General features: G+C 37.4%; 1 protein-coding gene across 2 annotated transcripts; it reads left to right on the top strand.

The window, feature by feature from the left end:
• The first annotated feature begins 39,163 nt into the window (after positions 1–39,163).
• TNFRSF19 (TNF receptor superfamily member 19) lies at positions 39,164–102,157 on the top strand. 2 transcript variants are annotated; one of them, XM_074154079.1, is made up of 10 exons: positions 39,164–39,229; positions 51,976–52,063; positions 53,497–53,607; positions 64,144–64,322; positions 67,629–67,714; positions 92,727–92,891; positions 94,157–94,282; positions 95,066–95,168; positions 96,880–97,280; positions 99,774–102,154. In XM_074154079.1, exons 2-9 carry the CDS (start codon positions 51,998–52,000, stop codon positions 97,271–97,273), a joined length of 1,230 nt encoding a protein of 409 aa, XP_074010180.1. In that variant the 5' UTR covers positions 39,164–39,229; positions 51,976–51,997; the 3' UTR covers positions 97,274–97,280; positions 99,774–102,154. The 2 variants fall into 2 exon arrangements, with proteins under 2 accessions (XP_074010180.1, XP_074010189.1); XM_074154088.1 differs by lacking the exon at positions 39,164–39,229 and adding an exon at positions 44,037–44,134 and having other exon boundaries at positions 99,774–102,157.
• Positions 102,158–104,997: the final 2,840 nt, after the last annotated feature.

Here is a 104,997-nt window from a genome sequence, read left to right as displayed (position 1 = left end):
CTCCAGCCAAATTGTTAATGTGAATAATGATTCGCGGTAGTGAAAGCGACACGTATCCGTGCAATATTCACCAACATGAAAGGAAGGTGCAGGTGGCAGCATATGAGCCTCCCTGTCATTTTTGGTCAATGCTGTGTCTCAACAGTTGTCACACATCTTTTTTTCAAAAAAAATTTAGAAGTCTTGTGAGAGACCAACTCATTGACATTAATCACCATTGCAGAAGGGAATGGTGAGGAACAGGTTGGCCTAGTTGTACAGTTAGAAAGAACCAGGGGCTAAATTTGGCAAGACTGTGCCCTAGCCTTAATCCAACAAAGCATGTATTTAATTTTAAGTTCATAAGCGATTCATTGACATCAGTATGGTTTTTCTCATGTTTGAAATTAAGCACCTGTAAAAATGCCATACAGGATTGGACCTCTCCCTTCAATACTCTCCGAGTGTTCATACAATAGTGCCCTTTGTAGTGTCTGAAAATCTGGTTCCTCGGCTTCCTCTGCCTGCAGTGATACTGCATAATATGAGAATCAGGTCCTTTGGGGCCCAGTCCTGCTCTGAGCTCCACTTAGGCAGACATCAGGGCCACAGAAAGTCTCTGTAGCCCAAGCCACTTAAAGCCTGTTCGCACCAACTGCAGTGATGAATCCGGGCTCCCGTTCTTCCCTCATCAAACTGAGTCTCAAACTACGGCAAAACAGCTTCAGCCCAGTAATTCAAGATCATCAGCTTCAGCTTGCATAAAACGTATGTCGTGCCTTGTCATGACAACATGCCCTGTTTACTTACAGCCTCCAAAATTCTCTAAGTGACTTCTGATTAGGACACTGTGAGAAATACAGCCAGTAGATTTAAAGGTTTGTTTTCCTAAGCTTCCTAAAAAATCTTGCTTAAGTCCCAGATGGAAAATGTTCTGTAAGTATATAGCGTTGTTACCAAGCAAAACTGCTGAATTGGCCTGAATGTGAATGTATGATGCCTCAGTAACATACCTCAGCGATGTACTACAAGGCACAAAGCAGAGTGCATGTATTTGCATGCAGCTAGTCATAAACGCTTATGCTTTAGCACTAGATGACCTAGGGGAGAAATGAAGTAACCTTGTAAGTGGCTGATTAGAAGGGAAAAATGTTATCCTGTCATTAAAGGGTGACTAAAGAAGGGAATAAATTTCCAGACCAAAGACATGAGCTAAAAGAATTTGAATTACTTTCTGATGCTAAGTATATCAGGCATTTGGACCATGGCCATCCCTGCAAAACTACCACGCGGTGAGCCAGGAGTCATGTCCGTCGCGTAACTGTCACCGCGGAGGAGTGGGTGAGGAGTGCCCTTCCCAAAGGGCGATGGCACCCCGGCTGCACGGACTCGGGTTGGAGCTCACTTGGGCAGTAAGTTGCAACCTGTATGAAGTGCCGGCTTGATGCCTTTAACCATGGCACCGGCTCGTTGTCTTGATATCTAAGAGACAGTAGAAGTATTTGTCTGCATGTGTATTTGTACACGCATTAAGTTCCACTTATAGAAAATAGAAACTGCCCCTTAAAAAGGGCCATTGCAGAGATTACAGCAAAAATTTCAGAAGAACATGCCGTTAGTCTGGCTGCTTTGTATTTAAACAATTTCAATTTTTTAAAATTGTGAGTGTCTAGTGGATCTTTCTAATGGGAATGGAAAGTGCAACAGAGGGCTTATATACAACCACAAACTGGGGTTTTGAAGCCTAGCCTTTTCTAAAAATCTTAGCAATCGCGTAGAAAGAATTTGAACAAACCCATATGTTTACATCCACTTCAAAGAAAGAAAAGCATCTGAAAACTTTCTTCATAGGGCACATATTTCTACTTGTTAGTAAACTATTTATGATCACCCATATTTGTATAGAGGGGCATATTTTTTTTCATATTTCAGTATCTTACCTTATGATGATTGGTACCAGGATTACGATAGAAATGGGGAAACTATACTGTTTAAAATGTATATAACAGCAAAAATTAATGCATGGAAACACAGGAAATGATGTAAATAGATAGGGAAGGCACGGCCGAAGTCTCGGTAGCCAAATGTGTGTAGTGCGCAAATGTGACCACTGCTGTTGTGTTTGGCTATCAATGTGTTTTTCACCCACCACTTTATTTGCTCTTTTTTTCCTTCTTTTTCATAATGTGTATACGGTGGTTCCAATACCCAGGTGCTGCCATGGGGTACAGAAGGTGCCTTCTGTCCTCTCTCTTCACCTTCTGCACGCCTTTGACTTTACATTCGGGAGTGACCCTCCTGCTGCCTTATCACCAAAGTGCAGGACTTCCCTCTCCAAAACAGACGTGTCCAGAAATGCCCCATTATCTGCAAAAAGCAACAAGTCCCTGAGTATGGTTTTTCATTTCATCGCTGCAGTACAAATTACAGCGGAATTTGGCCTTTGCTGTCTTTGAAGCAGTAAGAGAAAACATGTGCGTAATCATTAACATCTGTGAATTTACACATTTCGAGGCGCATTTTTAAATTAATGTGCTCTCTGAAGATGTGATTAGTTGAGTAGGCATAAATCCTACAGCTATATTGAAGTCTGAGGTGCAAATAACAGTATAGCTTTGGTTTGAAATGGTCACAAGACTTTTCATAAAATATTCTACATCGGGCAATAGCTTTATCATTAAAATTTTTAGGAAAAGTAGAGACCGTTATGCTAAAAGTAGTACAGATCAGAAATAATTACATAAAGACAGTATTTGTGGGAAGAGGTAACAAAGACCATATTTGGGTAATATGGACCATATTACCTCTATTCATAAACTTTATATTGCTTATGTCCTTAAATGGTCACTGCTCTGTAGCACTAAAGGAAGACAATGCTCGCAAGCAGCATTCTCATTTGAAGTGTCCCTTCATTTTCTTCCTTAGTACACTCAACAAGTTTTAAAACATCTCACACTTCGTCAGTAAGTCACCCCTGATGTAGCAGACATTTGATTTTTTAAAATAAACATTGCGCATTCCAAAATGCCTAATGAATCTGCCCTGTGCCTCTGCGTACTGAAAATGGAGGCTGCATGGAAGTGCTGTTCCCAGGATCCAGCAAATGGCTCTGGACAATAGTGGAACTATTCCAACCATTTCCCCATCACTCTGTTTAAAAACTGTTCCTGCGCACTGAGAACCATTTGAACATTTCAATCCTGCTAAATGTTTGGGCCCACAGAGGACAGATTTGCACCTAAGCACTGGAGTTACTGTTGTAAAGGTTGGAGGTTTTATTTTTATTTTTTGTGGCTCTGCCTGAAGCACACCTAACTGCCAAGATGCTCCATCATCTGCATCCAGCTCCTTGACCAGCCAGGCTGGGCATCTCTTGGGGTTCACTATAGCTCCAGCCTGGCTCACATCCCCAGGTGTCCTTCCTATGGAAACCAGGGATCTGGGGAGGGATGGCTGGTATGCACATGGGCTTCACCCAAAAATGGGATCCAGACATGGCCTTTGTGCACATCCTGAGTCAGAAACTCAGATGTTTCACAGGTTATGGTGTCTAGACATAGGCTTAGTGCTTCTGGGACAATAATTTACGTTTTCCTGCACATAGGTTTCTCATCTGCATAGTGGAGGCATTCATGCTACCACTGTGCTGTCCGTGTTGTTTGCTATCAGTTTGGAGTAAGAATGGTCTCCTGAATAACTTGGTGAGAGGTAAGACATGAACATCCTGATTTCTGTTTAGGTCTCTGGTCAGTATTATAATTAATACATGCACAATAATTTGTTGCAAAGTGTTAGGGCATCTATATAGAGCATACCACATGATCAGAAATCAAAAGAGCAGATTGAATAGAAGTTTAATCTCTCAAGGATATGTAATGCTTGCTTCTCTGCTACACACCTGACTGGCGATGACAGCGGTGCCACACACCACATAAATCCAGAATGCTTATAAAAAAAACGTATGTCACACCACCTGTTCTCATCCAGCTTCTTTTCTTTTTTTAACTAAAACAACTGCAAGTGAAATGCAGACTTTCAAGCCACAGAAATACTTCAGGCAGCGTCCAATTTCAAAGGGCTCATATTAAATTTGTATGAAGAGAAATCCAACAGGAATAACTTTGGGAATTCAAAAGCATAAAAACTGGCAGTTTCAAATTCCATATTGGAAGATGACCTATTTTTAGAGACAAATGAGAATTTCTGCTTCACTTTAAACCTGTTCTATTTCTGGAGCCCCAGCCAGCTGCCTTCCCAATAAAAATGAATAATAATAATAATAATAACTACAACATGTGAACATTTGCCTTATCACAAGGGCTTGCAACTTTAAAAAAACATTGCTAACAGTCATTTTCTGTTGCTGCAGCGATTGCATCCACAGTGAGCCACACTCATCTTAAGTGAAGGTAAGTTAAACTTTTGGCAGCAGGTTTTGAGTTAGGAATTATTTTAGGAAAATAAATGCAATGCAAGCTATGAGGAAAAGAATGTGTATCTGGACACCTGTTTTTCATTTATAATATTGGATTAAGTTCATCTCATCCTCAAGGCAGGAAAAGTATCATCTGAATCCATCTGTGAGAAGCTGAATAAATGATAACTTATGCAAGAATGCAGAAATTCCCTTTCAACTAGAAGTAAGTAAAATGGGTCACTGGTAATTAAATTATTGATTAACTTGGCCTGACACCCATTCCACAATGCGAACTGATGTTTATTCATTTAGACAACACATCTCAGCACCCTTTTGAACACAGAAGCCCTGACTGTTTGAACTGGTAGGAGCCTCCCAGTTAATATGTGAATATTGTTTTCAAAGCTTAATACTTGCTACCTGGGCATGTTTAGTTTGGAGAAGAGGAGGCTGAGGGGGGACCTCATTGCCCTCTACAACTACCTGAAAGGAGGTTGTAGAGAGGTGAATGTTGGCCTCTTCTCCCAAGGGAATAATGGCAGGACTAGAGGAAATGGTCTAAAGTTGCGGCAGGGGAGGTTTAGATTAGATATTAGGAAGAATTACTTTACTGAGAGAGTGGTCAGGCACTGGAACAGCCTGCCCAGGGAGGTGGTGGAGTCTTAAATACCTGGAGGTATTTAAGAAACGTGTAGACATGGCACTTCAGGGCATGCTCTAGTGCCCGAGATTGTTGGTTTGTGTCTGTTTGTGGGTGGGGTGGTGTGTGGTTGTGGGCGTTTGTTTTGGTCTGGTTTTGGTGTTTGGTGTTCTGGGATTCTTGGGGGGGGGGGTTGGTTTTGGTGTTTTGGGTTTTTTTGGGGTTTTTTGGGTTTTTTTGGCGTTTTTTTTCGTTGTTGTTTTTTGGACTCGATGATCTCAAAGGTCCCATCCAACCAAAAATATTCTGTGATATTCTGTGATACTTACTGGACCAGAAAGAAAAAGGACAAAACATGGAGGGTTTTAATGCTGTAAATAGGAGGACTCTGTGGCCGTCTAAAGTATAAAGTCTTTTCTACCTGCAAATTCTCTGACCTGGTCGCTCTTACAGCATATACTCAATATGTCATTTGTTTTCTCAGCAAGCAAATGAGAACTGAACTGTGTGCTGGCCAGTGCTCGATGAGACCTCCTTGATCACTTAGATATATAAGGGGGATACTGGGCATGAGCTCCTTTCATGATGATAAATGGAGATTTGGAATATGTACAAAATGCAGAATTAGAGTCTTTAACTTTGAGAAATACCTTATTGGGTACCATAATAAAGCCCATGTGGCTCTGCATTCAGAAAGGCTTTATTACAACTGAAGCAATGAGACACGTATAGAAGAAGATGCAAAGAGTGGGTACCAGGTTACCACACACATATGTGCAGGCACACACACAGGCACATGCACAAAGGCGTGTGACAATTTTTCATCTTTCACTATATGAGCAGCCTATAGCTATTTTCTTCAGCTAACATACAGCGTTTATATTATGCTGATGTCCCTAATATATGGCTGATGAGTGTGCCTTGAACCAGTAAGTTTGATAAAAATAAGTAAATACTTAGATGAATACTTCCAAATAAATATCCGTTTTGCCGAGAAGTATAATAAATTACATTCTTAAAACAATAGTGGAGAAGCATAGTACCATGATTGCTAAATCACTGTTTTTCAACAAAAGGTTACAACTTTCAAGTAAAAAATCATTGTCATACAAGATGACACAATTGTCTCCAAAAATAAAAATGAAAATAATAATTAAGCAAATCTATCTTTATGCAATTAGATACGTATTTCCTTAAATAGTTTCGTATGTGCAGAAAACATTAATTCTGTTCATGCACAAAATTATCCTCAAATAAACAAAAAGGAACAGGAATCCAAATGGCAAATATAAAACATTCTGGACTAATAATTTGCCTCTGTTTCGCTGTGTTTGCAACTACACTAATCCTTTTTTTCCTCACTATTTTCTGTATTGTTGATTGCCAGTACAGCCACTCATTTTCATTACAGAAATCTAAACTAAGAAACAAGAGGAATATAATAGTTAATCAAATACTATACAAATAGAAGCACTTGTATCATGGCCTTAAGGGCATTGGCTGATTTTAGATGGCAAGTTTATCTTGCACATCATATTATATAGTGCAAAATTTGAATATAAATAATGAGCAAGAGATTTAGGTTAGTAATACCACAGCAACTTCAGCAGCATCTCAAGTGTCTTATTTTTGCAAATCATCTGCATATAAGGCCACTATTTTTTTTTGCATTTATACACCCTAATCGTACCTAGATGGCTTGCTAACTTACCCAGTTCTAAGTGCTTGTTCCAATTCCTTTTTTGGGAATATATCAAAGTGAGAAGCCAAATACAACTTCTGACAAGTATAACTCGGTGAGACTGTTTTCAGAGAGAGACCCTTAGATGGGTTCATTATTTCATCCAAAGTAAAATTTGCAGCTGCTAGGAACTGACTGAAGATCTTCCAAATTTTTCCTTTTTGTTGTGGATCTTCAGATATCATTGTTTTTGTAGATATCTGCCCAACGTGTCTTGACAGCTACTTGTTCTCATATTATCTGATAAGAAAATGTAGAATAATTTACTGTTATTAATAATAAACTCTCTTAAGTGCTACTTTGCAAACACAGAAGCAAAGCATACTCACATGAAATGAGCAATGTATGAGTATGCCCTGACAAGTTTGCCATCTAATACTGGGAGCCTCAGGAAGAGAACAGCATGAGCTCTTCTTATGCCCCAAATCAGAGAATACAAGCAAGACAAGAAATCAGGCAACTGCTGTGGGAAAGAGTGGAGATTAAAATTATCAGGAGGAAGGCTGCTATAACAACCAGGTTTTAAGAACGGTTATAAAATAAAAACAAAGTTTACTGTTTCGGTTGTACTTTTTTGCAGTTTTGCCTTCATCCCCAGGATAAACTCTATTCTTTATGACTTCACTTGGGCTGGTTCTGGGGAAGGAAAGATAAAAGGGTGCTGGACTTTGCAGCACATGCTGTGTTCAGCCATAGGCGCCTCTCCTCTGAGCTCTCTCAAATCGTGCATGCCACCTGGCTTTCGGGATGCTCAAGGCTCTCTCTGCCTCCTGGCATCGTGCTTTCTGGCACCCACAGGGCTGGGAGCATCCTCTGAGGTGCACACTGGTCTAGGAATACAGATATAATAATAAAAGTGGTGAAAAAAATTTGAAAAAAAAGTAGCCATGAAAAAGCCAAAAGAAAGCTGAATCCACCACTCTTCCTACAGCTGTACAGAGGCTGGTGGACATGTCTATGTACTTTGGTACCAACAGTTGCACATCTGCTGTACCCATCTCCCAAGCCTGGTAAACCCTCTGAAGCTGTCTGTATTATCAGAGCCCTGAGTTTAGGGTAGTAAATTTTGCTGGGAAGCAGTATTAAGTAGCTCGTACTACACTAGCACATTTGCATGGATGTTAGTCCTGAGCTGGCCCTCATCTTGCAAGTTCAGAGATGCAAGTGCCCACGCTTACCCATGTAGATACAGCATAAAAGTCTGTATTTTTACGTTCTCCATATATATGTAGATGCATTCCTTCTCAGTCTCTCAGAACTATTTTTCCAATGAATTTAACATAGCTAGCTCTAAGATAAAGCCCTAGCCTTTTTCTTTTTCATTAAAACAAATTCTCTCGTGATGAATATGGATATAAACCTGCAAACCATTATTTCTTTCCCTAGTTTTTATGGATGAAATTCAGTTCTCGCACAGATGGCCATATATATCATCCTGTACTAGATAAAAAGATTGCAGGAAAAGGGGCTGCGGGATCCTGCATTCAAAGCAGCTCACAGACTTACTACTAGGAAGGTCCCAGCTCCAGTGCTTCACTTGCTGCACAGCGCTGTGGCCGCAAGAAGAGACCTTTGGGGTGCGTGTTTCTGTGAAGCCAGGGACCCCCGCAGCTACACAGCTTGCCTGGCAGGCTGAAGCAGCAGATGGGAAAGTCTAAGTCTGCAAATGCTGAACTGCGAGCTACTCTCCCCTCAAGTCTCTGTGCTGTACCTCTAATATCGCTGCAGGAGTGCTTGCGATCTATGTGCTCCCTGAGATGTTGGTCCTGGGACTTCACTAAGACCGCTCACAGGAGCAGAAGCTTACAAGACAAAAAACCCAGTTGCCGGGGGCTTTTGTGATATAATATTTCAATTTCTTCATGGAAGTAAAAGGAGTGTTTGCTGCAATGCCACTTCAGCTGTGAGGTTCCTACAATTCAGCGCTGAGGAGGTTTATCAAATCCCCTGTTAATACACTACAGTACTGGGTCCCAAGCTAAGACTGACGGAATGAAATAACTTGTGATTGTGGAGTACGTTTCCAAATGAAGCCATAAGTGCCTAATTCTTTGCCTTAAGATTACATCTAAACATTTTTTACAGATCTCAAACCCTTTGAACTTTAAAACTTTACAATAGCATAATTGATTTTAATCTTTTCTAAGCACTTATCTGGTATATGAAACTAGATACTCTGTATTGTGATTCAGCCCTCAGGCTTTAAAAATTGTAAATACAGTTCCTTTGAAAAAATAAAGTATGGAATCAAATATGATGTCTTTAATGACAGTATTAAGCTTTTCAGTTTACGGTTTTATTACTGTGATTAATATACAGCTCCTGTTCTTGAGGTAAAAGGAGCCCATGATTGTGAGAAGAACATTTGTCCAATGTAACATGAAGCAATATTAATAATTGACTTAACTGAAAAATCATATTGGCAAGGCATATTGGCAAACTTAGCTAGGCAGGACTGTTTATAATACACTTCATTAGGATCTTCAGCACTTCTGTCATGATTATGTCATTTTGATACCCATCAATGTCAAATTCCACAGAAGAGCGAAACGCTTGAAGCGCTGCTGTGGAGTGATGCCACATGAACATTTTGGTGCTGCAGCACAAATCAAACTCATAACCCAAAATTAGATGTTGAAGTATCTACACTCCTGGCGGGGTATGAAGCATCTACAAATGGGATCTTTACATGGCAGTGCACTGACTGCGTACCCAAACACACGAACCAGAAGGAAATGCAGAGAGAAGAGTAGGTCCCAGTGCCTTCCCTGGGGGTCTGAGGGCACAGCACCTCACTGCAGGATCTGCTCGCAGCCCACTCTGACTCAGATCCTTAAATCTCTCCTTGATGTGCCATCTCAAAACCACTGTGAAACTTCCAAAAAAATCCACCAAATGAAGCCTTCTGCACAACAACAGGGCACCAGAGCACTCCTCCAAGAAGTGCAAGAGATTTTTGATTCCTTTTTTTCTGTCTGGCATTATTTATGTCCCTCGGCCCATGGCCCTATCTCACAATTTTTGGAGTAAAGCGTACACCTCTGCTGAAGAGCATACCCAGGTCTTCCACAGAGTAACAGCTTAGGCAAAAAAACCTCGTAGGTGATGACGCACAGCTTTTGAAAAATAAAGCTGTTATGTATTTATGTGTTTATGCTTTATGTAAATGCTGCTGTTATGCCCATTTTGTACAGTTTTGTATCATGTAATAAAATTACTGATGCACTTCTTAGGAGATGTGAGGCCCATCTGCCAAGTCTCCGCCAGTATGAGGGCATTTGAACACACTCGTCTCACAGGAGAAGCCTCACCCCCAGACTACACATCTGGTGAATGAGGTGTTCCCATGATCAGTACCAAAAATGTACACGGATGCCTTTTAATAAAAAATAGTCTTTTGAATTTCATGAGAATGCTGGACTAGATCTTTCAAGCAAAAGGATCAAAGCTGGAATGGGCATCCTGGGCCAGACTTGCTGCTTCACCTACCATCAGTACAGCAGAGCAGGAGGCTTTGGGAAATGAGTTACAGCTCTTTGATTCTCTGCCTAAATTTAGCCTGTTTAGGAAGACCTGGAGACCGGCTCACCCTTGCTGGTGATCTCTCATGAGATCCTCTACTATGGCTATGACGAGGGTGTTGGTGGGGTGGCTGGAAAGCAAGAGGTTTAGCCCTTTCCTCATTCTTTATTCAGTGGAGGGATGTTAAGGGAGTTTTCATCAAATACTGCTGCTCCACTCATCCAGAAATTTTGAAGGTGGGAAGCCAGTAGGAGCACTCAGGTGAATCCCTCCAGGGCCCACTTGGTCTGTGCTGGCACAATTTCTATCTCATGGCTCAGCAGAGGTGAAGTGGGGAAATGATGTCTCTTCTGATTTTAGGGCAGGAAAAAACACAACCTATAAACTGAACGTAATGTCTATGAAAATGTCTACATGGTTTCAGTGTTGGAGACCTTAAAACTATGCCTGATCATAAATGGAGACAATGCATGCCTCATAAGAAGCAACAGGAGCCAAACCTAGAAAATATGCTGAAACACCTTTTTGTTTGTTTGTTTTCTCCACATTTTTCTTTTTTTCTATGTTACTCATTTTATAGTTGCAAGAGTGGGATGAAAGGATACAAAAATAAAGCTGCAGTTTATGCATTTGAGGACTCAGGTGCCACTCTAACATCAGATGTTGTAGTTCTGACTACAAAGCATCTCACAGGCTTTAGGACACAGAAATACCAGTACCAAACAGTAAAAATACCAAGCACAAACACTATGAAGACTAATTTTATCCCTTAGCCTCTTATTTCACTGTTTTGAACTGGAACAGAAACTGCAGCAGAAATTCCTGAGAGCTGAATTCAACCCCCATCTCGGATACATGGTTATTTCTCTGTGTTATGTGACACTCTCCAACCTGTCATGTACTGCTATCACTCAAAACCGTTTATAACTCGTTAACTAGGTGGTGAAAGGGAGCTGAATATTTTCCCAGAATGGTAGTTACATGTTTTAATAAAGATGAATATCTTGATCATTTAAAAGACACGTTAAATAGTGGGGCAAAATAGCCGCCTTTGACATCTGGAAACAAGAAGGTGGTGCAAAATTCATGCATAACTTATTTCAACCAAAATGAGGCTGACAATTTTCAACGCCAAGAAATATGCCACAGATTTCTTGATAATTTCATAGCTATTATTATTATAATAGAGAGAATGTTGTAGGACAAACTCAGTGAGAGCTAGAGAAAACTCAGGCCAGGGAAGAATAAACTACTGTGGTCTTGACACAGATTTCTCCTAGGGAACGTGCATTGCTTAGTTTCTGAAGGGAAATCCAATTATGATTTTTATAACCCTCACAGATTTCTTTTTGCAGAAAGTGGGTCATCTGCAGCAGACTTGGTGCATAAAGCACTCAGTTTTCACCTTTTCTTGACAAAGCCTCTTCCCCAGGCTTCACAGTCTATTTTTACATGTTCCCCTTTTTCCTCTTGGTACACAGCGAGATTTCTGCAGGAAGCAGAAGAAACCAGCCCCAGCCATAGGGAAAATGCCATGAGGTGGCTCCTCCATGATCCAGAGGAGTCCCACATCTGGATCAAGGTGGGACAAAGATTTGAAGTTTGGATGTCCCAGATTCCTTCACAATTTTTTTTTATATTTTTTGTACATAACTTAATGCCATCTCTTCTTAGATCAAGGTCCCCTATTATTTCATCTTCCTTTTGGGAAACTGATCCAAATTATTCTGTTCAGCGATCAGATTTATATTATGTCGGTGACTGAAGAAGGCAGATTTGGTATGTCTTTGTGAACTACCGCAGACGCGAGTCCTGTCACCTTGCATAAAACCTCGTAACAAAAGTAAAGATGGAATTAATAAAGAAACTGTGAAGTGTAATGAGAAAAATATAAAGTGTAATGAAAAATATAATGAATGTTAACTTCATCTCTGCAGTCCAGGAAGGAAAAAATAATCCTCCTTAAGAGCTTAGCTATGCATCTATAAAAGACTCAATCCTGAAACCTTGAATTAGAAGAAACTTGGCATCTACATCAACATTTGCAGAATCAAAGTTCACAATGAAATGAGGTTTCCCTCTTTCAGCTTTTCAGTTTTCTTTTTTTCTTTCCTTTACCCTGCACCCACCACCACAGAGTCTCTTTTTTCCCTTGTTTGTTGCCAGAATGCAGAAAAGCTCTTTAAGGATTTCTTTCCCAGCCTTGTCTGATGAAAAACCATCAAACTGAGTACGATGCAAATAAAAATGTCATCTGGTTTCACATGTTTTAAAGTGTCTGACTTTTTGTGTTTATAATTTTTAAAATTACTTAATTTTAAAACCTCAGACTTTAAAGGATATCTTCGTTATGCCCTGAAAACTAGCACAAAGGCAAAGGATAAAGAAAACAGGTTTTTAAATGAACATTTATTACTTTTTTTTTTCTCTGACAAGCTTTTACATAAGCTGCTGCAATAGCGAAATAGTTAATCAGCTGTATGATACTTAACCCTTTGGATGTCAAATTTAGTCTACATTTCTAAAAGGAATCAACAGTTTTTATGCACTTGCCCTACTTCACTCCCAGGTCATGCTTTTGGGATAAGTACATTCACCTCTCCTCAGCTGGCCACCAAGTGAAACCTCTGTACTTTCATTTTGCATGTATTTTGCTGCAACTTATGCTGTGTCCCAGAAGAATAACTGAGAGAAGTGATGACCACTGAATCACTGACACTCCTGTGTCCAAAAATGCAATCTTTGGGAGAAAATAAATGCATGCAGGCATAACTGGGCACTATGAAAAAAAAAAACAGGGTTTCATGAGTTGGGTCCATAACAGTCACTGAAGTACAATCTTGAGTTGATTTTGAGTGTGTGTGTGTAAATGTATAAAACTAGGCTGTACAATGGTCACATTTGGTACAGAGGAGACATGGGTGTAGAAAATGGGTATCAGCCACTTTTCCAGTCCCATTATCCCAGGCTTCTTGGTGGCCAAATTAACCCTCAGTACCACATGTGAGCAAGTCTAACTCTACAGAGTTAGAGCAAACCACAAGGACAGGTGCCACTCAGGCTGCCCTGTGTCCTTGCAACCCTGGCCCCAAGGGGCACACGCTTCTTCATGCTACGGAGGTCCCTAGGTAACGCTTTCTTGAGCACCACGTGCTACCTGCTAACGCACAAAGGCGGAAGGAATTAACCCTGATTTGGGCCTGCATCACTTACACTCCCATCTGATTTCTTTAGGAGAAAGAATCTGCACGTGCCTCGAGGCAGAGCACGGCTGGGGCATGAAGAGGGCAGTGGCAGTGACAACCAGCCATGAGCCTCCCTGGCTGCCACCTCCCCGCAGAGGTGATGCAGCTGCAGGAGCCACAGAACGCTCTCGGAGCTCGAGTCATTGCTTCCGCATGGGACTCTCACGGCAAAAAAAAAGCTCCCCATCCTCAGCTAACAGGCATAACAGGCAGGCTGGTCGTCTCCTGGGGCTACATTTCCTGCCACAGCAGGGTGCAACCTACCGGTCTGCCTGTCATGTAGAGACATAATTTGCTCTCCTTTGCAAAGCAGAAGTGCCTTTGATCCAGAGCCTGGATTAAAATCCAACTTTGAAGATTTGCTAAGTGGTGCATTTAAAACTTTCCTATAAATTAATTTAAAGACCCAACAATTATCTTAGAAAGAGAATTTCCAGCTCCACAGCTGCGTTGCTGTGTCTTCCTTTGACAGAAGCTTGGGCTAGAGAAGGATCCCTTTGCAACCTCCAAGTATAGGATATCATAGAATCATATAGGTTGGAAGGGACCTTTAAGATCATCGAGTCCAACCATCAACCTAACACTGACAAAACCACCACTAGCCATGTCCCTCAGCAGCACGTCTACCTGCCTTTTAAATACCTCCAGGGCAGTTCCACCGCTTCCTGTCCCAATGTTTGATAACCCTTTTGGTGAAGAAATTTTTCCTAATATCCATCCTAAATCTCCCCTGGTGCAACTTGAGGCCGTTTCCCCTTGTCCTATCACTTGTTACTTGGGAGGAGAGACCAACCAAAGATGTTCTCATATCCTTTTTACCTTGGCACACCTCAGGTATGTCCCAGGATATAGACTGAAAATTATTTCTCCAAGTGAATGCCCCCCCAAGAAGAAGTGCGATCAGGTGGACAACATAGAGTCACGACCAGGGGTTCCCGCATCGGTTCCAGTGAGATGGGCTAATCCCACCCCTCCGTGAGTGTCAAATACAGCCCAGGGTTCTAAGCATCTCTTTCACAGAACAGTGCAATTAAAAAATTATATAGAAAACTTGATGCTTTGCACTACTTCGGAAGCAACCTGCCAAATTAGAATAAGGCCATTACAATTTACACCTAATAAATATAGGTGGATGCAAGAAAATCTATTAAACTCTATTGCTGGGAAAAGGCATTACTAAAAATAAAAGGTTAGCACGCAAGATAATTCAAAGGTTGCATAACCTTACAATCTAACCAAGTACATATGCACTAAAAAGTCTTATATATGCTGATGAGCTAAGGAACCGTTCAGGAATTTTACCAGCTTTTACAAACACGTTACTGTTATCTGTTAGTTCTCTGTAAATATCATTTGCAGTAGTTTATAGACACCAGTGACTTGTGCTGAGCAAAAGCTCATTCCTGCTCAAATATGTATCATTTAGTCCTCTATGTGTTTCAATACTAGTGTAACTAATTTTCACTTTACTTAGACAGAGGGAATGTGATTTTGGAGATTAATATTCTGATTTTTTCCCCATTGCCACATATCATAAATAATGTCTGAACATGCTATCTTCAAGTGTCTTATGTGTACATTTATCCTCTTCCCTCCAATCATTCTTTATAAGCATGTCAAAAAATGATGGGATTTTTTCCAGAAGATAATTTTTTTTTACTGCTTTCCATTTTCATGCTATTTAATTGGCTATTTTGCATCCCTGGTTCCTTTTACACCCTTAACTGTTTGTCTTGCAAGATCTTCAGCCCCTGCTCCCTCTCTGAGGCTGCCTTTTGTTTGAAAGAGTTTGCAATGTTATTATTTGTTTCTGATTACAGCTAATTCTTCTCGTTCTACATAGACAAAGTGGTTTTTGTTAGATTAATATTTAACCAGGCCAGAAACTACTGAGCTCTTCTAACCTAACTCTCTGAATAATAATGGCCACAAGACTGCCTTGAATTAACTCCCCTTTCAACTGGAGGAGACCTCTAGAAACACATTTGAACTTGATTTAAATGATTCCAGTGATGGTAAATCTACCACAACCCGTGATAAACTGTTCCAGAGTTTAATTAACATCTCTATTAAAAATGTGTGCTTTATTTGTAGTTTACATTTATCTGCTTCATCTTGCACCAACTGGATGTTATTAAAGCCTAGTTTGTTTTGGAGTTCAAAAAGCCCTTTCATAGTGAGTTTCTGGTTTTGATATAGGTACTTACACATTGTTGACTCTCTCACCCTGAGGCAAGTTTTTGAGGACTCTGGTCATTCCTACAGCCCTTCACCTTCTTGACATGTCGACATGAGACCCTGGCACTTTGTTTTTTTCCTCTGAGTACCACAACCATCTGGAGCCACAGTCAATATTTCAGTGTAAACTTTTAGTCTATATTCCCCTATTCACACATCCAGAAACGGAAATGGTCTTTTTCACCAAAGCATCATTTTCATATGATAATCCGCTTGAAAACTTCCTGCATGGGGACTGAGACAGGGAGACACACGTCATAACCAACGTTCATCAGGACACCATTTATTAATTTAACTGTTAAATTAGTAGCATAAAGATGTTAACACTAATAGCAGATAATGATACATTCATGTATTCAGACACATGTTGGCGATCACTCCTTACTGCCCGTCAGGAGCAGCCATTGGGAGGCCAGTCCTGGTGGTTTGCTCAGAAGCAGAGGGTTGTGCTGAGGCTCTGGAGGCTTCAGGTGGTGCTCAGCAAGTCCCTCATGGTACCATGCTTCATCAGGTTGCACGCAACAACCACCACCTTCCTCAGTACAGTCTGAGTTGTACAACCATTGTAGGTGTCAGCATGTGCTGATAGCCTTGCACAGATTCTTGAGTTTATCCATTCTTATGTATTTGCCAGGACCAGGTGTCTCCAGAGCTTGTCAGCTCCTGACAGGCTTTCACACGCTATTTCCAGCACATAATTTTTCTTTCTTCAGCCTGCTGTTTTCATGTCACTATTTCTGCATCCACACACAGAGGTCCCGCATGGCTCATCTACGCAAACTCACCCAGGAGAGGTGTTCATGAAATCCCTTCATGCTGGAGAATGCTTAAGCATTCTCCAGACTGTTTCCTTCCCAGGCCCCTCGCCTGTAATTATGGCCTGAATACTCCTTTCAGCATATGGACATTTCAGTGTGCCCAAACATTTCTTTAAAGTGAATTTCCCAAATTATTCAGATGATCCCGCATTCAAAATCTGTCCTTATCATAACTTACTTCTTCCCCAGGCATCTCAATATCAGAGCAAAGTTTCATGTAAGAGTGCTGAGAATCATTTCACATTCTCTTTCACACAGACCATGTTGATGCTAAATATTCAAATAAGCCTAACAACAGCATAGAAAAATATACTATTGTTTCTGGTTTTAAAGATTTTTTTTTATTTTAAATGTTGTTCCTTCCCCCAAAAGAAGTTGAAGTGAGATTTACGTATTTCTGAGTCTATTACAGTTGTTTAATCTCCTTTTATCTTCATCTGTTAAGATAATCATGGGTGTAAAAAAAAATCACTTCTGTCTACAAGTCCTTGAAACTTCTAAAAACTTTGACATTTGAAATATATCAAAACTGTCTTTAAATAGTGTATCATGGGTTTTTGAACTGAAATCACTGGTTCATAACATACTCTGTGGAATATTTTAGGTTATATTCTTTTATATCTGTACATCAAAGCCATTTTAAATTTAGAAACAAGAACATAAATATCCCCAGCAGTAACTTTTTGCTACTTTCATGAATTTTAAACACTTTAGACAGGAACAAGTTAAGACAAACTAATCATTTAGATCCTTAAACAAAAATCTACTGAAATCCACAAAAGGACTACATCTGACTTAAATGTCTTTGAGTAAAGACATTAACCTAGGACTGGATGGCTTCATTCACAGGTTTTTAAAGAACTGAAAAATGAGTGAACAAAATAAAGCACTGTTTTACAAACCAGCTGTTATGCCTGATGATCAAAAGTTGTTAGTTAAAAGAAACAAAAACAAAAACCCAAAACAGAACAACTGAGCTTGGCAAAAAGAGGTCAAAAAGTTTACTTAGCACCTGTCACCTAAAAAATAGTATTTCTTTCCTGAGAATTTAAAAATTCTCATGAAATTGGCATAACCAAATCAGAACTGCTTCTCTGAAAATGAATAAGTAAATAAACAAATAGTGGCCCATGATCCCATTAAACTCTTTAGAACAGAACAAGTAGAACAGAAGCATTCAAATTTGTCATAAGAGGTCATTAAAAGGGGCTAAGTAGTTAAATATGTACTGTTTGCTTATGGCTAGGTTCTCTGTAAGCCCATCTCACAGACTAAAATCGATTCTACTAGTAAATCACTATTGCGCACCTCACTCTAAGGTTTTTTTATAACTTCTCCCATATGTGCACACATTTAAAATCAAACATTTTACTTCACTGAAGTAAAGGAGAAATTATTAATACTTCTGGGGTCTATGTGATGCCAATATAATATAAATTCTACATCCTGAGGAGCTCTGTTGAATTGACCAACGTTTCTCCTCATACCTAACTGACCCTGGATGAGTATGTCACCTTTATCAAGAGTTATTTGTGTGTGAGTGTTTGTAGGGTATAAGGTTCTTATACAGAGCTATAGCAGTTTGGGTTTGAAAGCTTGTGTAGCTTTATCCAGTAAAATAATCTTCTGACTGAGACCTCAGGAAGTGCAAATCACAATGTATTGCTTCTGTTGGAGCCTTCCTGTGCTCTGCAGAAAGCTGGGTGTTATTTTTTTCAGGAGGGGCCCCAAATTTTACAGTACCTGAGTGTAAATTGCCAGAAATCTGTGACGTCATGGAACCTTAAAATTCAGGTTACTGGTTTAATATGAAGTACACATTGAATAATGCTGCTTCTGAGCTATCTGATAGTGAATTGCTTTTATTTCATCTTTCAGTCTACATTTCATCTTTACTATGCTGTAGACTTGCCTTTTTGAGTTTAAACAAGCCTGGTACAAGGCAGAACCCATCTCTCAACATTATCATTTCTGGCTTTCTTTGTGACCTCAGGAAGACAGCTCTATTTCCATTCAACCATACAAATAAAACCACATATTTTCTCAAACATCAGGGCCAGAAACATTTTAAAACTAGTGCTGGGAGCTTCTCTGGAAATTTACCAAATGATTCTGGAATAATTGTTTCAATAAATTCCAGTAGCTTCACAAGTGCAGACACACCCTCAGAATACAGACAACAATTCTGCAGCAGGGGGTGAATTCCACAACAAATCCTCTCCAGCAAGGATATAGCAATTCCTCTACATCTACACATCTGGTCTTGTTTTTACTATTTGCCAACAGATTTTGAATGTACATTTTTTATATAAGAGGGTTTTGTCCTCCCTCGCTGTTCCTATGATAATAATTCTTACCTATTCCTTTGTAAAACTACCTGAGAATCCTCACTTATAAAGGTTCACCAATTCAAAGTATTATTATCATAATCACTCTTGTATTTCTTTGGGAAGTTCTATTTGCCGTTTGTATGCCAGTAAGAACAAATGGGAGCTCTTTGCTATTTTTATATCAACAGGGCTGTGTGCTCTTGTTCTACCATAATTATTTTACTTTTCATCACTTCTATTACTTCGGAAATAGTTTAGCTATCTTCTGTTAACTGGTTGCATCCCACACCCAGTGTGCTCACCTATCATAACATTAATTTCCGCTCTCATTCTTGACGTTTTACTAAGCCTCTTCAGCATATTAATAAAAAAAAAATCAGACACAACTTTTTTTTTCTGAAGTTGGCATAAACATCTATAAACAGAATAATGTGGCAAATATGCAGTGGAATAAATGATAGTAATATTCTGCCACATGGCAATTTTGTCTGCAAGTGTGCACACGTCTGTATGTGCATGGGTGCATCTGCCAGTGTATATACACTGGCAATTTTGACATTTTACCATCCCAGAGTCACAAATGTTAGTTTCAAGGAAGCTGTGCAGGCACAGAATGTCTCAAGAATATTTTCCTTTGAACAGACTTGGTGTTTCAGTCAACCACTAGACCAAATGAAAATAATTTACACAGGGGATGACTTAGAGCAGTGAAACAAGTGAAATGTGGTGTTATTAAAATATGATCAAAAGGAAAAAGTGTTGGTAGTGCATTTAGAGAAGACACAACAAGATAGCTTTTTATTCCTTTATGTAGAAGTATTTTGAGGATTTGCCATCAGGGTGGCCATCCTTTTCCTGTAAGCATTTAAACTCTTCACAGGATCAAAGGCCGTATGACACATACTGCATACCCTGGGATCTGTAGAGGGGAGGAAGCTCCAGGGACAGTGACAACAGCGCAATGGGAATTCATCTCTCCTGCCGTGATTTGGGAGAGCACAGAGCACCGAGCTTGCTGTTATGCTTCCTGCTGATGTTGGTTCCCCCCCATCTCCTGCTTGTTCACCTTCTCCTGCAGCCAGAGGCCACACTATCCAGCTGTCCCATGCCAGGACAGCACTGCTGACAGCCCTGTGCTCTGCTCTTGGCATGAGAACTGCATCTGAATTGCTTGCAAGTCGCAGCTAAAAGGCTACAAGCTTTCTCACCTCAGGCTACGAGATATATGGAAGTGTTTAAACAAATCTGGTTTCAAAGGGCAGATGTCATTTTTGGTCCTGATTGTTTTGGCTTTAGTGCAGCTCTAGAGAGCTGAGTAGCCACAAAGTGCAAGTAGTATAATGTATTTCACATATCTTATCCAGTTTCACCACTTAAAGCAGTAAAATTAAAAAGCAATCAGCCAAAAAATAGTCCTTAATCACTACTCCTTGGTAGGGTGGGAAAGGGCAAGAGAAATGAAACCACTATGAATATCAAACTAGCCAAGATCTCATTAAATGAATATGATCTCCTACAATGCTTAAACTATTGGCCCACCTCAATGCCTTCAGGGAACTCTTCACATGTGGCCCTCATCACTCCACACCCAAAGCATTCGCTCCCTCCTCTGGAAAAGAGACATTTGAGGGCATGTCTGCCACTAACCCCTCTCTCAGGCACCCCCAGGAGAACATGTTGCAGGTGGCAGAAGTGCTGACACAGCAAGAGTCAGGACTAAGGGAGCACACTGGGTTGCCTCCACAGGCCAAGAAGCATCCCCCAAAAAGATGCAGTAGAGCTGCAGGTCGTTCTCCTTTGCACAGAGCTAGGATGCCTGCATGTCTCAGCGGATAGTGGTACGCTGGCACTGCGGACTGCCGGGTAAAATAAAGATAACCCCTCTTGGTTGCAGATAACTTCTTTGGATCCTGATAGCAACGTAGGATGACAGCACGGTGCTCAGTCCAGGCTAATTTGTCCTATTGCCTGCAGTGGGCTGCCCGCTCAGGCTGTTTCTAGTGCCTGAGCTAGCTGGCACCTCTCTGCACTTACTGCAGGGTCGGCACTCGGTTGGACCCCGGAATCAACACCAGTGGGAGGGACTGAAGTGATTCCCAATGAACCAGGGAGGATATGGGACATCTGCCCAGCTGCATAGGGAGTCTCTGAGCTAACAGAAGGGAAACCAAAGTATTATTCACCTTCACAGACTTCTTTTAGAAGATTTTCACACGCATTTCCTAGCCAAGAATATCTCACGTAAGTTTTACCATGGGAAGGAGAAACCTAGGGCATTTTGATAACCTGGAAAAACCTGATTAAGACTTCTGAGCTTAGGGCATCTGCATGTGCATATGAAATATTCTTAAAAGGTAAGTGTATGCATGGAAAAACTACATCAGATTATAAGCACTTCCACCTTCTATGAAATTATATATGCATGCAAAAGAGGGAGGCTACATGTAAAAGAGAGAACTACAATTGTCTGCATCAAGATAGACACAAGTTTCAGGAAATTATTTTGGCACGAGACTTGGAATAGTAAATTAAAATATAAAGATAAGACATGGAACCATGACACATCCTCAGCTTAGATAAGGCTATATAACATAAGATACTGTAGGAAACTGTATTTACGCCATGACAGGTGGCTACAAATTCCTGCCAGACAAATGACAGCTAACAGACAGCAGCACTTAGCGAACATAAATCACTCAAATCAATTGTAATATTCAGAAATCCTAACTCATAAGAGCTCAGGTTACACTATGGGCTGGCAGAACAAAATAGACTTTGAAATCCATCAGGAAGTACAAGACTTAAAATATGGGAACGGGCCTGATTGTTCATACTAATTGAAGAGCCCTCTAATTCTGCTCACAGTATCTTCTATCTTGCCCTCCTACTGAGAGGAGCAGTTACTTACTGGGAAACAAGTGAAACGTGCTTCAGTACACTCCGCACATAATACTTTGAAGTTAAAATTTACATTAGGAAATCTACAATTTAAAGCAGGTAAATAAAATGTTTCTTTCCAGTAAACTGAGTAGTTCTACTTACTTCAACCAGCATATGTAGCAACAAAAAAAGTGAAAATTAAAAGTTTCTTATGTTTTCTACTTTTTGTAACGTCAATATTTTAAAATGTCTTAAGTCTTTAAATTTAAAACACTTATACTATGTATTTTATTTTCCAACACCTGTGTTGTTTGTTCAGTGTTAACATTTTGTCAACTGAGTAATAAACATAAGCATCCTCGTTTTGTTTTCGGTCTATGTCCTTCACTGGCTCTCATTTCTGAAGAGAAGCATTTAATCCAAGTAAGAATTTTTACTTCTATTACATTGGGAGGGGACAAGGGGGGAAGAAAAATTAAAATGAGAGATCAAAATTAAGTCAGAATTTACAGCATACTGTATCTTTTTTTTGAGTAAGTGCATTTTTACAAAAGAAGCCCCCAGCCACAATCCCTGCATTTAATGAAAATATCTAGAGAGTCTACATTCGACAGAATTTACTGTTTTATCTATAAATTATAAAACTGTTAGTGTGTCATGCACAAGTCAACTTGTGGTTTTCAGGAATTTTTGTGCTGGTTTTTTTTTCCACCATCAGCTGTCACGGGGTTTCATGTTTTGTTTTGAAGCATCTGACACCAGGTGATGTCAGGCAGGAGGCAGTGGGCTGTGTCACCTCAGCGGGACCTTGTATACATCAGGGCATACAAAGACCAATTCAATGAGAAAGGAAGTGTCAGACTACTAAGAATTTGGGGTGAGGAGTTGTTTTAGTCACCACCTGTTTACACTCAGTGAACAGTTAGAAGTCAGGGAAAGGAACTCTTCAAAGAAAACTCAGTAGTCTTATCACTGTGAGTACAGTGGGAGAGTTCACATGATAATTTGCTGAGAAATGTAGAAAAAACAAGTCATCCAGAAAAATCAAACAAGTCCAGACTTTGCAGAACTTGTATTTATTTTTGCAAGTAAATGGAGTTTTCAAATATCAGAATCTGCTTTTCTTTTCAAGTAAAAGGACAAAAAGGACAGTAAGGCAACTTTAAGAAGTAGGTTTTTTTAATTAATTATCCTTTAGATAAGTCACTAGTCTCCATCTTCTATGATATTTGTAAAAATATCAAAATCATCATCACACGAGGAGACTCTTGTTCCCTTTCTTCCTATTGTACTGAAAATGATTCCCAGATAGCAAAAAGGAATATACATCACATTATTATCAACTTACAATATTTATATATTGCTATACCTGTATACCTGGCTAGTTTTGACAGTTGCACACTTTTTTCAGGTAAAGAATTTTTTTTTAAGTATATCTGGGTGTTTTGTTGATACAAAAAACGGGCAAGTTCTCAGTTCCCTGACACGACATCATCCAAGCAGCGGGAAGTATAGTTGCAAATACTGCACCAGTTAACTCTTAGCCTGAAAGCTTTTTACCACATCCTTGCCTGCATTGTTGTACCGCAGTGTTCTTTATTCTGTTTTGGCTTTCTGCTACTTGTTTAGAGTTGCTTCAGTCTTTCTTTTTCAGTCTTTCTTTCTTCCTTCTTCACTGAGAAAGTGGCCCGTCCCTGGAACAGGGTCACTGGAACAGGGTCCCCAGGAAAGTGATCGTGGCACCAAGCCTTCCAGAGTTCAAGGAGAATCTGGACAATGCTCTTAGTCATACTGTTTAGCTTTAGGTAGTCCTGGGAGAAGCAGGGAGTTGGACTCAATGATCCTTATGGGTCCCTTCCAACTTGAGAGATATTCTATGATTCTGTGATTCTGTTGTACCTGTCATCAAAGCATATACTCTCCTGTACATCCCCAGTGTTCTTCATATTGAGGAACATCTGTAAGATGCTTCCTACTCTTTCAGACAGCTGACCCAAACAAGTTTATTTTTCTTTTATGCTTATCTTAAAAGAAGGATCTCATTACACTAGGGGCCGAGAGATGAGAGAAACTGCTGTGTCTCAGTTAAGCTGTGGTGGCTGCACATGCCGGCTGTAAATGCAAACCTCAACAAAACAAAATAATGTAAGTCAAAGTATGGCACAATGCTCTAGTCTAGGAGTATGCACAGTGAAAATTATTCTATTTATTTCAACTGTTAATGTAGCTACGTTGAAATGTCCAAGCCACAGGCTTCAAACAGACTTTACCCATTACTGTTCCTATAGCTGTCCCTGTTAAATAAAACTCCAGCAGCAGCAATTTGACACATTAAATGTGATTAAGTTACAAAGGGATTTTTAATTACTTGGAGGACACACCAAAAGCATTAAATACACATACCAGTACTTTACACAGGAGACCTTATGGCAATTAAAGCTTGTCCTACCCTCAACATGGCATGAAGAGGAAATGGGTCTCTGCAACGCCTGCAGCAGTCTCCACTATATCGGTGGAAACGGTTCAGCTGGAAATATACGGAAAGCCTTTGTAGACTGTCTTCTCTAAATTTCTCAAGGCATTTCTGTCCATTACAGCAACTGACTGAGATACACATAAGGTTCTCTGTAGCTGTCAGAAAGAGAAGAGGGGGGTCTGTGTCTAAGTCTTCTGCCAGATAACATTGAATAATAGCATTGTCTAAGGCTAGCACAGATATTAAAAAAAAAAAAAAAGGCATTTTCATGGCTATGCTATACACAGAATGAAGACTATTTATTTCCCCCCTGTTTAAAACTTCAATTCATTACTTTTTGCAGTGTTATGTACGCTTCATCTGCAGAAAGGTGCAATTATAGCCTACATAAACAGAGCCTGGATAGCTTTAATTTCTCCAGTTTGGGCAGCAACATGAGTAAAGGTGTGGCAGCAGTGACTTCAGCAAAATCTAGAAAACTAGGTACTTATGTATCTTTTTATAGCCTGGTGTAAAGCCAGTGCTGCTAAAGACTCACGGATACAGCTACCTGAACTTGCTGTTCACTAGATCAAAGTCATCTCAGGATGCCCACCCATGCAGTCACACCTCCCAATGGCAACATATGCATAACCTCACTTCTTATATTATTAAAGACCCTTTTATTTTGTAAAGGGACTGCCCATGGGCTGTTACTACTTATGGTGCAGTTTTCCTGTACCGAGGATGGCAAACCTATGGCGTGGCCTCACAGGAATCCCCAAAAACACTTCTAGCTGATTCTGCAGGGCCAAACCCACATCAAACGACAGGATCTGACCTTTTCAGATAAGGTGTTATTTGAGTTCTTTTGGCCTCTCCAATCTCTCTAGAGTCAGTGTGCAATTGTAGTTTTCTTGCTCCTTGTATTCAGGGAACTTAAAAAATGTAGTTAATTATGACTAATGGCCCCACTTCCCCTACCTGAAAGCATTCACAAAGGACCAGCCACATCTGTCAAAAATGTTTAAAAAGCAAAGCAGAGAATATTACAAATATGAGCTTAAATGTAATCTCAGCTGTAAACTTTATTACCTTATAAAATAGCTAACATCTGCAGATGAAACAATGCTGTAACAGATTTTTTACAGATTTGCAATGTCTCATAAAGCAATATTTTTACAAAATAAATAATCGAGTCTTTCAAATTCAACAAAAGTTATCCAGTCTTCAGTATATCCCACAAGTTCAGCAAATGACATACTTAACCCACATACCCAGAACAGACTGATTTTCATTCGTTCTTTACAGCTGTGTAAAAGACCTTCTTTTCTCTCATTCTTGTGTTGTCTCCCACATATTGCAGCATACTTCAAATGTAAAAAGAACTCCATCAAGATGGATTAACTCCTGCAAGAGATTATCACTAATACATACACATATGAAGCAGGAAGGAGATAAAATAGCAGCAAACTTCAAAATGCCAGTTCAGGTTTATTCTCCTCTAACTGGGTAGGGAAGGAAAGTCATCCCTACACACAGTCTTGTATGGGCTGGAATTTAAAACCTCCTGAGGGATATACAAGCTAGCTACGTTGCTGAGCATTCATGGTCTGAAAAATCAGGAATGTCTGAGGTACATTTTTTGCTTATATGGTAGGGGGATATATTGACTTCTCAGTACAGTGGTAATTAGCTGTGAATGAGTATATGAGTATATAATCTAATGGCCCTCATTTGTTTCATTCTTTCCCCTTCTGTGAAGACATAAGCAAAGATACAGAAAAGTTTCATTATACTTGAATATCAGACATAAAACAATCTCTTCAAGACATAGTCAAGCTTGACAAACCTCTGATTTATTGTCAATCCTCCTCATATATACACATTTGTCTGTAATAATATTGACTCCACTCAGGAGGACGCAAAGAAGTCATTCAGCAGTGGCCCTTTCTACTTAAGAGTGCTGACAAGGCACTTCTGTATATTGCTGTGGTGATTTAACAAAATTAGGAACTCCAATTATCTCTTCCACCTCTTTGAAAGAAGTTTCTGAATAGGAGAGTCCTTCAAGTGGACCTGCAACGAAGTCTTGGCCACTTTTGTGCCAAGTCCGGCATCTTCACACAACTCATATTTACTTGCAGCTTAAATTGGTGGATCCAGCCTAAACCGCCTAATGCCCCTTTTTTACTGTCTCCATTGGGGGGATGCAAGCAGTTAGGTGGGTCTCAAAACCTACATGAGGTCATCTCTGTGCTTTTCAGTGCTCCCTCTCATCGCTTACACAAGGTGGATCTACAAGTGCTACTGTCCTCCTGCATTTGGTTTACATACTGAATTTGCCAGGGGTCTATTATCTTTGTTCTCCATTCCAGGAGAGAGAGAAACAAAGAAGCTTCGGCAGCTCTGCTCCTTTCTGCAGCTCCTTGGTCATGGAATATTTAAATGTCTTCCCACAAGGTATCAAACAACATTATCATTATCTTTAATTACAAACTAACCTGATGTATTTTTATAATTAAAGGGAAGTAAATAACATTTAGAGTTTAATTCTGAGCTTCTGCAGAAGGCAGTGGTTAAGCTAAATCACTTATTGGAAGTACAAAATACTATTCACAGAAGAGGAAGATGAAATAGACATAACGACAGGCAAATGTGAATCATATCCACAAGACTTTGTCTTTCAAAATAAGTATCTGCATCGTCTCAGCAAGAAGAGAAAGAGCCTAGCTGTAAAGAGTAGTTGGGCTAATCATATCATGCCATAGAAGGACAGCTTGGAACAGAAATATATTTCTTGTGAAATAGGGATGAAAATTGCTGTTTGCAGATCCTTAATTTAAAGGTAGCTATCGAAGCCTTTTAAACCAGAGAGATTACCGGTTCCCAAAATGTTAAGCTTATACTATCTTTCTTCTATACGGCCTTATTCCAACACCTATTTCTATATTCAAAGCATGTATGCTGAGAAAGAGGCATGCCAAAGCTGTGAATATCAAAATAGCAAGACATGTACAGTGTTTCATGATTTTCAAAGAATTAAAGACTCGGTAAATAGTACAAGTATTTATACTGATTCAGTCCACGTCAAAGTGGTGCCTCCAGTGCTGTAACACGCTGCTGTGTTTCAGGCAGAAAAAAAACAAGCAGCACATAATATGCTGCATATTGCCTTTTTACAGGATGACAGGCAGCATCTGCTTCTTGACCGAGTGGGGACCACTGGCCCACCAGACAGCCCAACCCAAAGATAGCCAATGCTCACTGACCCAGCAACTCAAGGGCAACACCAGCACGGCCAGGCAGGACCTCAAGGAGTCCGCACAGGTTGTGGTTTGGGATGGAAGGATGAAAACCTTCCTACTGAGCACAACATGCAGGCAAGCTGATCCCTAGTAAAGGAGCCAGCACCCCCACAAAACCTCTGGTGTGGTCTTGGCCAGGCAAGAGTGAGCTTTGACTGGTGCTGAACTGGAACGGCTGAAGGAACAGCAGATGTGCAGAGTTAAGCTACATGCCATGTTAGTACAGCCCAGAACTGCTGAAAATTAAGCCACTTTTCCATAGCTGCCTAAAATATAAGCTTTTAAACACAGTGTGAAAAACTTGCAGTAAATCACAGTACTGATAACATAAACTGCTATTTACAGCACTAAGAATCTTGAGGGACTCTTGAAACATCAGAAGCTTTCATTTTGTGTTGCAAAAGATAGAGTATTTATTATAGCATTCATTATTTATAATTCTCTCTTTGAATAGCTTTAACACTGTGCAAGGTCTTATATATACTTTTCAAGGTTGCTCTACTGCAAATTTTGCATGAAAATGTAGCACTAATTTGTAAACCTCTGTGCATTTTCATAAATACTGCAGTATAACTCTTAACTGCAGGTTATCATCATCTTCATGCACATTTCAACACGTTCATTGTCTTCACCTGCCATTCTGTCCACTGACTTCCTCTGTGCTAGAGGTCTTCTCCAGCGATTAAACATCTTCCACTGGCATTCATTCTGAAAATTAGGACTATCATCAGGAAAAGATAGCTTTTTTGAACCTAAACACTCTACGTAATGGCTTTTGGCCTGTGTCTGCATGCTCTCGTCAACATAAAGAGTCCAGGAAATAACCGTTTATTTGAAATCATACGAAAATGCCTCAAATTACTAGTATTTGATACATCCACCCCATCTCCCCCTCTGTTTCTTCGCAGAAAGCACCCTCCACTCCTCCAGGTAGTAGCGGCATCCTGAGGATTCCTGAAGCCACACCTGTCATCAGGGACTATCCTGAACCCACTTCTGGTTATAGCTCTTTCCTGACAACATGAATAGCATGAATAGTTCTAGACACATCACCACTCAGATGGGTTTACAAAACAAAACCTTTTTGGTTTAGTCAGCCAAAATTCTAACACCGCCAAGCTTAAGTCTTTGAGTAATTAGATCTTCCGTCTGGTACAGCATACAGCTTTGTGAGGCAGGGCACTAGAAAATAGGCTGGGCTCTCTGAATTAACAATGAACGGTTGTCCTGTACATTTTTCTGGAAGTAGTAAGATCCCTCCCTTGTCCCCCAGACAGATGAATCTCAGAGATATCAGATGTGCTATCATTCTGTCCTTACCAGTTTTCACTCATTCTTTTCTGTGGCTGATGAAGAGGTACAAAATGAAAGAATAACCATTCTTTCTTTTTGAATTATTTATTTATATTTACCAAGTAGAGCTAGGAAGGGAAACAAAGACCACATATCTAAAATTAATTGTTCTAGCTGTTCCCTTATCCCAGTTAGGCGCTTGTTCATCAGCAGTACTCATGCAGGTTGGATAAATCACAGGAATAATTGCCTCACAAATGCCCAGCAACACAGATTTTCCTTCTCCAACCAGGATATCTCCAGGTAGCTCTTGACAGCCCTGTTCTGCAAGGCAGAACTGATGGCCGCCTCCATGTAGTCTGACAACTCGGTATCAGCAAACCTGCTTCCGATTACTGTTTAGTACAGGAGATTATATAGCTATTAAAATCAGCACCTGGTGTCGATATGATGCCAAGTTTATACACAATCTGCATGTTCTCCCATCAGCCACTCACTCTGTCCTCCAGAGGGGAATTCAAAGCTTTTGCTATTGTTTCTGGCCCTTCTGCCTCCTGCTGAAAGAGACGCTGCAGGAAAGTGCTGCTCCTCAGCACCGGCTGTAACGCAGGTCATGGAGACAAGTAAGACTGGGCATGTTTTGCGTGTTTTACGTAATTTAAGATGTTGGCATGTTAGAGTTTCCAGCATGTGAAAGGGAAGGTCAAACAGGTTCTTTCATAAGACTCTGTGAAGAAATTTGAATAGTGGCACAATTTTGTTTGGCACTTCAGACCGAAAGATACAGCTGCAGGAAACTTAGTGCCTAACCAGGGTTCCAGAAGTCAGTGCAGCTGCAGTTTACCAGAACGTGAGTACGGTGTAGATGTGCAGAGCAGGTACTTAGAGCTGGTTTGACTGATTTAGTCTTCCTTGTCTGGATAAACACTATACTGGGGACAGACATATAGAAGCTGATGAAATAACAGGCTTTCTTCACTTTAAATAAATATATATGGCAAATATCAGTAAGAAATAAGAGGAAACCATTCTCAGAGATCCCTTCATACATGTTTTTCCTGTAGTAGTGATAAGTGATATTTTTTTAATCTTTCAGTGATACTATTACCAACTAGTCATCATGAAGTCACGAGCGTTTCAGTCTTACTAAATCTTTTGCACAAATGGTCAGTGCCATTTCAGAGCAGTCACTTTGGTCTCATGGAAGAACCAGGACCTCTCCTTCAAAATAACTTCCGACAGTGGATGCTGAAAAGCAGGTTGGTTCTCAGAGCACTGAGATCTCCTCTACGTTTACATCCTTTGGCTGTTCTGTCCTACAGCACCTCATTTCATCATCTTCACTCCTTCTAGGACAAACAGATTCCCTACTGAATACTCTAGTCTGCTCTGAGACAAAGCAGGTGTTTCAAAGGACATGAGAACACAGAGAGCTTCTACCCTCTGCTCCTTCTTCTGCTGGAGAAGGAAGATTGTGCAAGTGACATCTGTTCTGGGTTGCAGGAGAAAGGCTGGGGCAGTGTAGGGCCAGATGCTGCAGAGTCAGGAGGGGATGAACACAAGACCTATATTGTGATTGCTGCAAACTCTTACGCTGTCATAGCAGTCATACCTAAACTTTCTGAAAACACTTGCTACTGAGATATTATGGTGATTTCAGTATATAACCCTTCATCAGCCTATATTCCCATCCTGCAGCCTCTTGTAGACTGCATCTCCACACAGTTCCTGATTACAGAATCTCCAGTCCCCCAAGTAACTGATTTTCCCTTTGCAACAGACTGCCAAGCTGCTATCTTTGACCTACTGACGCTTCCCACACAGGCCTCTGATCCCTCTGAATCTCATCCCTTTGATACCTCCTTTTTTTTACACCTACCTATGTCTGTTCCTTCCAGATGATTTTCTTTCATATCAACGCTGCTGCATGAACATGCAATCGGGCAGGAGTCCAATGGGGCTTAGTCCAGGCATTTGCTCTCATCTTGTGGAACATACCAGGGATCCAATGTCTCATAAACCATGGAGCCCTTCAATTGGTATGTATTAATACTAATTGCAAAATGAAACAGTAGTTTCATAATAGTATTTTCTAGAGTGCAAAAGCAAAGATTATTGAAAACTTAAAATAAAACCCCAAATATTGGTACGGAACAAATATTCCCTGTATATTTTATTACAAGAACTTGTGGGTATCAAATGAAACAAGTCACCAGCTCCAGAATAAAAAAAAGCAGGAATTGCTTCATAGAGCATGATGTTAAGTTGCAGAACAAAAGGGGTATTATCATGTTTCTGATGGTTTTGGCCATTCTATAACATTCAGTTCATTCCTTGATAAAAGTATGTGTTCAACACCAAAGTACATAGAATAGGTCTGAAGCTGGAATATACCATATAAATAATGGAGCCACATTTCTGTAGCTCAGCATTTTGAGAGAGAGCAAGCACATTGCACAAAAGTAAATCAAGAAATCAAGAAAGAAACACTTTGTCATGCAAGGTCATGTTCTACATAATAAACAGGCTTTTAAGAAGTGATTTTTCTGTGGAATTTCAGTAAGGAATTAATGTGCATTAGGTGATAGTCACCAATCTTGACTATGATTTTTTTGTTACCTTTCCTAAAATAATCTGCTCTCACAGTATTTTCTTGATTAAAAAAATCTGTTATACCTTCATAACCCTTTCCAACCAAATCTTAAGGCTGTCCTTTCATCACTTACATTATCATTATGAATCTGTTACTAGAACCCAAGATTGCTTTTCCTGAGTCATCTTCATTCAGTTTTTATAGTCTCTTGTTTTTAGGCTGTTTTAAACTATTTTTCATAGCTCTTTGTTTTTTAGAAGAACATAAAGAGTTTTAAGGTGAGGAAAAGTGCAACAAGGTATCTAGGGAAAATATATGAAAGCTTTACAAATCATGAGCTAGGTAATGTGTGTTGAACTAGATACACAACTCCAGACTAAAACCAGATGAATGTCGGAAGAAGAACATCTGCTTTAAAAAAACTGGCAGCAAGTATCAGCTGAGACTGATTCTTTTTGTAACTTCTGCTCTTTTGTTTATCTTTATCTTTATTCTTTTGGCATTTTATGGCTGTAGCTAATATGGAAGATTTCATATAGACAGTAGGATGCAGCTGCTATCACATCATACAGGGAAAGTATAGTTTATCATCTGTAACGAGGAAAAAAAATAATCAAATCTGTCAACTCTTTCAAAGTAGAATATGTGAAAAAATGATGCATTGCAACTGGGGCTGCAGACAACTGCTTAGGGATTAGATGTAGTTACTATTTCTTCTGAGACATTGATTCTGTTCAGATGTCTTAATGATAGTGCTATTTATCAAAGCCGCCTATTTAAAAGTGGTGACAATCTGTACATATTCTTGTCTTTAATTTCTTTGAGTAAATCTACTTTTCTCTAGGAGGAAAAACTCATCCAAAAATTACACCAATGCTGCTCTACAAGTCAGTTACTATATCGTTGTCTGAGGAAAGCTTCTTTATGCCTGAATCTCCAAAAATAACACACAGACTGGGCCCGAGTTCAGAAATATGCATATACCTAAGTTCTATTGACTGTCTCCTGCTTATAGATATGGACATACAAGCGCTTCGCTATAGGGATGGAACCAAAGACACCTCAATCCTCTACCCCTTTTGCACTTTTCAAGATGATTATCGAGTGACTAAGTTCTGGCTCTTAGGTTCTTTACTGCAGAGGGAATAAGTACCCACATGTTGCAGTCATTCCGTATGGAACTGAGATTTCTCAGCACAGAGACTTGGATTTGTGTTTGCAGTATGTGTACTTTGGAGTATAGGATATAGGATATAGGCAGTAAGGGATGTTACATTTGTACTATTGAAGTGAGCTCCCAATGCCAAAGTAACGACAAACTGGAGAAAATAGAATTGTATCGTTAGCAGGTCTGTACTGATAGAACTCAAAGGAAACTACAAGTATTAGCTGAGTATCTTGACTACTACCTTTCTACAAGTTTATACCTCAACTAAACAGGCCACTGAATCAAAGCTCTGGCATAAAACAGTATTTTAGAAAACAATTTAAAATGAAGCACTGATTGAAAGAACTAAGTAAACCTGTTCTCAGTTGGTTCTTGATTACATGTGGGGGGAAAAAAAGATCGGGAAAGAGGGCCAATTCTGGTTAAGACTGACAGAAGAAAAGTGAATAGGAAGGGAGAAGTGATATAAGATCTATGAGATAGACTGGGGGTGTTTTATTTAAATGAGGAAAATTCTGAACTACAAACTGAAAATAAAGGGCAAAACTGAGCAAATGTTTGAAGATGTGTACTCATGTGACTGCAGTCTCTCTATGATCAGACACAAGTATTTATAAACATCATTTTGTCTAAAATAAGAACATTCTTTTTAGTTGAAACTAACTTCATGATCTCTTAGAAATTGTTTTGCTGGAGTTGCCTTAAGGGAATACTTCTAAACATGTGTTTTGATAACAACTAGGCAAGTGGCCAGCTATGATCTCTACTTCTGATCAGTTAACTGCACGTATCAGATTTATTTCTCCATTCCCCTTCTTCCGACCTAGCCTATTTTCTTTACCTCTTCTATAGAACAGTTAGATTTGTATTTGGAGTGTTGGTGTTTTTATACTGTTTTTTGCAACATCTAGAAAAATGTGGTATAACCTGGTCGAGACCTTAGCATGCTTTAAGAGAAAGGTTGACTAATAAAGTGAAGTGAAGGGCATGCTACGATGTACATAATATTTTAAAAGAAGGCTGAAAATATAGTGCCTCAAAAACATCCTTGGGCTTCTGAAATACAAATTATGAAATCATGGGTCTATCAAATCTCCTGTTCTATCTACATGAACGATATTGCTGATCAAGCTTCAACAGCCTTGGGGGAAGTCAGTTAATTGACACAATTCCACCAGCACCTCTGGAAAGAATGCTATGTTATTAAAGTTTGCATGCTGGTGCAGTGCTTCAGCCACACTAACAGCTAGAAAAACTCAATGCAAAAGAGGGAAGAAACTTTATATTTTCATTCAATGATACAATAAGGAACAATTACAAAGACACCATTCTTTTGCTGTTGATTCACTTCTCTGAGGTGTGTGAGGACAACTAAGGGCTGTGAAACTTCAGTGCACTGTAAAGTAAGCAGCACACTAGCGCCCTAGGGGTGCTTATTATTAAAGAACATTTTAAATACAGAAACTTTTGAAGCTTCAGAACCAGGTTATTTTGGTTTGGAATTCATACAGAATTGTTTTGCATTATCTCAAGTACAATATTACAAATAATTATCTTTACATTATTTTTAAAGAGATATGAAAACATACTGGGGGACTGGATGGCCATATGGCATAAACTGCCATTGCTCCTTTGATTTCATTTTAGCTATAACTTATACAACTGAGGATCTAACCCAGTGAGAAAAAGTAACTTGCCTCCAGTCATACCCATGTGATAGAACTAGGAATAAAACCACAACTTCTGACTCCCAATCACAAGTGAATTAAGTAATACTTCCTACAGGGTGCGTCTACATTATCCTCGAGGACAACCTCAAAGCCAAATTCCCAACCTTCCACATTATCTAGGTGCGGGACTGCCCTTGAGGCTTCCCTTAGAGTGATTCACCTGGTGAGCCAAGAACCGAAAATCTCCATTTTGCTTAGATCGTAGGGTACCTATAAGGGAATCTGTCAAAGCTGGGTCCTATGAAGAGCCACAGGGAAAAAACACAGACAAACAGCAATAAAAATTAAGGACCAAAGAGAAGCACACCAAAGCTGTTTGCTCCTCATAAGTCATGAGTAAAAGACGTGCCAGTGCAGCACATATAAATGGCAGACAGGGCTTTTTTCCTGAAAGTCAAAAATTGCTAGGGCTACATTCAAAGCTAGTGTTAACTAGAACAAGTTGCTCTATGATGATGGTGCAGAATGTTGCAGATTATGGTAAATCTGATTACATACTCTGTGATAACAGTGAGCCAGTCTTCCAGGAAATGCCAAAGGGTCTTCATTTTTCTGCATAAAGGTGCTGTAATTGAAGTTCTCATGAACCTTATGACTACCAAGGAGATTGTCAGCACTGCAGCAGAGAGTGGGAGTAGATATCAGCAATACCTGGACTAGCAAAACTCATGTGATAAGGCAAAAACAGTGCGGTAGCTTTTATCAGGACAGCAATGCAGGTCATGCAGGATGGATTTGGATATTCTAAAGCATCTCTCCTGACCACAGGAAACAGTATCCCCCTAATGCTTTAGAAGGGTGACGATAAGCACTTCTGACTGCAACTGTGGCCTAGACTAACAACTGCTTCTTCAGAGCCTGTGCTGACCTGCCACTAAAGGCTCTGAAAATTGTCTTCCACCTCTATAAATCAGTAGCCCATTGCTGATCACCAGGACACAGCTGTCCTAGTAGATGTGCATGATGAAAGCTTGCAACTGCACTGATGTTGCTGGTGTGACATTTTTAATAGGATACCCAGTATCTGTGCGACACTTGGGAAGGCTGTTGTTAGCACAAACAATGGTTGCATGGCCAGTGAGTGGGCTGTTATGATGGCACTGCATTTCCTATGATGATTCCTGATTTTCTGAACCTCTGTTGGAGCGTCTATGGACTGAAGTAGAGGAAAGGTGACAGAAGAGGTACAGTGAAGTGGTGCAGACAACACATATACAAAGCAACATGGTAAATTGTTTGATGTATATGATACAAGTATGTTAGGCACAGCGTGAATACTAGAAAATCCTTGTTAAGCATGGGGCAGGGGTTTGTATAACCACTGCCAAGTGTGTGATACTTTCGATTTTTTCTTCTAAGAAACATCTCCACAGAGCTCTCATTAGTTCTATCAGTCAAATATCCTTTATGGCTTTGGCCCAATGAAGCCCTTTGGGCATGAACAGCAGCCCTGGGCTTTGTTCTGTTTCCCTAAAAATTCCTAAAATGGGATCTAACCTGCCTAACATAGAGCCTTCTCTAATTCTTGCCTAACCTTTAGGAGAAAAATGAAGCAACCTCCTTAAGAGCTTGAAGTTCTCACATAGTAAAAAGAGAATGGTAAACCCACCAAATATTTCTCAAGGAAGATTTTTTCTAAGTTCAGAAAAGTTTAAGCTATGAATTGGGAAGACAGCATCTCCCTCTGCAGGACTTCACAGACACCTCTCTCTCTGGTTTCACACAGGAAGCATGAGCACTTCTAGAAATGCTTTTTAGATACCTGAATAGTGAATACCCAATTCCAGTAAGTTCAGGCCAGATTCTACCCCAGTAATTTCAGTGATTAGGATCAAATATCTAGTGCATAGTCTCATGGATTTTAATCAGACCACTTGTGCTTGAATGCTTTGCTGGATTAGTGACTACAAGAGGAAGCATGAGTTGATGATCAGAAGGTGCAAGTGAAGTGTCATGTTACATAGGTTCTGTTTCTGGCTCTGGTACTAATCTGTTCTGTGTCTTATACAAATCCCAATATATACATATTATACTAATTTTTTATAAGGAGAAAAGATTATTATCAACCTTTTAAAAATTCTGAATTATATAGACAACTGTGGCAATTATTAAACACTTCTGATCAAATTTTGAGAAAGCTGTAGAATAGGAAACAGCTGATTGTTCAGGCTTCCAGGCTCCACAGTGAAAAATAGTGTCATAAATGCAAAATGCAAGGTGTAAGCTTTAGAAGGTTAAATTGGTAATAATTAACCTTACTTCTCTTTTTCATATGTACAAAAGAAAGATCAAAGACCTCTAATAGACCTTCAGGACTTGCTTTTGCTTAAAATCCAGAGAACTAAAAAGTGCTCTCTGTGAACAGCATTGTTCTTAAAGAAAAGCACCTCTGAAATGAACAGGAAAGGGTTATTTCAGTTCTGTACAGCTCACCTGTAAATTTTATTTCAACATAAGCATTTCCAGTTTTACCATGAAAGCAACAAATGGACTGTTATCAAAAAATCTTCCAGTGAGTAGGGGGAAATTGTATGTCAGGAGAGTGCAAATTAATGTTAAAATAGAAGTAAGCAGCCTGGATAATTTTCTTTTATTTATAATAGATGGAAGTGGAAATTAGAGAAAGAGAGAAATTTATGGTTTGTTTACATATTTTCCAGAGTGTATTCCTGAAAGTCGGTTTCATTACCTGCAAGATATTCCTTTGTACCTGTAACACCTCTCCATCTCAATTACCAGAACATCCCCCAAAGGCCTACCTGGATAGATGATCCAAAACAATATTTAAACTATGTCCAACTAGCAACAAAATTACATTATCTAACACCCCTTAAAAGGCTCACAAAGCTTTCTGGAAATGTTAATTACCACCACTATGAAGCACAGCGCTCATTACCGTCCTGGTGCTGTCCACAGTACAACATCCCACCAGCAGAAGGCTCCCTAATCTACCGAGTGCAGCCGGATCACCCCATGGGGGCTGCGGGCAGCGGGCTGGGGCGGGCTGGGGCGGGCTGGGGCGGGCCGGGCGGGGAGGGCCCGGTCCCTGCCGGGCTGCCGAAGGCCAGAGCCGGGGGAGCCCGCCCCGTGGCCGGCAGGGGACAACGGCGACAGGCAGGAGGCTGCAGCCAGCAAACGGGGCACAGAATGAGGAATCTCAACAGGACACTTAGTTTATCGCTCTTGCACTCGCCTATCCAGTACCCATTATCTGCTGATTGTTTACTTTTGGGTTTAATGCTCAAGGCAACCATGACTAGCATATTTCCTCTTTTTACTTTTGCCTTTTAAATGAATTCTCGGTTACTCAGCGTGCAAATATTTGCAGGAGTCTACCAATGGCTACCAATTGACGTGCTTCTATCGCTCTCATCTGCATATGCGGTATGCCCCAAGTATGGGGTATACAGTTATGAGAACTTCACTGATATCTTCAATATGGCTGATTATCCTAAAAGCCATTCTGCTTGATATTTGTATGTTTTATTAACAGCTGAAATACAGAGGCCTGAATTAATCTTTGTGCCAAAAGCTAACCTTGCCTCACATCAGAGAAAATGAAATTCAGTGGTACGTTGCTTCTGTATTTCCTCCGTACCAAAACAGTGCGAGCCACAGCAGCCTTGAGAATTCCCCTGCTTTCCAGGGCTCTGCGGGACCCGCTCTATGAACTGCAGCAGCATGCAGAACGTCTGACAATATACTTTTACTGCCCCAAAAGCCTCCCTCTGCTTACAGTGCAATGGCAACCACTTTGAATCTACCCCAACTAAAAAAAATGCCTTTACACTAAAAAGCTTCTGAGAGTTAGTTATGGCAGCTTTACAGCTCATTTACGTAAAGGAATCATGAGCCACAGATGAATCAGGCTCAAATAAAACGATTTGCAAAAGGCCACACAGTAAGTAGCAGGACATGAATCAGGGACTGAGAGCATGCTCTATTGTGCTTGATTTTGCTGGTGCAAAGAACCAATTCCAGTGCACAAAATACATCATTTCCTCCTCTCCAAACTTCAATGAAGAGACAAACAAAAGTAGTTTTCTGTCGTGTATTACAGCTGCCTTGCAAACTGACCCAGAACTTTATGGAAAATTGTAACTTCCTGTTGCAGACAAAATTATAAAGCATCTTTTTAACAAAATCTTATAGCTACACTATTCTCCCTTCTTGGGAGGAAACTTTAATGTAAGGAAAACTTTGAAGTGAGCCTTGGGTTTGTTACAATGGACTAACCTGATTAGAAATCATGCAAACTCTTGTTGCTCTTTAGCTGTATTCCCCCACAGGCTGTATTATAGCTCTCTAACCAGTCCCACAGCATTGAATGATGTCATGGGATCTGCAGCTCAGCGAGATGAAAGGGATAAAGCGGAACCCGCTGGCACTAGGGAAAGCTTCCAACGCACAATCCACAACACAGCTTGGGAACTCAAAAGCTACAGATCCAGCCACTCAACTCTGAGCGTTTCAGAATCGTGTGCATTCTCCCAGCACAAGCAAGGAAGGGGGTGGGGGGGGCGGGAAAGGCTAGTGATCTATTTTTAACAAAAGAACCAGAGTACTGAAAGGCAGAATTTAAGAGTGCAACTACCTGCTGGAAAAGGAGCTTTTTTTCCTCTCCAAAGCACTGCCTTTGATGTATGGCAACTGATCACTGATCAGATTACAGGCATTTGGTCTCACTGCTCGTCTGCCTTTGATCTGCATGGTTAATTTTATTTTCCCGGATTTGGAGTTTCGTCTGGGCTTGTGCTGACATACTTTTTTTTTTTTTTTTTTAAGGAGGTAAAAGCATTTAACACAGAAGCTCTGGCAGTGTGAAATTAAGCTGCAGAAGCCTGGGCACTGGAAAACTTCATCAGATAACAGGTACTGGATTTTGTATTTTTTTTTTCAGTTTTGTGTTGCAAGATTTTAAGAAATTATAAAGTTCACATAAACAGTAATACTACACATCGTTGTGTGTACAAAGTTCAAAATGTATTTAATTTATGCAGCATTTTATTTGCAACTCAGAATTACATTGAGAATAAGACTGTCTAGAATATACAGACAATTGAAAATGAAGAAAAAACAAATTTTTCTCAATATTTTGGGAGTATGTAAGATTTTGGTGTGCACTGTTCATTCCTACTGCCTATAGTTTTGTGAAGTCATATTCAAATACAAGTGTTACATGACTTAGGGGAGTATTTATTTTCTAAGAAAAGCCCAACTGTATTTCCTACACACTGTGTATACTTTATTTGCTCTCAGTGCTTTTGCTAAACTGTGACTTCTTCAAGTAACACTTTTAATCCTAATAGTTCCAGACTTGAGGTGAAAAAAGTCTCCTCTTCCGTATTTATTAGAACTAAACTTGTAACATCCTTACATACAAAAGGGACATGGTTTTCTTTCAAGGTTGAAAGGATGATAGTTCAACTGTGCCATATTAAAAGAAATCTTGATAATAAAAGTAACATTTTAACCTGATTATAGAAGTTTCCTTTAAGACATTTTAATAAAGAAATTAAAGAAACGTTAAGCTTATCTAGAGCAAACACCTGGTTTTGCTGATGTTCATGGAAGTTTTGCTTCTATTTCAATGAAGCAATTTCCATTCACACTATTTAGTATTCTGTTCCTCAAATTCATATTAATGAACATGTACTGTGTTTAATAAAATTTAAGACATCTACTCCAAAAATTCATTATAAAGGAACAATCGTTAGAAGATTAGGATTATTCACATTACATTTGCAGTTTTAAAGGGCCAAACTTTCTGGGTGAGTTTGGGCCAAATCCATGAGTGTTCTGTGCCTGCAGCTGGAGCCAGTCTGTTAAAATAAGACTCAAGCTTCTTCTGTAGGTATTTAAATATAATTTAGATTTTCAGAAGAACTTAGAACCCATAATTGGGGCCAGACTTGCAAAGAAGTTGAACATTCCAGACACTGAGTTCTTTGAAAATCTATTCTTAATGGTGGATAGTAAGTTCTTCTGAAATACTGACTTTAGATGTATATTTGAAAATCTAAATTTAAGTATATCTGTTTATTAACAAATTGCAACTAAAAGTCAGCATAACTGCCAGCTGTTAAGCATTGTTTGAAAACTATTCTTTAAGAGGTTTATCAGTCCATAGGACCCTTAAGATGTTCATATTTCAGTATGCACCACAGTAACATGCTAACCCAAATTTTAAGTCTGCTTGCATCTGAATAAGATTAAGTTATCAACACTTCCAGATAAATGTAGTCAGCTTTCATTAGTCAGTCTGCAAACTTTGTTTCTTCTAATTAAAAGTATATTTGTATATATAAATTTTACATTTACTGAATATCAAGAGATAGTATGCCAGACAGAGATTAACTAAGCCTGACTCGGTATCATTTACTTTTCTATACCACCAATTAATTCATATTCTGACTTAACAAGTCAATTACATTATAAGGAAAGTAATTAGCACTGCATGAATAATGTGCATATAGCTGTCAAGGCAGAATATTGTTTAAGGCATAGCCAAAGCAAAATTCAATATTTTTCCCTACATGACAATGATGCACTAAAACACGTTTCTGTAACCCTGAAAAGATGGTTTTATTTATCAATTCTATACTTCACTGATGAGCGTCTCTACCTTTCCAGTCTTCTCTTGGTTGTGCTAGTTTTCTAACATGTACATTTACATAACATGTACATCCTCAGAAAAGAGGAAAATTGTTTCTAAACCAGACTTCTGTTTGCTGTAAAGAAAAAAAGAAAAGCAAATTTGAAAAATAATATAAGGATTCTTTTTCCTCAGAAGTCAAAATATCTATGTGAATCTAATACAATTAAATTATCACTATAAGGATCTGACCCATCACACAAATGGGTAAAGCTGTGCACAGAAGTAACTCTGGTTAATCAGATAGATTACACTTATGAGTAAGACTTCCATATAAAAATATTTGCAATATTTAGGCCCTAGAAATGCATTTCAGAAACAAAAGATTTTTTTTTTCCATTTTGTAGAAAGTCCCTAGGATTTTAGGTAATCTTCCCACAGATTTAAACACAGATGGGCATTAACCCATTTAAACTGAAAAAATATCTTTGCTTGTCTGTATGTGAGACTGAAATGAAAGCACAGTTGGACATATTTAAGTAGGGGGAGAGAGGATTTTCAGCATTTTTGTTATTTTAAGTGGCACTTCTCTGACAGTTTAGTCTTTCATTGATCTGACTTTTAAAGATTAAATAATAATAATTCTTGGCACTTGCGTCTTTGCTTTCACAAAGTGCTGTATAAACATTAATTAATCCTCAGGCTTAAGTCTTCAGAAAGAAAAAGTTCATAATGCTTTTTCAAGCAGATCTGACTAGGAAACTCACAAGTATATAATTTATTTATTAAAATAACTTGAGCAATTTCTGATTATAAATAGAGCCATTTCCAAACAGTGTGTCTTAGATAACATCATAAACATATTTTAAGGTTTGTAATAGTTAAGACTATCAAAAGGCATTGCACAGTTATACTGACATCAGTTTCCAACAGCTGTCATAACAAGAGTAGATCTATCTCACAGTTGACTGGGGGAACTGTGTTAGCATTTGAGATATGGAGATAACAACTTCCTATTGCTGTAGAATTTCTGCTTCCACATCAGATATGTCATGCAACTTAGTCTTATCAAAGGGGTCAGCTGAAACTACTTTCCAAACACTTCTTTTCTGCTTTCCCTACTGTAGTGAGAATCTCTATACTTGCATCTATACTAGTTGCTCTAACAGTTCTCTTCTTCCTTTTCCTTAAAAGCAGCATCATGACTTAAAACAAAAGAAATCCAGGCATTTTCAACATCTTTCAATGATGAATGGAATTAACTCATCCATTTTTTCATTTTGAGGAAGTATTTTACATGCTACAAGAGGCACTTAAATGTTTAAGTTTCAGTGTTATAGACTACACGTTGCTCTTAATTCACTGGCATAGTAACCCCCCCATCTGATGAGAAAGTCTTAATGTTTCTTTATATGGTAATTCTCAGTGTTTAGTCAACACTTTAAGAACTCTGGTATGTTTTAATACATCTATTATGTCTAACTATACTACTTTAAAATTAGTATCTGAAACACACATGATGACTCTACTAAGAAAAACTCACGCAATACATTTCACTGGTGTCTACAGAAAACAGCTAACATACAAAACAGTTGTCTGTAAACAGCGAGAGGATGTAGTATGCTCAGTGCTGTGCAGCAGCTGCCTTTCACAACAGATGCACCGCCGTGGCGCCGCAACATGTCATTCCTCACTGAAATTCCAGCCTCTTGCAGAGCTCCTTCTGGCAAGGGTCCTGAAACAAAACTCTTCTTTGAAGGCCCTTTATAAAACAATTTCATGAAAATCCCTGTAAATTTTGAGTTAATTTTTTTTAAATTGAAAACAAGTGATTTTGCAGCAGCCATTTGTTTCTTCGCAGACATCTTGCATAATTTCAGTACGTGCTACTTGTTTTTATAGAAGTCCACATGGCTGGTGAACTGCAAAATTTTATCTCTATGAGAAGCTCCCAAAAATACTCTACTGCCAAGTATAGCCGTTGGTTCTTTCTCTTTAGAGCATAACTCGGTTCCCAGTGTATCAATACAATTGTCTAGACTGTACTGGTATCAATAACCTTTACACTGGAAGTAAAACTAATGACCTGAAATCCCTGCAGTAGCAGTTCTTTAACCAGGGTCTCCAAGATTGGTTTCACCAATGTTGAACCATCACTAATTTCAGGAAAGCTCCTATTTTATGTCACAGTAAGAAGTAGTACAGTACACCCTTTCTAGTGACTGTGAGCAATTTACTCTCTGTGAAGGGCTGGATTTCTCAACTTGCATTTGGTATTAACACTACGCTTATAGCTGGGTAACTGAACTAGCAGGAAAATAAGCTGCTCAAGTGCTTTGGAGAGAATTTTGCAGTGCATTGTCAGAGGGCCTCTATCATGCTCTTTGGGTAGGGCAAGAAGAAAAGACTTTAGTGAGTTATAAGGACTCCATCTACACTCACCCTCTGAATGGCAGCAAAGGGTTTTGGCCAATCCATTTAACAACAGCCCAACAGTCCACAGCTAGGCAGCCATAAGCACTTCTAAGCCAGGGCTCTTACTGAGGCAGATCAGCAACACCAAGGCTGCAGCTCTCAAAGCCCAGGCTGCCTCTAGAGATAGGGTGGGCAGCCGCAGCTTGCAATAAACCACCTAGGTGCGCACAGCAAGTCTCCACCGCTCTCCTAGTAGGATAAAAGCTACTCGAGTGCCTCATTTGCGGTTCACCCTGGCGCAGCACCACTAGTACAAGACGCACCCCACCACTTACCAGCAGGCACGCATCTCCTAGCAGGGAGGAGCCCTAAGCGGGAGGCGGGCAGTCCCTCACAAAGGACAAGGCCCCTCCAGCCCCATGAAGCGGCGGTCGATAACGGCCGGTCCCCGCCGCAGGGCCCGCGCGACGTCCAACGGCCACCACCCAACCGCCCTCGGCGGCGCGGCCCCTCCCTCCCGCGGCTGCCTCCGCGGACGCGCGCCTCCTGGCCACGGGGCACGTGGGCTGGGGGGCCCGCTGATTGGCTGCCTGCGGTCACCTGAGCCCGGCCCCTCCGGCGAAGGAGGGAGGGGCGCGGCGCGGCGCGGCGTTGCCGGGGTGACGGGGCGAGCCGGAGCCGGAGGAGCTGAAGGAGGGAGCGGGCGCCGGGCGAGCGCTGCTCCGCGGCGAGCGGCCGGGGGCGGCCAGCAGGCCGCGGCGTGGCAGGTGGGTGCGTGGGAGATCGGGCGAGCTCAGTCCCCTCCACCTCGCAGCGAGGCTGGCCCTCATCTTCTCTTAGAGGAGCACCTCTTCCGCGGGCAGGAGGGAGGCTCTGAGGCGAGGGTGCGCGGAGAGGGGCGGCCACGGGGGGTCGGGGTAGGGGGAGGGAAGTAGCGGCGCCTCCGCTCCCCGGGGCTCCGCGCAGCTTCCCCCCAGGGCACCGGCCTGGCTGGGCGCTGACCCGAGAGTGCTCACAGCCCTGTCAGGCACCGACCTGCGCTGCCTTCTCGTTGCGCGTAGGGGCGTTAGGGGAGATGATGGGAATGACCCTCCGCGGAAAGCGCAGGCTGCGGGGGCGGAGGGGAGGGCTCCGCTGGGTCCCTTCCTCTCCGAGGTGGCTCCAGCTGTGCCGCGTCCCACAGTGGGTACGAGGGGCACCGCGCAGCGGGAGTCGCAGCTGATGCTGCTGGGTTTTGCAGGTCTCGACAGCCTGAGAGTAACTCGCTCCTCCGCGCTCCGGAGTGCGGCGAACAAAAAGCCCTTGAAAATCGAGCTTTCTTGTTCACAAGCTCTTCTCGTGTCTACTGCATAAATAAGTTACTGTTGGCTTCAAACAATTTTTGGAGCTGGAGTTGGAGGAACAGGAGCTAGTGACTTTTTCTCTTGGCTGGTAAGAGGTTGAAAACCCACAATTATGGTCCTGTTGAAAAGCATTTGATTGTTTGACTTCCTTTCCTGGTGTCTGTCTTCATTGATCTGACCTTGGACTGAAAGCTTTACCTGATATTTATGAAAAATGTTGATAGTTAATACCTATTTACTGCCTTTATACTTACAACTACCTTAAATTAATGATTTTATAAAATTAACAAAGGAGTTCAGGAGCATTTAGTAGAAGTGGCATATTGATTCAATCTGCAGGTATGTTTGCTAACTACTGCATAATCTCTTTCAAGCACACCTTCACCATCACATGTAAAACAAGTTAGGGGTATTAACTGGAAGCTTTTTACCATATAGGCAAGGGGTGTTGTGTTGTTTGTTTTTTTTTTTTTTAGAAATGGAAGTAAACTTCTTTATTAGTTCAGTAATAAGATGTTTAAATTTTCAGTTAAGGAGGTAATAAATGACTTTTTCTCAGTTTCAACAAATTGCAGTTGCAATCCTAATAGCAGAGAATGCTGAGAATGAAGACGTTGCATGCTGTCCAAAACCATGCTATCTAAAACCACTAAAGGGTGGCTGGATAGATGTTAACACATTGGCATTGCACCATTGCCATAGTTACTGTGTTAACCAGCCCAATGCTTTAAAATTTATGATTCTTAAAAATTACTTTGAAAAAGATATTCAAAGTATAATTTGGTAGAAATGAAATATGAATCTAATATTGACATTCTCATTTTGTTGTATTACTTATTCCCATGTCTAAGTACAAATATGTACAAATGCAGCTCTATGCTGACGTTTCATCTACCAAACTAGTATCTCCTAGAAGTTTAGATGAGTGAGATGTATTAAAAAGAAGGAGCAATGTTTTTTACCGTTGTTTTGATGCTGAAGCACGGAATTATTCATTATTTGTATGAATAGTCTCATCAGCTTCAATGGGATTAGGAGTTCTTGTGTGAATCACAGGTTCTGATCCCAGTTTTGTTTAAGTGTAGGAAAAATGTCACCACATTGCACCTTAGTTATGGTATTTCACTCTAATTTCTAATAGTCTGGATATGTTGAAGAGCATGGATGATAAACTATTTTACATAATTTTGCTAGCATGGATTTAGAACATCATTTGTAAGTGGCAAAACTAGGGATGAATTATATAGTTCTTTCTCAAGTTCTGCTGAATATACCCATTTTGAGACACTGGGATATAACGCATTTTGTAAATGCTGTACGTGAAAATGAAGACACTGTAGAGATGCTTCTTTGGGGTATTAATTACCACCATCATTCCTGTAAAGTCAGGTACTTCAGCTAGCATAACTCAAAGCATATGGTACTCAGAAGGCATACGGATATTTCCTGGCTATGTGTAAATCTCCTTTTTCTCCTCCCTTAGCCCCTAAAACAGGTATAAATGTTTTCTATTGCCAGCAATGTTCCAACATTAATCTACTATCTCTGCCTTTACAAGTGTAGAAATGAATTCACAGCTGCCTAATTTTGTACAATTTCACATTTGGCTGCTTCTGAAAAATATGGATTTATTCAACACAATATTTAATGTGATGAATACTACCTAGCTGACAGTATTTTATTTTTTTCCTCGTGTGGGCCTTCTCAGAGCAGTTGGAGCAAATGTGCTCAGTCAAGACCTCATTTACTTCACAAAGGGGAAAAAAACAAGGGTTGCGGGCAAGGTATAAAGGGAAGGTGTTCTAGAAGTATGAGACAGAATAACAATGCGTAGTTCTGTAGTAGAAGTTCTTGTCCCTAACTTTTTCCCTTTGTCTTTATCATTGCAGCGGCAGCGTAAATACTTTCCCTTCTCTTGTTTCTTGCCCGTGGGGCACTGACTCTGGTAAAGCCATCTGCCACTCCTTGTCATTTTATTGCATGTGGTTGACAGCTGCAGGTGGGAAACAGGGTGGTTGGAAGGGAGCTCAGATCCTATTTATTGGATATTAGAGACCTCTGTCGGCAAGATAAAATGATTATATTTTCATCCCTCTTTCTCATCCAAAACTTCTCAGGGTGCTCTGCCAGTGTTGTAGAGAGCATGAAAACTGGTCGTCAAGTATGAAAGTCAAATCAAATATGGGAAACTTACAAGATCTAGGGATCTAGAAAAGTTAAGTGAATTCGAAGTTGGGGCCCTTCTAAAGTTTCCCTTGGAAGATGGATGACATTGACTTCAAATTTTGATGCTTATATGTATGAGAAACCTGCTAGTAGGCCATAATTTAATGCTGCCTCAAGTCTTGAGGTGATGTGTCATTCATGGTGAAACTTTATTTTTTGGAGAGAAGGAAGAAATATTTTTCTGACAGATTGACTTTGAAATAGAGTGATGACAACTACTCAGGAGAGCAAGTAAACGTAGGAATAAATTTTGGGGGACAGTGGATTCTGGGACCCTGGAAGCTTGGCTGTTCTTACTTCCACAATACATTTATTACATGTTCCAAATTTTTTGTTTGATGTTGCCCTCTTTATACATATGCATAGTAGGCCCCACACAACCTTAAAACTACACAACCACATTTCTTAATGGAAGTTCTGTATCTTGAGTTCAGTACGTTACCAATGATGAATGCTTTTCCCTGAGTATTTTGGACAAGCGTATTACTGTTAACCTAAAAAGATGCATTTGGAGCAATTTACTGACCTCAAGAATATGTATCCACAGTTTTCTCTCATTTAACAAAAATGAGGATAATGCAACTCAGCATTGTAAATAACAGTATGCAAATAAGAACAAATAATTTTTAAATGTATTGAACTTCTGTTTGGTCTATTTGCCTCTATTTTAGAGGCAAAAAATTCTTCTAGTTGCTTCTTACTTGAATGCATATGAGGTGAATGGCTTGCGTCCAACAGACATCGATGCAATGCCACTTGATATAAAGAGAGAACAAATTTGCCCAATGGCAACCTGTTATTAAGTGCTGCAGTGTCTGCTTTTTAAGCAGGGCTTTTAACCAAACTGGAGACAGAAACAGGAAACAAGCAGCTGGCACAGTTATGTCTCCTTCAGGACTTGTTTTAAATAAAAGTTATTAATGTGCCTTAACCGTTTGCATTATTTTTATCAAAATGTTGTCATGAAAAGAAACTTTTTTTTTTTTTTTGTAGTCTTAACAGAGGTTTTTCATTGTACGCCAGTTAATTTTTTTCTCATATGTTATAGTCAGTATATAGTCTTTGGGGTTATTTTTTTTTTTTTAGTAGGAACTGGAACAATAAGCACAATGATTGCATGATACAGTACCACAGGCATTCATACATGGCTACTGAAATTATTTGAATATGTTTTGGTGCTACTAAACCTACTGAAGTGCACTAAAGTTTAAGGCCCATAGACCTGCAAGCTTATTTTGGAAGATCTGATGATTATAAAAGATGAATTACCTAGAAGATATCTCATATTACATCATAGACCTAAAGCTATGAAATTGCATCGTACATACACTGGTCAGTCAACAAATTTGAAGCCCAGTAAAATGTGTAGATGAGTTGGAGAAGTCTGTGATAGTTTGATACCAGTTCTAAAATACCTGATTTGGGAAATTTACTTTGGGTTTTGGAATCCTGATGTTTCACAGTGTTGGATTTGGCAAGAGTGTAAAAAGGCAGCAGATTTTCTTTTAAATAGAAAATATTTCACAAGTGCAAGAAAATTTCCGCACCTAAGGCAACAAGTGTGTTTTAATATGGCAAGCTTCTCCGTGTGCTTTCTATGTTCTAAAAATCTGAGGTACATGCTATAAGAACATCATCATGTAACAGATATGGCAGCTCCAAAAGCTGAGATATGAGCTGTCACCGTAACCGCAACAGTTTTACTACTGCTTGTTATTCTGTACTACTTTCTGTTAAGAGCTGGCATTCGTTTTTTACTCCAATTGTAACTCCAGAATATAACAAGCATAAAAATACATCACTAGCTTTGCTTCAATATTGATCTAAATAAATTGTTTATATGCTAACTAACTTTTTTACAATATTAAATCTTCCAGTTATTGCATATTGGAAAAATGTATAGGATGAATGTGGCTTCGTGACATAAAGTTAATATAGTTTTATTGCGTTAAGATGGCAAGTACTGAATCTGGTGGCCAGTTAATCAGGCTGTTCTTAATTTTCATTATTTTTCCATCCTTCAGGTGACCTGCTCAGAAAAATACAGACTGTTTAGATTATGCCACAGCTCCGTATTTTAGATAATTAGGCTTAGTACAGCTTATTGATATTGTTTGTATTGATAATTCTACATGAAACAACATAAAAATATACAATTCTTATGATATTCGGTTTCTTTTTTGATATGGCACACATTTTCACAAACAAAAGTAAATCTCAATTTAAAATAAAACATATGTTTAAACTTATAAAGAATCCTATTTTTAAAATTTTGGTAGTATAATATAGATGGTTATAATTACATTAGAACTGTGCTATGTTCTGTTTCTTTAACAATAATATTATTAAGGAATATAATGACTATAAATTGGTACGACAATAATTACGTGACATTCAATTCTAAGCAACTCAGTTACATTAACGGCTTTGTTTCACTTGCACGCTTATGTAAAGTTTTGCCTCCTATAGCAAGTAAGAAAGCATATAAATTATTTACTTTTTTCCACTGAATACCATTATATGAAATGAAGAAGTCAATGGGGATTTTTCTTCCAAATTCCTTTCATTTCGGCATGATTCTTTCAATTACTATTTAATAGGGTTGTATCATTTAGCTTTTAATCTTTTAGCTTTATTGTTTTGTCTTCTCTGAATCAAATGAAGTGAAGTTTGTTTTGCAGGACTCCTTTTCTGTCATATTGCATAGAGAGATGTTTATTGTATTGCTAGTCTTTGTTCGTTTTTAATCTTTTCATAACATTACCTCTCTTGAATTTCTGTAGCATTCAAAATGTATAAAAGTTGAACACCAGCAAGCTTAAGTCTTTCCGGATACTTTTTTTCTTTTTTTTTTTTTTTTTTTCCCCAACGTTACTGAGGTGCAAAGTCTCAAAATTTGTCTTCTGTCTAATCTGGTTTGATTTAGCAGATCTTCAGTTACTAATCAGCCAGAAGATATATTTATTAATGATGTGTGGGTTTTATCCATCTTGTTTCTTTCCAAACATAGACAAGAAACATTTCTTTAAACTTCTCTGTTCCCTTAACAGTATTTTTACTGTCTCTGTCCACTGTTTCATCTTTGCTGTTACTAGAAATTATTTTAGTCCTATATACTTTTGTTTTTATACACCTAATTTTCTTTGCAGCATTAGCACTGTCAGCTTCTCGTGCCAACTTTGTGCCCTTAACTTTTGAAGTTTGTTGACTCTCCTTTTCCATTTTTCCATTTGTTCCATGGTACTTTTTACATCAAACTGTTGTATTTGGGTCATCCAGAATTCTTTGAGCTTTCCTATTTCGTGTTTCTCAGCTTTATTTGTGTATTTGTATTACTTGATGGTATGTCTTCTTTTTTACCCATGTTGACATGCATATAATCTGATAACTGTCATTGACCCATAGACCATTGCCGTCACTAAGGGAGAAATAACCATAAAAATGCAATCTTGGCTTTTCTGTAGGGTGCTGACACATCTCTTTGCCCATTCTGTTCATCCTAGCAGACTTTAGCTCTTTTCAAAATACAATTTATCTTAAAATATATAATATTGACACTGAAGTATAATTTCTTCTTATTGATTAGAATTTGGTAATTAGAGTATTCATGCGGTAAAATGTGAAATTTTGTGTTAATTATAGTTTATGCCCATTCTGGTTGTATAGTTTATTAAGTGTATTATGCTTGTTATAATTCCATATTGTAAAGTATTTTGCAACTGTTCGTAATCTTTTTCTATACTACTTTCCTTATGTTTTGGTTCCATCCTTTGATTTGTCAGTGTCTTCTACTCTTAAATGATAAAGATTACTTATCTCTTTTTTTTTTTTTTTTTTTTTTAAATGACATAATTAAACATCAGTCCTTAAGCTCTAGGCTAAAAACGTTTTAAACATTATTTCTCACATCTAGCTGAAACCAATGACATTGTATTATGGTCATGTAAGGTATGCAAATTAGGATCAAATTCAAATAGTCTGTTATGTGGGCTGGATTTATGTATTCTTTTCTTGTTATTGTTGCTACATATAGTTTGCGTTTCTGAACTAAAAGTTACACTTGCGTTTCTAGGTAACTGACCAAAGCAAAAAGTAAGAAACTGGAAATTAACACAAAGACTCAAATAAACAAAAGGAAAGTAAGAGAAAAAAAATTTCTGTTGGCCAAGCACAATATTCTTAATGATTGTTGGAGCGCAATTCATTGATTTAATAATCAAAAAAAACTTATTCCAAATTAGAACTTGCTTTCTGTAAGGGTTTCAAGTAGTTCCCCTTCATTTTTTAATTTTTTTTAATCATTTGTTTGTTGTCACTTCCTAAAAGATAATTAAACAAGCCTTTATGGACTGTTCTTTCATCTTTTTTTGAAATTATGACAAAAATTGTCTGATGTAGGATATGATTTGTTTATGCTGTTTGAAATGTTTCTATAATAGTCTTTGCCTTCCAGATCATAAACGATCACGTTAACACATCTTAAGAAGTTGGTATTCTTGGGTGACAGAAACAGATCCTGCGTATGCCTCTAGTTCATTGCAGAACGCAGTAGAAGAGGTTATCTTAGCCACTAGGCAAATCCATTCTGCTCCACATTGCAACACAGAAGGAATATTCTCATGATCACCTATGTCTTGGTTGATATGGGGCATATTTGAAAAAATTTATTTTTGTCCATTGATCATATACTTAGTTGAGCATCTAACAAGGAAGCAAGATATATTAGGGATGTTAGAAGATGTTAGATTTACAAATGGTGATCTCTAATCTAGACTGATAGCAGTCTCTTCTTTTGAGAATTAGGGCTATAGAAACTTTGTGTATATTGCCTTGTCACCTAAAAAAGAACATGATTTTTAAAGTGTATGTTTCTTGTTTAGCTTCCAGGAATCCATCTGAAATATTTTAATGGCATTAACAAATACATATTTTGACGTGCTGAATGACATGAATTCCTATGGCCATATGACTTTTGCAATTTAAACACCATTGTGGAAATATAATGATTTTTTTCTTTTTTTCCTTTATTTTTTTTCTAGGGAGAAAGTTTAATTGTAAGAAATGGATGCTAAAGGATTACAAGGAGAAGATAAACTGAAGATGCTCATAATTTTACTAGCATATTTGGTAAGTTAAAAATTAATTTTTTTTCCCCAGGATGAATTTGAAAAAACTGTATTGGACATAGGAATGGTGTCTTTTGTTTTACACATTACTGCTGACGCTAAAAGTCTTAAACACATATATGCAGACAATTACATAGGCATTTTACCAATTTAAAAGTGAGCTTGGTCAAGTGATTTGTATAATTTCTTGGTACTCCTCACGTGCAATTAAAAAAGTTTACGTTGTGAGCCTCTCTGTGGAAGGACTGGACTAGGACAGAAAATATAGGTGAATATAGTGTTGTAAAGGTGATACTGCTTCACTTAGGAGAGATGGCAAGAATTCTAGGCAATTTGCAGTGGCTGTCTCTTAGTACAGTACACTCATACGTATAGTTTAGGAGTTTGGAGTATTCAGTTTATCCACAGAACATAGCATAGCACACAATTACATTGCCTACTAAGCGTACTTCAACTCTGGCTTCCAGAGACAAGCTCTAGAACTAAGGGTAATTAACGCTTCATAGCTATCAGAAAGGCTTTGGTCATTCTGAAAAGACTAATACACAAAGAGTTTAGTAGCAGTTGTGGAGAGCACTTTCTGTGAAGGAAGCCTGTATGTAAGCATTTAATTTAAAATTCTATTGAGGGAGCTCACAGGGTTTGCTGATGTTCCTGGTTAGGATTCCAGTGATTATACTGAGACTTTGCATGGCTGATATTACTCCTTATGGTATTTCTCATAAATTTAATTTCTAGTTTTGTCAGATAATGTACTTAAATGCCTTTGAAGGCAGAAATTGGATTCTCTCATTGGGCCCATTAAATGTTAAGTGATAATGAAATTTAGAATAAATAGTATTCATACAGGTTTGGGGTGCTTTTTAAGTTTCAAAAAGGTTTGAGTGACCTTTTAAAATCTCTAAATGTTTATGTTTGAAAGAATAGATTTTAGTTAATTTATTGAATTGTAATAGCATCATTTAAAAAATTTTTAAAATCACAGATAAATGAAACACAACAATATAATGTAATGTGACATAGCTTACTGTCATGAAAATTGTAGCTTCCGTAAATGGTCATGTGAATTTTTCATAATGTTGAGTAAGGTGAGGAACTTAAGCTTATGTTCAAACAATTAAGTGTTTAGACATTACACAAGTGCCAAATATCAAACAGGTCTTCTAAAACTGTAAAATTATTGCAAGTCACTGAGTACTAAGAACCTTTAAAATTCATGCCACTTATCCATATTTGGAGTTAGATTATTAACTTTCATTGCCATATTTAAACCTTTTTTTATAATGCAGAAATTTATTGTTAAGATAGAAACATGAAGTTATTCCTCAGATTTAGGGTTCATATAAATTGTACGTTAATCACAGATTAATTATGTGTTACTGAGTTTACTTTTTTACTCTTTTTTTTTTTTTTTTTTTTTTTTTTCCCCTCCAGCTAAGTAGGGTAATTTGTGAGACTGGTGATTGCAGAGAGCAAGAATTTAGGGACCACACTGGAAACTGTATCCTCTGCAAGCAATGTGGACCTGGAATGGAACTCTCAAAGGTAAGCAAGTCATGCTTTCTTGAATTTACTTTGTTTCCAATAAGTGCATTTACATGTGTAGTTAAAACAATAGATAGCTCTATTTATATGGCAATACTTTTTTATTATTTTGGTGTTTGAACCTTTTACAGTTTTTCAAGTACTGTGTCTGCTGGTTCTCTTTATATAAAATGATCAGAATGTTCAGAAAATGATGATACCATTAAAAAATTAAGCAGTACCGTTAGAGGGTCTGGATATGGGCTCTCAAATTAAAATGATTTCTTTTTTTTTTAAAGGTTAGTTACTGGTACAAAAAGGGGAAGAAAAACTACAAAGAATTAAGACTGAATAACCTCACTGTGTACAGGAAAGTTCAAAAAATGAATTTCAAACTAGTGATTGGTACAGACCACTGAAATGTGGGGTGCTTGGTTTTTACAGTGCGACTTTCAGAATTAGTTCTGGATTTTAGGTGAAGTTGCCACTATAGGCAGTGTCTAAATATTTTCTCTACAACTTGTTCTAACAGAATGGTTTATAAAAAAAATATAAATAAAGGTGTAAGCACATAAATACAGGATAGGATTCAAGTAAGAGCTGAGATATTTCCTTAGAACATCTGGGAGATAGGTGGCTATTCTGTTTTCACTGACTCAGTGGTTGGAGCACTTTGTGTTGCGAAGCTAGATTCAAGCGAGGTTCAGTTTCTTTGTTTTACAATTTATTGACAATTCTATAAACCTAATCCATATCTTTATGCCACGTAAAGTAATTTAGAAGTTTGAGGCCAGAAAAATACATGGTAATATGTAGAAAGCACATAAGAAGTCCTTGTTAATATCATGGAGAAGGAAAGATTGTTATCTTGAGCCTTATGTAAATATTTTTTCTTTTAGAACAACTGTGTCTGTTCCAAAAGAAAATCCCAATAAAAGTTTAGGAAATGACAGGTTTTTTTAGGAGTGTGGAAGTGAATTGATGGAGAGGTGTGGTGACTGAAGTTATGGACTGGGATTCAGTAGAACTAGGAAGTTAACTTGGCAAAACTTCCAGCAAAATTCCAACTCTGAGTGCAAGTCATGCAGGGGATCTCAGTTGCTTTCAGCAAAGAGAAAGTAGGTGCTGTGTATAAGTAAGAATAGATAACAATGAAGGAAGATAGAGCTTAAAGGGAGGGAGGGATGTGGTGGGATTCACTATCTCAATCGCAAGAGGTAAGAGAAATAACAGAATCAGTTATGAGGCCTGGGGAGACTCAGTGTTTGGGGGGAGCAGGTGTGTCATGCTAGAGGTGTGAAGATGGTCAGGCAAAAGAGAGGGGGTGCAAGCTGGTATCATGAAGGGTGAGCAGACTTGTCAAGTCTCATGCATAAGACCCTTGCTTCAGTGTCCATCTACTATGCCTACGTCTTGCCCATTGTTAGAGTGTAAAACTGTGGCCCAAGCATAACTGTACAGTCAGATGGATACCTGACAGGTGGGGCCATAAAGCAAGAGAGAAGTAGATGCCTTGCCCAGTTCCTTTGCATATAGAAGGACAAACTCTGTTTTGTACTTTTATTGATAGCGTAAAAAGGATGATAAAGGTAGGATTTAGGGTATTATTTAGGAGGAGTAAAATTTAATTTTCAGGGTTTCTTTTGTAGGCAAGTATGTTATGTAGATCCAAGCAAGAATTTGAAATGTTATTTTTGAAAAAATTTAAGCATGAAACATTACTAAGTCTGGTGCATATATGTGTATAAGCAACAGGGAAAAAGAAGCTTTCAGTGCCTTCGTATTTTCTACTATATTCAGCTCTGCAAAAAGCACAAGTATTGTGGTTTGTGGGTAGTTTGAAGAGATTTACTGAAATTGAGTGACACATTTTCCCGATCTCACCACCCCCTGTAGCTAGTGTTCAGTGCATTAGGAGTCATACTTCAGTTTCACACTTCAGTGAGGACTGCTTCCTATGTTAGGCAGTGTTAGTTAAGGTTTAGTCATACAAACAATGCTGTTAAGTAGAGACTTGAAGATGACTAATGGTGTGGATGTGGTTTTGTTTAGATGGTTTGGTTTTTTTCAGTTTGACCTTAAATTTGAGGACTGAAAGGTTCTGTGTGTATGTGTGTGTGTGTTTTAATTTATAAAGGCACTTATAAATATGGCACTTCTTAACAGTGATCCTACTAAAGCAGTATTATATGCATTGATGTTGCATACTTATCTAGTTGGCAAATAAAAACAAAAGCATAAAAACTAGTGCCTTCAATACTTAGAGTTTTCTTTCAATTTAATAAAGAAATGCTAAACTAAAACAGGAAGGTCATAACTTGAATAGTGTACTATTGCAAATATGTTTTTACTTTAACTATTTTTGTTTAAACTCTGATAGTCCTGATTCTTAGGACTAGTTTTTCTGAAAATACGAATGCTTAATTTCAATGTATAAGCAATTAGTTCTCCCAGACGTGAATAGGCTTTCAACTACTATTTTCTTGCTACAGCAGTAGAACTGAAATAACTAAACAGATTTTGCTCAAACCTAAATGTGAGAGGAAGCATAATTTCCTTTATAAATACAGGTACAATTTTCTGTGAATCATAGCAAAGGATGTGATGGTGTGACTGTACTGAAATGCAGTTGAGAGAGTAGTCTTGCTGAACTACAGCTTGAAGCAACAAAGTATGTTAAGTCAAAGGTCAGAACGCAAAGGGAAAAGGGATTTAATTATATACTTGAAGTAATTTGCAGCACAGAGGGAGTTTTGTTTGCTTGGTTTTTTTACATGTGAGAAAGCAGTGATGTAATTATGCTGTAGTTTAATAACAGTTTCCTAATAACAAATAATGTGTCTGTTTTCCTATCAAATATTTAGTTCTCATGGATAAAACTAGGTATGCTGCTGGATATGCGAGCATGCCTATATGTCTAAGTATATAGTAAAATACACAGTTATCAGTGGGTTTTATAGTTTGACACACACACATGCCCACCCACACCCACACACCCCCGCCTTCCCCCCAGTGTTTTAAGCAGTTGACTGACAGGTTTCTTCTTCATGTTACTAACAAAAAACCTCAGCCTATATTGTTGAATACAAAAGGCCAGCTATTGGGTCATGCAGCAGTGGACTGTGTGAATGGTTGATGTAAACATAACATCCCTATTTCCTTCCGTCAAAACTCAGTTCAGGTAGAACTTCTACTGCTGAGTAAGCTGAAGCAGACAAGTCCAATGGCAACGACTGTAGAGCCATCACTTCACTCTTATTTATGAGAAACTACTTCATCTTAGAAATCTTCAGATTTAGATTTTAACTTTCTTGTTATTATTGACTAGACAAAAACAGGAACTGTGTTACTTTCAAAAGCCAAGTAGAGTTAAGTAGGCTAAACACTGTGAAAGGAAAACGGCAGCTCTCAAGACAAATATGATAAATATTGTGGTACAGGTGGGTACTATGGCTTAAATATAGTGCCACTGCATGGATCAGCAACCAGTGTAGAGCATAAGTACACTTGTGCGCATACTGTCTTCCTTTTGCCTTTATTAAACTGAGTACATGATGTTATAGAAATCAAAACTAATACGTTGTTACCTAATTGTGGGATTTGGGGTTTTTTTAAACTTAACTGAGTTTTATAAAGCCACAAAAAAAATCCCATTGAAGTGTAGGAACAACTAATGACTGTTGACCTAAGGGAAGACAAAGTGGCTCCTGAAGATCAGACTTAAGAATCTGAACACAGGCTGCATGGATGACTTAAGGTATGGTTAAAGCCTAATCAAATCTGGCCTTGTGTGACAGTCCAGTCTGTTCCCATGTCGCCAGGTACATTCACATATACCACAGACTTGCATCAACAGTATGGATAAGTGTGCAGGGCAAAACACCACCTGTACAGAGTGGATGCGTGTAAATATACATGTATGTATATAACGTGTGTGTGTATATACTTGTTTTTACAACTATTAACGAGTTATTTACATGATCTTTGTTGCTATACTATGTGAGCATTTCATAATACCTTTCTAAGTCAGGGAAGTCCTGTTGCCTTTTCTTGATGTCTGTGCTAGTGTCTCATGTATAAATTAACTTGCCGATGGTAACACATAAAGCTTTTGGTGGAACAGAGCAGCCAGAGGCCAGAGTGGAACAAAAGGATGGAGACTCTCTCTTTACAAGGCACCACATGGACAGGACAAGGGACAATGGGTACAAGTTTTACCAGGAGAGAGGTTTTATCTCTAGATAAGAAAGACTTTTTTTACAGTGAGAACAATCATTCACTGGAACAACTTCCCCAGGAATGTGGTACAGTCCACATCATTGGAGATTTTGGGGCTGACCTAGGCTGCTCTATGTTTCTACGATGAGTGTTTAATTTTAGTTGCAAACTAGTGCTCAGTCTACTGGATTGACCTTCCTGTCTGCATAGATAAGCAACTTCAGACACCCTTTATAGCATGAAACGAACAAAAAAAACCCCAACAAAACCCACATTTCTTGTAACTAGTTACAAATCTAGACTGTTCTTTTCAGCTTTTGATGTCACAGTTTAGTGGGATTCTCTTTGTTCAATAATGTTTTTAAAGTAATTCTTTCTTCCTTAAAATAAGAAAAAATAGTACACCCTCAACTTTTCCTTTCTAATTCCCTATCAACTGTTCTGACAGCAGTGTTGCAGATGTTGCATTAACTTAGAACTGAAGTCTGTTGATCGCTTTGTTGATTGCGTTTTTTTATATAGTACTTTTAAGATTGCCATCATAAGAAAGCCATTTGTTATTTTATCAAGAATTTAGCATTGATGAGGAAAGGAGTAAAAGCTGCTTCTCCTGTTTGTTCGCTTCTGTTTGTTCATTTAAAAAAAATAATCTACATGGCCTTTTCTCATTAACATGTCTCCTTGGTAATGTTTGTGAAGCCTCTGAACCACTGAAATAGCTTGATTCTGAGCATGGGGGGGGGTTGTTTGGGGCTGTTCTTTGGATTTTGGGGAGTTTTTTTGGTGTTTTTATTTTAAGCAGTGACTTCTTCTCAGATGGGAGACCAAAATGATTGTGTTGATTCAGAAGGAAGTGTTTGCTTCATATGGCTCAACATTATTTCATCTGTCATTCATTTAGTAGGAAACAAAGCATCACATGGTGAAGCAAGTGGTTCAGTATCTTTCATTCTTAAAGTGGCTTCAAGTTGCCAGTGCCTGAATAGTCATTGGTGTGCCTTGATACTAAGAGCCTTTTCTGTCCTATCTTACGAGTAATCTGTTTCTGTATAAATTAAACTTTATATATGATTCAAATTTATATAAGTCACAATTAATGAAGAAAAAATATGCTGCGATAGTTTGGGTTTTGGCCTTTTCCTGAAAATGTTCCAATACAGAAATGAGAGTCCTTCCAGTCCTTTCACCATAATTTGCTTTTTCTTTAAAAAAAAAAAGAAAATTGTAACTCTATAGCTTCCATGTATAAACAATACATGGAATTATTTATATATGAAAAAGCAATCAATATCACAGCCTCGTCAAGCTTATATTGCAACTCAGAACTTTAACTGCAATTCTAGATTGTTTTGTCAACAGATCACATCTGAGGTTGTAGTTCAGAAACATTGAAATGACGGTTTTGTCAATAGTAATTTCTTTCCACGGTGCCCTACCTGTGCAATTATGCTGAGAGAGCAGATTTTTTAGAGCATACGATGGAACAGATCACTGAACTGATCACTTCTAACCGGCATCAGTCCCGTGGTCAGATTTACAGCTCAGCCTCATAATCAGTTGTATCAGTACAGTTGAGGACAATGTATGACAAGGAAGAAAAAGCAGAGGTGTGGGAGTGCCTGCAGCCAGCATTGCCACCAAACACGTGATGATAAATACTGTCACCAAAGGACTGCTGGTGCACAGAGAGCTTATGGCACAGAGGGAGCTTGATGGTTGCTGAGGCAGGGCTATGTGTCATAGGTTGCTTCATTGCACCAGGTATATGGTGAAGAAAAAGGAGACCTGCATCCTGGCTCAGAAAAGGAATAGTGAATTAAACAGCAAGGTACTGTTTCTACTCCTGAACAGAACAGTCCTCACACACAACATGAAAGGTAGTGTGCTGCATCTGACCTGTTGTCCCAGTGAAGTTATTGAAAGCAGCTGCTACCGTGTTTAGCAGTCACTTAGTAACTTTTCAAAGCAAGAGAGGTGATCGTGAGGAAGCCTGCCGTATCTCAGGTCAGGAGAGGCTAACACGTGTTTCTGGGTCAGTCTCCTGGAGGCTGGAGCAGCTGCATGTAGGCATGTCAAATCTTAATCACTGAGCATGAAACTTAGTTCTGACACTTACTTTGCACTTTGCCACAGCAGCTAAATTTGACATGTTTGCAGCACACTGTTGCAGCCTGTCCTGCTCAGAAACTTCTGCTGATAGATACGACTGGTTATTGGATTCTAAATGAGGTTGATCCAAAGCCTAAGGTACTCTTGGAAGCTAAAGCTGTGCTATTTAACAAGGCCATATACTCAAAGGTATTACTAAAAACTTCATTTCCTAGTACCAGTGTAGTGCTGCAACCTGTTATATGACCTGACATCAATTTAAAGCGTCTCAATGACTGGAAGGCTTTTTCTTGAGAATACCTAAATATTCTTGTAATCATTGTGGCCTAGGTGGAACTTCTCTGTGCTGTACTATCTAGGGACTTTACGTAGGTTGTGGATAATCAGTGGAACTAGAAACAAATTCTAAAATGTACTTGCAGATTATGATCTTAATAATGCCTGAAAGCATTTTTTTAATGAAATTTGAGGTTATTTTAATTGAAAGAATGTTTAAAATCTAATTAACTCTTCATTTACTTTCTGCATCGCATTCAACTTTTAGGGAAAAACCATACCACTTAACTCCATTACCCTTTATAGTCTGCTATACTTCTGGTCGTTCTGTCTGAGTCAATGTTTGGGTAGTAGATACCAAAAGAAAATGTTAACACCGCCAAGGTAATACTTTAAGAGGTGTCTGTATTATTGCATGCTTTTAATCCTTTTAGCTTGAAACTAAGTTATGAGTTTAGTTAACTAGCCTGTTACAGATTCCTATATGGCTGTGGCGAGCTATCTTACTTGATACCTTAGTGAAACCCACTTTTAAACAAAGTTGTTCTGGGGATATATACATTAAAGGTAATGAGGTGTCATGATAATTTGATAGTGAAAGCGGTCTAAATATCTAGAAAATAGAAGTGCATTTGAATTTTGAGGATTTTTTTTTTTAAGTTAACTTAATAAGCAGTTTTCTAAATTAGTGTTTGGATTTCCATGACTTGTACTGTGTATCATTTGAGAGAGAAATTTTTCATTAATGTTACCTGGTGCCATAGATAGTAGCATTAAAAAGGGGAAGTGAAAATGGAATAGTGGGCTAAGTTTTCTTCACAATAAGCTTCACAATAGGAGAAATAAATATAGTGTATATTTACCTGCTTTTTTTTTTTTTTTCTGGCACAAAAATAGAAAAAAGGGTTTTTTTGATTTCTAGCTAATTGAGGTTACAAGTTTTATTTCTCTTTTCTGTAATCCTGAAGTAAACTGCCACAGGAGATGAGCCCTCTTTAAAAAATATGAGTGGGAGGATAGAAGGGATAAAGGGAGCTGGGAATTATTCAAGCCATACAACTTGATAGCTTCATAAACAGAGCGCTAGGAAAATCGGTGCACATCAATTTTGCACATGTACTGATAAAAGAGGAACAGTCGAATTTTTGTATCTTTGCTGGACTGCTAAATTATAAAGTCCAAGATTTCAAAGGATTTGAATCTGTCGTCTAAATTATATCCTTCAGTTTTGGGAATGTGGTTAATTATGAGTGCAGATCTGTTTGAAGTTCTGCCTGGTTTACAAGCTTAAATATTTATTTGCACCTGCCAGGCAGTTAACTACCTCAAATATTATTTGAACATAAAAAGCACATATATAAAGCTGTAGTTGTTATGAATTATATCTGCAGAATTTCTGGCAAGGACTTAGAAGCCATCTTTGAAAAGACTGAAGACTGTAAATTCCTTGGGCGGAAGATTTCTTTATATTGCATCCACCATTTTTATAGCTTTAAAGTAAACCATCCATGTTACAAAGGACCACTAAGACGTATCCATACATCCAACTATAGCAAAGCAAATCTGATAGAGCTAGAAACAATTTACTCAAGTTTGGTAGTTTGGGCCAGTGAGTTGAAGGCATTTAATTCTAACTTTATTTCCTGGCGTTTGCTTGTTTTAATCTGAAACTTCAAAGGTAGTCTGGAAAGGAAAACTTATAATTAAGTTAATTTAAGCCTTATATTTGAAAGTTTACTAGGACTTGGGAGGGACTGATTCCAAGTGATTTATCAAAAGATATGAATATACATGGTTTGACTGAGCTATATAATAAATCCTATAACATTACTATTTGGCTGATCTAAACAGAAAGAGTTAAGAGTAGGTATTTAGAAAGAATGTGTTAAGGAATAATAAGATTGAATGAAAATTTTTTTTTTAGACTTAGGGAAGAGCAAAATCTCCTAACAGAAGTGAGTCTCCTTCCAGTCCTCAGTGTTAATCATGTAGCTTTGTATACAGTCTCACAATTGCATAAATGAAATTGAGCGTAAAACTGAACGCAGTAAGGTATTTTTTTTTAGGTGACATAAAATAGAACTACTAGAACCTCCGTTGTTCTGGCATTGATTCCTAGCAGAAACTGGTAGGTTTTAAATAAAATGGTAAAAGATGTTCTGTGGCCGAAGTAAATTTCTTTTGAAATTGAAATATTTTCATCCCCTTTTGCCTACCAGCTTTATTTAGGGTCAGTATCTCGCAGGAGGAACATGCTGTACAGTGTATGAAAATGTAGTATGCTTTTTTTGTTGTTACTAACTGCAATGATTTATCTGTCTGCTCCTTAATCTGAATAACAGTCAACAGTAAGAAACTACGTTTCAGCTAAAAACCAAACCAAAAATTAAAACTTATTTTTCAAATTCCTGGCTCTAGAGACAGAGGAAGAAGACTATTTTTAGCATCCATTTGTTGTTGCTTTCTTAGAATTGTTCATTTTCTGTGTACTTGAGTGCTTGTTCCTCTTCAAAGGACAGTAAAGATACTCTTAACATAAAGGAAAATTGAAAATTCTTAGAATCTCCAGTAAAATGCATCTGAAGTTGTTTATTGTTACTTTATTATTGCAAATTAGAGGCACTGTAAAATGCATATTGTCCAACTATCACAGACCTTGTTCCATAGATGCTTTCTCAATGCAAAACCTTGGAGAATCCTGAGTGCATTTCTAAGGTTCAAAACTTTTTTACTGCACCAGATTTATGTGGGTGGGTAACTTTGGAAAAAGTTATTTGTATGCATTGAACATGCGTGTGTTGTGGACAAAACTGGTGGAAACCTTCTCTTATGTTGCCACAGTTGAAGATTTCCTGCAGTTTTCCCTCCAGGAAGATTCGCTATTCTTCCAACTGAAACAACATACTGGAGGATGTGGTCCCCACATTGTGCCTTTCCCACTTATTCCCTTCCCAATAAGTCCATTCCAGCAATTTCTTCTTATCTTCTTGGTGTTTTGCGGTGTGTCACTAATGCATCAAATCTAGCTCCAAAGTACTGCAAAAAAATTAATAGGATATTCAGTTGAGAAAAGAGAATAGCAACTCTTAGCAACTTGATAACTCTAAGGAATAGTGACATAAAAATGAAATAGATTGATAGTTCTTGATAATCAGTTTGTAGAATTCAGTCCCTGAACTGTTACATAGTTAGGCAAAATGTTTCTCTTTTGAAGCCTGTCAGTTGTATTAGGTGTCCTTTTGCAAATGAATGGAAATAATGACTTTAAACAGCTAAATTTGGGATAAATAACCATAACAATATTCCTTGTATAGTAAAATATCATGCCTTCCTGTGATCCACAGAGCTATTAAACTTTTCCAACAGTTTAAGAACTGTTAGAACTGGAGCAGATTGAGTTCCTGAAATTCTTAGTGGCTAAGCTACGTTTCATGCCTAACTGATGGTCATTAACCAGCTCTGTTTTATTTGGTAACAGAAATCCTAAGCCTTTGAAGATCAGTATACTCTCTTCGGCAATTAACTTTGTTCACCTTAGCTATGAACCTTAATATCAAAGTGCTTCTTTGCTGTTTTTGTAACTAAGTGCCTTTATACTTCACTTGTCCCAGTTTCTGCACTTTCACATGACTGACCTAATTAAAAAACAGACAGCTCAATAATTCTACCATAAGCTAGTAATAATGAAACTGTGGGAGTCCTTGAAGCTCTTTATCATTCAAATACACAGTGGTTTCATGAATAAAGTGGATGACTAAGTATTACTTATAGAAGTAAGGGAGATTATTAGCAGTGGAAGACACATTTGAACTTGCTGAAAGGATGGGTTTTGTCTCCAGAAAGACCTACTCTCTCAGTAATAATTACACTAGGTCTTCATTTTATCCCAGCATTCTCTTATTGTTCACGCTTTCAGAGACTGAATAGCTTGCTATTGCTTGTTAATCCCTACAGGAATGCGGCTTTGGATATGGGGAGGATGCACAGTGCATGACATGCAGACCAAACAGATTCAAGGAAGACTGGGGCTTTCAGAAGTGCAAGCCTTGTCTGGATTGTGCATTAGTTAACCGGTTTCAGAAGGCTAACTGTTCTGCCACCAGCAACGCGCTATGTGGAGACTGTTTACCAGGGTAAGTCCATTTCTGAAGATGAGACTTGAACAAATTCAGAACTAATTTGCATTGGCATTTGCTTCTTCGTGTTTTCCAGATAAATGTTTGTATCCTCTATGTATGTATGACAGTCCTAGGTTCTAATATTGGCCTTGCCAACAATTTACTTTATGATCTGAGCACATAATTTCAGAATTACAGTCTTAATTATCTCATCTATAAAAATGGTTTGATAATTACGTATGTGATCTATGAGAGTATTGTCTGTGCAGCACCTGAACAAAATACTTCAAAATACCGAGTGTTACTGGTGGCTTGTTTTATTGTTATAAAGAATTAAATGTTTGGAAACACATACAGTTACCTTCTTGAAGACTGATCACATTATTTGCTTGCTTTTTTTCCCCCTCCTTAGATCAGTGCCTAATAATTCTTAGGCACACATATTTTTATTGGTGGTTGTGGTTAATGCTCCTGAATTTCCTTTACCTTGTCGGTAAATTCATAGAGTACAATCCTGGCTGAGAATCGTAAGTGGATCTGAAAGAATTGTTATGGAACAAATTGTAACACTGGAGACTCGCTGAAACTGCGGTTATAAATCAAGATCTGTGCTTAGTTTGTCCTGTCATCCCACATCTCTGTTGTTAATTTTCTCTGTAGTATTAAGATCTCTAAAAGGCTATTCTTTACATTGTGGCCAAGTTCTGCTACTATAAATACCTACCATGAATTTGTTAAAAGGCATTTCTGATGATTTTTTGAACTATGAATTGGTAGTTTAATTGATAAGAGTAGGTTATGAGAACTGATTTGCAATTGTATTTTGCCTTTGTATTTTAAGGGTATATATTTCAGAGATGCTTAGAAGGTCATACATTTGTTTCCTATATATATTTCAGTGATTTTTATTTGTTTTTATATACTTTTTTTTTAATACCAGCTATCAAATACCTGAAGACTCTGTTGAAGCTCCTACAATTATTTCTCTCAAGCCAGAAATGAGGTCTTTTAATTTAAAAACACTTCGTAAAGTTTTGGTAATTAATGTTAGTTTAAGTCATGGTATAAGAAGGTGCAGCTCCAGGTGTTAGATCTTACAACCACTTTTGATACTACCTGCAGCCACATGGTGGATTGATTTATGCTCTTATTACGTACTGACATGTGTATTGTAGGGCTTATTTGGCTGTCAGCAGGGAGATTTTCTTCTTGTGGTATAAACAATATAAGCTAAATTTTGGGAGATAAGAAAGGAACAAAAAAAAGCCAGAATAAAACATGAATTAAGGGTAAATCCAAATTGGAGGACCTGTGAATGCTTCTCAGTATTCTGGTCTAGAATGTATTCTGGATATGTATGTTGAGTATGTGTTGAAGTGAGAGCTGTTTCCACAACTTGCTTTTACTGGCAGCAAAGTTGGAAACATGAGGAGGGAGGGAGTCTTGACTGGAGGAGTCACACACAGGTCATCTGGTCTGGACATTTTGGGGAACAGAACTGTAGAACACACCACCACCCGTACCTGTCCAACAGCTTAGATGCTGCCTAAGTGAATGGAGGATATAGCTAGCTAAACGAAATGGTTTAGCTAACGTTTTTCCTCTCAGCAATCATCTTTATTTCTGTTTTGCATGAGTTTCCAACGTGCCATTCCCTGTTGTTGAGCTTCAAAACACTACAGTGAGCATGTCAGCTAAAAACAAATATTAACACATTTCATTCAGAGTAAATGATCACAGTGGCCCCTTCAGTCTTACAGCCTACAAGTCTGTTTCTGTTCACATTGTTAAACCATGAGTTTCTTGAGCAGTTGGAAAGCTGTTTGCTTTAGCTGATACAGTCTTCATACTTTAATGGCATTTACAGTGTTAGTAATTTAACATCAGTAGAGTTCGTACCTTTTATTTAAACTACAGAAAACACTTAATTCATGTACTCATCTTGAACAGACCTTAGCTTTTGATTCTAGCTTAGTACTAATGACTGGCTGAAAGCCAGCCAGCCAGACCTATTTGATTAGGGAACTGATGTAGGCAAGTTCTTCAGAGGATGTCATATTCTTATACAAATTTGAAATATAACACTCTAAAGTTTTTGTTTTCCATTTGATGCTATTCTTGTTCCCTGGTTTAAGAATGTAGGCTTCTCCCTGTCACAGTAGTCAGTAAGCTCTTTAAAAATAAACTCAAGAGTAAAGTTTCTGGATGGTCTTTAGAGTAAAACGTCTCCTTGGGTACAACAGCCATTGTTTAAGTATTTTTTTAATGTCTTCGCATTACTTTATTTAGGAATGAGTAGCTGGCTGGTTAGTTTGCTTTAGAGTTTTATTTTATTGTTTTCCTGTTACTGCTTGTGGCCTCCCATTGCTATTACTTAGCTAAATCATTTGACTGATACTTCTGTTAAATGCTTGCTATCTAGAATTTTTTAAAGTATACATTTAAGTGAAATGTGGAAACAAAGTGGAGAATTGGATAATGTAGATTGGGACTCATGGTCACTTCGTTAATTTGCATTCACTGTGTGTGCACATTGTGATTTTGGTTGGTGGTAAAGATATTCCTAGAGGAGAAAGAAGAGCCAGAGAAGGATTGTTTGTTTGTTAAAATATAGTTCTAAAAAGCCATTTTTACTGTTCTACTGTTTGCTGTTCTACAAAATGATCAGAATAATGTTATTTTCTGAAGATTTGTCACACAGCATGTTAAAACTTTTTGAGGGGGGAGGGGGAGAATGATGCCCTTCTGTACAAATACATAAATTAACAAATTTGTGAGTGATTTTTCCTTCTCTGAGCTAGAGGATATCTTAAGGATTTTAACTAGAAAACACTGACGTCCGATCCATTATATACTGTTAGTGGTGATAATTACCTTCAATATCTTGTTTCTTTTAGGAGAGTTATATAGATTAATCAGTTCACATTTATTTTTTAAATGTGTAAATAAGCTTGCATAGTATAAGTTCATCATACTTGTCTTGCATGTTGTGATCTACGTGGAAAACAGGATATTGATTTCTGTTTGAAATCTCCAGAATTGTTTATTTCTTATGTGAATATAAGATTATAGTGACTATGCATTTGAACTACCAGATTTAGAATTTTTCCTCATTTTACTTTAGATCCACTGCTGTACTATTAATTGATATCTACTGTATTTTTGTTTACTTTTATTTTCTTCTGTTTCCTGATAGTTTGCATGGGACATAGGTTGACAAAAGCTTGCAGTTACAGAGGATTCTGTTAAAACACCTGATCAATTTTGTGAGGAAAAATAACTGGTTTTGATGAACTGTTTTTTCATTCCTTTATCTTCTAGATTTTATAGGAAGACTAAGCTTGGAGGCTTTCAAGACATGGAGTGTGTTCCTTGTGGTGATCCTCCTCCTCCCTATGAGCCTCACTGTGAGTGCTATTTTCCTTCTATTGGAGTGAGATTAACTTTTTGGCTTCAGAATGTTTTCTGTTTTAACTTTTAAAGCTTGGCAAAAAATGACAGTCACAGTTATGAAGAATTCTTTTAAAGGCTCATTTTCTTGTTAGTAAATGATTTTGTTAATACATTTCAGCAAGTTCAGCACTATCGTTGTGAAGTTCCTTTATGACCAGTCACTTGAGGGTAAACATTTCTGTCATACCACGTGGTTAGGGAGTCTTGACTCCACTTCTGATGTTGTCATATTAATTTTAACTTCTCTTTTGTGATAATGCCAAAAGAAAGCCAGTCTTCCTAGACCCTCTGCCTACTATCTGGTAGGCCTCTGTGAGCATGAGTTCTTTCCTGACACCCAAAAGGGGTAATTTGTTGATACCTTTAAAAATAACTTTTATAGTGACAGAGAACAATATAGATAAATATCTATATATTAAGAAGGCAATAAGTAATCAGTTTCTCTATTTGTTTTTGGCCAATGAGAGGATCAGAATCTCTTTAATAGGAGAGACCCTTTTTATTCTGCAACAGAAGCCTTTTTACGGCTTCTTCCAAAGGCTGTTGATTCTCTACATCCTATCAAGTTTTTAAGTCAATAAAAGGAGTGAATTATTCTTGTTTAATTTATTGCTGTCTGCTTTATAATATGAAAAATAAAATTGATTTAACATAATCTTGTGGAAAACCTTGAATTTACTTGTTTGTTTCTGTAACTGTGACATGTTATGTTCTGGGTGGGGTTTTTTTCCCCTATTCCAAACAGAAACAATTGTTTCTAGAAAGAATGAATTGTCAAATTCCTGAAATGCTTCATGCTACTTTAATAAGGACACACAGTTTCTTATAAACATTCTTTCTTTTTTAATTGTGCTAAATTAAAATATAACCAAGTATATACTATTGTGCATTAAAGTTATACTTTTAAATAGCTTTATATTGTATTAAATTTAATGAAATAAGGATTCTTCAGCATTTCATATATTGCTCAGTCTTTTTTCAAGTGAGCCAAACTTCCTTGTTATGCCAGCATTCTAGTTTTAGTGTCTTTTGGGGAATAAACTTACAAAACCAGATTCTCAGAGAGTATCTTTAATAGTAAAACTTTTCACAAATGTGGCTTCCTGTCCACTTCTCTTAGAATTTCATTATAAACTTCTGAATCATAATAAATTCACTTTTATTAAAGATGGCAACATTAAAAACTAGTAAATCAGATTTCTGTAAAAAGAATAAGTCAAATAAGTTACTGTGTTTGCAGCAGTAACTCCTGCCCAAGTATAATGTAAGCCTAGAAGTAAATTCAGAATTTTTCAACTATTTTTGTAGTGTAGATAACATAATATCTTAAAAGTGTTTAGAGAAGTATGTTCTTCATAGCAAACACTATGGGGTTTGATGCCAAGAATGAAATGCTGATCTTGACTTACTGAGCAAATCACTTCAAATTCAGTGAGTTGCAGAAGGTATTTACAGACAGAGTTTGAACCCAAACAACCCAAACAGGCAATTTCACGTGTACATTTATTTTAATCCTCCCAATTGATCAAATGAAGTATTACTCCCTTCATTTGTTTTTATTCTCATTATATCTGCAAAAAGAGAAAGTTAGTGAAATCTGAAGTGCAACAGTATTATTCTGATCTAGGATTGCTAATACATAAATTCATTTTATGCAGGTTTCCCTCTTTTCTTGTTTTACCTTTCTTCTATGAAAGCATGCTATTCAAACATTAATTCTACTCTCCAGCACAATTGAAGACAGGGAAGAAGATGACATTACCTCCCTTATATCTTTCCCCTTTGACTGTAGTTAGTGACTCATATGCGTATTTCCATTTTTTCCAAAATCACAAATTTTGATTCTTAAAAGATGGTGAAAGAATGGTTACCAAGTCTTCTGAAATAATTCAGAATTTTTTAGTTTATAGTGATTTGGCTTTTGTAATTGAGCCTAAGCTTGGATCCTAAATTGGACTGTTAAGAAACTACTACTGATTTTAAGTGGGCAACAGACAGCCCTATGCAGAAGAGCATTTTCTCTGGCACAAGCTGCAGTGGTAAATTCAGATTTAGAGACTTTTTTTGTTCCCTACTCTCAGGGCTGGCTGTGACAAAACCTTTGACTAAATAACATAAGTGTTAACAATTGCTTGTTTTTCATATTTCTGGCAAGTTGTGAGAATTGGCAAGTATTTCCATCTTTCACAGCAGAAAAAAAAAAAAAAAAGGTTTGAAATCATTAAAATGTTCTTTATTTACATTTATTTACTAACCAAACATTAAAATCTTAAATAAAGGAAATCCTAGCATGATTACCCTATGTCACTGGTTTTCAGGAGGCTTTTGTTTGGAATTTGTATATTGTTTCTTCAGGTCTCTAACATAAGCTGTCTCAGTTTAGGAGAGTGTATGTACCTTCCTCAGAGCAGCCTAGGAGGTTTATCTTACAATAGTAGGTAAATGAACAGAAATCTGTTTGAGTTTTACTTAACATCAAATAGGTGGAAATATCTCAGTTTTAAGACTAAGTCAGAAACATGATTCTACAAGGAAGTGTAGGTAATGGTGTGTGAAAGTAAGCTTTTTCCACCTAATGCTGAAAATGTTTGCTGTTTATTTCAATAATGAATATCTTTTGATAGTTAAGATGTTAAAGGCTGCATTACTTGAAGTTAAATGGAGACAGACCATTAGGTGTATGGGCCGGGTTCTCAATGATCAGAGGACTAAGTTCTAACTTTCTGCCTGGCTTATCCTTCTTTCTTTCCACCATGAAACAGAAAGTCAAATATTAGTGCAGCTAACTCTTATACTACAGATGAAAAGGAAAAGTTTAAATGTCCTGTTTCAATGAATTAATTGTCCTGTGAGGTGTGTGGCAATCTTTTGTTTGCTTAAGAACATTACCATAAGGGCACAAAGGCTCACAGCCCCCTGCCTGGACTAAAGGTTCATGTTAAAGCTGGGACATGGATGAAGTTCTTTCAGCACTAGTAGCAGTTGATTATTACCCGGTTAGCTATAAATCTAAATACTTGCTTTTATCTTCTTTCTTTTTGTAGACATTTTAAAACAAATCTGGTTTAAATATTTACTCACGAAAAAATGAGTTTGTGAATTGCTAGAGGCAAAGTTGAAAGGATTCTATAATGAACAAGTAAAGAGAGTATTAGAGGCCAGGAGAATTGCTATCACCTTTGTAAACTTTAAAGGGGACACAATGACTTATGTGTGTTTTTAGGATGTCAGAAAATTAAATACACAATGATATAGTTATATTTTAATTTGCTTAGTTCAGGTAAATAAACTGTAAATACCAATCCTATATATAGGGTCAGCATCTAAACATTAGATAAGAAATGAAAGCATGTTTTTAAAATTACTATTTATGTTCACTTTGTAAACTGAAGACATTTTTCTCACCTGAAGACATTTTTTTCTCAACTGAATTACAGAAAACAAGTCCTTTGAACTGGGAACTAGACTGAAAACCCCATCAATCAAAGACAAAATTTCTGAAATGGAAAGCAGCATAGACTATCTCAACTGGTATCTATTCAGCAGAGAAACAAGGACCTAGATGTGATTCAATGATTCTTTTTTCTCGGCACCAATTTAGGCTTGCAGACTTCACTCTCCTGTCTACTCAGGCCGGTGTTGTGCTGCCCCAGTGGTTGTACTTCAACTGTTAATGAATCTCTTCAGCAAGCTAGATTGTGAATCTATCAATGATATAAAGAGTTAAAATAACCCCGTAAGGTTATTTTTAAAACTAATGAGTTTGTTAACCCCAAAACTCTTGTGGTGGTACAAGTGAAGGAGAGATGTGGGAAAGGCTGGGTAAGAAGCGGAAGATTTTCCAAAGATACCATTGCTTTCTTTGAGCAAGCATTATGTTTTCAGCTAGTCTGTCTTAGCAAATAAGCAGAAAACATTAGAAACCATACTCCTTGTCTTCTTTTGGTCATAAGAAGATGGCAGATTAAAATTAAAGCAATAGAATAATTCTATCAACTTGGCTATATCAGCTATTCCTACAACTGTTTCCTGTTGTATTGTTAATTCACAATGCAGAACAGCATCAGAGTCACCAGAATCCCTTAGCCTCTAGGCAGGCTTTCTGCGAAGCAGAAGAACCTGTGACATTGAACATTTTCGAGCTGTACTAAAAAACAAAGTTCCTAGCACTTCCTCATTGCTTTTCCTTTCTGGACCAATCTAGTCAGTGGTGTTCCTTTGTTATGAGTAAATTCAGTCTAGAATTTGGCTGTACAAACAGTTAAATTGGAATAAATTGTGAGAGTCAAGGAAGAGAGGAAATTAACACCTAGGTGCCAAGAGCATTTTACTGCCAAACCACCACGAAAGGAACAGCCTTGTCCTTTTTTTTTTTTTTTTTGTAATTATCTGCACTATTATATTTTTTGAAAAATATTTATTTTACACAGTAAAAAAATGCACAGTATGTCCAGCCAAACTCATTCCTCTCCAGGACTACTACTGCTTGTCTTCATGACACAAAGCAAGGAGAATGGAAAGCTGGGGGGGATGAGGACGGGGGCGGGATACCATTCCGTGTGGAGCTTGGGAAACTAGCCTCTACATGTTCCAGGAAATAAACGCATTCTTTGCTTCAATGAAGCAGAAATGTTTTGTTGAATAAGTCACAGCAGTGGCAATGTCTACAGTTTGATTGTAACATCGTATGCCTTTGAAATAAACCCGCACTCGGGTCTAAAATTGCTACTTTTTTTGCCATGAGGAGTGTTTTGAGATAGTGATTTCTGTGATAGTGGTTTCAAATATAAAGAATATTTCAAACTAGATAATAAATAGTTTTTACTAAGATGAGGAATAAAAATACAGACTACAGCTTGTTGAGACAAAATATATATAGCAGATTGTAGTGAAAACATTACATTTTCATGTGAGACATCTATATCTTGCTTGCTTTAATTTTTATTTCTTTAAGGAAATGCTACAACACTTGGACTACCTTCACTAAGCTCCCTTTGCAGTTTTCTTCTGTAGATTTTTTTGTTATTAGTTTGCTTCTGTATTTTTACAGAATTGTTTTTCTGAGAATTAAATGCCTAAGTGTCCTAAACTGCAGCTGAGTGTCAGTCTAAATCTACAAGGTATGTTGTTTCATTAATGAAAGGTGCTATTTAAGGGATAAAATCTGGTGGTATTTCCTCCTTCCTGGTGTTAAAAGTAGCTAGTATAGGAAAAGTAGGATTTGGTATAAATCTACTTATTTACATTTCCAAGATTAGAATCTGTGATTTTGTAAACTTTCATGTGAGAGTAATGGATATTTGGGGTATGCAAGGACTATACTTCAGAACAAAGAAGATAAAATCCTAGAAATTACAGTGTGCAGGGGAATATTGTGAGGTGACAAAATACATGATTAAAAGTAAGGGTGGGGCTGAAAGCTTGCTGGCTACACATGTATTCTATAAAATACTTTTGCTAGTGGTAGAAGAGAAAAATTCCCACTGTCTCAGCTTTGCTGGAGTTTTTTACATTATTTCATTAAACATAAATATAGCATTTTAACTGTTTTGGATGACATTCAATTCCACATTAGTTCCTCTGTTTACATAGTGGATTTTTAATTTACTTGTATCGTTTTCTTCTTTCTGTTTACAGAATTTTGTGATTTGAAAGCTCTCAGACTCCAGATAATGTTTTTCCAGCTATTAAGTTTTTCTGTAGTTTTTATTTGGTTGCTTTATACACTAAACTTTGTATTACTAATGCAAAGCAGCCTTTGAAGGTAGGCTGCTTATGTGCATATGAGGCAACTGGCAGCTGAAAGTATATAACAAGTGAAACCATTCTTAATTATTTGGTTCTATTTCAACATATATGTCTATCTTAGTTCAGCATATTTTTTTTTTGATTTGGGGTTACCTCACAGCATCTCTCATAATCCTCTTTCCATGTTGGATGACACTGTGATAGAAAGCAGCTGCAATGTTGTACAAACCTTTCGCAAAAGTCATAAGGATTGACAGCTAATTTAGGTACAGCTAATGGCATCACTAGCTGATAAATATCATTACTATTTTATTACAGAGACATTAGCTTTCCATTATCTCATAACTGAAATGCACACTTTTGTAAAAATGTCATAAGTCAGTCTGATATTTTCCATATGTGACCTGACGGTAGAGTAACTTATCTTCACAAAGTCTGAAATAAATTTGACTAGGTGTTTCAGAGAGATGAGAATTGCTATTCATGTCTTATAAAGTTTTATTACAATTTTATTTCTTTCACGCATCGTAGATCAAAGAGTTAACCTAGAAAACCTAAATGTTTTCAGTTCCTTTTCCTTGATAATTGTGATGCTTCTGATCCACTGGGGAATGACTTAGAATCAAACAGCTCCTTTTCTTCCTGTTCTGAATTTGCTCTACGTGCTGGGCTCCCCTCCTAAAACAAAAAGTTGCAAACAGAGAGGGGGCAGATTTTTCCTTCTTTTAATAACAAAGACGTTACCACTAAAATTAGTTATAGTAATTCTGAAATGTTACTATTTAGATTTAGATTCATTGCGCAGTTTAATCATGTTCCAAAACTTTCTCCTTGCTTAGCTCAGAGAATAGCCTTTTTTTACATACACATTCCCAGCTCACTGTCATTAACTCCTGTTGTCTGTACCTCTCATTTCTGTGCCTGTATCTTTAGAAGTACTTAAGTATGTAGCTTGTTACTACTAAATATGTATTACAGTTAGTAGACAGAACTGGTCAGAAATGTTTCCCTCATTTCTATCCACCATCCCCTCTACTCCTCCTCCAAAAATCCACAAACAAACAAAAAAAACCTGTGGAGCGTGCCAAAATACAATGCGGGGCGGGGGGGGGATAAGGGGCAGGGGGGAAACAATGAATTTTCCATAGAAGAAAATTTAGCTTAAAAATACTGGAAGGAGGTGCTACTCTCAAACCCAAGAGAATTTCTGTGTAGCCAGCCAGACACTTTACCAAGGAATCGAAATCTGGAAACCAAAACTCCCAGGGCTTCCAGACAGTCTGAACTGTTAGACTTGCCTCCATTTTCTTGCACTATCCTTAAATGTTTTGTTCCAGGCAGTTTACTTTTTACAGAGGAAAACTTGTTCTATTAGGAAGATTGCCAACCACATGTAATATAGTTTAGTACTGCAAAACTGTAGGTGTGAGGGCTGTTCTAATGAATTGATTCACTTACTAGTAACTTCTGTAGAATAGAAGTACTCAGTATAGCATGTCTGCTCTGTTATAAAAGATTTATTGTTTGAGTCTACAGTAAAAGGATAGTAACCTGAACAACCTCAGCAATTCTAATGAGTGTTTGTAATTCCCACTGAAGCTCTTATAATGACAGTAAGCAGGGTCACTTATTTTGTGCCTGCTACCTCAAATCTAACTTAGATTTCTTTGCACAGTGAATTTTTTTTTTTTATTAAGTGAGTTTCAAGTAACCCAGTTCAAGCTACAACCCAAATAGGCCCAGGATCCTGACTCCAAAATTGCATCACCATCTCTTCTGCTTGACAGCTTCCTAACTGTGCAAATGCTTAAATGCCCACGGGACCTACAGCCATTCATAGACAATGGTCTCCAGCAGTATTTCACTGATTCTGGGTCCAGGTGGCTTGGACACACTGCAGCTTTAGGTTAGGCTTGTGGTTCACCTGCTTTCCCCTGGCTGCCGTGGAAGGAAATACATGTGCATGAACTGGGCAGGATGCTCTCAATAGGTGCCTAATTGAAGAATACAAACCCCATTCTCTATCACAGTTGATCCCAAGAGGTAATGGAATTGGAATTTAAGGATGCACTTAAAAAGTTCTCTGTACTCTTCAGTGATCATCCCAAAACTTTTGCAACGCTGACAGCTGTGTGCGCAGTTGGCATTGAAACCATCAGGATCTACAAACTAATCAGTCTGTCACCCATCTCTGGACAATCTGTTGTACGGTGTCTTCTGATGCCAAACTCAGCAGGGCAGGTTGGGATATTGGCTGGGAGTCCTTGTCTTGATAACTTCTTTGAGTCCATAACTTTATCACATTAACTGTGTGTTGACTTCTTGTCCTTACTCTTTGATTCTTATATCACAAGTAAGCCTCCATTACAAGTAGGTTCCTAGCATTGTGTATGCAGCCTGGATGGTACTTAGCGCTATAGGGCCTGCACCTCTTGTGATCCTAGTTTCATGCTTTACCAAATTAATAAGTCTGAATACAGCTCAATTGTTCTAAGGTATCTTCTTAAGTTAATTACATTGTTCATAATTCTTCCATTCTGACTGCAAGCACAAGTGATGGTTAAATAGTGAATTCTAATTTAATACTCATAGCTTTTCAAAAAGAGTGGAAAAGCATATCTGCTGTCTTTGCTGTTTGGATATGCTGATTGAAGTATACCAGTAAGACTACTGAATAAAAATTTTCAAATAGTTAAGATTTTGAGTTGTATTTTTGAAGTAAAGCTTAAGCTGTAAATTAGTGAATTTCAATTTAAATTATTATCTGACTAATCAACCAAATTTTCCTCCCTACTTCCTGCTTTATGTGTTTGTGTGGAGTACAGGTGACTAGGTCAGACTTCCTATTTCAATTATTCTGCTCTTTAATCTCAGATAATGGGCAGTCCTCTGTTTTGCTTCTTGCTACCTTTGTGTTACTAGAAGTGTTAAGACTGACCAGCAAATCCTAGAGAACATCTGCTAGTAACATCCAATAGAAACTTAAAAATCTGTATATGGCTTTGTAAAGGCTCTGCAAAATTTAACAAAAAAATCAATGCATATCAAAAAAAAAGGAAGAAAAACATAAGCAGACAAAAAATTTACCTTTGATCTGCTCTGTGCCCCCTCCCTCCCCACCCCCCCAAAAAAAAAAAAAAAAATAAAATCCGATCAACAAGAAGGAAAGTATGCCACAGTTTTCCGGAAACTGGTTTATGGGTAATGGGATGAAACGTGGTAATTGTAAATTCAAGTGGAGCATCAGGAATACAATTTATTGAACCAAAAAAGTTTAACATGCTGCTTCATGCACTATAATGAGTAATCCTGTACATATAGGAATGAATCTGCACAAAAGAATCATTAGAAGACATTTCTGCTATATTAACTGGTATGGGTTTTGTATCTTTTCCTTCAGGAAAGTATTGTCTTTTTTTCTTTCCTAGATTATAATTGTGTTTGTACTTCTGTAATGAAAATATTTTCTAAGCAGCTTTAAAAACACAAAATGCCCTTGATATATAAACAAATATTTCTGTGGCGTATGCGAGATCAAGGTATGATTCGCTAACATAGACTTTGCAGTAGCAGTGCAAAGCCAAACAAAATTTGGACATAATGCATACTTGATATTATTTCTTTCTGGAGGCACTACAGAAGGGTGTGCTTTGACTCCCCCTTTTCTTTGTGTAATTTTTCAAGGAAATTGTTAAACCTTTCCTTTTATTACATATGGTAATTATAGTATGCGATTTTTTCATCTGGCAAAACGTGATTTGTTAGACTGGTAGATTTCACACGTTGCCATAATTAAGGCTGTGTGAGATGGGTTCTGAAACTTTCTTCTGGATCAAAATGTAGATAGGCAGTTCCACAGGGAAGAGGTTTTTTTGTATGTGAAATCTGTCTGATTGAGGTGTTACTTAATGGAAGAAGAAACCCCAAACTGATACACTGACAGTGGAAACCATCCATCTTGCAGTAAATAATATTGTCACCTCACTTTGTCCTGGCAAAAGTAAAGGTTAGGTTTTTTAAGTGGGTCTGAAAATAATACTCTTTTCTTTGATTCAAGGACAGTCATATCTAAACATTTTATGCAAAATGCTGTTGATGGTAGTAAGTGATAAATAAGGAGATAGAATATTCATTTTATCTCAACTTCCCAATTAAGACATTTGTACTTTTTAAGGATTCACAGTTTACTGTCTTTCTGATGGTAGAGACTCATGACTATCACTACTTCTGTTGCTAGGTGATGGATGAAGGAATGCTGTCAACGGAGCAAAAATACCAACCCAAACCAACCCTTTCTAGTTCTTTCCTGCTGTTACTTTGTGCAAGCTTGTGATGTAACGCAGGTGGGATGCTGCCATAAGCTTTCCTCTTCCAGAACTGGGGGGCTTGTGTCCCACCCTTGTGCTGGTTGACCCTCATAGACATGCCTGAGGCTATAAGAGGCTATTGATAGGAAGTGCTTCCTTGACAGCAGTCAAATGTTTCCTGTCATTCTGCATCTGTATCATTTAAGTTCTAGATTTTCTGGATTGAGATGAATTGGGTTTGTTGACTGAACACCGATCAGAGTGTTTGGTGGCTATCATTGAGCACGTGGATCATATCCTTAGTGCCTGCATCATACTAGTCTGGATCTGTGAAAGAATTTCCCTTCCTGGCAGTTTAGCATTCTCTGAGGGGAAACTCCTTTTTACTTTCTGGCCACTGAAGACCAGGTTTCTGAGAACAGAGAATTTGTCTTAGTTGTGACTATGACATATTTGAAACTATGACATATTTGAAACATACTGAATGTTGCCAGTGGTCAGTAGGTGTGACAATTGTCATTTCTGGCTGCTAAAAATAATTTCAGAATTGTAAATTCAATTGTTATTGCAAACCACATAATGTTTTATAGATCCAATTTCTTAAGATACATGATAAGATTCGAATTGTATCGTCTTCAGTTTTGTTTCCTAAGTGAATGCAGTATATACAATAATGTCACTATCTCTTTTAAATCCTTTTGGCCGTGATAACTAATTTCTGTCCATGCTGACAGAGTAACAGAGACCTCGGACAAGGAATTTTCCAATTTTTATAAAAACAAATGATCTAGTAGTGAACAGGGAGCTACACTAGTGCCCTTACTGAGAAAGTTGTAGTATAAGCTCCTACCACATTCTTCAACAACAGAAAATCTAATAAAGGAAAATAATGTAAAACAAATGGTAATTTCTGGACCTCTTGAAAGTGCTCATTTATTTTGATTGTGGAGGAGAACAGGAAAATTTGAATACTAGAAATTTGACTCCCTAAGAAAAAAAAAAAATCATCCCCTCTAATATAAAATCTAGAATATTACTATTAGCAGTCCCTACTTAGAAAGGAAAGTTGTTAGCAATATAATTATAAAATTATTTTCAGAGTGAGCAGATGTAATATAAATGGCTTCCATCATACAAATGGAAATCATAGAATAAATTAGGAATGGAGATGTTGTTTTTCAACACTATTTTGTTTAAATTCTCTGAAAATTTAGTATATTCAAAATGTATTATCATAATTCAGTAAAGTTTTAAGCATATGGCATGAAGTTGAAGTGATATTTGACGAAGTTGAATTGCACTGAAAGGCATTGGCTTTCTGGTTTCAGCATGAGGATTGCACTAATTATGTGTAATCCATTTTTATCTGCTAACACATTTATTAATGGATTTCATAAAGAGCACAACATACAACGTAAATCTTGTTGAAAATACATTCTCATTGCTTACTATAATATGATGGAAAATGTATAGCTTGAGATGAAAATTGAAATGTTACCTTATGATTTTAGAATAAATTGAATTAAATTTAATTTATTTCATGAATTCACATCACAAACTCATGCAACTGTTAGTAGGAGTTTACATAAGTGGTGCCCATCTGGCATTCAGACGGTTATATTGAATCAGTACACGGTAACGTATAGGGCAGATTTCACATCTTTGTTCTAACTCACAGCTGGCAACCCTATCTGCTAATCCCAGTGAAAGCTTCAGTTTGAAATACAAAACTACTTTTGAACTTGCATATCCTTCCCCACAGATGTCTGGAGCCTTGGTGATATGTTTCTTTTATGATTCCTTTTAAATCAGGGAGTGAATTGTTGCATTAAGAGTGAAGTTAGGAGTTTATTGCCTGAACAATGCAATAAATCCTTAAATATCCATTTAAGAGCATGTTTTATATAACAGAAGAAAGCTGAGAGTGACCAAAATACTTAGTTTTGTATGTTTTTGTGTAGTAAAAATTCACTGTAGAGAGCTCACTTTGTTATTAGGTTAAAAAATTCCTTAGTGTATAGAATGGTGAATTTTGCAACCGCAGTATTCACTTCTATTTTGTTCATCTAAAATATGAACTAGCAGTTTGCAAGCATATTTAGTTTTGTTTCTTAACACTGCTAAATACAGTTAGAAAATGAAATTCTCATCTTAACTGCAGAGTATGAGAATTTCAATATGTTTTTTCAAACCAGTTCACCATACTTTTGTTTCTAGTAGTAACTTGTGCAACCTTTCATCTTATGAGTCAATCCTATAATTAGTATTCTTCTTTGCCAGAGGCATACTGCATGTTTGTTTTAGGTACAGAATGTCTGCAAGAAATTTAACTTAATCATTACTTTTTAATGTAAGAGCTGGTTAGCTCAATTACACTAGATTAAAGTGAACTTGAAGTTCCTGAGTTACAAAGAAGGGGCTAATCGTTGACCTGAACTGAATAAGTACTATTTCCTATGGTTTTTTTTTCTTACGTGTACTTACTAATGTGGCTACCCCTTTAGCCCAATCTTGCAGTGGCTATAAGCAATTATCTGTTTGTTGTATGGAGTGGGTTTACAAGGTTCTTATTTAACTTGGCCATTAGGTTGATCAAAACTATTCCAGTATTGCATATATTGCAGTAAAGCTGAAAACATCTTTTCAGTTAATTTTTACTTTACTGTGTTTAAGTGGTAATTTGAAAAATAAGTAGTAGTTATAGCTTTTCAGTAATTTTTTTTAAGATTTTTTTTTTAGACAATTTCTAATTACAGAAGCATTAGACTATCTTAAATACATGAATTTAATAACATGCTTTTAAGCTGTGTTCGGACTGAAAATGTTAGTTTAAATTTATCTCATATAATGACCCAGCTAATTCTGGAAATGGTTGCATTAGCACCACTTCAACAGAACTTTGAGTTTTGGTGCCTACTGTATAAATACATGGCGACTGCTATGTATTTTGGGTACAGAGAGTCCGAGTTGCAACTGACGTGCGAGTATAAAATACTGCTGAACAACACATGAGAGTCTGCTGGGGTTTTTTATTCTGCTTTGTGCTGGTAGATACTATTGGCTCTGTTGCTTGGATACATAATACTTAGGCTGTGTTACTCTTAAATTTCTTGTTTAAAAAAAAAAAAAACAACAGAAAATGGGGAATCCATGTAGGTTGAAACTTTCCATATTGCCAAATCTCTATTAGTAAGAAAATAATTGAAAAGCAAAAGAACACAGAAATATCTCCCCAGACGAGTGGAATGACCTGAAAGACTGGAATGTATTGGAAATAGGATAAAATGCAGTAGCCTTAAAACAAGAGTCATGCACCAAGGGCCTCAGCAATTCATTATAAAATAACACCTCATGAGCTGATACCAACCTAATAGAAGACAAACCTAATGTTCCTACTCATCACTTGTATCATTTCAGTTGTTGCTCTCTACTTTGCTCCCCTCTAATTTTTGGGGTGATAGGCCTCACATTTTTACTCTTACTGGTTCACTTGTGCTAAAGCAGTGTGCTGCCAACCTCCTTTTCTATAGAGATCATAGAGTGATCTCACGTGTTATTTTGAGCAGTGACACGTGCCTTTGTCTGAGATATAGGCTGTGACTGTGTCTTAAAAAGATTAGCTCTTTGTTACAGCTTTCTTAAATAAAGGGTTGCATCCACCAGTTTTAATAATGTTTCATTTAAGTCCATTAAGTGGTATAACTGGATGTGCATACTACTGAATGTACATATATTTATAGTTACCATAGCTATATGTGGAAATTTAGGATGGAATTAATGCACCCTAGTTTAGGCATATAAAAGTTAATGCTTAACCCTGAAGCCGTCAGCCCACACTCCTGGTGATAATCAGCAGATAGCTGGGTACCTCAAGAGCTCAGGCAAGCCAGATAAGGTAAGCATCAGTAACTAACACTAAACAGTCTTTTAAGACATTTCAGATTAATTACTTCTCTGGAGATTTGTATTTCTGGCTCTGTCTTAGAAAGAGAGCCTAAATTGAGTAGTTCTGACTTCATCTTTAGACCTTTAGATTTCTGAAGTTAGAGTTTGTCCCGGTTTGAAGTAAAACCGAACCAATTTTCCGTTCTGTAACTTTACATCCTAGCTAGGCCTCCTCTAACTCTCTGAAATTAACGGCATATTGTGGAGAAAACTGCTCGTTCTCAGAATGATAAGACCAATGTTTGTGCTCCTTGCCAAGGAATGGTATGCAGGAGGCCCTTGCTTATACTTATTGCTATAACAACCAAGGTCAGCCCATTTCGTTATTTGCCCCTTAGAGGGTCGGAAACGGAAAAACGTAGAGGGGTCACATCGGTGGGGAGGAGTGGACAGGACAGGTGACCCAAACCTGACCAACTGGGGTATTCCATCCCATCTGCCCCATGCTCAGTATAAAAGCTGAGGGATCAAAGGGTCAGCCCTCTTCCTGCGATGGCTGACGTCCAGAGAGGACTCTGTCTGTTCATCTGCCTTTGATCCCGATCCGTGTGTTCCTGACTGCAGAGCTGGAATCCAGTTCCCATCCGTCGCTGAGTCCAGTCTGGGACTTTCCCAGTGCCTGCCGGTGACGTGACTGTCATCCTGGGAGCTTGATATGGTTTTGTATATATTGTATCTATTTCATTATTTTCTTCTTTATTTTTATTTTAATATTAATTCTTCGTTAAAGTAGTTTAGTTCATTCTAAACTTCTGAATCTCCTTATCTCTTTCTCCTCCTCTCTCCTCTTTTGGGTGGGAGGAGGGGGGGGGAAGGGCCATCTGTCAGTCTGGTTTTGGTAAATTCGGCCGAAGCCACGACAGAGTTTCATCTAGTTGCCAATAACAGGTTAGATGAAAACTGCAAATTCAATATTGAATAACTTTGTCTGTCTTAAAACCTGATCTTCCTCTTACCTTTTTAATTAATTTTAAGGAGGAAAATGGAGTTTTTAGAGTACAGGTTATTTTTATTTTTTTACTCCCGCTAAGTAAATAAAAACATGAATAAAAAATAAGTTAAATAAAGTTTTCTTATTATTTGATGAAATGTTTCTTACAAACCAAAGCCTCCATTCTAAGAAAACTTGCCAAAGTTAGAATGGGCTGGAATTGAGGCCTGCAACCATAATTAGATTCCATAGTATATAGTCACTCTGATACAAGTTTTATTTACATTGTTGCATATGCTGTTTCCCACTGGAACTTTGTTCATTTAAAGCACAGGATAGGCAAAACCTATAGTTCCACGTCTGGTCTTATTTGCCACACACTATTTTATATTGCATGCAGAGTGTGAGTTACTAATTACTGCTGGGCTTTTCTGTGGTTCTGCCAATGTAAAGTGGTTGTTACAAATTTTGCAGTTGTTACTGACTTTTATCTTTACAACAGAAGTGATTTAAAACATATAGTGACTGTTATACAGTTAATGAACTGAAACAGAAATTCCAGTCAAAGTAGTCAGAGGCATCCAAAACCCTTACTTAACAAACCCAGAGTAGGATGTCTTCTTCTTGACTGTGGATATCTGTAATGGCTACATGGTGACCTTAGGGTCACTCTATATTTGGTGGAGATGATCAAGGGAGCTGTTTAAAACAAATCAGATTAATTGCACCCTAAAAGAGCCTTTCTCCTCCCCACCACCACTGTGTAGAGAAAGTTCAGGTGACTCCCTCAGAAGCAGATGTTTGCTTTGGTCAGATGGATCTCACCAATAGAGCTTGACTTCTCAAAGATAATGTTTCAGAGCGTCTTCTGTATTCTATGACTAATTCCTATCGACTTCTGTTAAAGACAGGAGATGTTATGGTTCAGATTAGGTAATATAACAAAGCAAGGATGTTGTGTGCAGCAGCCTTTTGTTTTGTATGACTTGACTTTATCCCCAAAGCTTAAGTGGTGAATTAAAAACTACTTTTTATAAGCTGCTATTATTTCTGACTTCAAAGCTACAGCTTTTTCATCTGTACTAGAGTTTTTATGTGCATGCTTACTATTGCACAGTAGGTAACTTTCTTTGCAGTAAATCTTGACATTTACTTTCATATGTGCAGTATTACAGTAAGCTGGTGATAAATGTTCAGCTTCTAAAGGTGTTACGGCTATGTGCTATAACATTATGAAAATCTATATTTAATCCCATGTATTTCAGAATACTTACCCAAAAAAAGCATTTTTTAAAGATGCTGAGGTTGCAAAGGTGAACATTAAAAAGTTGGAAAATACTGGTAGGGTTGGTTATGCAACTCCTAACTTCCACCTTAATTCAGAATCCTAATTCAGCCCAGTTGTAAGTATTATGAAACAGTCTTAATTACATAAATACACTCTGTTTTCTGTAGTACAGATATATTTTCCCCCAATATGTGAAAATGGCTGGCAGTTACGTTTTTAAAAAACAAAAAACAAAAATACCCCCCTCACTCTTCCAAGAGTTGCATCTGAAAGGCGTTATAAGCCATGCTCCCGATTTCTCCTCCCTTAATTTAGTTTTAAAATAAGATCATAGATTTTTCTTCTCAAGAGAGTTTTAAGAGAAGATGGAAGCCCCTCTCTGCCACTCTGAGTAATTTATGGGAAGAAAAAAGTTTAGTATCCTTCTCCAGGTTTCTACATCTATAGGCCGAGCAATGTGATTTTAGGCATCGTCTTACTCAATGTGACAGATATTTCAGGTTCTGTTCTATGTTTAACTTTTTCTTTGCACTGTGTAGGAAGTAAGTGCTCTAATGCAGGCCTCTAGTTTCCCAGGTAGAGACCTTGGTTTTAAAAATTACAGATTTTAGGGCTTCACTTCTACATACTTAGCACCTGTGCCAAAAGATCAAGTCCTTTGTCTTCAAAATGGATACCAAAATATAGTGGCATCAATTTTATATGTGCATTGATTTTTAGATTATTCAAAAGCTTATCTGAAAGTTGTGGGACTTTTGTATTTTATTTCTCATATATTCTCTCAGTTTAGAAGTAACCTTTTGTAAAAATTAATGTGATAATTTAATGTAAAAATTTAATATAATAAATTCTTCCAATGTTGAATGCATACGCATACACACATATATTTCCAGATCTCTTTCAGTACTAATTTTTTGTTAGTCACATTTTAGAAGTAGGCTCTTCCTGCATGGAGTTTCTAATAGCTGAAAGAATTTCTTTAGCATTTATGTTTCTTCCCATTCAGTAACAAAAAAAATGTTAGTGCATTACAGAGATTTTAAAGAGTGGAGATGTCTCTAACCATCAGGATTTCATTTTCCTTACCCTGTTATTTCATATTTTAATTGTAGCTCAGGAAGCAACAAGGGAAGGGTACTAAAATTTTATTGAATTTTTTTTATTGCTTCTGGAACATGTAGCTCTCTGGACTAGATAGGTTATTTGGCCAATTCAAGAACTTCCTTTTTAAGCCAAATAAGCAAATGATCCTGCAAATAATTTGATATTCAAATATAGTAGGTCTTGTCTTATCACTCATTTGTATACTTTTTTTTAAAAAATATAATCCCTATTTTCTAAAGCTATAAAAACTTTGTGGCTGCAAATTATCACAGTGTACCCTGTGATTCTGATGACAAAGCAGGTATCCAGTCTGCAGGCAGAAGTGAGGTACCTGAGTACTGCTATTATCTTCACAAAACATTTTTGAAGTAAGGACAAAACGTAACTCTTGAAAATGTCCTGCATAGACTATTAGTGATATTTATCAAACTTTGTATTAACAAATTTAAGAAATGGGCTTACAGTCATCATGCAAGCTTTTGCTCTGCCCCCTGGTTTTTGCCACAGCTGAAACAGGACAAAGAGGGAAAATAATTGAGGTAGAAAGTGAAATGTTAGAAATTACTTTTCATTGAATCGGAGGGAGACAAGAACTCTTTTGTGACTGACTTGCAATTCATTTCTTGCTTTACTGGGATGTATACAAATATATATGTAGTATTGTATTAATTTCAGTGATTGTGGGTTTAGATCGTAGATTGAATCATAGAATACCAGGTTAGAAAGGACATCAAGGATCATCTGGTCCACCCTTTCTTGGCAAAAACGCGGTCTAGACAAGACGTCCTAAGCACCCTGCCCAGCTCAATCTTAAAAGGGTCCAATGTTGGGGAATCCACCACTTCCTTGGGGAGATTATTCCAATGGCTGATTGTTCTCATTGTGAAAAGTTTCCCTCTTGTGTCCAGTTGTAACCTGCCCAAGAGTCACTTGTACCCAGTGCCCGTTTCTTTTCCATGTCACTCCTTATAAAAAGGGGGTATGTGGCAATTGCACTTGTAATACATACAGCCTGCCAGCAGTGTGCAGCTGGAAGAGCATCTGTGTTCCCTGCCCAGTCCTGTCTGTCTGGTCATGGTTATAGGATGGAGCTTTCCACACTGTAATGTTTCAATCCATACTGAAAACCAGTCCATGCACCAATCTAGAAAGCTTATCACAGCAACTGTGAGATCTTCTTTGAACCTTTTAGAACAGATCTGTAACCAGTATGCACATTCAATTACACTTTTGATTAATGTAAGTAGGTTACTGTCTGTTGGCTGAAGAAAACCCTCAGACATCCTTATTCTTATATTTACATACACACTATTGTCATTTACCTAGTAAATATACAATGAGATTCTAAAGGCTATAGGATCTTTCCTCTTTTAGAAAACATGTAATGGCAGTAGCTACCCACTTGAAAATGATGTGCATTTTCTTCTGCTTATGTGGGTAATGCCTTGTATAAGCATTTTGGAACTGAGAGTGTATACAAGCACTAACTGTCATAAACAGACTTAATTGACTCAAATACCGCAACAGGTTGGTTTTATTCTATAACTGGGTAGTCCTAAAGATGAAACGGGAGTGTACATACAGAATACAAAACAGATACTTTCTACTTTCATCTTCTGTTGAAGAAACAGAGCAACTTTGGGTGGGATGAATGTATTCTGTACTTGGATTTGAACAAGAGAATATCCTAAAGTATTGTGTTCTTGTTCCCAAAACATGTCTGGAAAAGAATTTGATTAAAAGTACAAGTTAGAAGAGAAGTAGGGAAATGGGTTTTCTACTGTACCCAGCAATCTTGTATGTTCTGAAAAAAATGTTATTTGATACTGATTTAACACATGAAAACACCTGAGAAAGAAATTGCATTTTCTGCAAAATAGATATTGGACATCCTCGAATGTCAGAGGTGCAAATATCACAATCATATTAACAGCAATATCTACTTTGTGCCACCAGACCATGCTAAGTATTTCCAGTTTATAGAGGAAATATATAGTCTTCTCACATTGATAACCAGTTATGTTATGTTGGGGGGAGGAGGGCAGAGAATATGACGTTCAGAGGTGACACAGATTTTCATCCCACTTCTGATTTTTTGCTTGCTCCCAGTTTTTTTTCAGGTTGAGGGTACCAGTGATTTGAGGCTTTATTCTTGTGTAGTATTTTTAAAAGGCTAGACAGTTCTCAAAGGTGAAAGTTTTGTGTATGAAACAATGTTACTTTTGTGCCCATATATCAGTTCAATTTAGATGACTATGATAGTAAAAAGAATTAACATCTCTTAATTACTAAAAGAAAAACATTGACTATGCTTCACAGACATAACGGTGTTTATCCAGTACTCTGGAGTTCGTATATATTTTAAATTCACATACACAGTGTAATTGTTCTACCATTTTAAACATAAAGGGCTGTCAGCAGTTGTGAAAATACACAGTGCAAGAGAAATGGTCTTGGACATGAATAAATCAAATTCCAAATATTTTAATTTATAAGCACATTTCTCAGGATTTCCAAACAATGGATAAATACTTGAGTAGTCAGTTCTCCCCTAGGGCTTTTTGGTACATTTATTTAAAAAATAACAAACCCAACAAAACAGTTAAAAAAAAAAAAAAAAAAAAGTGGTAGGGTACTAACTTGGAAACTAAAGGCTTTAAAGTCAGCACTTGGAGTACATTTGAAAAATGTGGTTTGACATGATGAGCTTTTGGGTGTAGGCCATGCACACAAATGGCTGTCCTTTTACAGATGTTGGGAGACTCTCCAATGTTTACCACAGTCTCCAACAGTAATGTTTAATAAAGTTTCTTACCTCCCACTTGAAAGATCAGGAGAAGGGAGGCAATCTGCTGCTTTATAAAGACTCAGAAATATACTTAGGACAACTTACTTTGTTCTGATGTTAATGCTCAATAGTATATATTACACATGTATTTTATATATACACACTAATGATACATGTAGTATGTGCATTATATATACACATACCATGTTTATACATAATACATCATTTTGCTTATTGGGGACTAGGTAGATTTTTAAATGAACATAAACATCTTGTAAACTTTTTTCAAAACAAAGGAGTTTCAAGATAAGTCACATTGGCTTGCATTTTCCATAGATCAAGAGCACACATACAGATAGCCACTGCAATTCAGCTGACAGGCAGTAGCTTGTTAAATTATCATAACTTGAGGGTATGTCTGAGCCCTTAATTCTTGTCAAATTAAGATTGATACCACTAACTTGGGCCAATCCATGTAAAGCTAATGGACAAATACTTTTTATAATAGCCAAATGCTCATTTCCCCTCTCTTGACCAGAAATAGCCTTTTTCCAGAAATTTTAATTTACTTTTGTTATGTATTTTCAATCCTGATTGTAAAAAATGTCACTCTCTCTAATGTTGCCATGTGTACTTCACTATCTAAGTGAAGTTTTGATTATCGAGTAAACCCGCTTTGGGTTACCATTGACTTGACATGGTAAGAAAGAAAGCCTAAACATAATATTCCACATTTTATCCTTCTCAACTTTGGTAATTGTATTATTATTATTATTATATTTATTATAACCATGGAAGAAACGTAAAATGTTGCAAGTTCTGTTTTCCCATGGTTAACCTACTACAGAAAGCTTTCTTTTAGGCATCCTGAATCCAGTAGTGACTGTAGCTAATCATGGTTCTGGAAAAAAATTGGAGAAAACAAACATGAAATAAGTGGTAAAGGAAGTCTTTTTACATTTTGTCCTTTCTCTGGTTGTTTTGTACAATAGGCTGAAAATTCAACTATTCTGTTTATTGGCAGAAGTTGTAGCAATACAGCTGGGATTCATGTGTTCTGTATTAGCTGAGTTACTGCTTTTTAACCATCTTGGATGAACAGAAACTTTACTTGCTTTTAAGAACCACACCTTTGCGTATACTACCATTACGAAGTACAATTGGTTAATTAAGGGAAGAATGTGTATGCAGGAGACAGCTCGGTATTTTGGGTAATTCTTCGGTGCTAGCACATGTCCAGAATATGTTGGAACTAAGACTTGGAAAAGGAAATCTATTTCTTAAATAAAATGTATTTTTCTGTTTTATTCTTGTGATGCATAATATGCGCATGCTTTCCAGCATCATAAACCAGTGTGCACCTCCTCCCTCCTTTCTTAATGTATCACATCCAGTTTACAAAGTATTTAATTACACATTTAAATTTAATCATGTAATAGATGTGAGTACAAGTTTAAAGTTTAAAATGCACCTCCTTGCTTTACTGAAATGGGACCATTAAGTCTGTGAGCCTGAAAAGAGAGAGTGTTTATGAAAATGCATATATATCTGAGTAACACTGAAAGCAGAGTTCAGCAACGCCCAACGGGCCTCTTCTACAATAGCAACCCACTTCTGAAGTATTGGTCTCTGCAGGGAAGATCACTATCATTATAATTAGAGCTACACTACAATGGACTGCTCACAGTCGCTATTCCAAAAAGTTCTTTGAAGGTGAAGATGAGTGGTAGGCATTCTCAGGAACAGAAAATTGCTTTCTCAAGTGAAAAAAAACAAAACAAAACCAACCAAATAAAATAAATCTTAAATAACTAGGTGGCTAAAATAAATTTAAACTTTTGCCATCCCTATTTAAAGTAAAATGGCTGTATTTCCAGTTTGGATATTGCTGGTGGGCACTAAAGAAATATATATAATTTATTATTTCCCATAATATGTAATTATACTTGCAAATAGATACATTTTGCGAGCAAATGAAGAAAGACAAAAATATAGCAGCACCATCGCCAGTGCTCTTGTTCTATTTTTGCTTTCAAAATTAAGAATTTTTTTTCTACTAATTATGAAGGCTTAATTTCTAAGAACTGTTTAGTGTGTTTAGGTAGGTACATTGATACAAGTGGGTATGTTGATATGAAAAATATTTTAAGACATTCTGATCAGTTTTTTATTGTCTTGTTTTTAAATACTTGTCCAGGTTGTCTTTAACCTTCTAAAGACTAAATCAGGTAGGTGACTAAAATGGAAAACCTAGTATCAAAGCACAGTCCTTGATTTTCACGCCAAAGCCAGTACATGTTGCTGTATGGACAGCTTTTTTCACATATGTAGTTTTACTGCTTCTCACAGAATTATATCCTGGAACTTTAAATACCATGCAGAGTTTTCTGCAATCTGTTAAAACTATAAACTTAAAACTACAGCTCTAAGAATCCTAGAAACTGAGTGAAAAGTTTTCTCTCTGGAATGCTCCTGCCAAGAGCATTCAAGTTATGACAAAAAGATTATGACAGTGGTTGCTTTTTCTTTTAAATAACAATGAAGATCTGGAGAAGAGAACTTAGCTCTTTGAGTAATAGGAATTTTAAAAGAACATAAAGAGAGGGACAGTTAATAATTATTTGAGAGGAAAAGTACCCGAGACCCTGAATTGGAATTTTTTTCTGTTATCTGGAACACAAATAATAGATAGACCATCTGCTATGATAACAAAAGTTATTACATTTCAGTACAAGGACAGAGTTTCAAAATGTATTTCTAGTTCATGTAAGAGAATTCAGCCTCTTTATTGACTTGAGTTTTGAGATCTGCTGTATTTTAATAACTTGGAATCACAGAAAGGTTGAGGTAGAAAGGGACCTGAGGAGATCATCTGGTCCAACCCCTCTGATCAAACAGGGTCACCTATAGCTGGTTGTCCAGCTGGCTTCTAAGCATCTCCAAGGAGAGATACTCCACAACCACTCTGGTCAACCTGTGCCAGTGCTCAGTCACCCTCACAGTTAAAAAATGTTTCTTGATATTCAGAGAGAACCTCCTGTTTTTCAGTTTGTGCCCGTTGCGTGTGGTGCACTGAAAAGAGTTTGGCTCTGTCCTCTTTGCACCCTCCCTTCAAGGACTTATACACATTGATGAGATTCCCCCGAGCCTTCTCTTCTCCAGGCTGAGCAGTCCCAGGTCTCTCAGCCTTTCATCATAGGAGAGAGGCTCCAGTTTCCCAATCATTTTTGCAGCCCTTTGTTGGACTCTCTCCAGTAGCTTCACTCTGTCCAATTTGGCAAATGAAAAGGATATAAAAAAGATCTGCTATAAATTTGCTCTTCACACTTTTGATGTGACAGCGGAACATAATAGTACAAATCAAAGGTAAATAGAAATATTTGAGTAGATGTAAAGGCAGTAATACTTGCTTCTCTTCACACCAAAATCAGGAAATTAACAACTAAACATTCTTCCTTCTGAATAATAGCTGTCATGTGACCTCTCCACTTTTTTATGCGACCCTACTTACCAGCAACTACATGATACTAGAATCTGTAGAAAATGTTTTTATTTAATATGTTGGATGTCTTTTTTTAAATTTGGGGTTCTTTATTTCCTTGAAGTCAATATTTTCTTTGTTGTTAAAGTGGTCTGAAAACTTAGAATTGGATGGAATTAAACTGATTTTCAAAGTACGTAGCTTTTTGGCAATCTGGCCATTATAAAAAAGAAGTATGGTACTGTAAACACTTTGGTACCCACTTTTGATGTGTGTAGAGGAAATACCATAATTATTCCAGAAAATTATTCCTGAGTAATACAATTCCATTGGTTGCACTAACTAAGCTAGTAAGTTTTCTTCTGCTATTATATTGCAGTTAAGATATCAAACAATTGTCTCTGGCAGACATTTATCTCCCAATTTAAGCTTATGACTACATGGACCATTTCTTAGGAAATTATAGTCTTTAGGTTTTAACTAAAGAATTTCTGGGCTAAATAGGCACATTTTACTTATTTTTATAAGTTAATAAAATATGGTTTGTGGTTTTTTAAAAAATTGCTGTCAGAGAAATACTCAATGTTTTGTTCCCTTTTCTCATAAATTATTGAATTGATTTGATCTCCAAGGTAGATTGAAATAGATGAGCTATTGAAATTCTTAGGTTGTGAAAAAATAGCTTAATTCTAAAAGACCGTTTGTAGTTTGAGATAGTTTGAGTAGCTGCAGTTAAAGCTTTGATAGTTTTAAAATCTTTTTCACTTTCCACGTAAAAGTAACAATGTTTGTCAAATCTAGAAACATGGCTTAAGTCTTTACTAATATGGATATAAAGTCAATCTGTTGAATTTTTACTAGAGGTATTATCCGTATTAAAAAAATATCACTGAATGAAATAAGCTAGCACAGTTGAAATCCTAGGTTTGATCCCAGAAATGACCCTGGTGTCATGACATGTACAACCAAGCAAAATGGTACCTTTGACAGCATTTGAACTTCTGTGAGTGTCTCAGTTCCCAGAAAGTTTCCTTATTAAAGGAAGTTCATGTATTTGTGACTCCCTCTAGTGGATAGCTTTCTCGACTATACACTAGGAAATGTTCTCTATACTAAAATCATCTGACATTAAAAATTGAGAGCTCTTTGTTTTCATGGTGAAGATCTGATTCCATTCTCATGTACAGTCAGAATATGGTTCTGATAATCATATCTACTTATATGTGCAACTAATGTTTATACATCAGCAGAGGGAACATCCTTTTTTTTTTTTTCTGTGCTACAAATCTCTTCTATTTCCCAGACTTTCATTTACATGACTATATTCCTGAAATGTTTACAGTTCACCTTAATTATTATTTAATTATATTTCAGGTACCACCAAAGTAAATCTTGTGAAGATCCCTTCAACTGCGTCCAGTCCTCGAGACACTGCTCTAGCAGCTGTTATATGCAGTGCGCTTGCAACAGTACTCTTAGCTCTTCTTATTCTTTGTGTTATCTATTGTAAGAGGCAGTTTATGGAGAAGAAACCAAGCTGTGAGTTTCCAATTATTATTCTTCCTTTGTAATACCGGTATTAGTTTGGTGGATCTCTCTGTAGGCAAATAGATGAAATGTCTACAGCATTTAAGCAAGTTTAGTGTTGAGATGAACAAGCTAGCAGAAGCCCAAGACCCCATACAAGGTTGCCAGCTTAGTGTGGATGTTCCAGATTCCACTGAGAAAATGCTGTCCAGAAATAGTCCAGTTGCATTAATTCTGTGCCATACTCTGTTAGATGCTGCACAGATATATTTGGACTATTAAGGATCCAAGCTGGGATGTCATTATAGAGTTCCAATGCCAATTTGGAAATACCAGCTTGGAGGATCTGTGCATCAGATGCTATTACGAAACACAGGTTAGCTCTTCAAGGTAATGAATGTGGCTAGTGTAGATAGCAGATTTGTCATTTACAGTTTTGGTTTTATGAACATATTCAAGATAAATTAAATGCCTAAGCCAGTTAGATTTGTAAATTTTAAAGAACATCCATATCACCTCATCAGTGTAATTCTGTTTGTTTATAATAAACGTTTTTTTGCCCCTTAATTTAAATTAAGGAGAAGAAAAGTCAAAAGCACTCTAATTCCCATTTATAATTTTAAAAAAACTTATTAAAATATGTTTATGGCATCTAATGAACCCTGGATATCAAAAAAGAATAGTGTTATAATGAATAATGTTGATGTTATCACTGCTTACAGCATAAGCAAAAATAAAAAGAGTGAGAGAGTCATTGAAAGAATTGTTCCTAACCTAGAAGATGCTTTACAATGTAAGTTTTGAGAAGTTCAGACATAGTGAATTCAAATTTCAGATAGTGAAGTTTAGTAACTCATTTGCCTTGGCCTACAATTATACAGATTAAAGGAAGTCTGCTGTTAATATAAAGCTCTTTAAGATACCATAAACAAAATCCCAGTGGCTGAAAGCTGAATGTGGAAAATTTCAGATGGGAATCGCTGAGAATCATTAACCAGAGAAAATGTAACAGTGAATAAGATATACTCTCAAATGATCAAAATAAGAGCAACTGTCTTCCTAGAAGAGGCTGTAGTTGAACCAGCTGTTCTAGGGTTTGTTGCAAAATCTATGCTTTGCATTATGTGAAACCACATGATCGTTGTGGATCTTTCAGTTGGAAAACGCATGGAAATACTGTGTAGTATGACATTCAAGCATTCTGTGAAGATAGGAGGCTCTGAACAGGAAAAAGAGTATCATTTACTAATATGTATTTTTATTCATTTTGTCCAAAGGGTCTCTGAGATCGCAAGACATTCACTACAATGGCTCTGAATTGTCATGTTTTGATAGACCACGGCTAAATGAGTATGACCACAGAACATGTTGCCAGTGCCAGAGAAGCACATCACAGACATGTGGTATGTTAGTCTCCTAAAATGTGACCTTATGGCATGATGAACGTTTATCTAATATTTATCTTAACACTTGAGTTGTGACATTTAACTTCAACTGCAGAACTAACACTGTCAAATCACCCTTTGTCCTAGGCTAATTTCTCAATAAGCAGATAGAATATCTAAGTTGCTATTTGGTTATGATCTTTTTTCCTGTTTTCATTCCAATGACCCTTCACTTAAAAAAAAAAAATAAGCTTTAAATGTCTATCTTATTTCTTTCTGATAAAAATAGCACTGCACCTGGCTTTAAGACTTAAATTAGTGTGAAGGATTTACCGAACAGTATCTCAGAATGTGCTGTGAACGCTAAAGGACATTAACAACCTGAACAATTCAAATACTTGAGATTTTGTGAAGTAATATCAGAACAGATGCATTTATGACATTAACAAATACATAATTTAACACAAGTGCACAGGCTTAAATATCATCCTAATACCTTAACTCAGAATGTGGTACTTCCTCTCATGCATATCTAATTGAAAAGCAAATTAATTTAAAAAGTGGATACTCATGACTGGCATCTATATGACTGCCGGAGAAAGGGCCTGGCTTTTGTAAATAATTTGATTTTAAAGTAATAAATTAAAGAACCCATTTTTTGCAATAAAAAAATCTCTTTCCTCAACCCATATATTGTGATGTAACTGACAAACTAATACTCAAGTTTGAAAGAGTACAGAGACTAAGTTTATACAGAGCTTTGACACTTTTAACATTATTAAATTATTTTTCATTCCTTAGGACCAGTTCACTTGATTCCATCACTGTGCTGTGATGAAACCTGTAGCCTGGAGCACAGCAGTCACAGTTGTGCTTTCCACTCACAGACTACGCTTAATGAAAGGTAATTTAGTTTTATAAATCTATTAGACATTAAATATTTTTATGCAGTCAAATTGATATTTATACAGATGCAATAGCTTTTTTTGAGTGGAATGAGGGATTTTGATGAACTGTAGCCATATCCTCCCATTTTGTGCAAAAACAGGTTTATGATAAATAATCAATTTTAAGTATTACTTAATAAATGCTGACTTGATGTATCAGTTTGAAGAAATGACTGACTGCTCTCCCAAGCAGATAGTCTTCCTCTTACTCTATGGTACCTAAGAGGATTTGGTGACCCCCTCTTCTGCTAAGGGTTAGCAAGGTACTGCATAAACCTATGAATCTGGGGGGATGAAGGTAGAGTTTAGAAGTGTCATGAAGATTTTCTTTTTTTAGAAACTCCTAATGACTGTGAGATTTGAAATATCTAGTATTACTGATTTTCTACCAGATTGGAATCATTCTTTTCTCCTGATCAGCTGCATATAAATAAAGTAGTAGAGTGGTTATTTCTACAGCAGTGCCATGAGCTAAATATATAAAATTTATGGTGTCTTTCAGAGTTTCCTGGTTACAGATTTTAACACAGGATGTATTTATTTCTTTTAGCTAGAATAATTTTCCATAAAAGGTTTAAATTGGTCTCCAGCTGTTTTGTTCTTATGGCCAAATGTAGATAAAAATGTAGAGGCAACTTCTTCATAGGTATTGTTCATGCAAGATGACTTAGTGACCTAAGTACAAGATACAAAATACCTAAATTTTCTATAACAACTTGTTTAAATACCAGCACGCTTGAGTCATCCTTTTATACCACCAAGGCGGACAAATTGAGAGTTGTGTACTTTGTGGGGATTTTTTGGTTAAGGCTTTAAAAATAAATGTCATATCCATGCTATGTGGACATCAAAGATCCCATGGTTCCTTCCAGTAGAACTGGAATTTGCTTCAATTTCCTTTGCCAAAATAATGTATTTCCTTCAATTGTGGTTCAATGTCCTGACTTTTGGCCTCATCTATAAAAATGCTTTGTGTGTATATCAAAGCTATTAAAGCATCATGTTTTGGAATGAGCAAGGCTACTTAAAATCTGTTATAGGCAATGTTAATGTGAGGTGAGTTTTGTCACACAAATTGTTACTGTATATCAGACCTAACATAGCCTTTGCAGTTTTATAAATCTGTAGACAGTTTTTGGAAATAAAATGTATTAGTATATCTTTTTGGTTTTGTTAATACTTACTTTGGTATATACTACACTCAAAAATATCTTTCTTGCTGCAGCTTAAACTTGTTATATCTTGTCTTAACACACACGCACACACATTGTGTGTGCATTGAGAATAAATAAATTCCTTCCTCTTTGAAACAGTCTTTGTATCTGAACAGTACTACAGCATTTTTTATCCTATTTCTGTTTTTTAGACTATGAACAACACCAACTGTAGTTCATGTTTTCTAAAACCCTGAATTGACAGTGTGAAGGGCTCTAGGCATCCTCTTTACCTTTAGTAGTTTTCTCCAGAGCTGTGTTCATCTCCAGATGAGGAACAAACTGTATTCCTTTTCAAAAAAAGTAGTTTGTAAAGGTTGCCTCTAGAGTATTAACTTAATATAACCCTGTTAAATCTTCTTGAAATACCTATAATTATTAATGACAGTAGTTACAATACTGATAATATTTTCTGGAGTGCTTTTGAAACCATGTGTCTGTTATCCTTTTGCAGGGCTTCTGATTCTGTTGGAGAAATGATTCCTACTTTCCTTGGTTCTCTTTCGCATTCTACCTGTGGAGACATTTCAGATGCTTGGCCTCTTATGCAAAACTCAGCTTGTTGTGACAGCATTTCTTTTTGTGAATCATATTCAGAACTGGCTGGAGGATCTGCAAAATTGTGCGGTCCTGAGACTGAAAACACAGCCACTGTTGAGTCGGATAATAACCAGGAGCTAAGTGAAGTACTTATTTCAGCTAAGTCTCTTGATGGAGACATTGCAAAGTCCTTTGAAATCTCCAAACATAGAACATGCATAGAAGTTTCATCACTTCAGAACTCAGCGGCTGCTGAAACCCAGCCAAAGACAAAGCGTAATGGAACAGCAAATGACTCCACAGACTGATAAAGAGGTAAAAAACATAACTACAAAGGAGTGAGAATGAGTACTCAAGGCACGTAGAGCTAGATAAAAATAGAATCGTAAAACATGGTAGGGTTATGTTTCTCCCTAGGCTTCACCTAGCTATTGCTGAAATAAATTAAAATTCTACAAGAGATTCACATTTTTAAATCATTGACTGAGTTTGAAAGGTATAATTACTCAAACTGTAATGTTGAGATAATGTGAACCAGAATACAGGGTAAGCCCGTACACTAGTGAGCATTTATCAGGGCTTTTTTCATTAAATATCAGGGGGAAAAAACAGTTTAATAGCTTCATGACCAAACTGTTATGTGAGGCTAGTCCTTGTTTATGAGGGAAGAATTCAGGACTTGTCTTTGCTCATTGTAAATAAAGCATAAAAGACATGCAAGTGTTCATCAAAAAATATTTACAAAGCCTTCTCTGTGAAGTTACTACAGAGTAGCAGAAACAGAAGAGAGAATCTCAAATGCTTTTTAATGCCATTTGTAGTCCCATGTCATCAGATAAAACATTCCGCAAGTTGGTCCATAAAATATAATTAAATCTAAAAAAGCTCAGTGTTCTAACTCACAGAGAAAATGCAGGTCTGAGGTCAAAATGAGAAGAGGTAATAAACAGTCATCTCTACCACATAACGATGTAACCATCACAAAAAGTCACCCTGCTACTGCTTCATCATTATATCTTTTTGAATATTAGCTGTGCTCTGTATTTTTAAAATCGTATTTTCTACTATTGTAAGTAACTTGGAGCAACAGGTAGCTCATCTGTGAAAGGATCCCAAAGTATGGCATACATACTGGTGGTGTTACTCAACCGTTGTGCAGGCTGTGGCTGGAAAGCTGAAATAGTCTCCTCTTCACGTACACAGAGGCAGGAACAGAAGCAGTTGCCACTAATATTAATAATGCACCAAACTTAATTAAGAAAATTATGCTATCTGTAATTATGAAATTTTGGATCATCTGCAGAAATAAAACTGCATTCCTTTGATCCTCTTCCATTTGGTTTGCATGCCACTTTCATATTGTTCTTAAATAAAAAGTAGAAAGTAATTAGTATTTAACAAAAAAATATGCATATTCTGAAAACATGTAAGTGCAATAGTTAATTCTTTGGAAATCAAGCCATAATTCTTTAGGTGACGTTTTCAAGAGGAGGAAAGGGAGGTAAACAGATTGCTAAGTCAAGAATTTTTTTGCCATTGACTTCAATGGAACTCGTATATCACCCTGAAAAATCTACTGCTGTCACTAAAAATATCAACCTTATTTAGGTCACACATTTTTTTCTCAATATTACTTACAATATGTAGTTTTTGTCTGTATCACTGGAAGATGAGTAGTCATTAATGTCTGTCACTAACTGCCCATGTGTCAGAAAGCGCTTGGCATAGTTTCACTTTGGTATATGATAACACCATTAGGTGATAGTCGTATTCTCTAGGTATATATAGAAAAGACAATGATATGGCTCTAAATGCAAACCTTGACGCTGCTAGTTCCTAGTTTTTCAGCAGTTATCAACGAAACTTGAATGCTCTCTCAATGTTTTAAGGGAATATATTTCCATATGAACAAGATTTTAAAAAATCAGACATTCGTGTTTTTTTCTGACCACTAAGCCAACTGATGAGATATGTGATTAATATTATTTAGAGTTTTTCTAGATGAAAGGAATCACAGAATTTCAAAAAATCGCTATAAAAATTAACTTACATTTCACCATATTTGTTACAATATATAAATTGTAAATTTTATTGCTGATTCATATGTGTGTGTATAAATCTTTTCTGACATTTCAAAATCCTGTGTTTGATGAGTTTGTATTTTGATGTATTACTGTTGAGATTTGGGTATAATTCTGAATAAGCAAGACTGTTTGGGTGGGTTAGGTTTTACTGCATTATTTTTTCTTTAATAGACTTCACTGATGCATTTTGTACAGTTTCTCCATATTTGTATTCTACACTGCATCATTATATATGCATCTCTGATGTAGAAATTTAAGTAGCATTTGAAGGGCAGGACTAGGCTTAGGTGGGATGTATCTTCATGCTTAACTGTCACCAACTGTACAACTCCAAGAAATTTATTTCATCAGTCTACCTCATTTTCTTCAATTTACCCTTCACTTTTCTTGGTTTTTTTAAATATTTGGAGGGAAGGATGATCTTTTAGTACATGTGGATGCATTACTAATATATGGGCCATACTTTTATTATACTGAATATACTAATGGACCACACTTTAACTATATTGAAAAATAAATAATAAAGTAATAAAATCAAAAGATGATATTTTTATTTCTGTGCACATAAATGTAAGTTTTTTAGTAGATATTTTAATACAGGTTTAGCTGAATTTTTACAGCAAGCAGTATGTATAGCTGTATTTTTTTAGTGTTTAGTCAAATATAGAAGTACATACAGGTTTTTGTAAGTTTATGTAACCACTGTTCTATCACTTTCTTTTAGGAAGCCAAGCTATTTCTCTCAGTACTAAAGCTGAATGCTTCCCTAATGCTCCTCTGCTGATTCTCATCAAACATAGTCTGGTCTTCAGTGTTGCATGGTTTCAAAATCAGCTGGAAAAAAATGGCATCATTTCACACCTTCTGAGCAGTTGCATCTGAGCCGTAACAGCTGTAAAGTGAAACTTGAAGGAGCATCCTGGGAGAACCGTGAAAGTGAATTTATGACCTTTTGCATCTCTTCTTTAAAAAGAACCTTCTATTCCCTCAGATTCTCAAAAAGTCTAATGGAGTGAGTTTAAAAGTATGTGTAAATACAGCAAGAAATATAAATACTTCATTGTATTTAGGTGGGTATCTTAAATACGGCTACAGATGTCAGAAGGCGTGGGACAAGACTTTGCCAGTTATTCTGCTTGCAGAATTGTACATGCATTAGGACTTTTTTGGCTGGTTTTAATTTTAACTCAGTTTCCTGCTGCTGAAGGAGTTAAAAAATAAACATTTCTATTTATGCAAGGTCATCTATTGATAAACTGAAGCTTTTATTATATATTACATTATAGTCAATAAGCTAGTTTGGGGAGTTAAAGAATTTGCATGTTACAATATATATGGTTGAAGTCCCCTCCATCCAATTATTACATTTGTGGAAGGGGACATTGTTTTGTTAAATATAGCAGGAGATTAGCTTTAAATTAGATTTAGTTTAATGACAGTCAGCCATATAGATAAGGATGTTGTGTTTAATTGGTAGTCTCAGTATTGGAATATAGCAGTTGTTGTTATAGCGTGTAATTTTTGGATGTTGAAATAAATGTAATCAACTGTCACATCAAAATGTCAAACTATAGCAGGTGTGCCATGAAAGTACTCATACAATGAGACTATTACTAATATTTTTTAGTAACTCATTATTTTTAAAGGTCAAGCTTCCTGTTGACCTAATTCATTCATTTAGCAGGCGTTTTCATTCATGTCACTCTGTCTTTCTCACTGTAGTATTATGTATATTCAATTTTTCCACACAAAATATGCAAATTAACTCATAACTTTTTTTTTTAAAATTACCTCTGAATTGAATCCTCAAAGTTGCATGTGTGTCTCATGGATTATCAACTCTCTGCCTTCATTGCTATTCTTTAAGATTTTTTTCACTGCAGTTTGTTGCACTATATCCCATAATACCATTTGTTCTGCAGTCATTTTTATCCCTAAAACAGTTTTCACTTCTGTGAGTAATCCCAGTACTGATTCATTGCGTTCGACAGGCTCAGACCTGTCAGTGATGAACTCTAGCAATTATTCTTTAAAGTACCCAATGTGCCTTGACAAAAGCAAAGCAATCAGCAAAACAAATGCAAATTTGCAATAAATATTACTCATCTTTCCACACATGGTGTGTGTGGCAATGGAAATGTTGAGACAGTATTCCTATTCCATAATGGAAAAAGACTTCTGCTTTGAAGCACCCAGCAGAAGGTTGAACCTGCACAAGACCAGGGAAAGGCAGTGCAGGCAGCCGAGGCAGTGAGATGCTTCAGCTAAAACCAGTGAGATTATTCATGTGTGCAAAAATCATGAGTAACGGTTATCAAATTCAAACCAAAGTAAGTGAAGGAATTACATAAGCGATTATTTTTTTTAAAGCAGTAAATCCCACCATTTGGCCATGGACAGAATAATAGGCGGTTATACAGGGAGTACAATTACTCAGCTAAATACTTTAAAGTACATATTCAAACAAAAGTAGTTTTGAATAATTTCTTTGGATACTTTCATACATTTAAGAAGTGACAAAACGTTATTTTTCACTACATGTGCATGAAGAGATGTGTGCGTCTTTGTATATACTTTGTAAATAGAAAAAATCCAATGTGCATTTCAATATATGGCAAAATATTTTTCGAACAGATGGAGATTTAACTTTTCACTATTACCAGTTCTTTAAAAAGCTGTGTTCAAAAGTGTTGCCAGCATCTGCCGCAGTAAGTATGTTTTCCCATTGGAATTTACACTTTGTATTATTGTTTTTGTCCAGCAACTCTAGAGAAAAATACTCATTTCTTTAACTGAGTGCCAGATAGCGTGAGAGAAAATTGGGAGGAAAAAATGAAGAGAGTGCTTTTTAAATATATGTGTATATTGTGTATATACTTTTTTCCTTAATTTAACCAAATTGGTCTTTTTTATATTGCCTGTGGCAAGCAATGTTGTACATGCCAATAGAAAACATACACTACCACTGCATTTAGACTGCCCACATATCATGTCTAGGGAATTATAGTGCTGTTTTAAATACTCATTTAAGGAATGTAAATTAAAATCTTGTATAAATCATTTTGTAATACTTTTTCTACTTGTGAATAAAACGTTACATGAACCAGTGTTGGTTTGTTGATCTCAAATTAATAGTAGCATTCTATATAAAGTTAGTGATCAATTCCTTTATTATTTATAGAATTCCATAATGGTTTATTAAATTAAAATTACAGTAATCTGGTACATCTTTGTCTTGAGATGCTTGCTGTTTAACAGTAGCATTATTCTTCAAGCTGGAGGACCTTAAAGCAGTAAGTTAAAATCATAGCACTTCAAAATCTTTTCAACGTTTTGCTTCTCAAGAAAGGGCGGGGGGAGGAAGCTGGTAAGCACCGCAGATTGCTGTCTCCATAATGTCTTCGAAAAGAAAACCACGTACTCCTCCCAGTAGACTGTTTCAGACAAGGTAGATACATAACTAATGAGAGTATTTTCGAACCAGAAAAGGATGCCCTAATCACGGCCCCTGATCAGCACCAGCAGAGCCTGCTGGTTGCCCTGCAGCAGCCCAGAGCGGTTGCAAACCTTGAAGAAAGAGAGAATTAGAGAATACCAATAGAGAAGACTAATTGCCCGTGATTATTTAGGCCATTTTTCAAACATTGTCCAGAAGGTTTATGCGTTGACAAGATTCAGGAAAATGTTACTCAACTGGAATGCTGTAGAATTTAAATGATTAAGAAAGGGATGGCATGGTTTGACTGACAAGAGCAGAGGACTGAGAACGAGTAATTTGATAATTGTATATAATTACATGGCTTCTTATGGTACAGACATAAGCAGTGACTGGAAACTGAATCCAGATGAGGATGGCAGGTATCATAAAGCCAGGGTCTTTGTGGTGAAGAATTTGTAGCTTTATTGGGTTTTATGGGAAAGTTTGAGAGAAATTGCGAGCTGCTCTGTCCCTGTCTCTAGTTCAGTCTGGCAAATTTCGCGCTGGTTCTTGTCTGTGCGTTGTTGTTATTTCTCCAGTCTTTCAAGTACACAATCCAGAGCTTGCCCGGGAAGCACCTTCCCAGAACAGCAAGGTCTCCTTATACAACTGTGCCCATGTGCTGCACTCCTGAGTAGTCTTCTACTTGTCTCCTGCTGATCCCCAGCCCACCTGGTCATCCTTCCAGTTCGCTTGCAAGTCTGCAAAGCGGCATGTGGCACATTTGGGCATTCGCTTCTACCCCTTTGTGTGGGTAAAGGTGGCTCGGTGACTCTCGGCGCTGCTAGGATGGCAATGGTGTGTCCCTGCCAAAAATAAAAATGAAAAAAAAAAGAAAAAACAAGGAAAAAGCAGGAATTGAAAAACAGGTGTTTATTCTATTTTAGCTGGAAACAAAATGCAACTCGAAACACATTATGTATGTGATTATAAAACTTGCATAGATGTTTGATCATATCAGATATTCCATAAATGTCACTAGCAAGGCTGCGATTTTTCTAGCCAGCTATCTTTCTAACAGACGCCTACAGCAAAAAAAAAACAACCCACCCCCAAATCTTTCCCCTGCTCGCATTGCTTTTCAGTACAGCAGTGCTGCCTGCCTTTTCTACAAGGTAGACCAAGCTCTTAACCCAATGCTCCTCATCCTACCAGGAGCTGGAGAGCGTGTGGCTTTTCCCTTTGTTGTGGGCTCTTTGAGGGCCTTCGGTTTGCATTCCTGTGAAGTGCCGCCAAGCAACAACCTTCACGCGTTACATTAATCCTCTGGCTGACTTGGGTGATGGAGGTTTAGATCGCTACCTGCAGCACATTCCACGGCAGACACTGCTGCTTTGTTTTGCCCATTTAAAAAAAAAAAAAGGGGGGTTATTGAAGGGAGCGTGCAGTGTTTTATCAGGCAGGGAGCAAGCTGGGGTTGGGTACTGCAGAGCGAAGCCACACAATGCACACTTTGTGCTGGCAGGGTGCAATTTAATCCGCATTCAGTTTTGGCATGAGTGCTGGTAAAACCCACTTGCTCTTCACATTGCACAGGAGCCAGTTTGATTATGTCCGATAAGGTGGAGCTTTCAATAGGAGAAGAATAATAGTGGGTGGATTTGCTCGTGAGCCTGCTGGCTTCCACAACGGCAGCCAATGATGGGATTAGTGGGAATGTTTTCTAAGAGTGTCCTGACAGAGAGGGTGGCTCATTGAGGGCACACTGAGGCTTCTAGCAAGCGCCACAGCTTCAACAGCAAGGTCAGTTGAGTAAAACTGAGACTTTTTTTCCCATCATTTGATTTTCTAAATCCTTCCTTATCACAGTTGGATTTAATTAATTTTTTTTTGTTTGGCCTGACAAAGGGAGATTTGGCTTGTTCAAGAGTTTAGAAATTACATTTTTCTAAAGCAGTGGTGGAAAAGCACGCAAGTAAAAAGGCAGCTTTTAGAAAGTGCTTTCTCTGAGCCTCAGTCTTTTTGTGAAGTTTTCTGTTTCTCCTGCCCAGGTCCCAGCTTCAGTTTGTGGGTAGACAATTCACCTGCTATTCAGCGTGCAAAAATTCTCTAAGTACAGGAGATACTGCACCAAAATCTAGGCTGCAATCAATGGTTCAAGAGAGAGCGCTGATTTAAAGCTTGGCAAAATTAAACCACTGGAATGGCTTAATCAACTTGCTTTGCCCAAGATCTGTATCAGACAGTTCATTGGAACATAATGATAAACATATGATAAATACAGAATGTATATGTCTACATCAAGATATATTCTACATTAGAATAAAATAATAACCAATTTTTTTAAAAATCTATCATTTTGAATGTGATCTGAGGCAGGGCATTGTCCAGACCAGTTACAATAATTTTATTCTTATGTCCTTAAACATGAGGAAATTGCGGAACACAATTGGAGCAGTTCAGATGAGACCTTTACACTGTACAAGCATTTGTTCTGCATGTGGCAGAGGTTACAAAATGAATTGACAAC

This window comes from Numenius arquata, chromosome 1 (assembly GCF_964106895.1).
Source record: "Numenius arquata chromosome 1, bNumArq3.hap1.1, whole genome shotgun sequence".
Classification (NCBI taxonomy): domain Eukaryota; kingdom Metazoa; phylum Chordata; class Aves; order Charadriiformes; family Scolopacidae; genus Numenius; species Numenius arquata.
The sequence above is the reverse complement of the archived record's forward strand: the minus strand, read 5'-3'. Positions and strand labels throughout refer to the sequence as shown.

What these genes read in the sequence shown, in the direction of transcription:
- TNFRSF19 (XM_074154088.1), top strand. Translation starts at nt 51,998, where the DNA reads ATGGATGCTAAAGGATTACAAGGAGAAGATAAACTGAAGATGCTCATA. An exon ending in TGTGGAGACTGTTTACCAGG is followed by an intron (nt 64,323 to 67,628) that starts GTAAGTCCATTT and finishes TTTATCTTCTAG; the next exon opens with ATTTTATAGGAAGACTAAGC. An exon ending in AAGCACATCACAGACATGTG is followed by an intron (nt 94,283 to 95,065) that starts GTATGTTAGTCT and finishes TTCATTCCTTAG; the next exon opens with GACCAGTTCACTTGATTCCA.